Consider the following 135,984-nt stretch of genomic DNA (forward strand, 5'->3'; position numbering starts at 1 on the left):
ACAGCTTTTATGAAATGGATCTGCAGATGCATTTGAATGTCAGGTAAATGATTTCTTCTCTGATTTCTTTCTATTGCTTTATGCTATTGTAAACATTTATTAGTATTTACTCACATGTTAAGAGCACAGTTCGATATTAGCTTTAATTTAAACACTTGTTTGTTTTTCCTGGTGAAGTCTTACGATATGTTCACACTAGATCATGCATTATCTATGAAGACATTTGTTCAAATGTTTTTACAAGAAATGGAAAATGCATAACAATGTCAACAGTATCAACTGTTACCAAATGTTTTGTTTCTTCTGTCTTCAGTAGAAGAGAGGGTAATACTTTATAATAACCACACACTATCATTCATTTATTAAGCATTAGTATCTAGTGAATTCATCATCTGTTAAACATTAACTCTACATTAATAAGCATTAGGAAGCAGTTTATAACTGCAGCTATAAATGCTGTATTCTTGACTTATAACCACATTTATAATGTGCTTAATAATTGTATTTTCATACTTAGTTAATAATTTATTTTACATTTACTAAATTCAGTATTACATTATTTACAAACCATTTATTTAAGAGTTGGAGGTTTTTAAGATCATTTAGAATGAGTTAGGAAGTGATTAATAAAATATTCACATCAACATTTATAATTCTTATTATTCAGGCATGTACTAATAGTTAATATGTATGTTAATTAATGCTTTCATAACTCAACTTCATCCAGTTTTGTGAGCTCATCTAAAGTATTAATGCTTTATAAATCCCTTATAAATGACGATTAAAGGCTTGGTATCAAATGAACAATAATCTTTACAATCTTCTCTAGAAAGTAAAATGACTGTGGAGTTTAAACATTGCTGAATAACAGGAGTGTCTAACTACGACATCAAACTGGATAAAACAACAGCAATATAATCATTTAACAATATAATAACAATGGATCAAGGAATATACATTGTCAAAGGGAAGTTAAAAGACTTTTATAGCATCTGGAACCCCTTTCTACACTATTGCAACCAAGTGGACCTGACAGCAGAATAGACCTTAAATAAAACACCATGGTTAAACAGTGAATTTCATTTTGATATTGTATGTCAATATTTATACTCGTATAATATACGTGTTTATTTATTTATTTATTTTTTATTTATTTTTATTTATTATAATTTTTATTTATTTATTTATTTTTAAATGTTCTTACTGTTATGATCATTTTAAAGTTTTGTATGTTCTCCTTGAGTTGTTTAGTCGTAATTTGATGTTCAGATGTTTAAATGTCTTGTTTTAATGTTGAGAAAAACCCAATAAATAAAAAAAGGGGGGAAAAAAAACAATATAATAAGATGCCATGTTTAAACTCTACAGTAACTTTATTTTAGATATGATTATAAAGATTTATTTTTTATTTGATAAGGTTTCATTTGTGTAAATAGTCAATAGAAATGAATAAAGTCGTTTATTTTCTCTTGTTTTCCTGTTTAGAATTGAACTAAGCCTTTAATTGTCATTTATAAGGGATTTATACATTTACATTTAGTCATTTAGCAGACGCTTTTATCCAAAGCGACTTACAAATGAGGACAAGGAAGCAATTTACACAACTATAAGAGCAGCAGTGAACAAGTGCTATAGACAAGTTTCAGGTGTGTAAAAGTCTAAGAAGCAAAGCATTAGTAATGTGTTTTTCTTTTGAGAGAGAGTACAGTTAGTGGTATAGCCAGAGAGGCAGTTCCAGATTAGGAAGGAAAGTGGAGACTAAACAGTTGAGTTTTTAGTCGTTTCTTGAAGACAGCAAGTGACTCTGCTGTTCTGATGTAGTTAGGGAGTTCATTCCACCAACTGGGCAGATTGAATGTGAGAGTTCGGGAAAGGGATTTCTTCCCTCTTAGGGATGGAACAACGAGGCGACGTTCATTCACAGAACGCAAGTTTCTGGATTTATAAAGTATTGATAGTCCTCACTTTAGATTAGCTCACAAAACTGGATGAAGCTGAGTAATAAAGCATTTATTAACATACAAATGAACTATTAGTATACACCTGAATAATAAGAATTAAAAATGTTAATTTCAATAGTTTATTAATCATTTATTAATCATTATTATGGCCTACTCTTAAATACAAATGGTTTGTAAATAATGCAACACTGATTTTAGTAATGAAAAATAAATTATTAACTAAGTATGAAAATACAAGTATTAAGCCCATTATGAATCTGGTTATAAGTCAAGAATAGAGCATTTATAGCTGCAGTTATAAACTGCTTATTAACGTTTATTAATGTAGAGTTAATGCTAAACAGATGATGAATTCACTAGATGCTATTGTTTAATAAATGAATCATACTGTCACTTAAAATAATGTTAAATTTTACTTTCAGACTAATTTTGAAAGTAAAATTCTGATTTTCTGAAGAAAAAAACTCCAGTGACTGTAAAAAGATAATAGTCAAACACTATTTCCCTATCACTTTACACTTACAGGATATATGTACATTATTTGCAGTTTGATGAAACTCAAATAAAGCTGTCATCGGAATAATAAAGATAAGAATTAAATGAATATGCTCCTGCTGAGCACTATAGCATTATTTCAGATTTATTTTTGGTAAGCCGTAAGTTACAAGACGTTTTAATCAGCGAGTAACACTAAATAGCAGAGTGAATGAGAATTGTTTACATCATGAGCAGAAAATTACTTTGCAATCTTCAAATAATAATGAGCTTTACAAATGATCCTGTGTTGATTATGTAATTTATAGGTTCCAAACCTTTTACAGGACACAAATGGAGGTATTCAGAAGGATGTTCAGCATCCTGATGAAAGAGTTACAAAACAACACACTTGTCAAATTCCACAGAAGACTTGGACTGCACCACTGCATACAGGTGAGCACATTATTACATTATGCTGTGATAGATCTGTTTCTAACACTAATATATTTACTATCTTTATTTTTGTTTAATTACTAATGTTATATTATATATATTATATATTGTTATATTATAAATATGTGTTTTGTCCAGGAGAATGTGGATGTAGTCAGTGTTTTACACATGAGGGGAGAGTGGGGACAGTTGCCACACTTTTAGCATTTCTTCAGTTTCTCAGAGATCTTTTATTGTGGAAACCCCAAACTTTAATATAATAAACCCACATCTAGTGGACACCCACCCACATTGCTTTAGTATGTGTACATGAGAGTGTATGGGTGTTTCCCAGTGCTGGGTTGCTGCTGGAAGAGCATAAAACATGCTGGATAAGTTGGCGGTTCAATCCGCTGTGGCCCTGATTAATAAAGGGACTAAGCCGAAAATGAATGAATGAATGATAATATATGCAGAATTTAAACTTGATCAAAGTCAAACGCTGCGAGTGAAAATCGCTGGTTCGAGCCTCGGCTGGGTCAGTTGGCGTTTCAGTGTGGAGTTTGCATGTTCTACCTGTGTTCGTGTGGGTTTCCTCCGGGTGCTTCGGTTTCCCCCACAGTCCAAACACATGCAGTACAAGTGAATTGGGTAGGCTAAATTGTCTGTAGTGTATGAATGTGAATGAGTGTGTATGGATGTTTCCCAGAGATGGGTTGCAGTTGGAAGGGCATCCGCTGCGTAAAACATATACTGGAATAGTTGGCGGTTCATTCCGCTGTGGCGACCCCGGATTAATAAAGGCACTAAGCGGAAAAGAAAATGAATGAATGAGATATTATAATATTAGAGCTCACGTGTCTAATGTTGGTTATTGTATTAATATTGAATTTTGGCATCACTTTTCCAGGCACACAGAGAGAAAAAAAGTCTTTTATTTGCTGTAAATAAACTTTAGATTTATTAAAGGACTCCAAAATAATACAGGACTAAAAGTGATATAAATATTAAAGTGTGTCTTGTTTTAGTTCCATGGTCTCCAAACGTGTGCAGTGTGTGTGAGCGGGTCCTGTGAAGTCTCGTGTTGCTCCAGGTTCAGCTCTGCGCATGTGCGTGGGTCTGGTCGCGGGACTGCGGTTCTAAAAAAGCATGTGATTTCCCGCACACACGCCGCATATCCTGCGCAGAACTGACTCCACTCATCTGACAAATAAAAACAAGCATTTCCTTATATTATAGCCTGCTACTACTGACTTTCTAACAGATACATATTTGTTTCCCTGCTAAAAAAAAGTTCGAAAGGTTTCTGCTACAAATACCATTAAAAACCATAAAATTGTAGCTATCAAAACCATAAAATATTTCTATATTTGCGATAGAATCTTGGTTTTAGCATGCCACCAATATAAGGTAAAAAAAAAAGTACATACCACGAGAAAACATAAGTATTTTACGTTTTGTCAGTTTAGTGGCTAATTCGTACGAATACATACAAGTTCAGTCGTACGAAATTGTACGATTTTAAAAAGGAGGCGTGGCACCTAACCCCACCCCTAAACCCAACCGTCATTGGGGGATGAGCAAATCGTACGAAAATGTACGAATTAGACCGTACTAATTCATACGAATTAGCCACTAAATCAAAAAGTTACGAATTGCCGTGAGATTGTGTTGTAGATACCCATAACGATTGATTTAAAACCAAAACAAATTCTATTATTAGCAATAAGAACTTTTAAAAGCTATTAGAAATGTAAAGTTAGTTTCTAGTTGTCTGTTTTTTTTTTCAGCAGTTCAATAATTTAAGGATGTTACCTATTGAAGGGCAGTGCCGTGTGCGCAGATGTCGTACGGTGAACTCAAGAATTTCTGCTTTTTCCAGTTTCGATGACTGAATTCTCTAAAAGATATTAGACAAAAGTAGAAAAGTATTGGACAATTGTTAGCTTAAATGTAGTTCTCAGGCAGCGCTTGTACTCACGGGTGTTGCGTGGGCTTGTATCAGGAGCGTGCGCAGCTTTCCGATGCTGGCGTTTATGCGCGCGCGTCTCCGTCGCTCCATCAGCGGTTTAGAGATCTTCAAATTAGGAATTGAAAATTATTGTATACACATTTATTCCTTTTCCTTCAGCTTAGTCTCTAATTCAGAGGTCGCCAAAGTGGAATGAACCACCAACTATTCCAGCATGTTTACACAGGGAATGCCCATCCAGCCGCAACCCAGTACAGAAATATTGTGTAAACATAAACTGCAAAGAATATGCATTAATTAACAGGTTCTGTGTTCTGGGTTTTGCATGGTGCTTTGTGAAGTTTATTTATTATCTAGTTTCGAGAGGATCACGTGCTTATTATGATTGTTTGCAGCTGCTCCCGCATTATTCAATTAATGATTCACCAATCAGACGATTCCTAATCCACTATAAATACCCTCAGGCCCATATCACAGCCATCTTTGTTTTGAAGAATCCCCCCTTTCACCCCTACTCCTCATTCCTAGACCTTTGGCACGGTGGCCCAGTGGTTAACACTGTTGCCTCGCAGCAAGAACATCACTAATCTAGTCCTTACCAAGCCAGCTGACGTTTCTGTGTGGAGTTTACACGTTCTCCCCGTGGGTTTCTCTTGGGTTCCCCGGTTTCCTCCCACTGTCCATAAACATGCAACTTAAGTTAATTGACTGATCCAAATCGGCACCATAGACATGCTCCTAGTAAGTAGTTATCTCTTAAGAGCAATCACTCTCTGTTCATTAGCTACTACAGCAGGGGAGTTCTCCAGATCTACCTGAGCTCAAACTCCCCTCTCGCCTTGCAAACAGGAGGGACCCCCGGGCTCGAGGGTCTTATGAGCTCAGGGCTCTCTCCCGGGACAAGCTTTCTAATCAATCATCAGCGAAGTGTCAACTCTTGAACTGTTTATTTACAGTTGTGAACTGCATTATGGGAGTTTTATCTCCGCTCTGTCGACTTTTCCTGTTGAATAATCAACTTCACAGTTTAAAAGTGATTGTTATTGGCGTTTTTGTGCACTGTGAAAAGTGTCGGGTGCTGGATTCCACATTATTCCTTCATGTTATTTCTACACAAGTTGATTAGGATAACTTAATTGTTTTTACACATTTTAGTGGACGCTCCTAAAGACCGTCTAATGCCTCCAAAAGCCATCGTGTTCATTGCGTTTCGTCATCTTCTTCCGATATACGTGCTAGTCATAACATGAAAATTAGCCCAAAAACCCGGTCCTAGGGGCTCCGACAGGCTCAGGCTCAAATGCAGGGCTCTAGAGGAAAGATCCAAATCTTTCCAATTCAATTCAAAAGCATCAATAATTAAAATATAAATATATCATGAATCACCAGATATGGAAATAATATTATACACAAACAGTATAGAATATTTACACAAAACATTACACAAACCTTGGAAATGAACCCAGTTTTAATATAAAAAAATAAATAAATTTAATATTATTAGCCCCTTGACCAATATTAGTTTTAGATTGTCTCCAAAACAAACCATCGTTATACAATGACTTGCCTAATTACCCTAACTTTACCCTAATTACCCTAGTAAAGCCTTTAAATGTCACTTTAAGCTGTATAGAAGTGTCTTGAAGAATATCTAGTCTAATATTATTTACTGTCATCATGACAAAGAGAAAATAAATCAGTTATTAGAGATGAGTTATGATTAGAAATGTGTTAAAATTTTAGTTAAACAGCACATTAATTACTTTAATTACAAATTACAATGGAATTATACTTACACAGGATGGTGAATAATTGTGACTTCAACTGTATATAAGCTTTAAATGTAAATACAAATATTCATACACATATAACACATAAATATAATCATTCAAACACAAAAAGGCCTCACCTTAGACCTGCGCTGCGAGACGTCGGTCATTTCACCGTGATTTAACACTCTTCAGAATGTCCCCTGTTCAGCAGCAGTTTACTGTGCTAATGTTTACTATGTCCGGGTGTCTTATAAACCCTGTGCAGAAGAGCCGGTGTCCGCCCAGATCTGTGGGTGGTCAAGTGCGTGTTTTATTCATGAGGCTTTAATCTGCGGCTTCTGCTCCTGTCAATCATCTGTGACTGACAGCCCATCAGACTCAGCACCGAGTATACAAGAGGATTTACTGATATATGAAAGACAATATTCTATTCAGATTAGTGGAAACTCTTCACCAGTGGAAGATGTAGGAAGACAACAATACTATGAGCACCTCCACATCCCACACATCCCGGCTGGCTCTTTCCACTGCAGAGTCCAAAAAAGAAAGTCAGAGTCCAGTCAGTCCTCTGAATAAAGTTTGTTACGTTTGCTTTAATTAAAGAGATTTAAACATGATGATAACTATAAGGTAAATTTGAATAAAATAATATTAATATAATAATACTTTATTAAATATTAAAAACTATATTGCAGTATGGAATGTTTAAACTTAGTATTCTTAGGAAAATATGCTGAATTGTGGAAGCAAAGCCAATATAATTTTTATTTTGTATGGACAAATGTCTGTCTATTTACATACACTCACCGGCCACTTTATTAGGTACACCTCTCCAACTGCTCATTAACGCATATTTCTAATCAGCCAATCACATGGCAGCAGCTCAATGCATTTAGGCATGGTCAAGACGTTCTGCTGCAGTTCAAACAGTTCAGGCTGGTGGTGGTGGTGTAGTAGTGTGGGGGATATTTTCACCATGTCATAAAGCGTGAATCATCTCAGACTGGTTTCTTGAACATGACAATGAGTTCACTGTACTCAAATGGCCTCCACAGTCACCATATCTCAATCCAATAGAGCACCTTTGGGATGTGGTGGAATGGGAGATTGGCATCATGGATGTGCAGCCGACAAATCTGCAGCAACTGTGTGATGCTATCATGTCAATATGGAGCAAAATCTCTGAGGAATATTTCCAGTAGCTTGTTGAATCTCTGCCATGAAGGATTAAAGCAGTTCTGAAGGCATAACAGGGTCCAACCCGGTACTAGTAAGGTGTACCTAATAAAGTGGCCGGTGAGTGTATCTATCTGTAGAGTTGTCATGTGAAGATGTTTTACTGTTTTAAATTTAATTCCCCTTTATTTGTATAGCGCTTACACGATGTAGATTGTGTCAAAGCAGCTTCACATAAAAGGTCACAGTAAATAGGAACAGTGTAGTTCAGTTTGTAGTGTTTAAGTTCAGTTCAGTTTAGTTCAGTTCAGTGTGGTTTAATAATCACTACTGAGAGTCCAAACACTGAAGGGCAAATCCAACGATGCGCAGCTCTATAGATCCTGAACCATGCAAGCCAGTGGTGTGCGCATGTGTGCGTGTGTGCGTGCGTGCGAGAGTGTGTGTGAGAGTGTGCATGTGTGTGAGTGTGTTTCCCACAGTGGATCAGGATTAAGCTCTGGCTGATGAATGGAGTTTGTCTTTCTCTTGTCAAGAGTGAACGTGTGACTCTCTTCAGCTGGAGGACTCAAACTCTTCCTCTTTCACACACACACACCCCTGCTCCTCAGCTGCACATCTTCAGTGGGTTGTAGGTATATATTTCTACATTTTCCTTCATTCTGTGGAGGTTTATCTCGTATTGTTTGTGACCGCTGTGCTTTGTCTTTCTCTTATTATTTGAATCTCATGATCAGTGTATTAATGACTGAACACTTCTCCAGAAAGCTGATTAACAGGGGTTTGAGCATTGAGCTGTTCACAGTAGAATATTTGGAGCTTTCTGAGTTGGTTTGTAAATTCTGTGAATGAAAGTGAAGCTCATTTCATAATGTGAAACTTCTGTGTTATTCAATGTTATTGTACTTTAGTGAACAAGCTTTTTTTGTCAATTAGCAGAAGACGTTCAGCATTTATTACAGCTAATATTTGAAGGTCTAGGTAATGTTCAGCAATCGATTGTAATTATTTATGATTAAATATCTAAATATATATATATATATAGTTGTTTTGTAATTGACATTTGCTGTTTTGACTTGGTATTCTCAGTCTGCATCTTGTATTTGCCATTTTTTCCCCATCTTGTAATTCTCCATTGTCCTCCTGGAAGTTGAAGGTTTTATCTCAAAATTCAGACTTTTTCAACTGTATTGATTATTTTCTGTTTACATTGTGCACTTCTGACTTTTCTCTTGAGATTCTGCCTCTTCGTCTTGTAGGTTGGACTTTTCTCCTGAAATTTAGAGTTCACATCTTGTAATTCCCACTTTTATTCTGGCTTTATGTCTCTTAATTCCACTTCTCTCTCCAAAACTCGGACTGTTTTTCCTCTTTCCCTCTGGAATATGACAATAAAGTCATTTTACCTTCATTTCTGAGTTTATGTCTAAAAATTCAGACTTTTCCTTTCTGAGTTTCTGAGTTTAATCTCACGATCCCGTTTCCCTCCCAGTATTCTCAGTTTATTTTTAATTTTGACTTTTTGTCTGGAAAATGTTGACTAAATCTCACCGTTCAGCCTGTTGCTGTGAGATTTAGAGTGCACGTCTTGTAATTCACACTTAGTTTTTTTTGCAGTTCTGACTTTTTCCCTGAAGTTCTGACGTTTTCTTCTGGATTCTGAGTTTACATCCTGCTATTCTGCCTTTTTCTTCTTGGAATTTGCAGTAAAATTGGCTGTAAAAATTCTGAATTTAAGTCTTAAAAGACAAATTTTCTGCTATTCTGAGTTAATATTTTGCAGCTCTGACATTTCTCTGAAGTTCTTACTTTACGTCTTGTAATTCAGACATTTCCCGTCTTTTAATTCCCTCTTGTAATTCTGACTTTCCTCCAACTTTTTTATCCAGGATTCTGTAAAACATTCAGACTTTTTCTTTCTGAAGTTTGGAATCTTGCAATTCTGCCATTTTTTTTCTCTCACCAAAATTGCAAAATGTCTTGTGATTTGGACCTTTTTTCCCCTGAAATTTGGAGTTTACTTCTTGTAATGCCTATTTTTTTTCTTGCAATTTAGTTTTTTCTTCTTAAAAATGTAAAAATTTATACCTTTTCTTTTCATCCATGATCCTCCAAGTTTACATCTTACAGTTCCCTATTTCTCTCACACAGCTGACCTTTTCCCCTGAAATTCTTTTTCTTGCAATTCACACATTTTTTTCTCGTGCAATTTACATCTCACAATGTTCGAAACATTCTGCCTTATTTTCCATCACACAATTTTGCCTGTTTTCCACTAAATTCTGAGTTTACGTTTTGCAATTCAGATGTTTTTATCTAATAATTTGTTTTGCGTCTCACAATTCAGACTTTCCCCCTGAAATGTAGAGTTCACATCTTATAATTCACTTTTATTCTTGCAATTCTGACTGTACGTCTCTTTTTCCTCCAGGATTTAGAGTTTACGTCTACTTTTTTTCTGAAATTTGGAGATTATATTTCATAATTCTGACTTTCTTACCTTTGGAATTTGAAGTTTTCATCTAAAAATTCACACTTTCCCTTTGGAATTTACATCTCACAATATTCCCTTTTCCCCCTGAAATTTTCTGATCTAAAATAAACAAACATTTTGTAAGCATATTGTAATTCAGACTTTTCCTCTGAAGTTCAGAGTTCACATCTTTTAACTCCCACTTTTATTCTTGCAGTTCATACTTTGCTTTTATAACTCTGACTTATCGTTCCTGGAAAGTAAGGCTACGTCTTGCACATCTCACATGTTTTCATCAGAATTCTGGATTCACGTCTCATGATTTGAACGTTTCACCCCAGAACTGCTTTTCATGTTGTTGCTCACAGGTGATTCTGAGTTCACCTTTCACAATTGTTTTCCTCTGAATTCTGAATTTACAACAAAATTCACTTCTTTTTCCACACACATCATGAACAGTTATATATATATATATTTTTAAAAACTTTTTTCCTCTCTTTTTCCTCTAATTTCCTAAATCTTTTGAAATAAAACTTTGACTTTTAACTAAAACCATTTGTCTGATTCTCCATCAAGACTAAAGTTTTTCACCTCATTGTTCAATGTTTTTCATTTGAGTTTGTCTTGCCATTTCTACATTTTTCCTGCAAATCCTTAGATTTCCCTTTTGTCTATTTATATCCTTAAAGAAGAACAGACGTATTTCTCAATGTTATGCATAGGGAATGCATTTCAAAATCATCAGTAATCAGTCATTGCATTAAAAACACAAGCAGAAAAAAACAAAACACGACGCTTGAATTGATGTCATTTTAATGAAATGTTCTGAAACAGTAAAACAGCCTGAACAAATATCTGCAAAACGTGGTGATGAATTTACAGTAGAAATCAAGTCCAAGATAAATCTAAATACCGTCATAAATAGCATCAGCAGCGAGTGGAAACATCAACAGAAACAAACTCATGCAAAACACCAAAAACATGCGGAGAAACCAGATGGCGTAAATAGAGGGGAGAGAGAGAGAGAGAGAAGCGTGCAGAAATCGGCATTCAGTATAGAGAATAGATCAAACATGTCATCAGGCAGAAGCAGACGTGTTCATTCTTAAATATATCTTCACCAGCTCTTTCTATTTTACAGTATTTACAGGCTAATGATGCATAAAGGTCTGAATGAAGACGTTCTTCAGGACTGTAGAAGATTAAAAACAGCTCAAGGCACATTCAGAAAGATCCAGAAAATACAGACGTGTCCAATATTCCTCTGTAAAGCAGTCTAGTGCTTCTCAGGTCACCCAAGATTGCTTTATGCCACAGAATTCAACAACAAAAGTGCAGCTTATGCCACAGTTCTAAGCTTATTTTCAGTCTTATGCTTTGATTCGTTTACATCTGAACATGTAGAACATCACTGTGCTGTAAATAAACACAGCTGGAGTAAAACATGCATGAGTTTACATCTGGCAATTACAACTTCAGTTAAATTCAGAGTTCAGATCTTGCATTTACATGTTTTGAAATGATGGACAATAATCAGTGCGATATATTAATAATCAAAATGATATGGACAATCATCAACATTTGAAGTGGATCAAGTATTTTCCTCGAAGTTGTCCTAAACTATTGGAAAAACGTTCATCCTTCCCTTAGGACAATTTTGATTTAGAACTTTAAACTCTAATAAACTAAAATTGTGGAATTATGGGTCAACAAAATTGGAATTTCAAGATGCAAATTCATATATATATATATTATTTTATTTACATCTTTATTTTTTACATTTAATTATTATTGTTTTTAAATTACCTCTTTATTTTTTATTATAATATACTTTTCTAGATTATGTTTGAGTTTATTTTTTGCAATTGCAACTTTTAGAATTATAGAACAGAAAAAACTAAACTGCAAGATGTAAACTTAGAATTGAATTAATAAACGTTTTAGATGTAAGATGTAGATTTCAAATTCCGAAACAATGGATGAAATTTCAAGACCTCAACTCAGAATTCCAAGTGTGAGACATGTGAATGACAAGATGGAACTCAGAATTTAAGCAAAAAAGATACATATATATATATATATATATTTACTTTTTTAAATTCTGAATTTACATCTTACAATTCCCACTTTTCAAGATTGAATTCAGAGTTTACATCTTGCAATTAAATTTTTTTTAATTATTGCAAGACGTAAACTCAGAATAATAATAATTTGTTTACATCTTGTAATTTTAACATTTTGGAACTCTGGGGAAACAAGGCTGGAGTTTCAAGACGCAAACTCAATTAAAAAAAAGGTTTGGAATTGTGATTCAATTTTTTTTTACATTTAATTCTGAGCTTTTGTCTTGCAATTGTAACTTTTATTCCAAAAAGAGTCATAGAAACAGAAAAAAACTGAATTGCAAGTAAATTATAATTGCATGTAAACTCAGAATAAAATTGATAAAAATTGGAATCACAACATCTTGAATAAACTCAGAATTTAAAAAAAGGAATATTCATATATATATATATATATATATATACACATTCTGTTTTTAAATCCTGAGTTTAAGATGTTGCGATTCCAATTTTTTATCAATTTTATATATGTTGTAATGAATTTACATCTTAAAATTCCACCTTTTAAAAGATTGAATTCTATCTATGATAATATAACTCTTTGAATTTATATCTTGTGATTGCATTTTTTTTACATTTACATAATTGAAAACAAAAACTGAATTGCAAGATGTAAACTCAGAATTTAATTGATAAAAACACATTTTGAATTCTCCGTAAAAAGATGGAATTTCAAGACAAACTCAGAATCCCAAGAGTGAAACGTGGGAATGACAAGATGTAAACTCACAATGGAAAAAAGAGAATCTATCATCTTACATCTTGCAATTTCAACTTTTTTTAGAATTCAAAATGTACATCTTGTGATTACAATAAAAAAAATTTTATTCTGAATTTAGAAAAGTTGCACAAAAGTGGGAATTGCAAAAAAAAAAAGTAAACTGCAAATTTCAGGTAAAAAGTCAGAATTGTGAGAGAAAACAAGTGATCTAATTGCAAGACATAAACTCAGAATTCCAAGTTTTCATCTCACAATTCCAACATTTTTGGGGACTTTTTGAGTTTGTAGTCTTGCAAATTCATTATTTTTTAAATTGTAAATTTACATCTTGGAAAAGAAATATTGGAATTGCAAGACCTAAAATTCTGAATCCCAAAGAGGAAAATTGAAAATTGCAAACTCAAAATCTCAGGGAAAAAGTTACAATTATGAGATGTTCATTCAAAATTCCTAAAAAGTATAAATGTTTGAATTGCAAAACGTAAACTCAAAGTTGCAAAGAGAAAGAGTGGGAATTGCTGGATGTAAACTTCAAATTTCAGGGGAAGATTTTATCTCAAAATTCCAGTTTTTTTCTGAAAAAAATACAACTTTTCATTTGGAGAAAAGTGAAAATTGCAAACTCAAAATCTCAAGGAATTCCAAATTTCCCTGTAAAAATTGCAAGATCCAAACTCAGAATTTCAGGGGAAAAGACAGAATTGTGAGGGGGAAAGGTTCAAATTGCAAGACAAACTCAGAATCCCAAGTTTCCATCTTACAATTACAATTTTTCCTGTGAAAATTTCAACTTGCTTTTTATTCTGAGTTTCCATCTCACAATTGCATCTTTTTGGAATTAAAAATGTCCACATTTTTGTAAATATGGAAAAATTTTGAAATTGCAAAACGCAAACTCAGAATCCCAATGTTTTCATCTCACTATTCCACATTTTTTCAGAAAAAACTCAAACTTTTGATGGAGGAAAAGTGAGAATTGCAAACTCAAAATCTCAGGGAAAAAGTTTTTCCATCTCACAATTCCAATTTTAACAGTAAAAATTGCAAGGTCCAAACTCAGAATCATCTTTTTTGGAATTAAAAATGTTTACATTGTGATTCCAATTTTTTGTATTTATGGAAAAATGTTAAAATTAACAGATGCAAACTCAAGATTCCAATGTTTTCATCTCACAATTACAATTTTCCCAGTAAAAAATTTCACCTTAAAAAAATTCAGTTCACATTTTGCAATTCCAAGATGCAAACTCAGAATTCCAAAGAGGAAAAAGAGGGAATTGCAAGAAGTAAACTCAAATTTCAGGGTAAAAGGCAGAATTGTGAGGGGAAAAGGTTCAAACTGCAGCCATCAACTCAGAATTCCAATTTTTCCTGTAAAAATGATTGAGTTTACATCTCACAGTTGCATCTTTATTGGAGTTAAAAGTGTTCATCTTGTCATTCCAACTTTTTGTATTTATGAAAAAATTGCAAGATGCAAACTCAGAAGTCCAATATTCCATCTCGCAATTCCAATTTTCCCAGCAAAAATGGCAAGATCCAAACTCAGAATGGGGAAACGAGGGGGGAAAGAAAATGCTAACTCCACATTTTAGGGAAAAAGGTTGAAATTGCAAATCTCAGAATGATCAGTTTTCATCTCACAACATCTTTTAGAGTTTACATCTTGCTAATTTTTTGGGGGTAATTCTGAGATCACATCCAACTTCTTCCCCTGGATTGAGTTTTAACATCTACAGAGTTTACAAGTCAGATCCAGAGTTGTTGTGAAATCAAAATATCAGAATAATTAGGTTTGTTTTTTACTCTGTAGCAGCGATTCGTGTCCAACATGGCCACATTCATCACTAGGCACCGTTACATTTCAGTCCTGCCTTTCCATGGCAACTTAAGACTTTGAAAAAGTGTGTTTTCAGATCAGTGGAACATCGAGTGTTTATAAAATATACAGCATCTCCGAGAGATCAATAAATAAATTCATATGCAACACAATCGAGACTGTGTGTATGATCATATATAAGAGTATATTCTGTTTACATTTATAGAGAGATCCATTAATACATGAAAAAAACATTCAGTAAAGCTGAACGTCAACGTTAGTGTTGCAGCGACCACTGGAAAACAAGCAACCGTAACTGTAATGTGTGTGTGTGTGTGTTCAGGTGGTCAGTCCGCGGTGCTCCAGCTCTTTACTCTGCTTCAGCTCTTTAATCCTGCAAACACACATTATTACGAGGATCATAATTAACCGTACACACCAGATTTCTCAAACACATGCAACAGAATTTCAATAAATACTGAATTAAGTGCTTGAGGATTAGAATGTTGTTGTTTTTTAATGCATGATCAAATATTTGGTTTAATATGTAGAATCATTATTAAAGATGCACCAGATTTCCATGACTTTTGTAGTTAATGAATGAAAGATTTGTAAAAGTATGTTACTGTAAGGCCAATTTATATCCTGTAAATAAACGACTTAAAGCCCGTGCACACCGGGACGATTTTTGCTCACGTTTTCTGTCGACATTTAACGCCTCGTGACTAAATAAAGGGCGCCAATGTCATCGTCCACACCAACGAGGAAAACGCAAGGCACAGAAGCCTCATTTTTAAAGAGACGCCTCATGCTCGTGTTTTTAGGTGCGTTCGACTAGCTGCGCAGATCGATCGAAATCTGTCTTGAAGCAGTGCATGCTGGTTAGAAATGCTGTCCAGATTGATGCTGCGCAGACGCAATGCGACGGTCACATGTGGCATCAAAGTACCGCAACAGCACTCCAAGATCAGACGACTGACTCAAGCCGGTGCAGCATCTGAAGAGCGCCTGCAGGAGCTGCGATGACGACACTGATATTACACGATTGGCTGAGTTCACCGCATGACAACAACCACGTGTGTTTCGGGATTTTTATTGGACAAATTCCGATTCACAAATTTCAAAACAAACAATTCACTATTCTCTCTCTCTTGTACACATCATGCTTATTAAAAGACTAGATATTTTACTGCAGTAATTCTGTTTTAGTGAAATCATTTGTTTATAAAGGCTGGATTATTTGCACAGGTTTATTTTTGACCTTATACAGAATATTTACTGTATTCAGCTTCATGAATGATTTATGATGTATTTTAGTGAATAACCTAAATATTAACTCAAATAAGTCTTACAAATAAAAGATTTATCATCATTGATCCTGCCACCCTGAAGGTTTCTTAACAAATTAAGTAAAGAACTATTTTATTAAATAATTATAAAATGATTTATATCAGGATAATATATATATATATATATATATATATATATATATATATATATATATATATATATATCATTCTTGTCTAAAAGTGAAATTGATATATCCTGCTCTTTCTGGGAAACTTCTACTGAAAGTGGAGCTCACTTATTTTAGGAAGGTCCTTTTGTTCAATCTTTTTGGATTAAAGTGCTTTTTTGAAAATGCTTTCATTAATCAATAATCTTCATCATCATTAAAGTCTTAATCAAAACACTTTATTTTGGGTTTTACACTAATATCTATTGGAAAGTTTTATATCTATAAATGTAAATAAATATAAACCCCTTTTTAGCATATTCAAACGAGAAGTATTAGCCTGGAGTGATGTTTAAACTCCTAGAATTAGTGCTTATTGCTTTATATTTAATAGGCCTGTTCATTATGTTTACATTACCCTCTCGTTTCCCATTGTTTCCTTCATGCGTTTGTTAAATATTCAATTCATAACTCCCTTATTGTTTAAAAATGAATTAGTTTGTAGAGACTGTATTCGGTTTTATTTTTACTGTAAATCTTTTGTTGTTATAATTAAAAAATGGATGATGACGCCATGTGATCGATCATCATGACTGCAGCAAGAGTCCGCCCCCACCTGCGCTCGGCTAATCTCGTTGATCACCGGCTGCAGCCGTGCTTCATGTCGAACGCACCTTTTGTTTTGACGCGCTGCGTCCAAACCTTCTCCACCAATCAGATTGGCACTTTTGTTCACGGAGCACCACAGTAAACAGCACTTAGAGGCGCTCAAGCGCAAAGCTGTCAATGCGAGTGCACATTAAAGAAGATGCCCAGAGGCGATATGAACATGGAGCGGCGATATTCTTCATCGCTAGAGCTGAAGCTGCTGCTTGAACCATCCATGCTTGATCGAATCGCCAGTAACTTTAACAACAAGCGTGTCAACTTTCTGTCTTCTTCTTCTGTGTTACAAGCGGGTGTCAGAAGCTTAAAGTTGTGTAGCATCATATAATGTTAAGGAGTGATTTTGCATCTGCCTGACGCCAGTGAAAATCACTTGGGTTTGAATCCAGAAAAACGTCTCGATAAACGCAAATGAAAAGCGTCCCGGTGTTTACAAGCCTTTAGAGTTTGAAAGAACCAGGAAAATGTCTGCTTATTTTATACATTTTCATGAGTTTCCAGTCCTTCATGGACAAGAATTAAAGATTTGTTAAATAATAAATAGAATAATAATTCTATAATATAAAGAAATTCAGCCGCAGTTCTTTTAATATAGCCATAAAATCAGAGAATTGTATTTATTTATTTTAAATCAATAATCTTGTGTATATATATATATATATATATATATATATATATATATATATATATATATATATATATATATAAATTGTTTAATCATCATTATACACACAGACACACACACCTTTTAAGATTTTTATAATTTTCATGAATTTACCAGTCATTAATGATTTCAATTTTTATAATATAAGAATTAAGAAACATATTTACAGATTTTCATAATTGTCTAATAAAATAAAAGAATAGTATAGTTATATAATATTTTTATACATGTAGGGTTATATTCTAATATGTGTAATATATTTGCACAGGTAAAACAGAAAATAGCACCTGTTTTCAGAAGTAAACAAACACAGTTTACACTATTTAAAAATTAAGTTTGCACAACTTGCTAGATCTTAAATGAAATTATTTTTTATCTGCACTTTTTATTATTAACATTAAAATGTGTGTTTGCTCTAAAATGACCATTAATATTTTGGAAAATGTATTTGTTTTCTTGTCTTTTCCAGTCATTAATGACTTTCTAAATATTCAAGCATCATTTATTTTAAAATCAATAGTAAGTCAACTATTTGAATGACTAAAAACGTATATTATATAAATCAATAACTGTCTGTAGTGTTTTTGATTGTACTCATTTTCATGACACTTCTGCTATTTTTACTGGCTGTTTTTTTTATAGACAAAGTTATGATAAAAATAAATATCTTAAAAATAGTATAATGTATAATCACATAAAGACAAATAATATCATATACTGTCATCAAATACAACGGAAATCAGTTATTGGAAATGAGTTATTAAATCTATTATGTTTAAAAATGTGTTGAATAAATCTTCTCCTTGCTTTTCCGGATTAAAGCAAAGGTTTATATATCATATATCCTGATTGTCCAAGTCCTGCTTCCTCAAAAACAACACACAGCCAGGGTGTGAATTAAATCAGTGAATGTGGTGTAAGAGTGTGTGTGTGTGTGTGTGTGTGTGTGTGTGTGTGTGTGTGTGTGTGCTGTACCTGTGTCTGCAGCGCCGCAGGAAGCGCATGATCTTTCGTGCCGCCTGATCCTGCTTTTTGGTCAGGAAAGATCCTCTGGCAGACAGAAGAGAAGCAGATGTCACTCAGGGTTACCAGATCTGCAGTTTTCCCGCAGGACTGGCACAATTTACATTTCATGAGCAACATGTTTTTTTAATATGCACCAAAATGTAGAATCATTATATAAATGCACAAGATTTATTATCTATTACCTTAAAATATTATATAAATGCACAAGATTTATTATCTATTACCTTAAAATATTATATAAATGCACAAGATTTATTATCTATTACCTTTAAATATTATATAAATGCACAAGATTTATTATCTATTACCTTAAAATATTATATAAATGCACAAGATTTATTATCTATTACCTTAAAATATTATATAAATGCACAAGATTTATTATCTATTACCATAAAATATTATATAAATGCACAAGATTTATTATCTATTACCTTTAAATATTATATAAATGCACAAGATTTATTATCTATTACCTTAAAATATTATATAAATGCACAAGATTTATTATCTATTACCTTAAAATATTATATAAATGCACAAGATTTATTATCTATTACCTTAAAATATTATATAAATGCACAATATTTATTATCTATTACCTTAAAATATTATATAAATGCACAAGATTTATTATCTATTACCCTAAAAACATGTTAAGTAAAATGTATACAACGTATATAGAATATTTTAGAGTTTGATGTCACCAGTAAAATGTATGTTTGTTATAAAATGCATCAATTTTCATGGATAAGAATGAAATGTTTTTACAACATTGAGTACCGTCCCTCAGGGTTGCCAGGTCTGCAGTTTTCCCGCAGAATTGGCACAATATATATTACATGACCAACTATGCACCAATAAAAGAATCATTATATAGATGCACAGGATGTATTATCTATTACCTCTCAATCATAAAAATATTACAAAAATGTTATGCAAAATTTAAATAATAGAAATAAAATATTTTACAGTTTGATGTTACCAGTAAAATGTGTGTTTGTTATAAAAAATTTAGATCAGTTTCCATGATTTTCCAGTCTTTCATGGATAAGAATTAAGTGTTTTTTTAATACAGAGTACTGTCACTCAAGGTTGCCAGGTCTTGTGGTTCCCGCAGAATTGGCAAAATTAACATTACATGATGAAAATTATTTATTTAATATGCAACAATATGTAGAAGCATTATATAGATGCACAAGGTTTATTATAGCTTAATCATAAAAAATGTGAATATAAAAAGTGCTATTTATATAATGTTTGTTTGTGTATTTATTGCAACATAAGCATAATATGGCTACTTCATTGCAAGATCAATATAGATAAAACATTTTACATAATGATAACTTTAAAATAGTGATGATTAACAAAAAGACAAAACTTCACATTAAAAACAGATGCTTTTTGTTTGATAAACGATAAATAACTTAAAACCCTTTGCAAGGATCCACTTTTGAACACACCCATCAGTGAGCTGTCAGTATACAAACCTTGTCTAGTAGTTTATTTATATTTATTATCTTATATATGAATCAAAGATTTTAGAGTTTGATGTAAACTGTGAAATAATTGTTCAATATTGATTACCGTTTTCCCCACTGAATAATCACAATTTATATTACATGATCATAATATTTGATTTAATATGAAAAACATATGCAACCATATGCAGAATCATTATATATCATATATATATATATATATATATATATATATATATATATATATATATATATATATATATATATATATATATATATATATCATGTGGATGGATGGATGGATGGATGGATGGATGGATGGATGGATGGATGGATGGATGGATGGATGGATGGATGGATGGATGGATGGATGGATGGATGGATGGATGGATGGATGGATGGATGGATGGATGGATGGATGGATGGATGGATGGATGGATGGATGGATGGATGGATGGATGGATGGATGGATGGATGGATGGATGGATGGATGGATGGATGGATGGATGGATGGATGGATGGATGGATGGATGGATGGATGGATGGATGGATGGATGGATGGATGGATGGATGGATGGATGGATGGATGGATGGATGGATGGATGGATGGATGGATGGATGGATGATGGATGGATGGATGGATGGATAGATAGATAGATAGATAGATAGATAGATAGATAGATAGATAGATAGATAGATAGATAGATAGATAGATAGATAGATAGATAGATAGATAGATAGATAGATAGATAGATAGATGCACAAATTTTTTTTATGACCAGCCACTTTGGCTGGTAGTTTTCCAACATTACCAGCCACAATTTTGTTGTTGGGAAAATGTATTTTATATGCATAAATTTGACTTTGATTTGTCTTGATTTAGATTTTGTGTTATTTCCACATGCATTTCACTTTTTTGTGTGTTGTGACCTTGCTAAGTGTGCATCAGCAAATGGGTTATGCTTTCACTGTGTCGCACTGCAATTAGTTTCCATTTCACATCACATATCAGAGCTCAAAATTTACCAAAATGATCTCTGACAACATCAAACCTAAATAATAATTTCTTAGCCATATATTTAATATAATGTATGACACACTCTCCCAATTCAAAACTAGATTAAAGACCTATCTGTTCAGTAGAGCATACACTCAGTGCACCACTTAGCGGGCTTCCACACAGGTTCTGCATCTTGTTGATATACACTATGAACAGCAGCTACGCTAATTATCTTCTTTATTCTCCATTTCCACCTGGGGATACTCTTCCCGAGGCCCTCAGACTATGCAGAGTCACTGATTCGATACAAGACCAACGACGAGATGATCCCAAGGTTTCCATATCCTGGACCAGGCCGTATCCTGAGCAGCTACTGTGGTGGTCATGGAAGAGTGGAGAACATGAGACTGATTCCTGTGACGCTCCAGAGACAGACGAGTCTTCACTGAGGCCAGCTTCCAGCCTCCGCCACTGAGACTGCAGCTCTGCACAAGACGTTTGGCCAGCGGAGAAATTAAAATGGTCGTGCCCAACTGAGCCTGGTTTCTCTCAAGCTTTTTTTTCTTCACTTCCACCATTTAGTGAAGTTTTTTTTCCCTCTCCGCTGTCTCCACTGGCTTGCATGGTTCAGGATCTGTAGAGCTGCGCATCGTTGGATTTGCTCTTCAGTGTTTGGACTCTCAGTAGTGATTATTAAACCACACTGAACTGAGCTAAACTGAACTGAACTTAAACACTACAAACTGAACTACACTGTTCCTATTTACTGTGACCTTTTATGTGAAGCTGCTTTGACACAATCTACATTGTATAAGCGCTATACAAATAAAGGGGAATTGAATTGAATTGAATGTGTCAAAACAAGCAAAATATAGCTGTATACATGCACTTTTTAATTCAACAAAACATTTCTTTAAAAAAAATTGACATTTAAAAAAGGAACTATTGCCAAGTATCTAAAACAATGGCTAAAGGTCTCAGATCACCAGTTAACTAAATGGGGAGTTAATCTCCTATTAAAGTAATCTCATTGTAAAAAATATAAGCAAAAGAAAGCAGCTGAAAAACATATTGCGTGTGATAATGAAAGGATGGTCGCGTTAGCGTTAGGTCTGTTAATAATCTGTTCAAGGAATGGTGAAAGTGAAAACAGTAACCGCTGCTGCTCACAAAAAGACACAGCAGGACTGTGGGTGGACGAGCATCACCTTTTGTCCAGTCTATTTCAAAAAGAACCGATCACACCAGTTGCATTTCCAGGCATCGCTGCTTCGCGGAAGGAAATGGGAGCGCGCACGTTTTTGAAACAGTCGCATGCATCACCTGTGTGTGTGAGCGATCATCCTCTCATTCAGTATTTACCTGCTTTCTTCTACTAACGCGAACACTGTTATTTTGTCAGTCGTGCTGCTCCTCGATTCTAAGATCACATTTGCACACATATTGGGCCATCATTATTGTCGAACACTGCTTTTAATAAAAATGTAACAATTATTTCCAAGCAGCCAAAGTGACTAGTGGGAGGAGCAACTGTCTCACCCGCCATGGCTGAAATCTAGCCACATTTGCCGGGTTGGTGAGTGTTAATGTCAAGCTGGTCCTAGTGCCTCAGGGTTGCCAGGTCTGCAATTATCCCACAAAATAAAGTTACTTTTGACACTAGAACCGGCAGAGGGTAAAGAATCCTAGGGATGCTTGACCAAAATAAAAATCATGAAGAATTCAGACGATTGACTTTTCATTGGTCGTGATAATTGTGTTACAAAAACCTGGCAACCGCGCAGTCACTCACGAACTACTGTGTGTGTGTGTGTGCGTGTGTGCGTGTGTGTGCAGGGGCGCAACTACACATTTACTGAGGGGTATGCTGGTTTAAGTTTTGCCCCCTCTACATTCACAGTTCTGAACACAACTGAAATAGTATGAAGTAGTAAAAGTATTACACTAGGCATGTTAAGTCACACAGAATCTCATCTCAACCCAAATTTCTTCTCAATTTCATTTTCCTCACTAAATGATTAAAGCACCTTGACATGCCTTGCTTCTGTACTTTTTGTACATTTGTGAAAACAAAATGATAGATATGAGAGTCCTAAAGGGCAAAAGAACATAAAAATGCAATGACTTCTCACATGTGAGGTGTAAGGTCTGTCTTTGCATTAACAATTGGCTGAAACTGCTATTATACCTCTCACAAAGTGAAATAAATAAGACTTTAAAATGTTTAGTGTCAAAAATAAACAGAGACAAACTGCCTGAAATGATCTATTTTATCAAAACTTTATGGGCAACTTTTTTTGTAACTAAAATTAAAAGTTTTGAGCAAAAAAAAAAGTTACCAAAAGGCCTGATTTATCAATATGATACATAATTAATTTATAAAAATATGTATATGGTATAAAAACATTGATATAAAGATTAATAAACATTTCAGTTCCAAAATGTGAATATTATGACTCATTATTATTGATGAGTATTAATTATTAATCAAGTATATAAAATTCATTTAGGGGAATTTTTAATCCAAATATTATTTTCTATTTTATCTGAAATATATTGAGGTTTGAACTTACCTAAACATACATTTTGTCTGATCCCTCTTAATTTGGCAAATTAATTAATTAATTAATTAATAATAAACAAAGAAAAAATGTTCAGATTAATCTTATAACCTTTGACCTCAACTGTACTGTATGTATGATTTGATAGTTTATTTCAATAAAAATGTCAAATATCTAACGTTACATCTACATGAACACTTCACACTTGGCTGTGTGACTGCATATTATTGTGTTAAATGATTTTAAATTAACACGTGTGTGCTAACGTATGCAACTCATGATAGCATTTTTTATTTAATAAAATACAATATTTTACTCGTATAAAATGCAAAACAAACATTTTTAACAAAACATATTTATTTATTATTATTATTTGAAACTTTTAATAAGGATAATTTCAAAAATCATTTTGGCACAATGGCGCCCCCCCATGTGTGTCTCCCCTATGCACCGCATCTACTGCATACCCCTTTTTGCGCCCCTGTGTGTGTGTGTGTAGAGGATATCTGCTCTGGCAGATTATTTAGTAGGACACCTTTTTTTGCAGTGTGTGTGTGAGTATGTGGCATTTCGAGTGTGTGTATATGTTTCTCACTTGATCTTGGTGTTGAGGGCCCCGGGCCCCCGCGGCCCCTGCTTGACGCGCTCGTACTCCTTATAGCTGCGGTAGTACTGCTGAATGAGGACGGCTGCACGGCGCGACTGCTGGAACTTCTTCTGCTCGTAATAACTGCGAAACTTACTCTGGATCAGGATGGCCGCCTGCGTCATCTTCTTATATAAGGCGTACTGGAGGAACACAAACACACACATTACACACATGCGTATGGACTCTTTCATATCTGCGTGTTTCTCCGCAGCAGAAGTCATCATAGTTGGCAACAATTCATTATTCTACAATCCTATTTGCTGAAATAACGACAGGAAAACTCCAGGATGGTGTTATCAAGACTTTCAGAAAGAGGAAAACAATAGTGCGAGACTGATAACGGCAGAAGAGAGAATAAGAGATTTACTGTCCTGCACACATACACACTGCATTACACACACCTCACACAAGCGCTCATTTCTTTGTAGTAATTTGATGCAAAGATGATCTAACACATACAGAAATACATCTAAATGTTGATACACTTTAAAAAGAAATAAGATATTAAAAACTTTCAATGATTTAAGATGCTGATGAGCGTTAAACGCGTCATAACAATCTTGTGAAAGGCATAATTACCACTATAAACACATTAAACACATGCATATTAACACTGCAGGAGGACGACGCAAACACACACACACACTCAGACACTGCACAGCAGAACGGTGTGAAAGTACAACAGTTTGTTTAGTTTGTTACCTTCAATGCTATCCATGTTAGCTAGCGTGAAATTAAAGAAGAAACAGGAGATCAGAGACACAGCAGCGACGTTAGTGTGTTAGCAAAGACACACACACAGACGCAGAACACACACTCCGTAACGGTTTGCTTTTCATCAAGTGTTTCTTTCTTTCTTATTATTTTTAGGGGTTTTTCACCTTTAATTGGAAAGGACAGTGGAGGATACAGACAGGAGAGTATTGGGTGCAGAGAGAGGGGAAGAGTCGGCAAAGGACATCATCCGGGAATTGAACTCGGGTCGCCGTTAGCACCATGGTGCTATATGTGCACTTAACCATTAGGCTATTGGTGCCGACTTCATCAAGTATTTCTGTATATTTGTGTGAGTAACTATTTAATCACGTTCATCACATGGCTGTGTGGAATACTGGATTGTGATTGGTCGATTATGATATTCCAAAGTATGTTATTCCCAGATAACAACTGATTACTACGGAGTACTCATAATAATAGATTTGAACATTCATTCATTCATTTTCCTTCAGCTTAGTCCCTTTATTCATCAGGGGTCACCACAGCGGAATGAACCGCCAACCATTCCGGCATATGTTTTATGCAGCAGATGCCCTTCAAGCCACAACCCAGTACTGGGAAAAACCCATAAACACATTCACACACACACACACTCATACACTACGGCCAAATTAGTTCATCAATTCCCCTAGAGCGCATTTGTTTTGACAGTGGGGGAAACCGGAGCACCTGGAGGAAACCCACGCCAACACATGGAGAACATGCAAACTTCCACACAGAAACACCAATGAGCCGGGACTGGAACCAGCAACCTTCTTGCTGTGAGGCCACAGTGCTAACCACTGAGCCACTATCGTAAGTTATTTTAATGATAAGCTCCAGATTAGGCTTCAGTACTGACTAATCTAATGTATATGCACAAATATAATATTGTAAAGCTTCCTGTAGAAAATATTAATTTAAGTGAGAGATTAGTGAGGGGTGAACTCATACATGCTGAGCACTGTATACAGTGAAGGGAAAAACAAATTAATCCACAACTGAACTGCAATTTAAAGGCAACAAGTCAGTATTGAGTGTCTTATATCATATTAGCCCCCAATTTTTTTTTTTTTTCCGATTCTCTACTGAACTAACCACTGATGTCCAGTGACTCAGCTAATTAATCTAGTTGAAGTCTTTAAATTGCATTTTAAGCTGAATACTAGTATCTTGCATTCTGTAGCATGTGGGTTACAGTATTAGAAATCTAGGCAACATGCTGAACTAGACTGGCAAGTAAATATGTGTGTATGTATGTGTGTGTGTGTGTGTGTGTGTACCTGTTTGTATTTGCGGTAACAGCGCTGAATCACGGCTGCAGCCATATCCTGCTGCTCCTTTAGTCTCCGGCCCTGAACACAAGAAATGTGATGAAGTCAAAGACACACACATACAGTTGTGTATGTGTGAGGATTGTGTTTGTTTGTATGCATACAGTATGTGTGGGTATTTTGTGAATATTTCCTGTATATAAACATATGATTGGTGGTCTGTACTGTGTGAGTGAATGTGTGTGTGTATGTCTGGATTTTATGTGTGTTTGAGTATGTGTAGACGTATGTTTACGTGCGTGTACTGCATATCCATCGTTTGTGTGTGTGTGTGTGTTTACTGTGTGTATAACTGATGATTTGTACTGTGTGTGTGTGTGTGTGTGTGTGTGTGTGTGTGTGTGTGTATATATATATATATATATATATATATATATATATATATATATATATATATATATATATATATATATATATATATATATATATATATATATATATATATACACACACACACACTTTTTTTCTGCACCTTATATCTGCGGAACGCGTTCTGGATGACGCGCGCAGCCTCGTACAGCTCTCTCTGCTCGGAGTCCGTCAGCGTCAGCAGAGCGAAGTCTCTCTCCATCCTCCCATTGGCTGAGGCGTTCAGAAACTCCGCCCACGCAGCACTGCTTGGGGGGCGGAGCCTCTGCAGTGCCAAATCACTGAGGAGCGAGGGCGGAGTCGGACACAGACTCCTGTAAACACAAACACACACACAGTAAAACATTTCACATTAAAATGAATCAATTAAAAGAAACACAGATTACAGTTTATTCAAATGACTAAATTAAATTAAAATATTATTTATACAAATGTATCAGTCATTTAAAATAAACAAATTGCATATAGTTAATTCTGTATAATATATATATATATATATATATATATATATATATATATATATATATATATATATATATCAGTTTTCCACAGTTTATTTTTAAGACCCAAGCATGTCATTATCTTATAGAATCACTATTTTAAGCATAGAGTGTGTATTTCATAGACTCAGACTCTAAATATTGTGTTGATAAACATTTACATTTGACATTCAGTCAGATAGCAGATGCTTTTGTCCACAGTCCTACAAATGAGGCATTCAGAGATTCAACATGAAGAGGCAATACACAACAGGTGCTACTAATACAAAGTAGAATTATATTTTTAATATAACAATGTCCATCATATTTAATCCTATTTCCAGTAAACTTTTAAAACATTTAAATGATAACTCCTGCACACCAATGATGCATTTGTTTGAGCACAGTACAGTAAAACAGTCCAGTAAAAGGGTGAAATATATTTCATCAATCTAAAATAGCACATGTGAATTTATAGTAAAGTGTCATTTATTGCTGTGATCATCAGCATGCTTAAGGCATCAATATAAATGATTATTCATTATGTGATGACTGACACATTTTTGTTAACAGTTATGCTGCCTCATGGTTTATTTTTGTGGATTTGTTTTTTATATTTCAGGATTGATAGATGAACATCGATGAGCATCATAAATGCCTTTATTGTCACTCCTGATCAGTGTAATATAGGGCTATACAATAGATCGAAATTGTATTGTTATCATGATAACAGTATATGCAATTTTCATATCCCAGAGAGGTGCAATAAATTAAACAAAAAACTTTTGTTTTTAAGGGATGCACCAAAAAAAAATGAGAATTCAGGGCCAAAACCAAAAACTCATAGGAGGAGAATCCAGAGCTGAAAATACGGGATGCATGACGATTCCTAAATCTTTGCACCTCGACCTTGACCTTGATCTTTTAGATCAAAATAGATTTCTAGTTCAGAAAAAGATCCATTATTACCTGTTTATTTAAGTATAATCCTTAGATAAATACAATATATATATATATATATATATATATATATATATATATATATATATATATATATATATATATTTTTTTTTTTTTTTAATTTTATTTTTTTTTTATTTATTTATTTATTTTTTTAATTGCCAGACAAAAATTACAATTAAGCACATCCAAAATAAACGTTTTTGTTTTTTTACATAATTTAAGTGTGTGTAATGTATATATATATTTATCAAGTATATATATATAAATACACACATGCGTGCATATATCTGAGAACATGTTCATTCATATTTAAATATAAAATATATGCATGATAGTATAGGAATTTTAATATTTATCTAACAAAATTGTTTCTATTTATGTGTGTGTGTCACATAGATAAAAAATGTATATAATACACAAACATATATAAGTCAAAACAAACTTTTATTTTGGATGCGATTAATCTTTTCCCAGCACTAATAAGCTTAAAATAAATAGCTATTCTCAAGGTAAAGGTACTCAACAGCAATATTGCATATTTTCTCAGTATCGTGCAGCCCTAATGCTTTCCTGATGAGCAGAAGTAATAGTTTCTTCTCTTCCTCTCACCTGTCTACAGTGTCCAGGTACGTCGCGAGCCACGGCATGGTGTCGTGAATGGCAGGATTGTCCCGCCTCTCTCGCAGTGGTGACTCCGCCTCCCGGTTAAACTCCTCCTGCTTGATTCGCTCAGGCGTGGCCTCAATGATCTGCTCGGCGAGTGTCGCCATGTCAACCTACCATTCAGACATTATGACGACATAGTCTCAATAGATAACTTAAATTTACTTCACTGTATTGCAATTAAATCCGAGTCCACAGTAGTCAAACTCAGTTCCTGGAGGGCCGCAGCTCTGCACAGAATAGTTCCAACCCTAATTAAACACACCTGATCAAACTAACTGAGTCCTTCAGGCTTGCTTGAAACCTACAGGTGAAGGCTGATTTATACTTCAGCGTCAAGCGTATAGCCCTCGCCGTGGCCGTCGACGACGTTGACGCGCACCTCTGAAAAAATGTAACTACACGTCGTAATGATGCGTAGCGCAAGCTCTGTAATTGGTTGGCTTGGTAGCACTGACGAGTGTGGCGGAGGTGAGAGCCACGCGAGCCCGATGCAGCGCATTTTTACAAGTGTGGAGTCTCGTGAAGGAGCTCCAGATGGAGACTGTTGTTTCGTGTTTACCTCATGATTAGAATTATTGCACGTCCGCCGATTCCAGCCTCAAAATAAGCGTGTTTGAGCCACTTCTACATTATCGTAGCATTCAGAAAAAACAAAACACCAGCGAAGAACTCGACACAGAGAAACATAAACACCTCACTGCCAGCTAGCGTTTCGGAAGTGTTATTGCAGAGCAGCACACGCAGCGTGCTGAAGTATAAATGCACGGCTACACGCATTGCATGCGCCTTGGGTCACGCCGATCACTCAACGCAGAAGTATAAACCAGACTTAAGTGTGTTGGAGTTGGGTTGAAACTAAACTGTGCAGGGCTGCGGCTGCTGAGTTTGACACCCCTGTCCCAATCTAATCATCACAAACTATATATCATTGAAAATGTCTATGCTTTTATTTATAAATAGTGTACAACAAACTTTTTTTGTTGTAGGAGGAGTAGTAGATTTACATTTCATTAAATTTACATTCACCCTTCAACCTCTAAGAGCATTTGTGTTGACATATTTAAACCATAGTATTATAATCGAAATATAAAGTAATAACGACAAACTGTACATCACTTGAACGCTTAACATTTCTAGTGTCCATATCTGGTGACTGATCTTTGATAATGAGCTACAATTATTTATTAATTTGTGACTCGGATACTCATCGCAGTTGCAAAGCATTACTTGCAATCCACATGTAAAGTTTTGTTTAGAGGCTAAATGGGCTATATGTAAAGCTAGTGCTTCTGGTGAGAGCTCTATGTGACTATTTTCAATTTCATAAGGTGCCAATTTCATAAGGCGACAGCATGGCCAGCGCAGAAATTCCATTGAAAATACTGGGGTAAAATTAATTTCCATATTTTAAAGACATGGCGCGGAAAGAATCTCAACCAGGCAGTGAAGATCACTGTTTTTTTAAAGAAATTAAACGTGGCAGTTCTGTATGAGATGACGATTAACTGGAAGCCCTGGGGCTGGCTGACGGAAATTAAAAGTCTGTGTGCATATAGCCCATTCAAATTAAATAGCACCAAACTACTAACACTACTTTAGAACTTTACAAATGTTGTCAAAAGCGTGAAACAAATGAGTTAAAATTCCTCAAAACACACTCTGGATTAGGAGGGAACTTATATAGTCATCAATGGAAACCTTGGGTCACCTGGTGGTCATGTCTGGTACTGCAGCAAAACTAAATACTGCTGAAAGCTCAATTTTGGAGATATCAAGTTCAAATTTAGAATATAATTTGTTCAGATATTTAGCTTAGATTTTGTGTCAGTTTCAGGCTTAAAACAGGTTTTGAAAAAATATATTTTACAGCTGAATCAGAATTATTTGTCATTTGCCATTGCAAGTCTCTGTATAACATAGGTTTATTCTGGAGACAATCCAAAACAAATATTGCTTAAGGGGCTAATAATATTAAAATTAAAATGGGTTTTTACTATTAAAACTGCTTTTATTCTAGCCGAAATAAAACAAATAAGACTTTGTCCAGAAGAAAAAATATTAGAGGAAATACTGTGGAAAATTTCTGAATCTGTTCAACATTACTTGACAGATATCTGAAAATGAATAAATATTGCAAAGGGGGGCTAATAATTTTGCCCTCAACAGTATGTAATATAATAAAGTACACATTTATTTTAATATATTCAAAAACTTTAAAACATTTAACTTTTTGGACTTGCTTTACTTCAGCTAAAACTTCCTATCTGTTGTCTTTAAAATGAGCCGAAGCTTAAGTTAAATCTATGCACCAAAGCTTTGAATATTGCATCATTTAAATTGCGCATCTCAATTTTATGCCAATGTGTGATTGACGGTTAATGGTTAAAGCTTTAGCCAATCAGATTACATCAGCTCACCTGCAGGACCTCGTCAGACAGGTAATCCTCGTTCTCTGCGTTCTCGCTGTAGTTGAGCAGTTGGTCCGCGAGCTCCGAGTGCAGGGAAAGAGCGTCTGCGTGCGGGACGTGCGGATCCGTGGGACTTGCAGCATCACAGTCCATCAGAAAGAGCGAGTCTGTGGAGCCGACGGGGGGCGGGACCGAGAACGGGGAGGAGGGCGAGGAGGCGGAGTCCATCGGGTCGGGGACAGAACCACTGGAGTAGGCAGAGCTTGGGGAGGGAGAGGGCGGGTCACTGGGGGAGGGCACACTGCTGGAGGAACTCAACCCTGACAGAAAGAGAGAGAGAGAGAGTTATTGAATTGATAAATAGGGTTATTGAGAGTTGAATAATAATGTGATATTTTGAATAATAATGTGATATTTTGAATAATAATGTGATATATTGAATAATAATGTGATATATTGAATAATAATGTGATATATTGAATAATAATGTGATATATTGAATAATAATGTGATATATTGAATAATAATGTGATATATTGAATAATAATGTGATATATTGAATAATAATGTGATATATTGAATAATAATGTGATATATTGAATAATAATGTGATATTTTGAATAATAATGTGATATTTTGAATAATAATGTGATATTTTGAATAATAATGTGATATTTGAATAATAATGTGATATATTGAATAATAATGTGATATATTGAATAATAATGTGATATATTGAATAATGTGATATTTTGAATAATAATGTGATATATTGAATAATAATGTGATATTTTGAATAATAATGTGATATTTTGAATAATAATGTGATATATTGAATAATAATGTGATATTTTGAATAATAATGTGATATATTGAATAATAATGTGATATATTGAATAATAATGTGATATATTGAATAATAATGTGATATATTGAATAATAATGTGATATATTGAATAATAATGTGATATATTGAATAATAATGTGATATATTGAATAATGTGATATATTGAATAATAATGTGATATATTGAATAATAATGTGATATTTTGAATAATAATGTGATATTTTGAATAATAATGTGATATATTGAATAATAATGTGATATTTTGAATAATAATGTGATATTTTGAATAATAATGTGATTTATTGAATAATAATGTGATATTTTGAATAATAATGTGATATATTGAATAATAATGTGATATATTGAATAATAATGTGATATTTTGAATAATAATGTGATATTTTGAATAATAATGTGATATATTGAATAATAATGTGATATTTTGAATAATAATGTGATATTTTGAATAATAATGTGATATTTTGAATAATAATGTGATATATTGAATAATAATGTGATATTTTGAATAATAATGTGATATATTGAATAATAATGTGATATTTTGAATAATAATGTGATATATTGAATAATAATGTGATATTTTGAATAATAATGTGATATTTTGAATAATAATGTGATATATTGAATAATAATGTGATATTTTGAATAATAATGTGATATATTGAATAATAATGTGATATATTGAATAATAATGTGATATTTTGAATAATAATGTGATATTTTGAATAATAATGTGATATATTGAATAATAATGTGATATTTTGAATAATAATGTGATATTTTGAATAATAATGTGATATATTGAATAATAATGTGATATTTTGAATAATAATGTGATATTTTGAATAATAATGTGATTTATTGAATAATAATGTGATATTTTGAATAATAATGTGATATTTTGAATAATAATGTGATATTTTGAATAATAATGTGATATTTTGAATAATAATGTGATTTATTGAATAATAATGTGATATTTTGAATAATAATGTGATATTTTGAATAATAATGTGATATTTTGAATAATAATATGATATATTGAATAATAATGTGATATATTGAATAATAATGTGATATTTTGAATAATAATGTGATTTATTGAATAATAATGTGATATTTTGAATAATAATGTGATATTTTGAATAATAATGTGATATATTGTATAATAATGTGATATTTTGAATAATAATGTGATATATTGAATAATATAAGGGGACGCCCTTGTATGGTCAAAGGAAACTGTATGGTGGCCATGTCTGGTACTGCAGGCAAACAAAATCTGAATGTTTTTTTATATTTGTTTTGTTTTTGTTTGCTTTTTTGATGGTGATGATTTACTCTGTTTTTTATCTTAGTTTTGCTTTTTTAAGTAAAAGTTTAGTTTAACAACAAAAGTTTTTTGTTTTTGATGATTTGCTGTGTTTTTATCTTTTAAAGTATCTTTGTTAAGTGAAAGTTTTAGTTTTTGATGATGCTGATGATTGTTCTGGTTTTTATTTCTTTTTTTAAGTAAAAGTTTTATTGTTGTTTTTGATAATGATGCTGATTTGCTGTTACCGGTGTCTGGGCTGCTGGACAGTGGGGATGGTGGCCGGTATGGCGGTGAGGCTGTGTGCGGTGTGTGTTCCTGCGTCTGAGAGTGTGTGTGCAACTCCTCCAGACAGCGCGCCAGCCGTGTGTGTCCCCGTGAGTGAGCCACAGCCAGGGGGAGACGACCCAAAGAATCTGGGATGCCCAGAGCGGCGCTACTCCAGCGGTACAACAACACCGCAGCCGCCTGATGACCCAGAGCACAGGCCCACATCTGAAAACACACATACAAACATGACCATTACACTTATGCACAAAACTGGGGTTTTTGTGCATGCATTTTAACCCCTGTGTACTGTTCTATGGTATATACAGAACTTCTTAAGTTGAATGTAATAACTTTTACTACCTTTTTTAATACCTTCAAAAAAACTTTTTTTATACCAGCACGATTCAGAGCTGCAACTGTACTGGCGTAAATGAAATATATTTCCAAATGGAATAACATACTGCAGATAACATATACATTTAAGTAAAGCAAAGGGATTAATTAAGATGTCACAATGGGCCTTTGTCCATAGTTTTTAATCAATGTTATATATGTCATAATTGTCAATAGCTGCTCTTCTAAGAACAGTTCAGTACGGTTACGGTTGTTTCTCCACTGAGCCTGGAACGTTGGGCACAATTACAAACCGCTCTCTGCCCGGAATTCTGTGCCGATAGATTCTGTGTGTTGACATCGCGGCTCTGTTGCCAAGCTACCACCAGTGTTGCCAGATATAACAGACATTTTCGAGCCCAAAAGCTGTTCAAAACCCACCCAAACCAACAAAAAAAAAACGGCCAAAATATTAGGTTAATATTTTACTTATATTTAATTGATTTAAATAGAAATTAACCTAGTTACTTTAACTGTCATAATTGTTAACCATACAGCAACCAACACCAGCAGTCATAGAATCACAACATCACCGGATCACATTGAAACACTGCCCCCTCTCACCCACACACTCTACTGCCTATTAGAGTATGTTTTACTTTCGACATGGGGTCTAAATTCGGCCCATTTGGCATTTTAAATTCTTTCGAACATAATTAGGTGCTGCTTGGCAATCAGACAACGCTTTATGTTTGTTTTTGCTGTCAATTGCGGGAAAAAATGATCGATTAAAGTGTCAAAATGAACTGCTGTGAGTTTAACTGCAGGCGCTGTGTGATGCACGTGGATGCGAGGTTATATTAATCATCTTTTTGCAGACGTGGCAATAACCCTCACTGCCAACTACAGGCCTAAGCCAGTCTTTAAATCTTAAGTCCTCCAGCCAGAGGTCCGAAAACTTGCATTTCCCCATGTATTAATTTAATTATGAACGAAAGCGAGCTCGCCTATATTGTTGGCAGCAAGCCAGCCGGGTAATCAGTTTGTTTCAGCACGCGTGAGCGAACACCACCTCACATGATATGGCTCAGGTCTTACTCTTAACATAAATAAATCCACGCAAATTTTAGAATAGAGGCCTGCACAAATCGAAAGTTTAATACCTTATCAGATGACGTTAATTACTTTTTAATGTCCTTAATTTTGGCTAATTTCATTTAATACCTTTTACAACAGGACACCCTGTTCAGATTGACTGCCCTTTGGTTATGTTGGTGCTGTTTTTGACCCATTGACTTCCATTATAATCACATTTATTTATTGCAAAGCCATGGCAGCGTATAATCATGCATTCCTGACTGTTGCTGGTTTTCCCTGTTGAGAAGAGGTCAAACATGTCATTTTTACTGTTGAACATCCGTTGGCAGCATTACGCCCCATTCACACGGGGCATCGGCATCAACACTTCCTATTCACTCTGAATGGGTGACGTCAAGCGTTGCCGAACTGAATTGTGGATCCGTCGGCACTGCTTCAATGGCATTGCTAGTTGCAGAAGTTGGACTTCAGTTCTGCCTTTGACACCATCATCCCATCACTGCTTGAGTAAAAACTGACCCAGCTCTCTGTTCCTAGCTTTGTCTGTCAATGGATCACCAGCTTTCTGAGAGATAGACAACAGCTAGTCAGAATGGGCAAAATCACATCCGACAGCCGCACCAGGGATTTGTTCTCTCCCCACTGCTCTTCTCCCTGTACACCAACGACTGCACCGCAAAAGACCCCTCCATCAAGCTCCTAAAGTTTGCGGACGACAATACTGTTATCGGCCTCATCTAGAACGGTGATGAGTCTGCATATAGACAGGAGGTGGAGCGGCTGGCTTTAAGGTGCAGATACAACAACCTGGAGCTGAACACGCTCAAAACAGTGGAGATGATAGTGGACTTCAGGAGAAACCCCCCTGCACTCCCCCCACTCACCATCATGAACAGCACTGTGGCTGCAGTAGAGTCATTCAGGTTCCTGGGCACCACCATCTCTCAGGATCTGAAGTGGGACACTCATATAGACTCTATTGTGAAGAAAGCCCAGCAGAGACTGTACTTCCTTCATCAGCTGAGGAAGTTCAACCTGCCACAGGAGCTGCTCGTACAGTTCTACTCAGCTGTCGTCCAATCCATCCTCTGCACTTCAATCACCCTCTGGTTCGGCTCAGCTGCCAAAACCGACCTCCGTAGACTACAGCGAATAGTCTGGACTGCTGAACGAATCACTGGCACAACCCTTTCTACACTTCAAGAACTGTACTCTTCCAGAGTGAGTAAAAGGGCTCGCAAAATCACTCTGGACCCCTCACACCCAGCACACTACCTGTTCGAACTGTTACCGTCTGGTCGGCGCTTCAGAGCACCAAGCACAAAAACAGCCAGACACAGGAAAAGTTTCTTTCCTCAGGCTGTCTACCTTATGAACAGTTAAATATTCCCCTACTGTGCAATAAATATGTGCAATACTTTATCATACGCACTTGTACACAGCACCTTAAATCAATATACAATGCAATACTTTCTCGCATTTGTACACAGCACCACATAACCTGTACATTTATAACAAATCTGTACATACAACTCAACATCCAAAGCTTTTTGACTAACTGATCTCTGTTTAATGTTTATCGTCTTTTTTCATATTTATTTTGTGTTGTCACTTGTCACTTTATGTACACTGGAAGCTTCTGTAGCCAAAACAAATTCCTTCTGTGTGTGAAGCACACTTGGCAATACAACAGATTCTGATTCTGATTCTGAAATACCCCAGTTTAGACAGTAGCCGTTTCATTGGCTGATGCTGATATGCCGATCGCGTCAGCCCCAACTTTAGACACGCCGTCTATCAAGCATTGATGCTGAAGCCCTGTGTGAATTGAGTGTTAACCCTTTTTGGCCCATTTCCACTGAGTGGTACGGTACGGTACGGTACGGTACGGTGCGGTTCGGTACGCTTTTATGGCTGTTTCCCCTGTCGAAAGGCGTACCGAACCGAACCACTTTTTCGAAAACACGAGAAGGGTACCAAAAGGCGGAGCTAGATGCGCAGCTAAACGCTATTGGTTTACAGAGATACGTCATTCGCTTACGCAACAAGCCAGAATGAAAACAAAAAACCCGCCATGTTTAAAATACACAGCTGAGAGATTATAGCGGAATTACATATACATATAATATTGAGCCATGGACGACCCAGGCTCAAACAAACCTTGTCGTCATCTTGATCAACAGCCACATAGCCATGGAGTAGAGCAGAATCTACGCTGTGCCTCGTAGTTTTTTATGAGGCAGTCTGAAGCGAGAGCGGTTTCGCTTTATTCCTTGAGTTCGCCGCGCGTCTAACATTATATCTGAAATAACAAACTTCTTGAGCTGGTGATAATAACCTGCGCTTGATTATTGACCTGCTTTTGAAACCCGATCCTGTCAGACACTGACAAACACGAGAGTGAAGCGTGAAGAAACAAAGGAGAAGCCGGAAAAAAGGAGCACATTATTATTCACCAAACATGAACAAAATGCCATGATTAACTAACTTATTATCTTCACCTTTTGGACTAATATGAACTCAGAATGACGGAATTACTCTCTAACAGAGGCTGCATGTGCTGCTGAAGATTACAGACACAGATGAGAGGTTTACACTGACTGTAGGCTATCTTTTGTGTTGTTTTTGAACCTAAATAAGGACTAAATGTCTGCTATATGTAGTTCTTCTGTAGTTGGGAACATATCGGAGACTGTAAGGGGCTGTATGTGTTCATATATGTTCATTTATTTAGTTATTTAATATAATTACAGACGTTACAGTAGGCTATTTCGCACTGTCATTGATCTGCCGTTATAATCAACTCATGTTCATAGAAAAGTTAGTAATAAACATTTCTACACAAGTATTTATGTGTGTAAAGCATCTGTGTTGTGAGAAGAGCTTCTCATATAATATGTAAGTGACCCGTACAGCTTTACTGTAGACATTTATTCGAGCGAGAATGACGTCGACTGAAACTTTCTGTCATACACCACACCCACCAAAAGGGTACCCTTGTTAGTGGAAACGCAAGTCTGATAAAGGTGACCCGTACCAACCCGAACCGTACCCTACTGTACCAGTCAGTGAAAACGAGTCATTTGATAGACCTGTGCTGTGTTTCTGGTTTTAATATGAAATTCAGCGCAGTAAAACAGCAGATTATAGTGTGTGCAGAAACACACTTACTGTGTTTACTGTGTTCTGACAGCAGAAGGGATTATTTACATTTTCTCAGACATATCAGGATAAGTATGCAAAGGTCTAAGCAGAAGCTATGCTTTTTTTGCACTGCAACTGATGATCAACAGTAATATTTACACACTTTTCCTCATCCCATCAGGGAAAACCAGCAACAGCCAAGAATGCATGATTATACGCTGTCATGGCTTTACAATGTGATTATAATGGAAGTCAATAGAGCAAAAGCAGCACCAACATAACCAAAGGGGAGTCAATCTGAACAGTGTGTTGTTGAGTTTTTAAAAGATTTTAAAGTATTTTCCCCAAAAATGCATCAAAATAAGATTTGTCAGCAAAAATCATCCCATTTGCTGAAACACAGAGAAAGTCGTGGCCAAATTAAGCCTCAAAATCAGCCCAGAGTGGATGAAAACAACCCAATAGCACACAAGGGTTAAATGCAAATAAGCTGTTGCTTCTATGCAGAAGAGGACAAAGCCTTTGCATGCTATTGTCAGAAATGAAAGCAGTGGATTAAAGCCTTACATGTTGAAATAAGAGTCAGACACTAGCTGTGCTTCTATTCAAAGACAAGAATCAAACTTATGTGCAAAACTGGAATTTGTGTGCATGTTCTGTGTGCCTTTAAATGCAAATGAGCTGCTGCTGCTTTCCAGAAGAGGGCGGAGCTTTCGCATGCTATTCTGACACTCCAGAAATAAAAGCAAACCTTTAGTGGCCGATAATGTCAGATATTGATATTAAACACACATAAGAATAGGTGGCTGTGAAGATAAGACTGATCAGCAGAGTATTCTGAAGGAGGATGTGAGATTAAAGAGTGCAGTGATGATGCTGGAACATCACAGCGACAGATTTCCTGTATACACAGTTTCCTGTATATCCTGCGCTTCTGTAGTGAATGTGTGCAGCGTACCAGAGGAGTGCAGGAGAAATGATCCACATTCAGAGGATCCACTTCCTGCTCCAGATCCAGACTGTTCACACTGATACTCCTGACACACACACAAAACACAGAATGGGGTCTTTAAAATCTCAGGTCAGTCTCACATGCTGTCACTGTTCAGTTACATTGCAGTGTTTCACTGTTTAAACAGTTTATACAATACAAGTGTGTGTGTGAGCATGTGTGTGTGTGTGTGTACCTCCAGCGTACGAGCCTGTATATGTGTGTGTACTTCCAGCATATGAGTGTTTATGAGTGTGTGTACCTTCAGCGTATGAGTGTGTATATAAGTGTGTGTGTGTGTCTGTGTGTGTGAACCTCCAGCGTATGAGTGTGTGTGTGGTTACCTTCAGTGTACGAGTGTGTATATGAGTGTGTGTGTGTGTGTGAACCTCCAGCGTATGAGTGTGAATGTGAGTTTGTGTGTGTACCTCTAGTCTATGAGTGTGTATCTTCAGTGTATGAGTGCTTATGTGTGTACCTCCAGTGTATGAGTGTGTGTATAAGTTGTGTGTGTGTGAGTTTGTGAGTGTGTGTATAGCTCCAGCATATGAGTGTGTATATGAGTGTGTGTGTGCGCGTGTATACCTTCAGCATATGAGTGTGTATATAAGTTGCGTGTGTGTGTATGTTTGTCTGTTTGTGTGTGTACCTCCAGAGTATGAGAGTGTATATGAGTGTGTGTGTGTGTGTGTGTGCGCGCGCGTGTGTATACCTCCAGCATATGAGTGTGTTTATAAATTGCGTGTGTGTGTATGTTTGTCTGTGTGTGTGTATATTTGTCTGTGTGTGTGTGAACCTCCTGAGTATGAGTGTGTATATGAGTGTGTGTGCATGTGTATACCTCCAGCGTATGAGTGTGTGTATGAGTTGTGTGTATCCCTGAGCAGCGGCGAGGTGCAGTAGGGTCATTCCTCGATGTCTGGCGGAGTGTGTGAGTGTGTCCGTCTCTCCGTCTCGCTCCCACCGGCCACCCGCCATCATCCGCTCACACACCGCCACGATCCTGCGCTCGAACCACAGCCCCGACTGACACACACACACACAACATAATGAATATACACTCATTCATTTATTCATTCACCTACATTACTCATTTTCATCTAACCTTTTAGCAACTTACTAATGTAAACAACAAAAGCAATCAGGTCAACAGATGATCAATAATCTGTAGATGCTGTGTGAACATAACTGTACACCTGGCATGTTTTAACCAGAGGAAAAGTAGAAATATATTAGAATGTGTTAATGTTATAAAGACACAAGTTGGAAAAAAATCTTCAATTGTTTATACAATATATACACTCACCGGCCACTTTATTAGGTACACCTGTACAACTGCTCGTGAACGCAAAATTCCAATCAGCCAATCACATGACAGGGTCAAGACGATCAAGAAGAAAGGGGATTTAAGTGACTTTGAACGTGGCTTAGTTGTTGGTGCCAGATGGGCTGCTCTGAGTATTTCAGAAACTGCTGATCTACTGGGATTTTCACGCACAACCATCACTAAGGTTTACAGAGAATGGTCTGAACAAGAGGAAATATCCAGTGAGCGGCAGTTCTGTTGATGCCTTGTTGATGCCAGAGGTCAGAGGAGAATGGCCAGACTGGTTCCAGCTGATAGAAAGGCAACAGTAACTCAAATAAGCACTCGTTACAACCGAGGTCTGCAGAAGAGCATCTCTGAACACACAACACGTCCAACCTTGAGGCGGATGGGCTACAGCAGCAGAAGACCACACCGGGTGCCGCTCCTGTCAGCTAAGAACAGGAAACTGAGGCTACAATTCACACAGGCTCACCAAAACTGGACAATAGAAGATTGGAGAAACGTTGCCTGGTCTGATGAGTCTCCATTTCTGCTGACACATTCAGATGGTCGGGTCAGAATTTGGCACCAACAACATGAAAGCATGGATCCATCCTGCCTTGTATCAGCGGTTCAGGCTGGTGGTGGTGGTGTAATGGTGTGGGGGATAATTTATTGGCACACTTTGGGTCCATTAGTACCAATTAAACATCGTGTCAACGCCACAGCCTACCTGTGTATTGTTGCTGACCATGTCCATCCCTTTATGAGCACAGTGTCTCCATCTTCTGATGGCTACTTCCAGCAGGATAACGCACCATGTCATAAAGCGTGAATCATCTCAGACTGGTTTCTTGAACATGACAATGAGTTCACTGTACTCAAATGGCCTCCACAGTCACCAGAGCTCAATCCAATAGAGCACCTTTGGGATGTGGTGGAACAGGAGATTGGCATCATGGATGTGCAGCCAACAAATCTGCAGCAACTGTGTGATGCTATCATGTCAATATGGGGCAAAATCTCTGAGGAATATTTCCAGTACCTTGTTGAATCTCTGACACGTATGAATAAGGCAATTCAGAAGGCAAAAGGGCTCCAAAGCGGTACTAGTAAGGTGTACATAATAAAGTGGCCAGTGAGTATATATATATATATATATATATATACATACATATGCAGAAAATGGGGAAAATGTTTTTGTTTAAATCCCGTTTTCTGCATTCACATTAATTTAGGGACTTTGGTCAAAGAAAATCCAGGGGAGAAAATAGGCTCGAATCACTGTTGTAATATCAATTACAGATAGATCAGGCAAATCATATGAAAATGTTTATAATTATTTTTTTAACACACACACACACAAAAAAATAAAAAAATAAATATAAAAAAAATAAAATATATACATACATACATACATATGAGCAATCAAACTTGCCATGAAGTCAAATATTTTCCAGTACTTTAAAAATACTCAAAAATGTCTCTGTCAATGTTGTCAAACTATTAAATTTGATTTAACAAAGTCACACAATTTGAAATGTCACATCCATCACATCCATAACGGAAAAGTGTCCTCAAATCCAATACTAAGCTTTTCCTTCATAAATGCAAAAATATTAAATCAAATCAAATCAATCATGTTTGTTCTATAGTGAGTCAACTCTTCTCCTTTTGATTAGCATTATTTCTTTTGGGTTGTGCAGTTTAATTCACAGAATTTCTACATAGTATGATGTATACTGCAAACATCCATAGCGCATGTTTATTTTCCTAAATTAAAATACAAAACATGTTTACAGAGTGATATTTTTCTGACCCCATAACTCAGTAACTCAGTGGTTAGTTGTTTTGAAAAATATAAACAGATGCTTCAATATAATGTTAACATATACTTTCAATGTGAATTTATGTTTTGAGATTTTACTGCAAATGTCACATCCATAACGCTGGAATTGCTCATATATATATATATATATAGGTGATGTATTTTATACTGTAAAAATCATTAGCACACCACATTATATGACCCCACTCCTAAACCTAACCAATTTTGAATATGAAAAAACATGTTAAGTATGATGGTTAAGCATTTTGAATTACGAGGTCACAATAAATGTCCTCATAAACCAGCTCAATGGTGTAATATCAAAATCATACTCATGTCATTAAACACATCTGTGATTGTGCAAATTCCCTCATCCACCATCCAAACACACACTGACACACTATACATATATACACACATACAAACACACGCACACACACACACACACACACACACAGAAGTACATACATACTCTATCTCTCTGACACCCTCCCTCAGTTTTTTCCTCCTGTTTGTGTGTGTGTGTGTGTGTGTGTGTGTGTGTGTGTGTGTATCCCTCTCTGTCCTCGTGCTGTTTTGACGTAAGAGTGGAAAAGCTCAAACTGAATGCCGTGAATCTTCCAGATGATTCTGCAGAGCGAGACGAGTGTGTGTGTTTTACTGTGTTTTACCACCTGATGATCCAAAACAACTCCAAACATCAGCACTAAACCTGAGGACACCGCAGTATTTCACCAGGAGAACTAGATGTGGAAAACCTGAACAGTAACGTGAGAGTGTGTGTGTGTGTGTGTGTGTGCGTCAACATGGAAAAAGCGCTATTAATACATGCATACCGAAGTGATGTCATCGGCAAAGTTGACATTCCTCCGCTAACCCTGATAACACACACACATAAATCCAGTGCTCATCAACACACTCCACATCCTCCAGCATTTACAACACACAAAACACACACACATACAGAAACACACTCTTACACACACACATTGTCATGCAACAGAAACACATACTCAAACACACACTCTCATCATCCTCTAACAGAAACACACACTATTCACACTCTCATTCAAACACACACTCTCTTTGACACACACTCAGACACTCATAGAAATCCTCTCAGTTACTCACACACACACTCTCATGCACTAAAGAAAACACACACTCACAGAAACACACTGAATCAGTGACACACACGCTCATCCACTAACAGAAACACAATTTCACACACACACAACACAATCACAGACACACTCAGTCGCATCTTCTCAGAAACACTCAGAGAAACACTCAGAGAAACACTCTCTCACACACACACACTCATTTACTGACAGAAACACACACTCACACACAAACACAAATCACACTTACACACACTCACTCAGTCTCACACACACTTTCATTCACTAACAGAAACACACACACATAAACTAATCAAACTCGCACACACAGAGACACACTCCCACTCAAACACACTCTCTCCATGACACACACTCAGACACCCATAAAAACACTCTCGGTCACACACTTACTACACACACACACACTCATATACTCAGAGAAACACTTTCACGCGCACACACCAACACACACACACACACACACACACACACACACACACACACACTCGGATACTCAGAGAAACACTTTCACACGCGCACACACACACACACACTCGGATACTCAGAGAAACACTTTCATGCGCACGCACGCACGCATTCAAGCAGAGAATGTGTGTGTGTGTTGTACCTGGTTTTCTGGAGTCAGGCGTGGAGCGGAGCTTTGACTCCTGGACAGCTGCTGATGGTAGTGATTGACATGTTGATGCTGCTGATTATTATTGGACATTTCTGCCATTCTCCGCTCCATCTGCTCCAAACGCTCCAGGATGGACATCCGGAACTGGTTATCTGGACAGAGCAGAGATCGTCAACGTCAAATGATGTTCATGACCAGCCATTCGGAGTGAAACTGGAGCTCTGAGCAGATCCTAATCCTAACCATTACTGAATATATTCATATATACAGCAGGGGAAAGAAGTATTGAACACGTTTCTGTCTAAAGGTGCTGTTGTCTTGAAACTTTCACCAGATGTTGGTAACTACCAAATAAATCCTCATATATGCAAAGAAAACAATCTAATTAGTTTACAAATGAAGTTGTGTGTAATAAAATGAAATGATGCAGAGAAAAAGTGTTGAACACATGAAGAAAGAGAGGTGTAGTTGGTCAGTAAAAGCCCAGACAGCAGCTGAAATCTCTCAGTAGTTCTTCAGCAACCCTCTGCTCTTCCTCAGTGTAGCAGGAGGATGAAGATGAAACCAGGGTGGACATTTCAAGACAATGATCCAAAACACAGCCGAGGAGACTCTTTCAGGAAAGAAAATCAAGCTGTAGAATGGCCCAGCCAATGACCTGAACTCAATCCGATTGAAAATACAGAATAAAGCTCAGATTTGATATGCGAGACCCACAGAAGAGTCAAGATGACACTCTGTTTCTCTGTAGTATCTGGATGCAGCCTTTATGATGCAAGCTGAGATTGCATCACTCAGCGTTGCAATGAAAATGTTTTGTTTTGTTTTTATGTTTGTATTGTTTTAGTTTTTACCAAAATCCGCTTCAATTCCAGATCAACAGCTCCTTTACGAATATTATTCCCAGGAAAAAACATGACACGTTCATGATTCATGCCCATTAGTAGTGGGCCGTTATCTGCGTTAATGTGCTGTGTTAACGCGAGACTCTTATCGCACAGTAAAAAAAAATATTGCCGTTAATCTATTCTCAAAGTTGGGTTGGGAGCTGGGTCTATTCTACACAAGCTATGATGACTTTCACCTTGATATTTTAGCCCGGATGTATACCTGCCCGGTGAGCTGTCTGACAATTGGTTCAGAAGTGCCCTTCTGAATCAAATCAGCAGAATGCCTGACTTTAACTGCAGTTCGGCAGTTTCACTTTAACTCATGAACATTTCATTCATGGCCCCGTGACAAACTGGGGTTTTAGATGCAAATAAGGAGTAAGGACTGGTGAGAGTGTTATGGAATTTAACAACACATACTGAATGGAAAGAAAAAAACTTCCACATTTCTCAATGTGTGTGTGTGTGTGTGTGTGTGTGTGTGTGTGTGCGGTCCTTTACTGACAGCCGCGTGTGTGGATCTTGACAGAAAATATCAGTAATATCTGGATGCAGCCTTTATGATGCAAGCTGAGATTGCATCACTCAGCGATGCAATGAAAATATGGTGAAAAGTCCTACATGACGGAAATAGTTTGATTGCGGTGTTTACTTCAGTAATGCCACTAATATCTGCACTCCACATGTCTTAACTCCATTTCTGTTTAGTTCAGTTATGACTTTAGTCAGATTAAGGTCATCAATAATCGCTGTTTGGAGTTTATGTAGGCCTACAGTTCAAAACTCATGTTTAACTGTATAAACAGTAAACACAAGTACATCTTATTGAACATCATTTATTTTCATCACTGATTATCATAGTAGAACAGTTTCTCGAGCAGTTTGTGAGAAACAGGAGATAAGCCCCTGCTCTAATGCGCCACCTGGCTTGAGAAACCCGTTCTTAAAGACTTACTTTTAGTAATTATTTAGGTAGAACACATATCCGGAATGCCTTCGTCAGAATTCAAGTGAGTCATTTTAATCTAGATTAACTCCAAGACTACAGTGAGATTAATCTAGATAAAAAAAAATCTATGCCACCTATAATATACAGAAATTGACAAATATATAACGATCCTACACATTTTCTTATGCATACAAAATTAAAGCGATTATGTTCCTTCTATAATTATTGAATATAAATATGTACATATAGACACAAGTACAGATATTCCACTATCAGCCCTTTAATTTAATTAAAGCATGCAGACAGAAAAACGTCTGGGTGCAGAATACACGAACCTGCTTATTATTATTGTTATTATTATTATTATTATTATCACAAGATGGCGCCAAACAGGTTGGCGAGCAGTGACAGGTAAGCATTATATATATATATATATATGAATATACTCACTAATGGCCAAGATGATTGTTAGTACCCAGTTGAATCTGTGTTATTAGTTTAATAATTTTAATGTTTTCTGAAAATAATAAACCTTAAAATGCGGAATTGATCTGAACAATGGCATTAGTCAGTGCTTAATTTGTAAATTTCAAGGTCCCGGAACAGATCTGGGTAACAGATCAGGCATGTTACTGGAGGAGGGAGAGGTGTCGCGAACGAAAGTGAAGTGGGGACGGGAGTCGCAGAAAAAAATTGAAGAGCGCATCAGAGCGGGGCAGGGAGTGTTGCGGGCGAACGTGAAGAGGGTTGGGGAGTCGCGGAAGAAAGTGAAGAGTGGGCCGGGGCGGGGTTGCATGTGAGGAGGGGGATCGATAAAATGAGGTGCCGGATCAGATTTCAGAGGTGTCGGATCCGGACGGCTTGTTCCGGCACAAATGAAGCCTGGCATTAGTGGAGTAAATGTGCTTTACAGCCGGATTTAATTTGTTTTGTTTGTATATGTCATTTTAATGATAGTTTTAGTAATAATTTAATCTCTGTTAGAAGCTTTTGCCATTTCTAATTTTTGTTTTAGCAATTTCAGTACTTTAATAATCTATTTTATTTAATTTATATGACAAACTGGATTTTAAAGCTGCTTTACAGCAGAAGCTGAATATGTTTAATGTTTTTTGGTAGCATTTTTACTACTGTAGTAACAAAGGATTATTTATGCTAAATAATATTCATTCGGGGCGGCACGGTTGCTCACAGCATGAAGGTCGCTGGTTCGAGTCCCGGCTGAGCCAGTTGGCATTTCTGTGTGGAGTTTGCATGTTCTCCCCGTGTTGGCGTGGGTTTCAGTGCTTCGGTTTCTCACACAGTCCAAACACATGTGCTATAGGGCAATTAAATTGACTGTAGTATATGAGTGTGTGTGTGTGTGTGTGTGTGTGTGTGCGTTTATGGGTGTTTTCCAGTTCTGGAAAAGTTGTGGCTCCAGTTGCAGCTGGAAGGGAATCCGCTGCTTAACACATATGCTGGAATAGTTGGCGGTTCATTCCGGTGTGGCGATCCCTGATAAATAAAGGGACTAAACCGAAGGAAAACGAATGAATATTCATTCATTTTCCTTCGGCTTAGTCTCTAGTTCAGAGATCACCACAGCGGAATGAACTGACAACTATTCCAGCATATGTTTTACGCAGCGGATTCCCTTCCAGCTACAACCTAGTTTCATTATTTTTTATTATTATTTTTATAATATTACTATATATTAGTATTGATAGTATTGTATACAATATTTATAGTATGAAGTCGTATTTATTTTTGAATTTGATTTAAATTGTGAAATTGCTTTAGCTCTTACTAACTTAATTGATTGAAGTTGCCATGGCAACACTACGCTTTTTAAATACTTATTTTTTGCATTTAATTTTAGTTCAGCAATTACAGTCAAGTAATAGAAATAAACCTGACATAATTAGAATAAGGGCAACACTGTGGCTCAGTGGTTAGCACTGTGGCCTCACAGCAAGAAGGTCGCTGGTTCGAGCCCCAGCTGGGTCAGTTGGTGTTTCTGTGTGGAGTTTGCATGTTCTCCCCGTGTTGCCGTGGGTTTCCTCTGATGCTTTGGTTTCCCCCACAGTCCAAACACATGCGTTATAGGGGAATTGATGAACTAAATTGTCTGTAGTGTAGTGAGTGTGTGTGTGTATGAGTATGTATAGGTGTTTCCCAGTTCTGGGTTGCAGCTGGAAGGGCATCGGCTGTGTAAATGCTTCAATTGATAAGCAGAACGTTTATCAGTCAGAAACACAACAGACAACATCAGTATATCAATCTGCCTTTAACACACACTTTCACAAACACAAAGCAGAGGCGCGTGTGTGTGTGTTAGTGCTTGATTTACAGTGTGTCTGGATGTGTTGACAGCTCAACTTTTACACATGCGCACGCGCACACACACACACACACACAAACACACACACACAGCGTTTAAACACACAGTTCGTCCTACCGACACCATCTCTGTTTCTCTGCGCCATCACGGTTCAGACTCAGAAAACCCTGAACTCCATGTTTGTCCCTCTTCTCTCTCCGTCAGCGGTCAAACATGTCAGAAAACGCACTGAAAATTCTGAATACACACCATCATAAGAGGACGCGCACACGCTCAGACCACAGAGAGCTGGTGGAGAAAATAATATTCCACACACACGAGGAGAGAAGACGCGCGAGTATACACACGCACACACACGTCTGTCCTGGATCAGGGAAAGTCCCGAATGAGACGCAAGAGAGACGGAGATGAGCTTAAATTACTGAGAGAGAGAGAGAGAGAGAGAGAGTGTGTGTGTGAGTGTGTGTGTGACAGAGAGAAAGAGAGAGAGACTGTACTCTTGGATTTAAATAGGCTTTAACGGAGTGGCAGAAATAGAAACGGCTGATACACACACACACACACACACACACACACACACAGACACACACACACGCGCACGCACACACATACACACGTGCACGCGCACACACACACATACACACACAATAACTAGACTATAACAACTGAAATATGAAAACACACAAACAAACACACACAAACACACACACTCACACAATAACTAGACTATAACAACTGAAAAATGAAAACACACAAACACACACACACACACACACAATACTAGACTATAACAACTGAAATATGAAAACACACAAACAAACACACACAAACACACACACTCACACAATAACTAGGCTATAACAACTGAAAAATTAAAACACACACACACTCACACAATAACTAGACTATAACAACTGAAATATGAAAAAACACAAACACACACACACACACACACGCACACACACAAACACACACACTCACACAATAACTAGACTATAACAACTGAAATATGAAAAAACACAAACACACACACACACACACACGCACACACACAAACACACACACTCACACAATAACTAGACTATAACAACTGAAATATGAAAAAACATAAACACAAAAACACACACACACACACACACACAGACAAACACACACTCACACAAACACACAAGCAGAAGCAGTTTAGAGACACTGAAAAAAAATGGTCTGTGACTTACTTTATTTATATTTTTGTGGTGAGTTTCACAATTGTGCTGCACATTTTGAGGTATTATATTTTTACTAAATTATTTTCTTACTTTTGACCTCAAGAAACACTGACTCAGTTACGCAAATTATTATAATTCTTTCTTAATATTTAGATTTTCATTTTATTTCAATTAATTATTATTTTTCTTAGGGTATTTTTTAATAATTAATAATTAAATTGCACATTGTGAGTTATTATTAACTGTAGCTTAGATGTAAATTTTAGTTTTAGTAGTTTTATTAGTATAAATTGTTAGTTGCCAATCATTTCAATTTCTCCTTTAGTTTTTACTAATTATTAACGATACAAATATTAAAAGGCACCTATGGTGAAAAATCTACTTTTCAAGCTGTTTGGACAGCCATATGTGCATGTATGGTGTATAGAGCGTCATATTGGGGTGATATAAACACACCCAGTGCTTATTTTTTTCAATTTAACAACATTAAAACGGTGGACCAATTGGAGCGGTTTTCAGACCGAGCGCAACTTTACGTAGGAGAGCGGTCCCCCCGCCCACCAATATTGATTGACAGGCGCGTCATCATATCTTCAGTTTGTTGATTCACGTCCGCCATTTTCAGCGTGAGTCGAAGCGATATCACTAAAGGAACACGCTAGCTCTATTTTTAGATGCAAGGCTCATTGGGCTCAACACAAGATCAATATTCTCCACATTATCGCTCTAATCGGAATTATTGGTTGTATCTTTAGGTAGGTTTGCAAACATGTGTACTTCTCATTGAGTCTACCTTATACTTCAGCCGTTTGCATTTCTCGCGATCCCAGAAGCTCCCTGTGATCTTAACTAGGTCCAGCTGGAAAAGTGCAAGCGCGTTGCCTAATGTGCGCATCTCTCCATTGGAAATAAAATAACAAACCTGCCTGCAGGTCACACACCAGAAGCGCTGCTCTGTGTGGTGCGACGCTGACACAGCTCCACGCATTTTAGAATTCTAAACATAGGTTTTTATCAGGGTACACACAACGGTGCTTCAAGTCGGCAGCTGGGCAGACAGCGCCATTGTGTGTACCCTAATAGAAACCTATGTTTAGAATTCAAAAATGCGTGGCACGACGATTCGGGACACTTCATATTTCTGCTGCGCTACAGAGAGTGTCTGGTGTGCCATGTCGCGGCTTCGAGCGGCGCATCCGGTGCCTCAGTCAAAGTTAATTCAGTGTGTGTGGTTATTAGTTTCTGTGTACAAGCTCGGCACTTGAAACTAGCACACAGTTGGCTGTAAAACTGTACAAAGACACCAATGATTTTGTTCTCTCTGCTTGGTCTGTGTCAGAGTCGTATATGTACGACTGAATGCTGATCCTCTCACTCCTGCTGCTTCTCTCAGTCTGCCTGTCAGACTCTGTTGCAAACACAAAGCGGGTGAGCTCATGGCTCCGCCCCCTTGTAACGTTGGGCGGGAAGCCGAAACTAATCTACATGTGAAGCAACACACCCCTAAATCAGCGAGCTGTGGACACGCCCCCAACATGACACTTTTTAACACATTATAATAAAACAATCTGAACACGTGTGTTAAACTGAACCTAAACTGGCACACTCAGAAGAGCCATAATATTAATATTCAATCATAAAAAAGAGGTAAACTATGTGCCCTTTAACTTAAGTTCTTTATCGAGTGTTTATTTCATAAAACACTAATGTTTTTTTCCTGTTTGTGTTTCACATGTCTCATGCTGCATTCACACCAGACATGGCACGTGTGGATAAATATAATAAACTAATATTAAAAAACTATTCACGCATAAATGGATGCATGAATATTTTGTATTGAGTTTACTCGCTTCAATCGGGCGTCAAATTTGATTCATCCACGCATCAAATACACTCCTGTCTGCCCGGTGACTAGCTTCATGCTACATGGCTAACTTGGATTTTATTGAGAGTAGCTAAAAAACAGTGTCAATTTGTTCAGCGCCATGTCTGAGTCCACTAGATCCTTTCAGGGGTGCACCCAGCTCTGTGAGTTCATCAACTCCTCCAGAATCTGTGCCTGGGTGATGGAAGCTTTCAGCTGTGTTTTCGACTGAGCTGTGTATGGTGTCGGCAGGAGGATTGCCTTTTGGGACACCAAAAACAGGCACTGCGTCATAATAACACCCCAACAAAAGCAAGCACTCGATTGGTTAAAGTGGCCTGAATGTCCACTGAAGTTCAGATTCTAAAACTTGAGCAAACACGCAAAACCCTCGATGTCTATTCGCATCTTTGCATTGATTTAACATGTAAATCGTGTAATCCCCCCCCCTCCCCCCGCTAATCAATTTTTTGGTACAGTCTGGCCAGCTTTTTGGTACAGTCTCCATGCGCATCAAACCCAACGCGCAAGCATCTCCATCTTGATGCTTCTGTGGGTCTCGTCTATCAAATCTGAGCTTTATTCTGTATTTTCTATTGGATTGAGGTCAGGTGATTGGCTAGGCCATTCTACAGTTTGATTTTGAAGCATCTGAGATTCTTCTCGGCTGTGTTTTGGCTGATTGTCTTGCTGAAATGTCCACCCTGGGTTCATCTTCATCCTCCTGCTAATGTAGATGTTGGACTGAAGCAGCTGATATTGATTTACACTGAGGAAGAGCAGAGAGTTGCTGAAGAACTACTGAGAGATTTCAGCTGCTGTCTGGGCTTTCACTGCCCAACTACACCTCCCTTTCTTCATGTGTTCAACACTTCTTCTCTGCATCATTTCATTTTATTACACACAACTTCATTTTTAAACTAATTAGATTGTTTTCTTTGCATATATGAGGATTTATTTGGTGGTTACCAACATCTGGAGGAAATCTCAAGTCAACGGCACCTTTAGACATATGTTTTCTGAGAAAAATGGGGACAATATTAATTTTCCATGCTGTATATATGTGTGTGTATGTAAATACCTGTGTGTGTTTGTGTGCATATGTGTGTGTGTGATATTCACCGTCCAGTGACAGCCAGTCCAGCTGTGAGCTTGGTAAAGACGAGGCGTTGCGAGCGCGATACTCGAATAGGACAGATGAGGAGACGGGGATCGAGTCCTTCAGCACGTGAAGAGCCACCAGACCCGCTTCATGAGCTGCACACACACACACATAATTTAAAAATATGTTTTTTTTTATTATTAATGATATTGTGAGTGTCTGTGTGTGTGTGTGTGTGTGTGTGTACAAAAGTGAGTGTGTACATGAGAGTTATTGTGCTTGTGCAAGTATGTGTGTATGAGAGTTGGTGTGTGAAGGATGAGAGTGTTCACCTGGACAGTAGCATCGCAAGACGCCTGGCTGAATAAGAGATGCAGGAACTCTGCTCTGGTCGAACACACACGAGTATCTGCCGTCCGTCTCGGACCACGGACCTGTGATCAGCACCTTCACTCCTCCCTAAACCACACACACACACATACGAATCAGAATCAGTTTTATTGCCAAGTGTGCTTCACACACACACACAAGAAATTTGTTTTGGCTACAGAAGCTTCCAGTGTACATAAAGTGACAACACAAAATAAATATGAAAAAAAAAAGATGAACATTAAACGCCTCAGTTATTAATATTTCATTTATGTCTAATATCTAATACAAACCAGTACTGAGAACTCTGGAGTTTAGAATAGAATACCAATAATGTCAAATGTAAGACTTTTTAAGAGCATTAAGTATTAAATTTAAGAGCTATATCACAATATCAAAAACAGGCAAAACACAAAGAGAAAATGCTAAATCACAGAATTAGTGGTAAAATAAATGTATTTAAATTGAACAGTACTGAAGACAGGTTAGATGCATCACTGAACTACAGAAACAAACAAACAAACAAACATCTTAAAGCTGATTTATACTTTTGTCTGGCGCCGCATCGCGCACCTCACTAAACAGACGAGGCTTTTAAACTTGAAGCATTCGCCATTGAGATATTCTTTTAAATGACAGGAGGCGGTCAAAAGAAACAGACAGTAAAGTCAGGCAGATAAACAGAGAAGAAGAAAGTTTTCACAACTAGGTCATATCATTAACATCACTGAAGATTTTTAAACTAATTATTTATTATCATTTATTATAATGATTATAAAGATTTTTATAACCATTCAAGATTTTTTAAATCAAACTTTGGTGCATCACTTGCTTTTGTTCATATCTCGGACAGTTCTACCTATTAAAGTAAATATTAAAGTAAATATTAATGACAGCAGAACATGTGTTGCTCTACAATTATATTTTTATTATGGCAAGAAGAAAAGCAAAAAAAAAAGTACACTTACTAAAATACTGATGTTTTATTTTATTTTGCCCACTCCACAACTCACACATTACTGTCTGGCTAGTTTCTGTCCTCTACTTATGAGCTAAAAAGGCAATAATGCTCCAACATTCCTGACCATCATCACCAATAAAGCCTAGAAAAACAGGGCATCAGTATACTGTAAACCGATAGGTTCAAATATTCCTTTCCAGTTATCAAAGACATCATTTATTCCTTCATTTTAGTTTGTAAGAATTAAATTGTTCAGAGTAAAACCTATGACTGCTGGAAAAACCCATTCAGTAATATTAAAACCACATGGGTCTTCACTTTTTCATGGCCTCTTTTTGTTTTAACAAACTCATCCCTCAGGTTTTTCCAAACTTTTACATAAACGTTCCTCCTTTTTCCACGGTTGTTGTAATTTCTAGCCAAGAATTATTGATCATCTGGTTCTCCCTATGATCACGCATGGACGGATCATGAAGATGTGTGTACAGTCGTAGCTGTTCCAGACAAAATCTCTTCAAAGTGTTTCATATTCAACTCAAATCAAACGTAGCGCCGTGCAAACTCTTCACCCGAGTCTCAAAACATTTCGTGAGCTCCGCCAGCCAAAATCATGTCACACACACCGAAAGCAAACCTCCGCAAACACAGCGATGACGTCACATTCGCCACGCTCACGGAGTTCAATAACAGAAAGCTGATTGGCTGTTGCATGTTGGTCTCATTTGTAGTTGTAATCTACAAATTACCTCAGGACTAGTGAAATAAAGAACTACAACACCACGAAAACCAAGCAACAACAAAGAATTTAAATGAGCATTAGATTAGTAGTGTTACATGGACATCGGAAAAATAAGACCTGTGCAGAAATATTAAAGACCCAGAACAGCCAATTTAAGACTTTTTAAGGCCTAAAGTTTCGATTTTTAACTTTTAGACTTTTTAAGACCCCGCGGAAACCCTGAACAACACACACATCTGCCAATAAAGACATGTTTTTGCAGTGTGTTTCTCACCTCCGGGTAAGACCACTCGGGGGAAAAGTCTGTGATGTTGGTCAGGCGCTGTGTGTCCTCCGCAGCGCTGCCGGCTGCGAGCGAGTGTGTGTTGGTGAGGAGTGTGAAGGGTAAAAACGAGCTGGATGGTGATGGCTGCGGCGGAACCATGTAGCGAACAGGGTAAACAGGCGGAGCTGGGGTGGAGGCGTGGCCAACAGCTTCATCCGTAATCAGCTCAGAGATGAGGTCAGGGAAGGCGGAGTCAAATGTAAGCCCCGCCTCCTCTCCATCAATATGGGCACAGTGGGTGGTGTCCATGGGCGTGACTTCTGATTCAAAATGAGTGGGTGGAGACTGCTCCTCTTTCACCTGTATAGGAGTCACACCTGTGGGTGCGGCTGGCGGTGGAGTTAGAGTTTGTGGTTCGATGCACATAGAGTGCGATTCAAGAAGACAAGACTGCATTTGAAGCTGCCTAAGCTCCGCCTTTTCTCCTTCTTGATTGATTGGCAGCACTTCCAGGGCAGGAGTAGGAGGAGAAAGCGGATTGGTCTGTAAGTTGCAAGGCGGGGCTTGAGATTCAAATCCAGGAGGAGAAGTGCTGTGATTGGGCGGGGCTTGAGTGTCCATTTCAGTAGGAGGAGCTCTGCAATTTGTGGATAGGGAAGGATTCAATGAATCCAGGCCTAATGCTGACTCCAAACACAGCAGAGCCGGAGTCATCGGTGCTGGAGATAAAGACAGAGATAAAGAAGCCGGACTGGAGGAAGGACGAGCGGGATTACTCTTCCTCTCCACTTCAGAAGAGAAAGAAGACAGAGACGAAGGTGGAGAAGTGGGAGATAAAGCCAGAGATGGAGGCTGAGGAGATGTTGAAGGAGGAGGAGATGGGGAGGAGGAGGTGGAGTTAGAGTGTGGTGTTAGGGCAGGGCCTCCGTAGGTCTGCCCCTGTTTGGGGCTATTGAGAAAGGAGTCAGGGTCGAACGGCAGCAGAGATGGGGACGACGGGTGCAGGAGTGCTGTAGTTGTTTCTGGAACAATGCGTTCAGTCAGCTGCAGGCTGCCAATCACAGGGCTGGACAGCAGAGTGAGTGACAGCGTGGCCACGCCCTGATTAGCAGGGATGGGGCTCGGTGGGGAGGCGGAGCTCGGAGGGGAGGGCGTGTCCTGTTTGGGCGGGACAGGAGATAAAACAAGCCGACCGCCTGCACGAGTTAGCGACAATCGGGTTGAGCCTAACTCGCCGTTTGACTCCTCCCCACAGCCACGCCCCACTGCTGTCGTCATGACGATGACTGCATTTTGCGGAAGTGCCACAGTTGCCAATCCGCCCCTCTGGAATCCATTTCCGTTGCTTAGCGAGATCGTTGGTGCTCGCTGTGTTTGTGGCGGACTTGAAGATGATGAGGAGGAGGAGGCGGAGCATGGGGAAGCCACGCCCACTGTGTCCTCAACCCGCCCACCATCTTCCGGCGTTCCCGGTGGCTGCTTCCGTTCTGAAGGCAGGACAGCCACTAAAGCGTCTCCTGGCCCCGCCTCCCGACCGAGCTCCGCCCCCGAGCCCTCGCTGGCCAGATTCTGCAGCTCGGTGAGTGCGGGGTACGGCGCGGGCAGTTTCGGGGAGATGATGCGATGCTTTGTGCTGTTGCAGCGGTGAGGAATGTTGGATCCGGGAGATGCTGCGGGAAACACACACACACATACAACAGGTCACTGCTACAATCTACAATGATCGATCATTTGGGATAATGCTAGAATGTTTCTGAAATTTTTTTACACCAAGATTGCATTAAAATGTGTGTGTGCACGTGCTTCAGTGTGTGTGTGTGGGTGTGTGTGTGTGTTATTTGTTTGTGTGTGTGTGTGTATATGCATGTGCTTATTTGTGCGTGTGCTTGAGTTTTTTGCTTGTATGTTTGTGTATGCATGTGTGTGTGTTTGAGTTTTGTTTGTATCTGTGTGTTTGTGTCTGTGTGTGTGTTACCACAGAGGCAGGTGTGTGTTCGCGGTTGTGGTTTGGTCTGTTGTGTTTCTAGGATCTGTTGCACCATCTGCTCCACCGAGAGCTCCACAGCTCCGTTGCCTCCGCAAGACCATTTCAAACTGTGGACTAAACAAACACACACACACATATAAACACACACATAAAATACAAAGATACTGAAGTAAAAACACAAACATGCCTCTTAGATTAAGTGTGTAAATGTTCAATCACTCATTAACGAGGCATATGATTAATTGGTAAATGATCAGGCTTGTGATCATTTAGTCGTATTTTCCGATTGTGCACATGATTGCTCATTTCCACATAGATCAATTGTGTGTGTGCGACGAACAACAGTATAAGTCTAAAAAATAAATAAAAATACGAGATAACCTTGTGACATTAATTGCGTGTGTGAACTTTGTATACAGAAACAGTTTGGGGATAGTTTCGCTGGACCATGAGTCTGCATTTTAACCATTAAAATAGCTTCACACAAACGTTTACGTCCACTAAGAAGAATGGAGATACCGCTTGCAGACATGTCCGATTTGGACATTAAAAAGCAAATCCTCTGCAAAAAAAGGAGAGCCGACATGAACAACAGGAAGGACAGAGTAAGGAAGGCTTTGAGGGATGCTGGGAAAGTATATTTAAATCAAAGAGGAGAACAAAAACCAGATTAGATTTTCTTTTGCGTCAAAACCAGCTAAATCCGCTTGTGCTTTTTATGCAAAAACCTCTAAATCCACCTATCAGGACAAGACAGTGTAATTAGTTGAAAAATGACTAAAGATGCAATTAGAAATTATTTTATCAAACATAAAACACATACACAAACCACCTGAAATTAAAAATACATCTGCCAAGTAAGTGGCGGTTCATTCCGCTGGGGTCACCCCTGATAAACCAGGGACTAAGCAGAAGGAAAATGAATGAATGAAATCTGTCAAGTAAGTGCATTAATCAATAACATTAAAACTGACAATAATTAAATCTTAACAATCTGTTGTCATTTCTGATATTTGGGATTTAGATTTAATATAAGTAGAGCAGTGTAAACACTGGAAACATTGTAAACTAAGCTTGGTAGATTCAAATAATGTAGTGTAAACACATTGTGAAACATCCATTTCTGTGCATTGTCCATTAATATTAAAAGTAATTAAATTTATTGAAGTAATATAAATAATGTATAGTTTTTACAGTATATTTATTTATTAAAACAGCTTACATTAGCATTAAAACACAAGGTAGGTCTATTGTGCAAAAAAGGGGATGTGTCTCAGATAATTTTAGAAGCTGTCATTCATTCTCACCATACTCAAGGTCTTGGTCTGTTGTTTTTTCCTCATAGCATGCACGCGGGATAAAAGACGTGCATCTTAACTCTGTCTTTCGTGAAATGGAGTTGCCGTTTAATGTTTAGTAAATCAGACTCATTTAAAGTAGCGTTACTGGGCAAAAAAACGTTATGAATGAAAGCTACACTTCCCACTGTACTGTGTGTTTTCTTTTTCTTATAATGCACAGAGTTTTTAGGTAAGGGATGTTTTCATTTGCCATTCACTGACAATCAGACAGGCTCATGCAGTTCATCAAACTCCATCTTTTAGAATCAGAAGCGGAATAAAACGCCTCATAAATGCTGGTGCTTCAGTACGCCGTTACATTGAAATAATATGATTCGATTCGCGCCGTCTGATTGGTTCTTGAGATATAGCGGATTTGCTGTCAAAAGCAAGTGTCGTTTAGCGGCTTTTGCCAAAAAACTGTTATTTCTGAATGCGCTGACGCTGTGATTTAGATGATTAGAAGCACATCTATTAGTTAAACATTCACTACGTGCCTGAAGCATTCACTCAATGTCATGAACTCTTTTTTGGCGAAAGTGGCGTTTAGCGGCTTTTGCATCTGAAGTCTTCATTTAATTATTTATATCGTGAGATGGCGGAGCACGAGAACAGTTTGAAGTAGTATATACACAGGTGTGCTGCGCCAGCTTTTCTAAATAAACAACATTATTTAGCTATGATGTGTCTGCATGGTATGTATTTGTTGTTGTATTTATTTATTGTTAATAACTGATTGTTATTGCCTGTACTGTACGAAGGTCTATGGTATTGTACATTGTTCATACTGTATTTTCTGTTTCTAAATAATAATAATTATTATTATAAGCTTGAAAGAAATGCTTAATATTAACCTGAAGTTTCTGTTACTGTACTAAATCTAAGATAAAGGAATCAGATCTTTAGTGGTTGGAAGTGATCTGATGAATTGGAGTTATACTGTTCTTCCACACTAACTGGACATATTTAATTCTTCCACATCTGAGTAGGGATAGTTACCGAAACTCAGTACTTTATTGGTCTCTGTGCTACATTATAAAAGACAGAAGTATAGATAAGCTCTGATATTAACGGTGCTGCTATCGGTAGTGGAGAATTATTGCTGAATAAACATTACTTACAGTAGCATACTTTAACTGCCCGGCCTTTTCTAATTTGCAATATTTGATATTCGTCTGCACAGTCGGCAATCTCACATGAGAAATGTTTGTGTTTCTGCCCAATAGTACAACCAAGCACGTCAACATAAAAGCCTTCACAGTTCTCGGCTGTGCGCGCACACTCAGTGGAGGCTAAGCGCACACATAGCTCGCGATACAGACTCGCACACACACACACACACACAGCTCGTAAGCTTGCGGAGTGTAAGAGAAAACCAAACAGGTTGTATTTCCCAAATGAACAGCGACAATGCTCGTTGCAACAAACGCATCAAGTTGTTTTCTTGTACAAGCGGAAACGCAAGCAATCTGGCTACGTGAAAATATCTTTCAAAAGTGCATTACTGAAGACTAGCTAAAGTGCATTACCTGCCTAGCTAAACATAATCCACATCGTTATGCTAGCAGTCAATCACATAAGGTCGCTCTAAATTAGTGTAATATTAAGTTATATAAACACACATTAGGTTACATTGAAAACAGTATTTTTTTTCTGCAGTAGCCTAAATAAATCTTAAATATTAAAAATGCTTTTACATCAGCTGTATTTACAAATAAAGCATATGAATAGATTAATAATAAACTATTCTTATTAAGAAATGATAAAAAGCAGCTTTCTTTTACACTGTCAACTCCCAAAACAACATTAATTCACTTATGTGAATGCGTTAATGAAAAATCTTAAAGATTATCCGATTATTTAACTGCATTTTGCAACTCAAAGAGGCATGGAGCAAAACATACCGAGAAGGATCCAAGAGAATGGTTAAAAACTGAGAGTCATTTTCCTTCAAACCCTCGTACATCCTTTTACAGGAAAATGTTTATTTATTTGTTTTACAATTATTGGTTTTGTTTTATTTTATATTAAAAATGTAATAATAAATTTGTGTTGTTAATTCTGTTCAATTTGGGGTTTTTTTCATAAAAAACACTACAAAAAGTACCGTAAGAGAACCGTTAAAGTACCGAACCGATGAGTGGTATTGATAAAAGTAGTAATACCCTTAAAAGCTTAAAGATACCCATCCCTACATCTGAGAAATATAAATCATAATTACTTTAGATTTTAATACTGACACTGAAAAATCACCTTAGAACTGCTTAAAATATGGACTTTTATGTTTCTTCGTCTAAGGCCTCAACTGTTGACTGCTAATACAGCACATCTGTGATTGGTCGATTGCTTTTATAGCAGACCTGTGATTGGTTGTTTCCTTATATATCAGATGGTGTGATTGGTCACTCACACATGGGTTTGAGTTGTGACAGTAGCTCGTCTCGGCTCCAGCGCAGACTGTCCCGCCGGTCGGTCAGAGTGCAGGACACCGGACCACATGACTTCACACTGTCCTCCAGCGACGGCACGTTCAGGTAGTGCACAAGCACAATGTCTGGATTCTACACACACACGTGTGGGTCTGTTTTTGTCTTATGCATAATTCTCTAACCACATCTGTTTATCTGTAATCTGAATTTTTATTAAAAACTGAAACAAAATGTAAGATATTAAATTATATATAAATGTTAATTGAAATCACTCTAAAACAAAACAATAATAAAACACATGAAATTAATCATAAACCACTGAAATAAAATATAAATACGGTAATAAAACACTTTAAAACAAAATAAATGACTTAATAAAACATTTAAGATATCAAAATTGTGTAATAGAAATTATTTTAAAACAAAACAATTTAAAACAACACTTACAATCAATCAGAAACCACTGACATAAAATATAAATACTGAAATAAAACCCTTTAAAAACACTTACTAAAACATTTAAAATATTAAAATTTGTAACAGAGATTACTTTAAAACCAAACAATTTAAAAAAACATTTAACATGATTTAAAACCACATAAATAAAATCTAAACACTACAATAAAACACATCAAAACAAAAATAAAAACACTAAAACATTTAAAATATCAGATTCTGTAATAGAAATCATTTTAAAACCAAAAAAAGGTCATTAAACATTTCAAATTAATCATAAAAATGGTCACAAACTAACCTGCAGCAGCCAATAGCATCTCCTGTGGAATGTTGGGACGATGGAGGAATGAACATAACAACCGTAAAGACACTGCAGAAAGAGACAGAAATGGACAAAAAACGTTCATTCATCAAAAATTTAATACTTTCATTCAGAAGAGATGCATTAAACTGATCAAAGTAAAAAAACATTTATGAATTTAAAGATTTCTATTTTAAATAATCGCTGTTATTCTGCATCTTTCTGCTCATCTGCACACATGAACAAATGTTATAGTAACAAATAGTAGCAAATACTGTAGGTGTTTTTGGACAACACTATAATAAAGTACTTGTTTTAATCTTATAGTTGCTATGGTAACAACAACTACAGTAATTGATCTGTTGTGGTGAATCTATAGTTGCTATGGTAACACAACAACTACAGTAATTGACCTGCTGTGGTGATTCTTTAGTTGTTATGGTTACTACAGTAATTGATCTGTTGTGGTGATTCTATAGTTGCTATGGTAACAGCCACTACAGTAATTGATCTGTTGTGGTGATTCTATAGTTGCTATGGTAATACAGTAACTACTGTAATTGATCTGCTGTGGTGATTCTATAGTTGTTATGGTAACAGCCACTACAGTAATTGATCTGTTGTGGTGATTCTATAGTTGCTATGGTAACACAGTAATTACAGTAATTGATCTGTTGTGGTGATTCTATAGTTGCTATGGTAACACAGTAACTACAGTAATTGATCTGTTGTGGTGATTTTATAGTTGCTATGGTAATAGTAATTACAGTAATTGATTTGTTGTGGTGATTCTTTAGTTGCTATGGTAACTACAGTAATTGATCTGTTGTGGTGATTCCATAGTTGCTATAGTAATACAGTAACTACAGTAATTGATCTGTTGTGGTATAATATAATATAATATAATATAATATAATATAATATAATATAATATAATATGTGTTTATCTGAAAATAACGGTACAACCTTATGATGCTCATCAGCCAATCAGAATCAAGCATTCAGCAGCCCAGTATAATAAACTCTATTAATATTTGACAGATATTGTGCATATAGTTTCAGTGTGCTGCAGCCGTGTGTTTTTGCTCTCTCACCTCCATGCCCTGAACCTTCAGCTTCATGTGATCCTCTCTTGTCGTCTTTCCATCTTTTCTCTTCTTCCAGCAGTATCCATCTTTCCGGTATTTGACCTTCTTGCGATTGTACAGTATGATTGAACCGTTCTGCGGCCTGCACACAACACACAATCAAAAAGACAATGTTTATTACAAATTAGAGATAATAAAGGTGCAGTATGTAGGACCTAGTGGTTGAAATAGGTATTGCAGTTCAAATTCAAACATTGCAGAGGGTTTTGTTTTACCTGGCCTAGTTAAACTGAAAGTGGGCGGAGTTAGAGAGATCAAAACAAAGACAGACATTCCGAAATGGAACTAGGACGTTCGATTAATTAAAATCGTATCGAAATGCAATTGATTTGAACATGAACATGATTTAAATTCTAAATTGTAAATTTGAATGCCTCATTTCCACAGTACGGTACAGTACAGTACGATACGGGTCACCTTTATCAGGCTTGTGTCTCTACTGCCAAATGGTACCAAAGGAGTACGACAGACAATTGTAGTCAACGTCAATCTCGCTTGAAGTTCACATATTGTATGAGAAGCACTTCTTACTAGTTTAAAGAAATGCTGTATATATGTAAATACTTGTGTATAAAGGTTAATTACTAAACTTTCAATGAACAGAATTTGACTACATCTGCGGATCAATGATAATGCGAAACATTCTATTGTAACGTCTGTGATTCTATATAAATAAATAAAACACTCACTTCTCGCGTGTTTGGTTGTGAGACGTAGTTTGTGGACCAAGACAAAAATATCGGTGATTCTTCCTATAGTAAAGTCATGCAGTGTGAAACCCCCTGTTGCTACATTTATTTAATCAAAAGTACAGTACAATAGTTAAATATAATTGTACTATAAAATTACTGTTCAAATATAGTTTATAATTTAATTAAAAAATTTATTCCACTGATTTAAAGATGAACTTTTAATAAAAAATTCAATAATGTAATAAAAGCAATAATGACTGAAAACATACACACTGGTGTATGTTTCTGAAAAATCTGCAAACATACTGTGGTATTGTTATGCTTTAGAAGAGTCTAAAACGGACATACAGCACAATAGCATTAAAAACTAAAGAGGATTCTACTGACCTGGTCTTAAGGGAACAGGAGAGCCACTCGTCATGTCTGTCGAAAGAAATCAGGAAGGATGCAATTTCCTGAAACACACACAAAAACACCAGCATATGACAAGCAGTTAGTAACATGATCATTTAGCATTCATTCATCCTGAACCAGACACTTATTATTGTGTTTTCAGGCATTTTATAGCCAACTTTAGAATATTAGGAAAATATTAATAATAATAATAATAATAATGGCGGCACGGTGGTTCAGAGGTTAGCACTGTGGCCTCACAGCAAGAAGGTTGCTGGTTTGAGTCCCGGCTGGGGCAGTTGGCTTTCTGTGTGGAGTTTGCATGTTCTCCCCATGTTGGCGTGGGTTTCCTCTGGGTGCTCCAGTTTCCCCATGAACTGCCAACTTATCCAGCATATGTTTTCCAGCTGCAACCCAGCACTGGAGAACACCCATACACACTCATTCACACACACTCATTCACACACACACTACGGCTAATTTAGTTTATTCAATTCCCCTATAGCGCATGTGTTTGGACTGTGGGGAAAACATGAGCACTCAGAGGAAGCCACGCCAACTCAGTACAAAAATCTGCCAAAAAAATACAAAACTTTGGAAATTAAAGTGAAAATGAAAAATATACTAATTAAAGTCAATGCATAGTATAATAATATGATCATAATATTACAAAGTGAAATCATATCTATATTTCAGGTAGTTAAAAACTAACCAAAAGCACCACAACAAAAAAGACTACAGTTAAATCAAAATATAAAATGTAATTAAAAGCATTAATATTTATATATAAATATAAAACACAAAGAAAACTATTGGAACTATGATTAGAACCTACAAAAATTTTGAAAGAAATTTACATTTTAAACTTTTAATATCACAGCGAAAAGTATTTGTATAATGCTTTGTTTTAAAGGGCACCTATGATGTAAATCATCTTCTGAAAGCTGTTTGGACAGAGCTGTGTGTAGGTATAGTGTGTCCACAGTCATACTGGGGTGGTAGAAACCCAATCCTCTACAACACAAGTCTCTTTATTTTTATTTCCTTATGTTAAAATAGGATCCAAATCCCAGTGTTTCTGAGACCCACCGCAACGTGACATAGGAGTGTCGTTTCCCCCGCCCACCAAATTGATTGACAGGTGCCATGTTTCTAGGATAACATCTATACACAAGATCACAGAACATTTTCTGACAAATAAACTGAGATTAATATATCTGTTTATAAGTTTCAAATGCTTTTAAAACAGAGCATGTTTGTAATAAAAACAGTAAAATCGCTGTCTAAATTGTTACTGCTATAATCACCACGGCCACATGGTGTCAGTAAATGTGCATATATATGTGTGTGTGTGTGTGTGTGTGTGTGTGTGTGTGTGTGTGCGTGTGTGTGTGTGTACTGCAAACGGCATTTGTGTGTGACTCAACATTTCAGAAAGGCTCGAATAAACTCCACCACAAATATAATGAGCTGTATCATCCTGTCTGTCTATCACTGACGGCTGTTTATCTGAAGCAACGCAGGAGAAGCAGACAAGCACGTGGGAGCGGTGGGTGGAGAGAAGCAGCTCATTTAGATTTAAAGCCACAGGCTACAAAAACAGCTACAACTCTACTCAGACACCAGAATGGGCAGATCCTGGAGGCTCTAAAAAATAATCTGATGTATATTTTGAGCTGAACCTTTACACACACATTCTGGAGACAGCAAAGGCTGATCTAACATCTTGAAAGAGGGGTACAATAGGTGCCCTTTAAATATTAAATATGCAGTTTAATATCGACAACAGGATTGCAAAAAGCTGAAGTAGAAGTGAAAGTGTGAAAATACGATCAGATGTGAGTGTGTGTGAACCTCGTTTGTGTTCCAGCGCAGTCTCTCTTTGGGTAAAGCGGGGGTTGGAGGCAAACACTCCAGCAGCTTATTGGGCAAAAACACTTTCATCTGAACGCTGCTCTCTGCATCACACACAACATACAATACTGATTATAGCCTATTTACACACTCTGACAAAACAATCATAATGTGTGTGTGTGTGTGTGTGAGTTTCTATGTATGCATGATATATATTCATGTGTGTGTGTGTGTCTATATCTGTGTCTATGTATGAGTGTATAGGTATACATTTGGTTGTATATGTATGCATGTGTATGATGTCTGATAATGCATGTGTGTGCATGTGTAGTATACAAGTTTGTCTATGTATGTTTGTGTATGTATATGTTTATGCCTGTATGTATGTGTGTCTATGTATGCATATGTTTGTGTACACCTATATGTGTGTATGCCTACTGTATATATGTGTGTGTATGTATATCTGTGTGCATTCCTACTTTCTATGTATGCATATGTTTGTGTATACCTATATGTGTGTGTGTGTGTGTGTGTGTGTGTGTGTGTGTGTGTGTGTGTGTGTGTGTCTATGTACGCATATGTTTGTGTATATATTTGCATGTGTGTGTATGTATATATGTATGTGTGTCGATGTATGCATATGTTTGTGTATTCATATGTATGTTACTGTCTATTTGTATGCATATGTTTGTGTATGCCTATATGTGTGTGTGCTTGTATGCATGTGTCTCTATGTATCCATGTGTGTGCATCTGTGGTATAAAAATTTGTCTATGTATGTTTGTGTGTCTAATTATGCAAATGTTTGTGTATGCAAATGTGTGTGTGTATACCAATATATATATATATATATATATATATATATATATATATATATATATATATATATATATATATATATATATATATATATATATATATATATATATATGTGTGTTTAATGTATGCATCTTTGTGTATGCATATATTTGTGTGTGTGTCTATGTATGCAAGTTTGTGTATGCATATATGAGTGTGTATGTGTGTGTTTGCATATATGTGTTTGTGTGTAAATATGTATATGTTTATGATTGCATATATGTATGTGTACGTGTGTGTGTATAGATATATATATATATATATATATATATATATATATATATATATATATGCATTTGTTTGTGTATACATATGTGTGTGTATATATGCATATGTTTGTGTATGCATATATGTGGATATATTTGCGTGTGTATATGTGCATTTGTTTGTGTATGCATATAAGTGTGTGTTTGTGTGTGTATATATGCATATGTTTGTGAATGCATATATGTGTGTGTTTGTGTGTGTATGTGTGCATATGTTTGTGTATGCATATGTCTGTTTTTGTATGCATATATGTGTGTGTATATATGTAAATGTTTGTGTATACATACGTGTATGCATATGCTTGTGTATACATGTATATGTTTGTGTGTGTGTGTATATACATATGTGTGTATGTGATTCTTACCGGACTCTGTGGCGTCGTCCTTGTTGTTCATGGTGAAGTTCACACACTCCTCCAGCCTGCAGAGGGCCGTCACACGAGCCAAGGAGGACGAAACTCACACACTAACACACAAACACACACACAATCAGTGCTTTACTATAACATCTCTTCATCAAACTGAGGCATTCAGCAAACAAGAAACCACTGCTCCACTGAGATACTACTGCAGATTTATACAGTGTCTGTTTCAAATGTCTCTAATATTTCTCTGATATTGATATTGTTGGTGTATAAACACGAGATCTTTTTTATACACACACACACACACACATTGGGGTCATATAGAAAAGCTTCTTTCTCTCTGCATCTCTGCTCTTTGTTGCCTGGTAACCGCAGCAGTAGGTGATCACATGTATTCTCTCTCTCACACACTAACACACACACAGACACACACACACACACACTCACGCACAAACACACACACACCTTTTATATAATATGGATCGATGTCCTCGCTGTGAATTGAGTTGGTTTAGTGGTTCTGGTCCAGACAAACTGAAGCGGCTCAATCACTCTCACACACACACACACAGTTACACACACACTTACTCACACACACAAAACAATAAACACAAACACTCACAAGCACCTCACTCAAACCCACTTAAACACAAACAGCACATCCACACATACACACACACACACACACACACACTCACATAAACGCAAACACAAGTACTCACACAAGTACACACACTCAAGTCCACTTAAACACAAGCAAACGCAAACGGCACATGCACACATAAACACACAAACACATGCATACAAACACACTCACAAACACGCACACAAACATGCAAACACACACACACACACACCCACCCACATGCACAGACACACAAATGCATACACACACACAAACAATCACAAGTGCAAATGCATGCACACAAACACACTCACACAGACAAACACAAGCACACACATGTGCACAAACACACTCACACAGACAAACACAAGCACACACATGTGCACAAACACACACCCACACAGAAAAACTAGCACACACAAACAAACACACAAACAAGCACACACAAGCACACATACACAAACACCAGCATGCACACACACACAGACAAACAGAAGCGCACAAACAAACACAAGTACTCACACAAGCACACATACACAAACACCAGCATGCACACACACACAGACAAACAGAAGCGCACAAACAAACACAAGTACTCACACAAGCACACACACTCAAACACACACAAACACAAACAGCACATGCACACATAAACACACAAACACACACATGCATACAAACACATACACACACACACACACACACACACACACACACACACACACACACACACACACACACACAAGCAAACACATTCACACAAAAACAAGCACACAGAAACACACGCACAAACACACACACAAGCACACACAAACAAACACAAGGACACACTCACAAACACACACACACACACACACACACATGCACACACTCACACAGACAAATACAAGCACACACAAACAAGCACGCACGCATGCATGCACACACATTCACATACAAACACAAGCACACACACATAAACACTCACACATGCATGCACGCATACAAACACACACACAGACAAACACAAGCACACATACAAACACAAAGATGCAGACAAACACAATTACACAGACAAACACAAGCACACACTCGAAACTAGCGCACACAAACAAACACATCCGCACAGACACATGCACAAACACACAAACAAACACAAGCACACACACATAAACACACAAACACACAAACACAAGTGCACATACATGCACACAAACACACACACAAACACACACACAAACACACACACACACACAAACACACAAACACAGACAAAAATACTCACAAACACATGCACACAGACACATGCACAAACACAAACATTCACACATGCATGACGCATACACACACACACACACACAAATAAAAACACACATGGCACACACACATAAACACATGCACAAACACAAACATTCACACATGCATGATGCATGCATACATACACACACACACACACACACACACATACACACACACACACACACACACACACACACACACACACTCACATACACAAACACACCCACACAAACAAACACACACAAAAACAAGCGCACAAAAATACACTCACAAACACATGCACACAGACACATGCACAAACAAACATTTACACATGCATGATGCATACACACACACACACACACACACACACACACACACACACACACACACACATATGGCACACACACATAAACACATGCACAAACACAAACATTTACACGCACGACTCATGCACACACACACACACACACACACACACACAAACAAAAACACACATGGCGGACACACACACACACATACAAACAAACACATTCACACAGACAAACACACACCCACACACACATGCACACAAACAAACACACACAAACAAATGCACAAACATACACAAACAAGCACACATACACAAACACAAGCACACACAAACAAACACAAGAACACACACACACGCAATCACACACACACACACACACACACACACAATCACACACAATATTGAAATATTGAAATAAATGAATGAATATTCATGTCCTGATAATAACGCACCCTCAGCTAAACACTTTCCAGAAGACAGCTAACATTTCTAAACCAGCACATTTGGCAGATAAAACCAGTCAAACCAGACCACTTCAAGCTCAGGTGTAGCACAATCCCCCTCAGAAAGAAGAATAGCTCATATTTCTGTCCATATTATGAGTAAATATTGTGTAAAAACATCCCACATTGTGCATAAACTCAGAGAATGAAAACAGCACATGAATACTGCAGCAAATAAAACATCATACACTGAAGACAACCCACAACAAATAACAGCCCATCAACGACACTTTACACTTATTTTACCACAGTTACCAATACTATAAAGCCCAAACATGAGGTCATTCAGGAGTACAGGTACAGGTAAACTGACGAAAGCGGATTTATACCCATTAAATGAACACTGATGATCTACTTTAATAATTCAGATCACTGAAATGATCAACTTCATTCATTCATTTATTTTCCTTTAGCTTAGCCCTTTATTCATCAGGGGTCGCCACAGCGGAATGAACCGCCAACTATTCCAGAATGTGTTTTATACAGCGGATGCCCTTCCAGCTGCAACCCAGTTCATCAATTCCCCTATGGCTAGGGCCAGACGGAATAACACCTGGAGGAAACCCACGCTAACGCAGGGAGAACATGCAAACTCCACACAGAAATGCCAACTGACCCAGCTGGGACTCGAACCAGCGACCTTCTTGCTTTAAGGCCACAGTGCTAACCACTGAGCCACCGTGCCGTCCATAAACTGACAATCTACTTTAATATTTCAGTGGAACTAAAACGTGTGAACATGAAATAATTTACCCTAATCCCCCAGCAAAACAGCTGTCACAGTCTCACTGAGTACGTTTACATGGACACCAATAATCTGATTTTAATACAATTAAGACAATACTCTGATTAAGTAGAGCATGTAAACAGAGATTTTTTATTTAATAAATCAGATTAAGACCTGTGGAGTACTCTTATTTTAGTGGCATTATTGAAGTGCAGTACAGACATGTAGAGACACACATGACATATGACATATTTCATGACGTACAGACTAGACATGGGCCGGTATAAGATTCTGATGGTATGATAACCTTAGATATAAATATCACGGTATCACGGTAGGGGTGGGCGATATGACCTAAAATTAATATCATGGTATTTTTCATCTTTTGAACGGTGACGGTATAATATCACGGTATTACTTTAAATAGCAAAATAATATACATCTCAAGGAAGAACGGACAAAAGAAAGTCTCACTTCTATCGCTCTTTAAAAGTTTTGGTTTGGGTCATTGTAAATGCTCAGTCTCGTTATGAGCTGATCTTCATTTCTCTGTGTTGGTGGAATAAAGCAGGCGAGTCAGCCGCACCAATTTATGAGCAGACAGCAGGATTCTCATGATGACCACCGGCGCAATTCCGCTCTTTGTTATGAGCCGTAGTTTCAGTGTAAACTTAGTAAAGGCGAGTTTCTTTGGCGATGATGTCTACAGTATTAGACTTTATATTTAGCGGACATTTGCGCTGAACACGCGGTGAATGCAACGCATTGAGATTCAGGCACCTTCTCCGAAAACACTCGATTGATCTCAGCTGGTGGATCAACATTTACCTCATGTCATGATCGCTGTCATCTGCGCCATTATTATTATTATAACTTTAGGCAGGGCCGGCCCAAGCCTTCAGGGGCCCTAAGCAGGATTTTAGTTGGGGCCCCCTTGGTGCAAACAATGTGACAAATTATCATTGATCCTTGATTATTCGCACACTGTAAATTTAAAACATGCATTATCGATTTTATTTGCTGTAGTTGTGTTACTTAAATCATAAAATATGTTTAAAGACAATTCCAAATATTATACTGCAGAAACAACTGCCTATTGATCAACTGCCTATTGATCCCACTTTTTATATGACTACTTGCCAGAAAACTAAACAATTAGACACAAAACATTCATCTAAGCTGTAATTAATGTTGACAGAAACAAAAACAGTTGGAAGTAGCCAATAGCATACTTATTATTATTATTATTATTATTATTATTATTATTATTATTATTATTATTATTATTATTATTCAGTCACAAAACGCTGCCAAACAGTCAAAAATAGTGACAATAAAAATATATTTTTTTTAAATGGATAAATGTTAACATAAATGCATTTTGTAGTTCAAATAGCTTAAACTATTTACATCAAATTCTAATTAAATCAGGAAGCATTTTGTAGACGTATTCGCATATAGCATATTACTAAATATCTAGAAAAAAAATTCAGTTTTCATAAATAATTCTAAATTAAGTGAATTTTTTTTCTGTTAAGTGAACAAATTAATCTGCCAATGAGATAAGTAAAGTAATCTTATTTTTAAAACAAAAACAATATTCTTTAATTAACCCTAATTAGCAGATTATTGAGCTTTTTTTATGAAAAAAAAACATGCACATAATTTTGACTAAAAATCTGTCTAGAAAATGTTTATTGGTTACATTTTTTTTAGATATTTGGACTAGACACAAAAAGAAGAAAGAAAATCATTTTTGCAGTGTATTTACCATCCATAGTTCATGGTTGTGTAATAAGAAATTTGAAACAAATGTATAAATCAGAAGCTTATTTTTTATCACCAAGTTTATGAAGCGTTTTGCTGCTGTGCCGTGCACTGTTGCTTCAATCACGATATCAGTGATTCTGCGATAAATCAACAGAAAACCAATCACAAATATATCATGAAAAAAATGCATCAAAAATGAAAAAAAATTTATCAAAAAATGCAAAAAGGAAAAAATGCATCAAAAGGTTGATTCATTTCTTTTAATGTTTCTAAAATTGCAACAATGAAAAACAAGCTTTATATAAGCTTTATATAGGCTACTCTGAAGCTGTGAATATTTCACTGTAATTTTATTTATATTAATATTTTATTTAACAGAGCAGTATTTGTTTTGGCGCTGAAGCATCTAAGCAGACCTTGTTGTGAACTTTCTCCGTCTCACTCACGGCGAGTTTAGGCGAGGGATTATTAAGTAAAACTGGCCTCAGACGGTTTAGTTTAGTCTGCATCAAACCTGAAGGAAAATATCAGGCTTTGCTAAAAGGCTGATTATTTTAACACGGATTACTTTCAATATTGGTAGCCTATTGCAGATTTCAAAGAAAAATCTTAATATTAAAAAAGGAAACATAAACTGGGCACAACAGGTCAATGTCATAACGAATGCTCAAATAATGTAGCCTAGTTTACAGCAAGCATCATGTTTTTAGTTAGATTGTGCTGTCTGTCATATACAGTAGGCCTATAGGTCTGTTATTTTTACTAAAGAAGATATATTGTTTGAGTTTAGCACCAGAGCTATAGAAATGGTATTATGCTTTAAAAATAAACGGCGCAGTATCGGGATTGGATCTGTATCGGTCGATACTCAGAATTTTGGTATCGAGGTTGGACCGGGTCCAAAAAATGGTATAAAAAAAACACCCGAAATTACATGAAACTCCGGAGGAAACATGGATAGCGCGGTCACACAATGACGTTAATCGAATTATGTGCTTTAACATGTAAAACGGGGTCATAAATGGAACATTCAAAATGTAACTCATATAAACACATTGATCATATTATTGTCTTATTCAGATTAAGGCTAATAATTTGATTACTGATGTCCATGTAAACAGACACACTGTATGCATTTACAAAATTACGTTTTCTTATTTGAGGTGGTTTTATTTTGTTTTATTTGTATTGGTTTACAGGTGTGCCCGCTGTGGTTTTGAGTCCTCATTAACCGTTGTGTGCTGTTGGGTCGTTTTCTACTACTCTGAGCTGATTTTGAGTCTTAATTATGCCACAACTTTCTCTGTATTTCAGCAAATGTGATGATTTTTGCTGACAAATCTTATTATGATGCATATTTTGGGAAAATGCTTCGAACGTTTCAAAAACCCAACAACACACTCCCCGATTGACTCTCCTTTGGTTATGTTGGGGCTGTTTTTGCTCCATTACATTATAATCACATTTATTGATTGCAAAGCCATGACAGCATATAATCATCCAGACTGTTGCTGGTTTTCCCTAATGTGAAGAGGGACAATGTGTTATTTACAGTTGATCATCAGCTGCAGTCCAAAAAACCCTTTCTGACTATTATATGAAGTTATTTGGAGTATTGTGTGTGTGTGTGTGTGTGTGTGTGTGTGTGTGTGTGTGTGTGTGTGTGTGTGTGTGTGTGTGTGAGAGAGAGAGATTTTTACACATTCAACTTGATATGTCTGAGAAAATTAAAAATAAGCCTCTCAGCTACACAGTAAGTTTATTTCTGCACACACACTATAATCTGCTGTTTTACTCCATATAAAAGACAGAAACTCTTCAGCACAGGCCTATCTAAAGGGTTAATGCTGACAACTGATGATCAACAGTAAAAATTGCACATTTTACCTCATCCCAACAGGGAAAACCAGCAGCAATCAAGAATGCATGATTATATGCAGTCATGGCTTTGCAATCAAAAAAGGCATTATAATGGAAGTCAATGGGACAAAACCAGTATAACCAAAGGGGAGTCAATTGGAACAGTACACAAGGGTTAACACCTGATGATCTCTCCTGTTCTTTGTATTCATGGTCTTGTTTTGACTGAGATATTTGTTTTTGTTTGTTCAAGTAATCAAAGCCCATTAGTAAATCACCAGTTAGTGGGAATATAGAGAAACTATTTAAATCATACACTCCACACTTCTTTACAAAGCCATTCTGGCATTATAATTTGCAACAATCATGCAATAATAACAATATATTGTCAGCTTTTTTCAATGTAGGCTGTTTTACTTTTAAGATTCAACATTAGGGCTGCATGACACTGAAATACTGGTGAATAAAACGATGCTTTCCATATAACATTTCCCTTGAAAAATGCTATTTTTATTACTGTTTTTAAATCATTTATTTACTTAATGATATTCAAATAAATAGATAAAAGACAAACAGATAAACTGAAAATTAGATTTTCAGATGTGATTAATTCTAACTCAAACTGAGAAACTGTGACAAGGAGCAATCATTTAGTCTTTAAAACACTGAATGAGTGCAAACCTCCGCAGATATTCTGACTCTGATTGGCTGCTTTCAGTGTTTATTTTCAGCTCTGGGTTCAGCTTTGAGCCACTCCAGCCAATAGCAGAACAGCATCTATTGCGCCCATAGGCAGAGCTATCTGATTGGTCAAATTTAGTCACATAAAACAAAATAAACACATAAAATAAATTGAATTGATCACATGTCTGCGATATGTACATTGCAGCGATGTGTGTATTCCAGCATTATGGATGTGACATTTGCAGTAAAACTCAAAATATAAACTCACATAGAAGGTATATGTTAACATTATATTGAAACATCTGTTTATAATTTCCAGAAGAACTAACCACAGAGTTAAAGGATCAGAAAAACATCTATCTGTAAACATGTTTTGTATTTTAAATGAGGGAAATAAACATGCGCTATGGATGTGACCAAAAAAGTCAGCGAGTTTGCAGTATTCAACATACTTTGCAGAAATTCTGTGAATTAAGCTGCACAACCCAAAATAAATAATGCTAATCGAAAGGAGAAGAGTTGAATCACTATAGAACAAACATGATTCATTTGATTTTATTTAATATCTTTGCAATTATAAGGTAAAGGCTTATGGATGTGACTTCCTTTCTGTTATGGATGTGACGGATGTGAATTTGCCATTCATGTAACTTTGGTAAATCAAATAAAATTGCTTAAAAACATTGCCAGAGACATTTTTGAGTAAATCTAAAGTACTTTAAGACACTTGCTTACACAAAAAAAAAAACGTAGAAAACTTAAATGTATTCATGGCAAGGTTGACATTTGCATGGAATAGCTCATATTATTATCACTGTACCGAAACTTTTGCAATATATCATGAAGCCCTATTCAAGACATCGACACTTACACTAGTGTTCTTAGAAAAAAATCACATCTATTTTCCACCAATCACCACTCATGGATGCTGATCTAATCTCTAGAGCCAAACCTTCATTAAACTCAACATCAGGACTGAACAAACCATCAAAACACACCAGCACTGACAGTACACTGCATCATGCCAGACTTTCAATAATATACAAAAAAAGGATATATGCTAACATCTGTAAACAAACAACGATTGCAAAGAAAAGGTAATTAAAAAAATTCTTTTTTGTTTAATTGTCAGATAATCTCAAATTGAAACCAATTCTGATATAAAACCTCTATGTACATATATATTTCTATCTATATCTTTGTATACATACACACACACGCACACACGCACACACACACACACACACATATATATATATATATATATATATATATATATATATATATATATATATATATATATATATATATATATATATATATATATACACACACATCAATGTAGCATGTGTCAACGTTATTTACAGTACAGTGTACAGTAATGTATTAATGTCACACAAATACATCATGTATACTACATACTTTGTGGTTGTACTGTGGCATCAACTGACTGACATATTCTCCGTGATATTTACATTGTAATAGTAAGAGCAGTGAACATAAACATGGTAATACTATGGTAACGTTAGTTTATTGTAAAACCAGAACCGAACCGTTTCCTGCACACCAACAAACAATAACAGTCACACACACTACACACACACACAGGTCTCTCAACAAAACCGCACACACCGAAACCATCTGAACGAGTTTAATTATTTTATTCATAAACGTAAATATGACAAACCCAGAGGCCCCGGACTGACAGACACACACACACACTGATAAACGGGATACGAACTCAAACATGATACCCTACAGCGGGAGGAATAGAAACACACACGCGCACCGGGACAGAACTAAACCGTGAGAACGAGCTCCGAAAAACGGCTGCTCGCGCGCTGACAGAAACCGTTAAAGAAACGGCGACGGATTCCGCCACTTACCTTCCGCCTTCACGAGCGCCGCCATCTTCTTCACAGCAGTGACGTCACGCAAGGGAGGCGCGCGCCCGCAGCAGCCAAGCTCGTTCACAGAGAAAGAAACAGACAGAAATGGATATACAGACAGATAATGTACATTTAACAGGTGAATTTGGCATTAAGAGAAATACAGATGAAAAATAAGGAGGATTTTTGTTGTTATGACCTCACAGAAAAGACCGCACTAGATAGATATTGATCAAAATAATAATAACACGCCTTAGGACATTAATTCACGTCAACGAAACCACAGTATTTTCATGGTACCAAATTGTAAGTTCATAGTAAACCACACTGTATTTGCATCAGTCTGCACAGTTATTTTCAACACTGTTTTTGAGGCCCTACTGAAAAAAACAGCTTAAACCAGCCTAGGCTGGTTGACTGGTTTTAGCTGGTCAACCAGGCTTGTTTTAGAGGGGTTTTGGTGACTTCCAGGCTGGTTTCCAGCCATTTCCAGCCTGGTCTTATCTGCTCAGGCTGGGAGATGACCAGCTAAAACCAGCTTGACCAGCCTAGCCAGGCTTGGAGCCCAGCCAAAACCAGCTATGTCCAGCGTAAACCAGGCTGGTCAAGATGGTTTTTTAAACAATTAATCCGTTCAAGTTAATCCATTGTTTTGTTAATCTTCAATCAAAGTCTGAGCTCCCTCTCTGATGACATCAGTTTGACAATATTGTACATTAACATACTGAAATACACTCACTGGCCACATTATTAGGTACACCTTAAGGCTGATTTATACTTCTGCATTAAGCGCACACAAGGGCGGACTGGCCATAGGGAGCACCGGGACATTTCCCGGTGGCCTGATGGTCAATCTGGCCTGCCACCGTGACTGGCCTGCCGCTCTCCACTTACCGATCGTACCAATCAGCTGCACCTGGTCTTCTGCTGCTGTAGCCCATCCGCCTCAAGGTTGGACGTGTTGTGTGTTCAGAGATGCTCTTCTGCAGACCTCGGTTGTAACGAGTGCTTATTTGAGTTACTGTTGCCTTTCTATCAGCTGGAACCAGTCTGGCCATTCTCCTCTGACCTCTGGCATCAACAAGGCATTTGCGCCCACAGAACTTCCGCTCACTGGATATTTCCTCTTGTTCAGATCATTCTCTGTAAACCTAGAGATGGTTGTGCGTGAAGATCCCAGTAGATCAGCAGTTTCTGAAATACTCAGAGCAGCTTGTCTGGCACCAACAACCATGCCACGTTCAAAGTCATTTAAATCCCCTTCCCCATTCTGATGCTCACTCTGAACTGCAGCAGATCGTCTTGACCATGTCTACAGGCCTAAATGCATTGAGTTGCTGCCATGTGATTGGCTGATTAGAAAATTGTGTTAACAAGCAGTGTACCTAATAATGTGGCCAGTAATTGTTAAAAAGTCTCAGCCACTTCCGATCCACGCCAACTTCAAGTAAAACACAGTTCCGATAGAGAAAATATTTTTTTATTTGTATAAAATCATTATTACACAGCATCAATTTCCTGTCAGAGGGAAGAAGAGAGACGGCGTACAGAATCATATATGGCTAATGATGGCTGAATTCACACACGGCCGTTTCTCGGAGTTCATAGAAAACCTCATAAACGTTTACTTGGAAATCAGAGGAAACCGAACGATGAAACTAGAGCTAAATCAGAGCATCGGGTGTGACGGCAAAAAACAGACACACTTTTGTAACCAACAGTGTTGGGTAAAGTTACTCTTAAAAGCAATACATTACATTCTTAATATTAAGAAAATAAATAAATAAAAATAGCACAAAAACAACAACACAAACATTCACATTACTCTCCTTAAAAGTAACTAATTCACTTCAAGTTTATTTGTATGGTGCTTTTCACAATAAATATCAGCTTCACAAATCTGTTGTACATTACAGTACACTGTAATGTACACTACTGTACATTACAGTAAAAATCAGCAAAGGTAAGGAGTTGTGTATATGGTGGACAGTATATGAACACTTTTGACCTGCAGGTAAACAGTGTACACTACCTGACAAAAGACTTGTCATCAATCCCAGTTGTAAGAGCAACAAATAATAACTTGACTTCTAGTTGATCACTTATAAAAGTGGCAGAAGGTGGATTTTTCCCATGAATCATCTGTTGAGCTGCATCCCAATCATCACAATACTGCAGAAGACCTACTGGAACCTGCATGGAGCCAAGATTCTCATAGAAATCAGTCAAGTTTGGTGAAGGAGAAATCATGGTTTGGGGTTACATTCAGTATGGGGGCGTGCGAGAGATCTGCAACATCAACAGCCTGAGGTATCAAGACATTTGTGCTGCCAATTACATTACAAACCACAGGAGAGGGCAAATCCTCCAGCAGGATAGGGCTCCTCATACTTCAGCCTTCACATCGAAGTTCCAGGATTGGCCAGCCCAGTCACCAGATATGAACATTATTGACCATGTCTGGTGTAAGATGGAGGAGAGATTGAAGATGAACACAAAGACTCTTAATGAATTCTGTGAGTCCTGCAAGAAGGCTTTCTTTGCCATTCCAGATGACTTTATTAATCAGTGATTTGAGTCATTGCAGAGATGTATGGATGCAGTCCTCCAAGCTCATGATGGAGTCAGACACAATATTCATTCTGTTTCCACTGCAGCATGACCACATATTCTATACTGGACATTATTGAAGGTTCAGTGACCAGACTTTTGTCTAAGGAAAGTCAGAGCTTACTGTCCTAATCAAATCATTAATAATCAAGGCATGATCATATTTTATTGTGCTCAAATAAGCGTAATCTAGAGGCCTTTGCCTTTCATAAAAGCCACTTCTGATACCAAATGATGAACCAGAAGTCAAGTTATTATTTGTTTATCCTAAATCTAGGAAAGGCGACAAGACTTCAGTCAGGTGTATAGTGATCGAAGTAACACATTCAGAACTTCTTTTTTCAAGTGACTCAAGATTGTAATATATTACTTTACTAACTTTACCCAACACTGATAACCAACACAAAAAATGACACATATCGTAAAAGTTTCTGAAACATTCAACCTTCACAAGCTTGAGACAGTCCAACACAAATACACACACACACACACACACACACACACACACACACACACACACACACACACACACACACACACACACACACACACACTATTAAATTAAGCTGTAAACTAACAGATGAACAGAAGTGGAAGATCAGTGAGCCGCGTCTGCAGATGTCTGACAGCGGCGGCCATGTTTGTCTCTGTGTTTACATCCCCTGTCTGATGCTCTGGATGATCTGGAAGATGGCTGAAATCAGAAGACAATCATATTAATCCATTAAAGCTGCACAGATCGTAAGTGTGAACCATTACCAGCAAGTTTATGAAATATTCAGTTGAACAGAGCAGAAAAATTAAAGGAGAACTATTATGCCCATTTTTACAAGATATAAAATGAGTCTCTGATGTGTGTGTGTGTGCGTGCGTGCGTGCGTGCGTGCATGCGTGTGTGTGTGTGTGTGAGTTTGAGCTCAAAATAGCACACAGATAATGTTCTCTAACTCTCTATACTGACCCTTTCAGGCTTTGATCCTTATTGTGGCGTTTTGGTGACTGTCGCTTTAAATGCAAATGAGATTGTGCTCTTTTCAGAAAAGGGCGGAGCTACAAATACCATAGTGACAGATGTAAAACAGCAGTGTGTGTGTTGTGAGTGCTGGTCAGGTGTGCATGTGTGCTTCAGTGTGAGTGTGTTCTTCATGCTTCTGTCAGTCTATGTCGCTCCTGTCGCTGCTTCATCTAAAACTCCACATCTATAATCCTCTTAGTCTATGCTGACATTATCTTCAGCAGCTTAGACAGTCTAATGGCTAATGGACAGACGGCTGCTTCTCACTCAGGGCTGCTGTTTATGCTAATGAGGGAGAGATGGGCACTAGTGGGCGGGGCTTTCCCCCTCTGATGACACGTACAAAGGGAGAATGTGAATCAAAGTGTTTCTGCAGACTGTTTTTGTCAAGTCTGATTATAAAATATAGAATTAATTTAAGAATTAAATGCAGGTTATATCCACAGACTGCTATCTCAAAACTGTGTTCAAACCCCTTATAGAAGTGATTTTTACATAACAGGAGCTCTTTAAATCAGAGATCACCACACATCCCTGAGTGATTACAGAATTACAAAAAAATTGCTCCAAATTTTCAGGATTTTAGTGTTTAAATATGCAAATAATTAAAATATGCATTTATTTGCATAAAGTTTCAGAAGATACATCTAAATGCTGTATAAATTACGGTTCAACTTATTTTGATATTGTAGGAATATTACATTAAACCAGTCTTATTTATTGGATATCTTATTTATCACTTAATCGCTCAGAAAATATTGTAAACAGAGAGAATAAATGCATTGTTTTGTACAATTACCTAAATCTACACATCTGTAGGAGTAAAATGTTTGTTAAAAATCAGGTAAATGATCTATAAAAAATTCTGAATAAAAATATGATTAAAATCGTAAAGTATGACATGCGTAATTAGAATCTAGTTATTAATAAAACTTACATTTGCATGCATAATTAAAATATAGTTATGAATAACACTAAAATGTGCATATATTCACAGAATATAGATATGAATAAAACTGTATTTCATCCATAATCAGACTATAGTTATGAACAAAACTAATATCTGCATACATCATCAGACTATAGTTATGAATAACACAAAAATGTGCATATATTCACAGAATATAGATATAAACAAAACTAAACTTTGCATACATAAACATAATAAAGTTTTGAATAAAATCTGCAAGGATAACCAGAACATAGTTATGAATAAAATTTGCATTCATAATCAGAATAGTCATGAAAAAAATGCATAAGTAATTAAAATATACTTATGAATAAAACAAAGATTTGCATAATCAGAATATAGTTATTAATACAACTAAAAGCTGCATACATAATCAGAATATAGTTATGAATAAAACTAAAATTTGTGTACATAATCATAACAGTTATGAATAAAGCCAAGATTTGCATACGTATTCAGACTATAGTTATTAATAAAACCAAAATCTGCATAAATAACCAAAATGCAGTTATGAATAAAACTAAAGTTTGCATACTTAATATATGGTCATGAATAAAACAAAATTTTGTATACATAATCAAAATATAAACTAAACTTTCAATAGATGGATAGATAGATAGAACGACAGAACGATAGATAGATAGATAGATAGATAGATAGATAGATAGATAGATAGATAGATAGATAGATAGATAGATAGATAGATAGAACGACAGAACGACAGAACGATAGATAGATAGATAGATAGATAGATAGATAGATAGATAGATAGATAGATAGATAGATAGATAGATAGATAGATAGATAGATAGATAGATAGATAGATAGATAGATAGATAGATAGATAGATAGATAGATAGATAGATAGATAGATAGATAGATAGATAGATAGATAGATAGATAGATAGATAAATAGATAGACAGACAGACAGACAGACAGACAGACAGACAGACAGACAGACAGACAGACAGACAGACAGACAGACAGACAGACAGACAGATAGATAGATAGATAGATAGATAGATAGATAGATAGATAGATAGATAGATAGATAGATAGATAGATAGATAGATAGATAGATAGATAGATAGATAGATAGATAGATAGATAGATAGATAGGCAAGGCAAGGCAAGGCAAGTTTATTTATATAGCACATTTCATACACAGTGGCAATTCAAAGTGCTTTACATAAACAGGAATAAAAGAAACAATTATAAGAGAAATAAAAACAAACATAAAAATGGTAAGAATAAAAATAAAATAAATAAAAGCTGATAAAATGTGTTATAAAAGAATTAAAAGAAGAGAAAAACATAGTAGTCGGACGTAGCACAGTGCTCATTCAGTAAAGGCACAGCTAAACAGATGTGTTTTCAGTCTTGATTTGAATGTGCCTAATGTTGGAGCACATCTGATCATTTCTGGAAGCTGATTCCAGCAACGAGGGGCGTAGTAGCTGAAAGCCGATTCACCCTGCTTTGACTGAACTCTTGGGATTTCTAATCTATTTGATCCTAAAGATCTGAGTGATCTGTTAGGTTTGTATTCAGTGAGCATATCTAAAATGTATTGAGGTCCTAGGCCATTTAGTGATTTATAGACCAGTAATAATACTTTAAAATCTATTCTGAATGTGACTGGGAGCCAGTGTAAAGACCTGAGGACAGGTGTGATGTGCTCTGATTTCCTGGTTCTGGTCAGAATTCTGGCCGCAGCGTTCTGGATGAGCTGCAACTGTCTGACTGTCTTTTTGGGAAGGCCAGTGAGGAGGCCATTACAGTAATCCACCCTGCTGCTGATAAAAGCATGAACAAGTTTCTCTAAGTCTTCACTGGAAACAAAGCATCTAATTCTTGCAATGTTTTTGAGATGATAGTATGCTGATTTACTAACTGCTTTGATATGACTATTGAAACTCAGATCTGACTCCAGAGTCACACCAAGATTCTTGACCTTATTTTTTGTTGTTTGACCCTTAGAGCCAAGGTACGCATTCACCTTGAGAACCTCATCTCTGTTCCCAAATGCAATGACTTCAGTTTTCTCTTTGTTTAACTGAAGAAAGTTTTGGCACATCCAATTGTTAATTTCATCAATGCATTGGCAGAGGGTGTCAATGGGGCTGTAGTCATTAGGCAGTAAGGCTAGGTAGATCTGAGTGTCATCAGCATAGCTGTGGTAGGAGATTTGGTTCTTTCTCATTATTTGGCTCAGAGGGAGCATATAAAGGTTGAACAGGAGTGGTGCCAGAATCGAGCCTTGTGGGACTCCACATGTCATGGGTGTCCACCCTGACCTATGGTCACCTATACTGACATAGTAACCTCTTCCTTCAAGGTAAGATCTGAACCATTTGAGGACCGTCCCAGACAGCCCAACCCAGTTTTCCAGCCTATCCAGAAGTATGCTGTGATCGACAGTGTCAAATGCAGCACTGAGATCGAGCAGTACCAGCACTGTTAGTTTGCCTGAATCTGTATTTAGACGGATGTCATTGATTATCTTTATAAGGGCACTCTCTGTACTGTGATGTGGTCTGAAACCAGATTGAAAATTGTCCAAACACCCCTTGTAGTTTAGGAACTTGTTAACCTGGTTAAAAAACAACTTTTTCAATGATTTTGCCAATGAAAGGGAGATTTGAGATGGGCCTGTAATTGCTCAATATGGTGTTATCCAGGTTGCTCTTCTTCAAGAGGGGTTTAACAACTGCAGTTTTAAGTGAGTTAGGAAAAATCCCCGAGAGAAGTGAAGCATTTACCACTTTTAGAAGATCCATTTCTAAACAGGTAAACACCGTTTTAAAGAATGATGTGGGGAGCGTGTCGAGACTGCAGGTTGATGTTTTCATAATTTGCACGATCTCTTCTAAGATTTTGCCATTAATTGCCATGAAATCGGACATAATGTTCATTTCATGTTCAATGCTCATTTTCAACAGCTTTAATCTGTTTTTCAGTGCTCGAAATAGTGGTAGGAATAGATTTATGGGACTCACCGGCTATTTGCTGTGAGCGTCCACAATGACGCTGCAGTTCTGGTTGGATCGCAAGTAACTTCGTTTCAAGAACTGCAATCTTTTGTAGAAGTTTGTGGCAGTTTGTACAGCAGTGAGAATCTGAATTAATCCGATCCAGAGGCATTTTCACAGCCGTGTTTTCCCGTCTCAGGAATGTGAGCAGCTGATAGCTGGTAGCGGGAGGATTGTTTAGACGATAATTCCCCTCTTGTTAGTAAAGCTATATTCCAGAAAGTTTGTAGAATCGATGCTGATCTTCAAGCTGTGTCGTTTGAGCACTGTGCTGATAGGCTCAAGTTAAAATTAGGGTTTAAGATATAAAAGCAAGTGAGCAGAGAGCGGAGCAGTAGGCAAAGACGTCCGAACAGTAGCGAAGCAGGAAGCAGGAAAAAAAAAAAGATAGATAGATAGATAGATAGATAGATAGATAGATAGATAGAACGATAGATAGATAGATAGATAGATAGATAGATAGATAGATAGATAGATAGATAGATAGAACGATAGAACGATAGATAGATAGATAGATAGATAGATAGATAGATAGATAGATAGATAGATAGATAGATAGATAGATAGATAGATAGATAGATAGATAGATAGATAGAACGATAGATAGATAGATAGATAGATAGATAGATAGATAGATAGATAGATAGATAGATAGATAGATAGATAGATAGATAGATAGATAGATAGATAGATAGATAGATAGATAGATAGATAGATAGATAGAACGATAGAACGATAGAACGATAGATAGATAGATAGATAGATAGATAGATAGATAGATAGATAGATAGAACGATAGATAGATAGATAGATAGATAGATAGATAGATAGATAGATAGATAGATAGATAGATAGATAGATAGATAGATAGATAGATAGATAGAACGATAGAACGATAGATAGAACGATAGATAGATAGATAGATAGATAGATAGATAGATAGATAGATAGATAGATAGATAGATAGATAGATAGATAGATAGATAGATAGATAGATAGAACGATAGATAGATAGATAGATAGATAGATAGATAGATAGATAGATAGATAGATAGATAGATAGATAGATAGATAGATAGATAGATAGATAGATAGATAGATAGATAGATAGAACGATAGAACGATAGATAGATAGATAGAACGATAGATAGAACGATAGATAGATAGATAGATAGATAGATAGATAGATAGATAGATCGATAGAACGATAGAACGATAGAACGATAGATAGATAGATAGATAGATAGATAGATAGATAGATAGATAGATAGATAGATAGAACAATAGATAGATAAATAGATAGATAGATAGATAGATAGATAGATAGATAGATAGATAGATAGATAGATAGATAGATAGATAGATAGATAGATAGATAGATAGATAGATAGATAGATAGATAGAACGATAGAACGATAGAACGATAGATAGATAGATAGATAGATAGATAGATAGATAGATAGATAGATAGATAGATAGATAGATAGATAGAACGACAGAACGATAGATAGATAGATAGATAGATAGATAGATAGATAGATAGATAGATAGATAGATAGATAGATAGAACGATAGATAGATAGACAGAACGATAGATAGATAGATAGATAGATAGATAGATAGATAGATAGATAGATAGATAGATAGATAGATAGATAGATAGATAGATAGATAGATAGATAGATAGATAGATAGATAGATAGAACGATAGATAGATAGATAGATAGATAGATAGATAGATAGATAGATAGATAGATAGATAGATAGATAGATAGATAGATAGAACGATAGATAGATAGATAGATAGAACGATAGATGGATAGATGGATAGATGGATGGATGGATGGATGGATGGATGGATGGATGGATGGATGGATGGATGGATGGATGGATGGATGAATGGATGGATGGATGGATGGATGGATGGATGGATGGATGGACTATATATTTATTGTTGACTGCTCTGTATTATGATCTGAGAGCACTCCTCACAGGTTTAATCTTTAATGATAGTCTAACTCTCATTTCAGCTTTTCTGAGCCAGAGGATTTGCATTGGAGATCTGGAAGACAGCACCTTCTTGTGTGCAGATGCAAATATGCTAAACGATCGTACGCAGACCAGACTCTATGTAAATCAAGCTTACGAACACCACATTATTCAACAGGTGGAACTTAATAAAGCATATTTATGGATTATATTCACATTATACATTCTACATTCATTATATTATACATTCACAATCATGAGTAGACCTGTCACAATCAAGCGATATTATTGAGATCATTTTATGCCACTGATTATACAATTATAATATAACAGCAGATTAATGTAAATAGCCATAAACACTTTCAAAGGAGAAAGACTCTCCATTTTTAAGGTTATTTCGATTCTGTAAGTTAGATGTTAAAAATGTGCGAGAATGTTAAAGGGATGGTAAAATGTTAAAGGGATGGTAAAATGTAAGATAGATACACTATTAAACGTCTACTTATAAACCTCAACACCGGTGAGACCGAATGTAAATATTTAATGCAACACCAAAAATGATTGAGGTCATGTCCAAGTATTGTACGATTAGTCGATATATTGATTATTGTGACAGGCCTAATCATGAGGAAAAGCCTGTATATATTGACATACTAATGTATATATTTGTATAACACACACCTACAGTAAGGTTTTGATAAATATTATTATCAAAAATGTATTTATTATATATTTTTTTGATAATAATAATATTAATAAATATTATTTATTTGTATATTTTCACATTGCGATTAACATGATTATGGGTCATCAATAGGGCTACACCATATATAGCATTATTATTATCATCGTGATGACATTATATGCAATATATCCATATGGCAGATGTGTGTGATAAATGACATTATTCTATGCATTGGTTGTTAAATTTAAATTTGACCAATCAAATAGGACCGTTCTATCTTTAGCCCCGCCTCCCCAGTAGTTGCTGTCCTGCTATTGGCTGGAGCTGCCCAAAGCTGAAGCCAGAGCTGAAAATAAACACTAACAGCGGGAAACAGCCAATCAGAGTTAGAATACTGGCTGAGGTTTTCATAGTGCTTTAAAGGCTACATTTCTCCACCTTCACAGTTTTTTAGTCTGAACTCAAATGAATTTGACCTGAAAATTATATTCACCTGTTTATTTGAATATCATTACATACATAATTATTTCTGAACAGCTTTTCTAGAGAAATCTCATTATCGCAATGCTCAACCACACTATTGCATGTTTTTCCAGTATGGTGCAGCACTATTCATCAGGTGACAGATGTATTAACACTATGAATTAATCTCACCTGATCCACAGACCACAAACACGAAGAGTGCAAGGAGCCACGGGCCCACCGGAGACTTCTCTTCATTCACCACACGCTGATGACACACACACAAACACAGCGTTAGTGTATGAACAAGTAACTTATGCTGAACATGATGAATACAGTGATGATAAACACACTCTGTTCATGCCAAAGCATGTTTACTGAACTTAATCAGACTATAGACTATAGAGTCTGCATGCATAATCAGAATATAGATATGAATAAAACTAGAATCTGCATCCATAATCAGAAAATAGATATGACAAACTAGAATCTGCATCCATTATCAGAATATAGATATGAATAAAACTAGAATCTGCATGCATAATCAGAATATAGACATGACAAACTAGAATCTGCATCCATTATCAGAGTATAGATATGAATAAAACTAGAATCTGCATGCATAATCAGAATATAGACATGACAAACTAGAATCTGCATCCATTATCAGAATATAGATATGAATAAAACTAGAATCTGCATGCATAATCAGAATATAGACATGACAAACTAGAATCTGCATCCATTATCAGAATATAGATATGAATAAAACTAGAATCTGAATGCATAATCAGAATATAGATATGACAAATTAGAATCTGCATTCATAATCAGAATATAGATATGAAAAAAACTAGAATTTGCATCCATAATCAGAATATAGATATGACAAACTAGAATCTGCATCCATTATCAGAATATAGATATGAATAAAACTAGAATCTGCATCCATAATCAGAATATAGATATGAATAAAACTAGAATCTGCATGCATAATCAGAATATAGATATGAATAAAACTAGAATCTGCATGCATAATCAGAATATAGATATGAATAAAACTAGAATCTGCATGCATAATCAGAATATAGATATGAATAAAACTAGAATCTGCATCCATAATCAGAATATAGATATGAATAAAACTAGAATCTGCATCCATAATGAGAATATAGATATGAATAAAACTAGAATCTGCATCCATAATCAGAATACAGATATGACAAACTAGAATCTGCATCCATAATCAGAATATAGATATGACAAACTAGATTCTGCATCCATAATCAGAATATAGATATGAATAAAACTAGAATCTGCATCCATAATCAGAATATAGATATGACAAACTAGAATCTGCATCCATAATCAGAATATAGATATGAATAAAACTAGAATCTGCATCCATAATCAGAATATAGATATGAATAAAACTAGAATCTGCATGCATAATCAGAATATAGATATGAATAAAACTAGAATCTGCATGCATAATCAGAATATAGATATGAATAAAACTAGAATCTGCATGCATAATCAGAATATAGATATGAATAAAACTAGAATCTGCATCCATAATCAGAATATAGATATGAATAAAACTAGAATCTGCATCCATAATGAGAATATAGATATGAATAAAACTAGAATCTGCATCCATAATCAGAATACAGATATGACAAACTAGAATCTGCATCCATAATCAGAATATAGATATGACAAACTAGATTCTGCATCCATAATCAGAATATAGATATGAATAAAACTAGAATCTGCATCCATAATCAGAATATAGATATGACAAACTAGAATCTGCATCCATAATCAGAATATAGATATGAATAAAACTAGAATCTGCATCCATAATCAGAATATAGATATGAATAAAACTAGAATCTGCATCCATAATCAGAATATAGATATGACAAACTAGAATCTGCATGCATAATCAGAATATAGATATGAATAAAACCAAGCAAATATTGACAGAAGTACAAAAAACTTCAATACATGTCAGTCTACTATGGTGATTATGGTGATTTAATGATCAATTACATAACTAATTATCATGGTTAATATTTAACATCTGATAAACAAATAGACTTTTTATAAATGCTTAATGAGTTCTCATCTTTCTAAAACAAAACAAAGACAATCTAATATCTAGGCTATTTGTTCATTTACATTTGTCAATGCATCCAAACATTTGACAACACTGACTGGAATTCATATTAATATTATTATTTAGTTTACCAGGATTTCTATCAATTATTGAGGTGAAGCTGGTTTATATTTGCACATTTAGACTTTCGCATCCAATAAAATAGTAGAGCAGAATTGTAAAAGGCTAATGCAGATTAATTATCATCATATACTGCTATGAGCACAATGTAAATCAGCATTTTAAAACATGCTTCTCTCAGTGGAGGATTGTGATGTCATTGGTTATACGTCAACAAATTAGCTGTTTTAATCATATTATTATAGAATAATTACTTTAAATATATAGTGATTGATAAAAACATCTCATTTGCATGCATGATGCGAGTTAAATGTGTTGTCTCAACTGTAATTAGCCAAATTGCAGCGGTTTAATTTTTGAACAAAGTGACAACTTCTGTTTTTTAAGCTACTTTGGATATTGGGTCTGAAATCGCATGCAGGTTTGAGTTGAAAACAACATTAGCACTACTTACTGACTGTGATCAATGTTGTACGTTGATGGTCATTGGTTGCTAATATTTTAAATTTTTTACACAAACGGAACTGCATGTGTGTGAGTGTGTGTTTATGACTTAAATTAACATTAGCACTATTTATTGACTGAAAACTATACTGTACTTTGACAGTCATTGACTGCGAAAAAAACAGCTTTTTTTGGCACAAATGAAACTCCATAATTGTAAAACGTGGCACTTCAGAATATAAAACAGCAATAATACAAATGATCCTGTCATAGTTTTGGACTAAATGTACTTTTTTATTACTGAATGTGTAAGAGTGTGTGTGTGTTCATGACTTCATACCAACATTAGCACGGCTGGCAGGTGCGGGCCCTAAAACAACATTCTGATGGTGCCGTGGAAAGTGAGGGGGGGAGTTTGGTGTTGCAGACAAAAAAGTGAAGAGCAGATTACTATTAGTTACCCAATAGTAACTCTGGAGGCCCCAAAACGGCGTGGGTCCTTAGAATAGTCCTAAACTCCCCCCCCTAGTGGCATTCCTGACTATAAACAATGTTGTACTTTGATAATCACTGGCTGTCATTGTATTTAAAAACTCTTTTTTTTTTGGCCCAAATGGAACTCCATAATTGCAAAATGTGTCATTTCAAAGAATACTACAGTAATTATACAAATACTCCTGTGATTTGTTTTGGACCAAATGCACTTTTTATTGCTGAATGTGTGTGTGAGTGTGTGTTTATGACTTTAAGTCAACATCAGCACTATTTATTGACAGTAAACAATGTTGTACTTTGATAGTCATTGGCTGCTAATATGGTTTTCCTATTTAGAATTTGCCCAGAATTATTTTCTGAAATTATACCCAGAAGCTGAACGTCTGAATGCGTGAATTTAAAACCCAACTTCACCACAATATAAAATAAGCTACAGAACGAGCACTGAGAATAAAACTGACCTGAATACACAACGAGACGACAAACAAGTCTACAGTAGAAACAGCACACATTTAGACCAATGAAAGCTCATTTGTGCCACACAATCAAAAATCTCTCGCAATTGTGACTTTTATCTCTCAGAAACACCAGAAAAAAAAATTATCTTTAAAATAGTTTTTTTGGCACAAATGGAACTCCATAATTGCAAAATGTGGCATTTCAGAGAAATCTACAGTAATAATACACATACTCCAGTGGACCAAATGTACTTTTTATTGCTGAATGTGTGTGAGAGTGTGTGTTTATAACTTTATTTAACATCAGCACTATTTATTGACAGTAAACTATGTTGTACTTTGATAGTCATTGGCTGCTAATATGGTTTTCCTCATTAGAACTTGTTAAGAATTATTTTCTGAAATTATATTAAGATGCTGACACAATAAAACTGTATAAATATACAAAAATGTGACAACAAACAAGTCAACAGCATAAACAGCACACATTTAGACCAATGAAAGCTCATTTCTTCTCTCAGAAATGCCAGAAAAAAATTACCTTCTTTAAAATTGTTCTATTTTTGGCCCAAATGGAACTCCATAATTGCAAAATGTGTCATTTCAGAGAATACTACAGCAATAATACAAATACTCCTGTGGACCAAATGTACTTTTTATTGCTGAATGTGTGTGAGAGTGTGTGTTTATAACTTTATTTAACATCAGCACTATTTATTGACAGAAAACAATGTTGTACTTTGATAGTCAATGGCTACTAATATGGTTTTCTTTAAAATTGTTCTTTTTTTGGCACAAATGGAACTCCATAATTCAGAAGACAGTAATGTGATTTTTTTTTAACCAAAGGTATTTGTTATTGCTGAATGTGTATGAGAGTGTGTGTGTGTGTGTGTGTGTGTGTGTGTGTGTGTGTGTTCACGTGCGGTAATGTTGTCAGTGTGTACTGATGAGCAGTGTGCTACTGTGCATTGATGTTGTTAGTATGCAAATTGATATACAGGATGTGCGCAGTGTCAGTGTGTGCATGTGTGTGTGGATGTTTATTTGTACACTGTCCCATAGCGTGTGTGTTTGTTGTTAGTATGTATATTTATGTCTAGTGTGTGTGTTTACATGTATATTTTGATGTACAGTGTGTGTGTGTGTGTGTGTGTGGATGTGTATGTGTATATTGACGTACCGTGTGTGTTTGTGTGTTTGTATGTTTGTGTATACTGGTGAACAGTGTGTTTCTGTGCGTTGAAGTTGGTAGTATGCAAATTGATGTGCAGTGTGTGCGTGCATGACTGTTTATTTGTTTACTGACATAAAGTGTGTGTGTGTGTTGTTAGTATGTAAATGTATGCCCAGTGTGTGTGTGTGTGTGTGTGTGTGTGTGTGTGTGTGTGTGTGTGTGTGTGGCTATTTGTGTATACTGATGTATTCTCCATGTGTGTGCAAATTTGTGTGTACTGTGTTTATATGTGTGTGTTTATGTGCGTTGATGTTGTGTGTAAATTGATGTACAGAGTGATAAGTCAGTGTGTGTGTGTGTGTGTGTGGATATTTGTGTGTACTGATGTACTGTGTGTGTGTGTGTGTGTGTGTGTGTGTGTGTGTGTGTCGGTCAGGTACATTCTTTATATGTGTATCTATCTGGCATGTTCCGTGTTTGTGTGTGTGTGTGTTGATGTACAGTGTGTGCACACTGTGTGTATGTAAGGATGTTTATGTGTGTAATTATGTAAAGTGTGTGTGTGTGTGTCGGTCTGGTATATATTTTTTATATGTGTATCTTTCTGGTGTGTGTGTGTGTGTGTGTGTGTGTGTTTGTGTGTTCCGTGTTTGTATGTAAGGTATTGTTTGTGTGTGTGTGTGTGTGTGTGTGTTTGAGTTTATCTGTCAAGTGTATATATAGAGTGTGTGTGTGTGTGTATCTATCCGTCATGTTCTGTGTTTGTACGTCAGGTATTGATTGTGTGTGTGTGTGTGTGTGTGTGTGTGTGTGTGTGTGTATATATATCTGTCAGGTGTGTATATATAGTGTGTGTGTGTGTGTGTGTGTGTGTGTGTGTGTGTGTATCTCTCCGTCATGTTCCGTGTTTGTATGTCAGGTATTGTTTGTGTGTGTGTGTATATATAAATATCTGTCAAGTGTATATATAGTGTGTGTGTGTGTGTGTGTGTGTGTGTGTGTGTGTGTGTGTGTGTGTGTGTGTGAGAGAGTCGCGAGTGCGCGCGTACCGTGGTTTTCTGCACGTGTCCTCTCTGTGTTATCGTCTTGCTGTGTTTCTCGTTCGCCACCTTCATCCGCTGCACCGCCGACATGATGCTGCCGCTGCTGGACGCGTCACGGACCGGAGGATCGCGCTGCTGGGCCGGTAAACGGAGCGGCTTGTCCAGTGAGTCGGTTCCGATCCAGTCGCTCGAGCTGCGCAGATGCAGCGGAGTCACGTGACCAAGCGCAGGTCCCGCCTCCGTCTTACGTCACAGCATTAACTCGCTTTCGTCATGTTGATAAACTGATTTTGGTCATTTTAAAGCGTGACTGAGATGAATAAACTCCCCATTCAGTTATCTAATATTCATAGGCAGGCTCTTTTATGTTGGATTCTTCTATACAAATACATTTTCTCCCCATAAACAAATAATATGCAATAATAAAACTCAGATATAAGAACAAATCAATCTTCTATGATAAATGGGTTAAAAAGTTATTCTATTGGTCTCACAGTTATTAAACGATCAAGGAGATTTTATACTGAATTTTTAGAGGATTTATAGGATTGTAATTGATGCAATATCAGCAGGCCCGGTGAGGCTTTTGCAGGGTTACTGTGAACCAAATAAACAACAGTAAAAATGAGATTTAATTAGATGTGTTGATATCAAAGATAGAAAAAGTAATAATCCAGCACATGTTTAATGCAGCGGATGACCTTCCAGCAGCAACCCATCACTGGGAAACACCCACACACTCTCATTCACACTCATACACTATGGACAATTTAGCATGTATTTGGACTGTGGGGGAAACCAGAGCACCCGGAGGAAACCCACGCCAACACGGGGAGAACATGCAAACTCCACACAGGAACACCAACTGACACAGCCGAGGCTCAAGCCAGCAATCTTCTTGCCCTGAGGCGATCGTGCTACCCACTGCGCCACCATGACGCCCACCATTTTGATTATTATTTAATGTTAAGAGTTTTTGTGCCTCCTAGTCCAGTTGTTCTCCTCTGTGTGCAGATTGTTGATCTCATTTTATTGAAATAGGATTTTGCAATGTATGCACTTAAAGTTATGTCAGATATATTTGAAAGGGGCGTCACTGTGGCACAGAGGGTAGCACAGTCGCCTCACAGCAAGAAGGTTGCTGGTTTGAGTCCCAGCCGGCCCAGTTGGTGTTTCTGTGTGGAGTTTGCATGTTCTCCCCGTGTTGGTGTGGGTTTCCTCCGGGTGCTCCGGTTTCCCCCACAGTCCAAACACATGCGCTATATGGGAATTGATGAACTAAATTGGCCGTAGTGTGTGTGTATGGATGTTTCCCAGGGATGGGTTGCAGCTAGAAGCACATCCGCTGTTTAAAACATATGCTGGATAAGTTGGCGGTTCATTCCGCTGTGGCGATGTCAGATTAATAAAGGGACTAAGTGGAAAAGAAAATGAATGAATGAATATTTGAAAAGTAAAACTGAGTGTAAATGGTTTAATGTGGGGTGTGTGTTTAATTTAGCGGTCTTGATGCACTCGGATCATTAATTAAGCAAAATCCTGTAAGAATGTGATGATTTTAGTTGGATTATGAGTTAAACTGTCGTCAGGAGGAACTACATTGAAGATGTTTTTGATAAACAGCAGCAACAGGTTAAATTTAGATGTTAAATAACATTTATTGACACACAAACATGTTTAACCTGGAGTTACAGACGCTGAGAACCATGTTCACACTCATGATCAAATCTGGACAGAAGATCTGTCACGTCAGACACGACAAACCAGATGAAGAGACACTGACTGGACAATCAGCCAGAGGTCAAACACACACACACACACACACACACACACAATACACAAAACGCACACACACACAGAATGCACACACACACAATACATACATAGACAAACACACACACACATACCTTACAAAACACAATATACACAAATGTGCACACACACCACACACACACACACACACACACACAAGATTAATAAAACTGACAGGACAATCAGTCAGAGGTCAAACACACACACACAAAATACACAATATTCACACATACACACACAAAATACATACATACAAGACACACACACACACTTTACAAAACACAGTATGTGCACACACACACACACAACACACACACACACACACACACACACACACACACACAAGATTAATACACTGATTGGACAATCAGTCAAAGGTCAAACACACACACACACACACACACACACACACACAAAATACATACATACAAGACACACTCACACACATGAGATTAATAAAACTGACTGGACAATCAGCCAAAGGTCAAGCACAAATACTCACATGCACACACACACACACACACACACACAATACATACATACAAGACACACACACACACCTTACAAAACACAATATACACAAATGTGCGCACACACCACACACACAAGGTTAATAAAACTGACTGGACAATCAGTCAGAGGTCAAACACACACACACACACACATACACACACACACACACACACACACACACACACACACACACACATAAGATTAATAAATCTGACTGGACAATCAGTCAGAGGTCAAACACACACACACACACACACAATAATCACACACGCACGCAAAACAGACACACAAATAGATGCACAACACTCTCTCACACACACATACACACACAATTTATACAAAATACTCTCTCGCACACATACACAAACACAATAGATACACAATACTCACACACATACAATAGATACACAATACACACACACATAATAGATACACAACTCTCTCACACACACATGGGTGGACATGTGCACACACACAACATAATACTTACACACATACACAATAAATACACAATAATCACACACACACAAGCACTATCGCGTTCTCCACACTCACTCACGATACTCTCACACACACACACACACACACACTTCTGAGGAAAGCTCATGGTCTTATAAAGACAAACATGCTCAGTGCTGAGTTGTGCCGTTTCAGACAGTGTATTATGGTCTGTCAGGAGGATTGTGGGCTGTTTGCAGGAGCGCTGTGTGAATGTTCAGCAGGACAGAAGAACACACCAACACACACCATCATCACCATCACCTGCACACAAACAGAACATCAGTAAAACACACAGTCAAGTCTGATGATTGGCCCTCCTCTGAAATTATAATTATTCTTCAGTCAAGTTCACATTGGCGGCGCAGTGGGTAGCACAATCGCCTCACAGCAAGAAGGTCGCATGTTCGAGTCCCGGCTGGGTCAGTTGGCGTTTCGGTGAGGAGTTTGCATGCTCTCCCCATGTGTGCTTCGGTTTCCCCCACAGTCCAATCACATGCGCTATAGGGGAATTGATGAACTAACTTGGCCGTAGTGTGTGTGTGAATGAGTGTGTATGGGTGTTTCCCAGTACTGGGTTGCAGCTGGAAAGGCATGCGCTGCGTAAAACATATGCTGGATAAGTTGGTGGTTCATTCCGCTGTGGCGACCTCTGATTTATAAAGGCACTAAGCCGAAAAGAAAAGGAATAAATGAATTTTCACATGTTATTTAGCTTCATTTTCCTTTTCTTCTCATTGATTTTAGTTTGGCTGGAATAAAGATGATGTAAAAACTGCTGTGGTATATATTATCACTTGCTTAATTACCCTAACTTGCCTAATTAACCTAATAACTAATAGTTATTCAAACTGTTGTTTATAAATGTGTTGAAAAAACTGCAAAAGGGGAGGAGCTAATGAGAAAGGGGAGGGGCTAAGGACAAAGGGGTGCTGCTGTGAATGGTAGAAGCTACATATAAAAGGGCAGGGCTTCTGATGAAGAGGAGGAGCTGATGATGAAGGGGGTGGGGCTTGTTAAAAAAAGGAGGAGTAGTCGCCAGTGGTGTAGTGGTTAGTGCGTCGACACATGCACTCCGGTGCTCACGCCGACCCGAGTTCGATTTCCGCCTTGTGGTCCTATGCCGATCCTTCCCCTCTCTCTGTTTCCCATGCTTTCCTGTCAATACTCTCTACTGTCCTGTACAATAAAGGTGAAAACTCCCCATAGACTCCCATTCATACTTACTCGAATGCGTCAGACCGGAAAACGTAAGCTCGTGCGACAAGTTCGCTGTGTTGGAAAGTTCAAGCTTGGTGAACTCTGAACTGTGAAATCGCATCACACGATTGCGTGAGACCAATCGAGGATCAAAACATGACCTCTCTGGACAGAAATTTAAAACATGGACCAATCGCCCGCTTTCTTTAATGTCTAATCATCTTGTTTAACCCCGCCCCCTTTTCGCAGCGCCGTACTGCAGAATTTCGCAAGCTCAAACTCTAGTGTGACCGCAGCATTACTCACAAAGAAGAAGGGCTGAGAGAGAAGGGGTGGGGCTGCTGGTAAAGGGGAGGGGCTATTGGTGAAGGGGAGGAGCTACTGATGTAATAATGACTAATTTGTCATCTGTTAAACCTTCATTCATTCATTCATTCATTTTCTTTTTGGCTTAGCCCCTTTATTAATCAGGGGTCGCCACTGCAGAATGAACCGACAACTTATCCAGCATGTGTTTTATGCAGCGGATGCCCTTCCAGCTGCAACCCAGCACTGAGAAACACCCATACACACTCATTCACACACACACACCCATACACTACAACCATTTTAGTTCATCAATTCCCCTATAGCGCATGTGATTGGACTGTGGGGGAAACCGGAGCACCCGGAGGAAACCCACACCAACGCCGAGAGCACATGACTGTTAAACATTGACTGGGAATCTTTATTTTTTGGCCTTCACTTGCTTCCCTCTGTCTCATTCACTCAGATGTATGTCACTGATTACACAAGTGTCCACTACTAGTGGAGCATCTGAATGGGTTAAAATGGAGTGCCCTAAACCCTTGAGTGCATGGGAACAACACTGTTGTGACATCCCAATCACATTGCATTCTGGGAGTGGACATATGAAGCAGACTCGCCCCCTTGGTCAAAATTGAAGGGTCGAGAGTGTGTCAATGTAAATTTCCCTCGTTCACTTGAACTGAAACCCATTTTAAAAGGGTGGCAGGGATTCCCAGAGGGAACAAGGGAAGGTAAAGCTGTGCGTGGAGTGAAACACAGCCTCTGTGTTCCATCTAGGATGACCCAGGGATGTCCAAACTCGGTCCTGGAGGGCCGGTGTCCTGCATATTTTAGCTCCAACCCAAATCAAACACACTTGAATCAGCTAATCCAGCTCTTACTAGATGTACTAGAAAGTTCCAGGCAAGTGTGTTGAAGCAAGTTGGAGCTAAACTCAGCAGGACACCGGCCCTCCAGGACCGAGTTTGGACACCCCTGCACTAAACTCTTACACTACATGGCGTGTGTATAAGTGCATAGTGTCATTTAGGAAACAAGAAACATGAACGGTTGTGCACCTGAGTGAGTGTACAAGAGTGTGTCAGCAGCCCAGTCCACTGATGACCCCGATCCGGTCCACCTTCATCCCGAAACACCCACGGGCCACGCCCTTCCTGCTGCGCCCCTGCAGCTTCCTGCTCTGTCTCAGGATGTCCAGCAGCACACGGGGCGACTGCGGCTGGTGGCCATGATGGCTCTGTGAGGGCGGTGGGGCCTCAGCGGAGCCTTCTGTGACCTCTACAGGAACCGATAGAAGAGAGCTGATCTGCGCTCCGAAAAAATCCTGCAGAACCTGCACCCACACACAAACAGTGAAGAAATAAACACAAGCAAATCATAAGGATGCGGTTTCATCAGGCATCATCTTCAAACTCAACACATCTACTTCACGTATTCTGGCTGAATGCACTTTATTTGTTGATGCTAATTGTAACACGGGGAGTGACAGAGATAACTGAGGTGAGGATCCACGTGCAGGTTCATTGGGTAGTCAGGCAAGCAATGGTCAACACAGGTGCAAACAGGTGTATAAAGACAAATCCAGAATCGTAGTCACTAGAACAGGCGAGAGGTCGGAAGGCAGGCAGCAGACAGGAACAAAAAGGCAAACAAGGCTAAGGTCAAAAACAAGAACAAGGAAACGCATTGAATTATCACTTTACAGATAAACAAGACTCAGCAAAGGAAGCGAGTGTGTGCTGCTTAAGTAGTGTGTGTAATCAGTCTTTAACAATCCTCAGGTGGTGCAAGTGTAATCAGTCAAAATGAGGAAGCATGTGTGTGTGTGAACGGAGTGCATGTATGAACATGTAGTCCAGAAATGGCGGAATTGTAGTCCATAAGTGTTTGTGTGTGAGATCCAGCGATTTTGGGAGTTATGATCGCTGGTGATCGTGACACTAATATTGATTGTGCTGATAGATGAAAATATAGCTGGTCAAATATGTGTGCTTCATCAATATGTGTCTGAAATTACATCAATATACAGCAGTTTGACATATAAAGTAGTTTTCTAGCTCCCAATATTCAACCTTTATCCTAAAATGCAATCCCAAAGACACATTTAATCTCTTTAATACACTGAAACATGTTTTATCCAGCAGTTTTTCTTCCAGAATGATTTTCTTCAATCATTCTCAAAGGCATTTCTGAAAAGTCTTTATTAAAGCATTATAATAGCAACCAGCTGAGAAGAATCACAACATTGGAAACTTTGATTTGTAGTACATGAAACCTCATGACTTTAATAAGGAGACAAATATAAATCCCATGATGCAATGCATGCACTATATAAAATAAGATAAGACATTTCACATTTTATAATGCATTATATGATTGTTTATTTAAAGATAATGATCAGAAACAATACTTCAAAATAATTAAAATAAATTATCCATCTATTTTATCTATCTATTGAGCTATATTATGCGTACAAATATTTAAGTACTTTACAGGAAAGTCAAGGGCGTCATGGTGGCGCAGTGGGTAGCACAATCGCCTCACAGCAAGAAGGTCACTGATTCGAGCCCTGGCTGGGTCAGTTGGCAAATCTGTGTGAAGATTATATATTCTCGCCGTATTGGTGTGGGTTTGCTCCGGTTTTCCCCACAGTCTAAACACATGTGGTATAGGGGAATTGATTAACTAAACTGGCTGTAGTGTATGTGTGTGTGTGTGAGTGTGTGTATGGGTGATTCCCAGTGTTGGGTTGCAGCTGGAAGGGCATCCGCTGAGTAAAACATATGCTAGATAAGTTGGCGGTTCATTCCACTGTGGCAACCCCTGATTAATAAAGGGACTGAGCCAAAGAAAAATTAATGAAAGGACGGTCAAATACGTTATTTTTTTATTCCGAAATTATGCTCTTCTTTTTTGATGCTTCAGTAAAGCATATGCCATCAGTTATCAGCCTTAACACACTTAACACTAAAGTTTAAATAAATATTGTTTATTCATTTGCCATTTTATATTTAACTTGATATAAATATAAAAATTACATAAAAAAAAAAAAAATCACAGACATGTTGTACAAAAAAATGCAATACAAAAACACTACATGACTATATATTTGTACACATATCAGTTATTTTTAGAGACTGGTTTTAAAGTTTAATAATTCAATTTATTCTAAACAAAAACAGAAAATGCATGAATTTAAATATGCTTATTTACTTGTTGATTTAAATTTTTACATTTGTTTTGTTTATTTAACATAGTTAAATGCTTTTAATCTCAGTCAACTATACTCGTTCTTATGATGTCTTATCAATGTGAAACTAAAAACTGCATGAATAACTTTGCATCTTAGACACATCTGATTAAATCCAATTCATTTATAATAATTATTATTTTTTATTTATATTAAAAACCGTTAAGCCACACCAACAATAACTTTAGTGATAACAATATTTCTAAAAATCATTTTAATATACAACAGAGGTAATGATAAAAACACAAAAATAAAAAATATTTAAAGCTATTTTAACTATAAAAACACTGACAGCCAATTATAATCCATCCTGATTTAACACTTTATCAAGCAAAGAAACATACAGCTGAAGTCAGAATTATTCGCCCCCTTTGAATTTTTTTCTTTTTTAAATATTTCCCAAATGATGTTTAACAGAGAAAAGAAAATGTTCACAGTATGTCTGATAATACTTTTTCTTCTGGAGAAAGTCTTATTTGTTTTATTTCGGCTAGAATAAAAGCAGTGTTTAATTTTTTTTAAACACCATTTTAAGGTCAATATTATTAGCCCCTTTAAGCTATATATTGTTTCGATAGTCTACAGAACAAACCATCGTTATACAATAACTTGGCTAATTACCCTAACCTGCCTAGTTAACCTAATTAACCTAGTTAAGCCTTTAAATGTCACTTTAAGCTGTATAGAAGTGTCTTGAAGAATATCTAGTCTAATATTATTTACTGTCATCATGACAAAGAGAAAATAAATCAGTTATTAGAGATGAGTTATTAACACTATTATGATTAGAAATGTGTTGAAGAAATCTGCTCTCCGTTAAACACAAATTATGAAAAAATAAACAGGGGGGCTAATAATTCAGGTGGGCTAATAATTCTGACTCCACCTGTACTGTATATGTTCAGTTTTTGTGTTCAAGTCATTTCTTTGGGTCCACTTTAAAACTGTTCAGTTTTGTTGTCCTTTGGTGTGATTATTGAAATTAATTATTAAAAATGTCCAACAAATCATGGAAAAACAAATATTATTAATATAATATAATATAATATAATATAATATAATATAATATAATATAATATAATATAATATAATATAATATAATATAATATAATATAGCACAATATGAAGATAAGTGACCAACAATGAAGATAAATCAATCTCACGCTATTTGTAAATTATTAAGAGTTGTTTTTCTTCATTTTTGCGGTCACACCAGAAGACAATTTTATGGCGCAGTTCAGTAAAAAGTAAAAAAAAAAAGAAATTGAAAAAAAATTCTTGAATTCTATTAAAAAAAAAAGGTGTTTTGCAAAAAAAAAGAGCCTTTATTCTGCCTATTCATCAACTACCTATATACAGAATGTCTGTTTTCGAACAGGTTTCCCTATCACCCAGTCATTAGTCAAGCAGTCAGATAGCCCCGCCCCCCAGCCCTTATGATTGGTTGAGTCCTCACCTGAGCATCTGGTCGTCGTGGTGACGGCCGCCCCTTCACCTGTGCAACCATGCTGATGAAGAGGAAGATGAGAAGAGCAGGAAAAAGAGTGTTCAGAGATGATGAAGCAGCCATCTTTGTTCGTTAAAAAACTAGTATTTCTCAATTTCTCAAATACAAAAATAAATATCAGTCCAACGCTTCTGAAGACGTTATCGTGTCGTTAGCGCTTCGGTTCTGTCCTGTAAGGCTTCAGGACGGGTCTCTGTGTGAGCTGTGCTGCCGCGGCCTTTTAAGGAGCATCGCGGTGATGTCACACATAGTTACAGGTCGCCGTGAGCGACGCCCCGCCCCCTCAGACGTCACATGAGTGCGGATTCTCAGTGCTGCATCTCCAGAAAGCCTCTAAACGTGATCTCCTTCACTCACATTTCTGCGCTTTGTGCCACATTGAGTCGCCGGCCTGTTTATAGCTCGTCATTCTTCACAGTAACAGACTGATGTGACCTCTGACCTGCTCAGGGTCCGCCCCCTATAAAAGTTCCCCCTGGAAACGGGCGGTGCTCAGGAACTATTTCCTCCTGTGAGAGTGAGACACAATAGTTCCACGTCAGAGAAGAGTTTCCCTGGCAATGACCACGGGTCACGACTTCAGCCTCTGTACACCCACACACACACATACATACATACATACATATACACATACACATACATCCCATACATACAAACATAAAGACACACATCACACATACATACCGACACTCACATTACACATATATTGTCTTTTGGATTCACTGAAGAGTAAGACCATAATAGAGTGAAAGTCTATCATTTGCATGTGTGTTTTCTTAAGTATTTAACATGACAGTACTTCACGAGTTCACACTTGCAATAGTTTCAGAATAAAGCGTATTTGGCGTGCTGTCCGGGGAGAGTGCTCTGAGCTTGGGGAAGACACCCAAACTTGAGTTATTCCCCTTATCAGAGAGGAATAGGGATTCGAGCGAAGTATCTAGCCCGGCCCCAGAACGCTCCCCCCGGGATTGTAATGCTTAAGAGGCGAGGTGACGGGGTGGTGGAGGGATGCTAAAGTCGTAAGATGCTGCAGGTAAGACAGCTTTGGTATATATAGGGGTTTGGTCAAGAGCTGATTGGATAATAGAATAATTGTCAATGACGTATTTGATACTGAAACTTCTGCGCGTGCTCCTCCCCAAATTCGTTTATAAAACATCACATGGTAGTATATAAGAGAAAATAAAAAAAATCACTGTCAAAAAATATTCAAAGGCTTTTATTTTCATAAACAGCGCGGATGTGAATGCGTCTGAGTGTTCTGATTGGCTGGAGTAGATGTCTCACGTCAGCACGTTTTAATTGTGAACGCGCTCTTTTCGGCAATTGTCCTCCTGCGTTCACACAGAGCATCATTCCGGCAAATTACCGGTAATATTACAACTTCTCTTTCCGGAAAATTGCCTGAATGAATTTAGCAGTATTTTCAAAAAGGTCCTGTTCACACATATACTGTAGACCTTTCCGGAAAATTGCCCGTTATTTTCCAGAATAGTCTGTATGTGTGAAAGGGGCTTTAGTTTTAGGGCTGGACCAATAATTGAAAAGAAAAGGAAATCATCATTCAGAACCTACACTGTAAAAAAAATCCCTAATTTTACTGTTTATTTCCGGCAGCTGGGGTGCTGTAAAAAAACGTAAAATAACAGCTGTTAGTTGGCGCAATAGCCTAGTGGTTAGCGCGCCGACATATGGTGCAGTAGCACATCAAGGTATCACGAGTTCGAATCCCGGCTTGAGGACATTTCCCTAACCCCCCCCCCCCCCCCCTTTCCCTCTCTATCTCCAACTTCGCTTCCTGTCTCAATACTGTCCTATGCAAAAAAGGACAAAAATAAATCTTTAAAAAAAAAATTAAATAAATAACAGCTGTTAAATTACAGAAATTTGCTGTGAAAGAACAGAGGTTGAATTACAGAAATTTAAATTTAAGGAAACTTCTGTAATTTAATGTCTGTTATTTTTCGGTAAATGTCTGTAATTTAACAGCCGTTATTTAACTTTATTTGTTTTTTTCAGAACCCCAGCTGCCAGAAATAAACCGTAAAATTACAGATTTCTTTAGAGTTTATAATCAATCTAATTTTCCCAGGTCAATTTTTTCAATTACCTTCTCCATCGTGTGCGGAGTCACGAGACCTCTCTTTGTCAAGGCTAATTAATACTTATTATTTCAAATTTCTTTTATTAGGTTTTTGCATGGAATATCAACCATAACAGTCATGTTAAAACTATCCTTCCAAGATTCATGTTAACACTACCCCAATTGAACATTTCCCTCCCTCAACAGCCTCCAACTTCCCATTGAGAAAAAATAATAAAAATAATAAATAAAAATATATATAACAATAATAACAATAATAAAAAGGTAACTACATAAAAAAATGAAACATAAAATAAATAAAAAATGAAAATAAATAATAAGTATGTATTCATATATTATTGCTCAGCTTAAGAATCAAGAGAGTTTGCCAGTAGATAATCTAAAAAGGGGCGCCACAACTTGTCAAAGGTCTTTAAAGAACCAGAAGATTTTTTCTAGTCTAATAAGAAGTCTAATTTTTTCCAATTTAATATAAGTAAACACTTCTCTTCTCCATGCATCTAAAGATGGTGGAGAGACGTGTTTCCACTTTAAGAGGATGAGACGTCTTGCTATTAAAGTAGTAAAAGCTAAAGCCTTTTGGACCATTACTGAAAGGTTAGCACCGACTTCCAACCCAAAAATGGCCAGAAGTGGATTTGTATCCAGATCTATGTCGAATCTTTCAGAGTTTTAAATATTTTAGTCCGATAATCACTTTAGGGCACTTTAATAATCAATTTAGGGCATTCCCACATGTGGACGAGATCCGCTGGTGACTGTTTGCACCTGTTACATGCATCGCTGACAGAGGGGTATACTTTAGCAAGTCTAGCACTAGTATAGTAAACCCTATGTAGAGTCTTACATCATATAAGCCCATGTCTCGCACATATAGAAGAGGTATGTGTGAGCTCAAGAATATGCTCCCAGTGTTCATCAGAGAACTCAAACCTAAGTTCTCTTCCCAGGCACCTCTGGCTTGATGTGCAGAGCTTGGATTAGTACTGTAATTAAGGTTATAAATGGTAGAAATGCAATGATTTGAGTGTGGTTCCAGCTTTAACAAGTCATCTAGTGGAGATTCAGGAGGTCGATTTGGAATTAATACTTAATATATTATGATTTATTCTTATTATATTATTCTGATGTTATACTTCTTCCAAAGAGTGCAGCCTTCGCATTCATGCACACCTTTCAAAAATATTTAACTACACGTCACAATGACACGTAACACAAGCTTTGTGATTGGTCGTTTGGTATCGTGACGAGGGTGGTCGACACGGAGAGCTGCGTTTTAGGCAGTGTATGTTTTAATTTCAATTGTTTAGCATTGATGTTCAATAAGTAATCTTAGATAGTAGTGTGTGTTTCCTTCAATTATTTTAAAAATCAATTAAAGCACCGTACATTTAAACATCTCTGACTAATATATGAGCATATTTACTGGACCAAACTTAGTTTCGTAAATGTTAAAATGTTCAATTAATCGAGATTTTGAATTCAGGCCAAATCGCCCAGCCCTACTTAGTTTTCTTATTTACCAATGATCACCTCAAAATAAAATAAAATGCATTAATTAAAAACAAATAAATCCTCTGAAAAACAGAAAACAAATAAAAAACCTGAGCTAGGCTACAGAAAAATTAGTAAACAAAAGTTAAACAAAAATGAAATGGATGGATGAAAAAATACATAGATGGAGTCAATATTCCTCTTTCCAGCAGTTTACTGTGTAATAGAGCTGATGTCAACAGAACAGGGTAAGCCTCTGATGTAGTCTAAAACAGGATTCCAGGTCTTGTAAAAAGATTTGAGAGATCCTGCAAGTACACATCATAACTTGGTTAGATTTTACTTTAATTTAAGAATGGTTCAATAAAAACAAACTTATACTAAATAAAAAGAAGTCTTGAAGTACGGTGTTTTTAAAAAAATCTCAGCGGTTTCATTCGGTAGACATAAATATTAGATTTGATGATGGGTCACAGTTGTCCAATGCTGATGAATTTAAATATCTAGGCCTTTGGCTGTCCTTTAAACCCCATATTGATTTATAATTAATAAGTCATATCGGTGTTTAGGTTCTCTTTATCGTTCTATTAATTGTTTTCATTTAAAGTAAGAAAAAAATTGATCTCAATTAATTTTTCCTATTATTGATTATGCTGATATTATTTCTAACAATACTTCTGATATTAATTTAAAATCTTTAAATACTGTCTTCAATTCTCTGTGTTGATTTGTTTTAAGATGTCCTTATTCACCTTATTCAAAAAATGATTCAAAGATGATTCATTGGATTTACTCATTTTTTTATGTGAAGTGGTTGTAAACAATTTATTTGTGTTGAATTTAAACAAACAAATTAAGTTGAACATTGCTCAATTAAATTTATTTGTTTAAATTCAACACAAATAAATTGTTTGCAACAGTTTTGCATGCAACACTTTTTTCAGTGGGCGCAAGTGGGAATCATTTTGGCTCGAGACTTCTGGTCTCTTTCACTTCCATTCATTTTTAGACGTTAAAACAGCTGGTTCTGCTGCTTGGTGTTGCAAACTGATATTTTCTGATTATATTATTCTACTTTGTGTGTATTGTCATGCAAACACTTCTGCCGTTTATTATTCCTAGTCATTTCTCCCATAGGCAGCTGAATCGGAAGTTCTAAAACAATCGCAAAAACGAGCGCACTTCCGCATCGAAGAATAAGGTCAATAGAACCCATCATTGTATATTATATGAAACTCTTGGTTTGCTTCAACCTAAGTTCCGCAGACAACATCATTAGTATTTGTTTCTTTTCTTTATATCAACAGAACAGGGTAAGCCTCTGATGTAGTCTAAAACAGGATTCCAGGTCTTGTAAAACATTTGACAGATCCTGCAAGTACACAACATAACTTCTCAGGTTTGTGCATGTGTTTCTAAGGCCAGTGACTGGGATGGGGAGTCGACTCATATGCTCATTCTCGAGCACGATGAACACCGAAGGCGCCTGCTTTGAAAGCATGTTCACAAGTTTTTCGCTTCTGCTTTTGAATTTCACGACCTTCTAGGCTATTATAAACAGGGCTGCGGGATGAGGTTTGCTTTTACTTTTAAATTCCTATTAGGCAAAACTTTTTGCATTTTGGTTTTAAAAATGATCTGTCTGCGATGTCAAGTTTGCTGTGTTATAAATGAAATATAGTACAGTATACGTGTGTGAATTTGGAGTGGAGCGGATAGTATTTGCGTAACGACTTCTTACATTAGCACTGCGGGTAAAATTACGATGTTATGCTATTGGCTGCTGCTATATGCTCAAGTAAAATTTTTATTCAACCCATGCCAATTTCACAAATAAATAAATAAACAGTAATCATAATGACTAAAGTAGCCGAAATTTGACAATACATGTGGTCGTGGTTTTGTTTTGGCCCTGAATGCATGCACTTTTCACCTCTAATATTCAGTCTTGTTTATTCTGTAGATAACTACAAAAAAAAAAAAACCCAAATGAAATTAGTTTCAAAAAGAAATTAAATTAAAATAAAAATATAGCCAAAATTCAAATATAGCCAAGGCTGTAAGTGTTCAAAAACAGGTCTGACTCCTTTTCTTCCGGCTTATGATGTCCCATTAACACAACCTTATCGAATCAACGAACAAACTGTCCACATGTAACAGGTGCAATAAACACATTTGTGCCAGAATGTTTAGTGAATATTCATATTAACCCTCATTTGTGTAATAAACAAACGAGTTGAGAATCAAAAGACATGTGAAAGAGAAACCATTTATCAGTGCTGCACTGCTCTTAAAGTGACAGTGCGCAATATTCCTGCTGCCGCCTTTCTCATTAATCAACAAAAGGAGAAAATCCCTCACTGCTCTTGACTGAAGGACTTTTGTAGCTGAAGTCTTACAGTGAAGAGGCTTAAAGCTCAGTTTGTTTCATATTTTTAATCTATTGTATTTATTTCCCTTTCCTTATTTACAGGGAGGAAAATAACTATATATACAGTTAAAGTCAGAATTATTAGCCCTCCTGAATTATTAGCGACCCTTTCCCCCCCAATTTCTGTTTAATGGCGAGATTTATTATCAACCCATTTTTAATCATAATAGTTTTAATAACTCATCTCTAATAACTGAATTCTGTTATCTTTGCTGTGATGACTGTAAATCATATTTGACTAGATATTCTTCAAGACACTAGTATTCAGTTTAAAGTGACATTTAAAGGCTTAATTAGGCAAGTCATTGTATATCAGTAGTTTCTTCCGCAGACTATCAAAAATATAAACTGCTTAAGCCGAAATAAAACAAATAAGCCTTTCTCTGAGATATATCCAGCTGCAGACCCGCAGAACCACACACGTTTCAGGCACACACAATCTAGCACACGCGATTTAGGCAAATCATATATGGTAACTAACTAACTCCTTAGCATTATCACCACCTATTGAATTTCACAAATTTTGTTTCCCATTTCAGTCATTATTATTATATCGTAACGATCATTTTAACATCTCTGCAGTTTCTGAACTCAAATTATGTAAATAAAATAATTGGTTAAACACTTATGACTTTATTCACGTGTCCACATACACAAAGAAAACATAATAGACCGTCTAATTGTAGGATTAAGTGTAATAAACTAACTTAGGATCCTAATATCATACTTAGCTTTGTTGTAAAATATAAAAGCAAACAATATTGTGTCACATTAAAATTAATGGCTATAGTTAATCATTTAAACAATATATAATATAGAAATAAACTGATTATAAACTATTGTATTTAGCTAAACTGTAGCAACTGTTAGTTTATATATATTTTTCCCAATTAATTATTAACAGTTAATTTGTTTGTATTGCTAATTTAATTGCAACTATAATTACAACAAATTACCAGTACTTTATGGTTTAAAAACAATATATTGCATACTATAAATACAATAGTATTTAATGTGGGAAATCATTATAACAAAGTTATTAGAAAATTAAGTAAATAAATACTATTAAATCACTTGAGTTAAATAGTAATATATGCTATACATATATACATTTTTATTACATTTAAAGATGTATTATTGCCCATATTAACTTGCTATCATTTCCTTCATTATAAATGATTCCATTATGTAAATTAAACCAGTCCAATTTAGATCTTTCAGCAAACGAGTATCTGCTATATTGACTCTGTCAGATAATAAGGACTGATCTAGATCGCAATATTTGTGAAATAGTAAACACTATTGTTTATTGTGTGCAATATTTATTAACCATATATATCAAAATATATCGATGACGATGTCCGAGAACACGTTAATAACATTAACATCCGCCGTAACCATATATGGTTTGGCTAGATCGTGCGTGTTGGATTGCGTGTACCTGAATCGTGTGTGGTTCTGCAGGCCTGCAGCTGGATATTATTGGGCTTTCTCCAGAGGAAAAATTATAGGAAATATTGTGAAAAATTCCTCTGTTAAACATAAAACAAAAAATAATAATTTTGACCTCAACTGATAATCGTTTTGAATAATCGTGATTGAAATTATGACCAAAATAATCGAGCAGCCCTACATAAATCCGAAGATTTGTAACAAAATTCTGCTCAAAAATAGTAAAAAATGTCCGCAGGTTTTGTATAGCCCTGCTAATAACCTTAACTTTTCCTATATGCACATTTTGTAAAGCTGCTTGTAAACAATTATGAAAAGCACTACACAAATAAACATTACCTTAACTGAACGGAGTCTGGTGAAATTGTGGTACAGCAAAACAAAATATCACAATGTCTAATTTATAAAATGTCCTTCAGGCCTGTATTATTGGCTATAGTCAGAAATGTTTTACCTCAGTGTGTGTGTGTGTGTGTGCGTGTGTGTGTGTGTGTGTGTGTGTGTGGAGCGTCGAGTGATGGATGATCTGAGGCCTTCATCTGTTCACTACAGTCCGTCTGACGCAAAACACCTGCCAAACTTACAAACCACAGTCTGAGCTTTGACCCCTGACACTACATCACACTCACTAATTTGACACACACACTAATTTGACACACACACACACACACACACTAATTTGACACACACTTGTTTCTGGAAGCTGTGCTGAAAGTCTTTCGGCCTGATGAGCGTCGCCAGGCAACAAACGCACTGAGCGCCAAAACCGCGCGTTCCTTCTGCTCTGACGTCAGGAGCGTGTGCGCGCGCGCCGGAGTCCGCTTTTAAAGAAACAGTTGAACATTATTCCCTTTTAGCGTCACTGGCATTGTTTCACTGCAGATATTCGAGTTAGGAAGCAGCATCCGATCTTTCCGTCCACTTCTGATGTCCATTTGGATGAGAAGATTTATTTTAAAATAATTACTGCAGGGCGGGGCTTAATTACACACAGCGGTTTTGATTGGATGCTATAGAATGTGACTCAAGGGTATGCAAATGAGCGAGTTTAACAGGCGAAATTAGGCATCGGCAGGCCCACACTGAATCTACGCGCGCAGAATTCCACAGATTTTCCGCAGATGTCCTCCAATTTTTAGCCCATCGTTAATTGCTTACTTACATGTTTGTAATTGTTTATAAGTAAATGTGTGTAAATCTATATTTATTCAGTTTGTAAATTAATTACAGTAATATTGACTAATATGAAATGTTCCTATGATTTATGTTCAATGCAGTGTGTAAAGTAATACTTTCTGTCTTTGAGACTTGCTTTGTTTACGAATAATGTGCATCTAATTGGATTTGCATTTTATACTTTATAAGTTTAAAAGATATTATTTTTATTTCATATATTAAGGTTTTAGTTATGATACTCCCAAAACAATACCGCACAAATCCGCAGATTTTTACCAGAATTCTCCACAGAAATAGAAAAAACGTCCGCAGATTCCATCTGGCCCTAGGCATGGGCAATCGCCCAGGGCGGCATCTTACTGGAGGCGGAAAGGGGTGACAGTGCAAAAAAAATGTGCCTAAAAAGCTTTTGAGATACGATTTACTTTATGCATATATTTACTTGGAGTAATCACAGAACAAAGACGTTAGGGGTCTTCAACATTTGCCATCTTTTCCATGCACACGCTTTTTACTCTATGTGCAACAAACAACACGGGTGAAAGCAAACTGACGCATGCGCATAGAGAACCATTCCCGCGCTTATGGAATAAAATCACTGTCATAAATATTTTTTGCGTAAATAAAATTCACGCATCCGTAATTATAAAATCTTAAAGTAAAACGAAGCGTACTCGTAATTTTACAAAGGTACAATTTCAAGATCTGCGATTAGAACAGACACAGATACATTTTTTTCGTCTGTTTGTATACGACTGATAATTTTACGTTTGGTGTACTTTACACACACGAATTACAGTTTCACCACGGACACGAAGTCCTGATTACGAGTACGAATCAAACAGCGACACTCCACTGTCAAAATTACATCACCGCTTCCACAGGCATTAATAAGCAAGAGTCATCGATCACAACGGCGCCCCTGCTGGACACTCGAGCTCCACACACACCGTCTCAGATAAGATTTCTGTTATTCCCTCTTTGAGAAATGTCCATCATGAGCTGTAATAAAGGTTGAGACTTAATGAGGTCCTATTTCGCTGTGTTTCTTGGACATTTTACAGAATCAAAATTAAGAACGGGCCGAGGATAGAGAGCTAGCATAATGTCAGTTAACGTTACAGGCAGCGAGCGCAGAGTTTCTCAGTGAATCACTTAACTATAACATGACATCTGATGATTGGATCAGAAACACAGTGAAATTGGACCTCATTAAGTCTCAACCTTTATTACAGCTCATGACGGACATTTCTCAAAGAGGGAATAACAGAAATCTTACCTGAGACGGTGTGTGTGGAGCTCGAGTGTCCAGCAGACACGCTGTTGTGATCGATGACTCTCGCTTGTTTATTAATGGCTGTGACAGCGGTGACGTAATTTTGACAGTGGAGTGTCGCTGTTTGATTCGTACTCTTAATCAAGACTTCGTGTCTGTGGTGAAACTGTAATTCGTGTGTGTAAAGTACACCAAACGTAAAATTATCAGTCGTATACAGACAAAGAAATTGTCGTATCCGTGTCTGTTCTAGATCTTGAAATTGTACCCTCGTAAAATTACGAGTACGCTTCGTTTTCCTTTACGATTTTATAATTACGGATGCGTGAATTTTATTTACGCACAAAATATTTATGACAGTGATTTTATTCCATACGCGCTGCTCCTGGTATGAATCCCGGTTGCACATCGATAAAATACGCGCCACTCATGTGCTGTGAAACTGAAGTAACAGCCTTTTATGCAGAGATGTCGGCACGCAGCGAGTGTTGAAAATCAAAACTAAAGTTATATATATATATTAAATAGGTTGTTAAACTGTATACTAGTATATCTCACATATATGTATATCTCACATTTCAAAAAGTAACACTAACATTTGCCAGTCACATGTCATTATTTAATCAGTGCATGTACTGCAAGACCAACTACAACAGTCCAGCTTGCTTTGAACTGAAATCGCAAAGTTGACAAACTATTTCAAGCTCTTTCAAAGATTTAATGGCTTGAAACGGTTCAACAGACTAGTTCACCACGTTAAAATTAAATGTTTGCTAAATAATTGCACAATGCTGCATTTTCAGATGGCTACTGTTTTTCATGTGGATTGTGAATTTCATGATGTAAATTGTAAAACGTCAAATATGACGACAGACATTCAGAGCTTAATTTAATATCTCAATAGAAGCTTTGAATGTAAATATGACGTTTTATATGAGAACGTTCAGAATGAGCAGTATGGTAATTCCAATTGTTACAGAATTATAGTTCCCCTGTTAATATAGCCGACTCTCATCAGTGTTAACGCAGAATGAAGAATGCATTGAAGCCCATTCTAGCCAATCACAGACGTTCCTGTTGAGCTCCTGAGCACACGGCTTATGCGGATACGCTCTCTCATTGGCTGCAGCTAGCCACTACATCTGACCGCACGTGGGGTCGAGTTGGCCGACTGCACTGGAATATTCAGCATTAGTTATTTGATTTCAGTCTGCAAGGTGTCGACGACGCTTCAGCGAGCCTCTTTGAAGAGTTGTTCAGTAGTTCACACAAAGACTGGCAAGTGCTGTGCACCAGCAGATTTCTTCCTGATCACAGCCCGATCTGTCAGCGAGCACGTTAACTTCCAAATCGGGCTCAAATCAGGCTTAATCCTGTAGTGTGAACTAGGATTAAATAGACCCGTGAACATTGAGTTTACTTGCTTCATTCACGAGTCAAATTAGGAAGGCTAAAAACAGCGTAGATTCGTTTGGAGCAGTGTCTGAGTCCAGTAGATTCTTTCTGAGGTGCACCAGCTCTGTGAGCTCAAACTCCTCCGGTTACTTAACCTGGATGGAAGCTTTCAGTGATGCTGCTGACTGAGCAGAGCACAGTTTGATGAACTGTTGGTGTCAGCAGGAGGATTTTTCCCCGGGACACCAACAACAGGCGCTACGTCATAATCACGCCCCTACAAGAGAAAGCTCCTGACTGGTTGATGCGGCGCAAATGTCCGCTGAAGTTTTGGAACGTTAAAAAAAACGCGCAAAACTCACGCCACTTGCGTTATTCGCACCGCAGGAGGTCCAGTCGTTCCTTTGCATTGACTTAGCATGTAAATCACTCGCGTTTAACACCTCTTCCGCGTCTGGTGTGAACACAGCATAAGACTAAATCAAAATTTGGTTTGGTGAACTATCCCCATCCCTTTAAATAGAATCAACTTCAAAAATCAACTGTCGCCGCTGTCGCCACTGGCTTGCATGGTTCAGGATCTGTAGAGCTGCGCATCGTTGGATTTGCTCTTCAGTATTTGGACTCTCAGTAGTGATTATTAAACCACACTGAACTGAACTCAACTGAACTGAACTTAAACACTACAAACTGAACTACACTGTTCATATTTACCATGTGTCAAAGCAGCTTCTCAAAAGATCAATCTACATTGTAAAAGCGCTATATAAATAAAGGTGAATTGAAGCTTAATAAATAAATAAATAAAATAAGTTATAAATAGCTTCATTTTCTTGCTCATGTAAAGGATTTTAAACATCTAAGAATATTCATAAAACATTAAACCGGAGGAGTTTAAAATGCTTTTGACTAAATTACATAATTCAACAATGCACTTAATATAAAAGGTTTGTTTTATAATCTCTATGCATTGATAATTACAGCACAAACGCTTCATTTTCTTTCACTTTTTTAGTTTTATTTATTTTTTCCAAAAACGCACACGTGATCTGCTGCGACACTGAAGGAAGCTGGTTCTCTAGAGTTTGGGGTGACGGAAGTCTTTTCCTGCAAACTTGGCCTTGTCGCCGAGCTCCTCCTCGATCCTGCACACACACACACACGTGAGATTGAGCTGCACAGATCTACTGTACTGTGATTAAACTGTTGGTGTGTGGAGATTGGTTATATCCAGGGCAACAATGAATCTGGACTTTGCTATTTCTATGCAGAATTCACAAAAAAAAAAAATAAAAATGATGGTGGAAGAGCTGACAAAAAAAAATGATAATAATAATAATAGAAAATAAAAATAATAATAACAACAACAACAACAACAACAAATATTATTAACATTCATTTAGAACCACTTGTTTGATTAACTACAGCAGGTCTCAAATTGAATCCACTAAAATAAAGAAAATATAACTTAAATTATGTACAATACAATTTGAAATTTAAACATCTGCATATTCAATATTAAATAATAATATTGATATATATTAAATAATAAAAAGAGATTAAAAATAAAATAAAAAAGATTGAACGATGGACTCAAATCTATGGATTATTTTACATGCTCAGTTTCTGTTTGAGTCTAGTAATATTTTATTTACAATATACTGGTTATAAAATGGAGAATCTTAATGAAATGTCTTTAAAAGCGCATCGGTTCACATCAGAACATATGGTTTTAAGTGAGGGGTGTGTGCGAGTGTTTGACATCAGGACTGACCTCATGAGCTGGTTGTATTTGGCCAGTCGCTCTGACCTACAGGGGGCGCCGGTCTTAATCTGATCACAGGAGCAGAAGCAGCATTAGATGAGACTCACTAACAGAGCAGCAGAAGTAAAGCAGTGGATGTTTACCTGTCCTGTGCAGAGTCCCACCACCAGATCAGCGATGAACGTGTCCTCGGTCTCACCAGAGCGATGGCTGACCATCACACCCCAGCCGTTAGACTGCGCCAGCTTACAGCTACACAAACAAACAGTCATCATTAATCAAGAACATCACCAACATGGGCCCTGTGATGCAGCTTCACCAGGAGGCTCTTATCAAACTAATGAAGGACTAATCACAATTTCCAATATTTCATTTAAACTGTACACCTGAAAATAAACTCAAATACACAAAATTACCTTTTTATACATGACAAATAACCACATTTTATATAAATTATAAAATAAGAGAACAAAATCCAATTTCATCAAGCTAAAATATTTAAACTGCTCAAGATAACTTCTGAATAAATAAATAAAAATAAATTAATTTAATACATTTAAAATAAATAAAATTCACACAAAAATAAAAAAATTAGATTAATTTTAAAATATATATCTTTTTAAATTATTAAAATAAAATTTAACACTAAATTAAATATCAAATACATAAAAATGAATAAATTTAACATTTTTTTAAATTTATAAGTTAAATTAAAAAAAAAAAAAAAATTATAAAAAAGTAAAAAAAACTGAATTAAAGATATTAAAATAAATTTATAATTATTTTTATTAAAATAAAATGTTAACTAAATAAAATCAAATAAATAAAGATTAAGTATTCATTTAATAAAAAAATTAAAATAAATAACAAAACGTAAAAAAAAAAAAATAATAAAAAAAATAAATAAAAGGAAAAATAATATACACATTTTTAAAAATGTATATTAATTAAAATAAAAAATAAATAAATAAAATTAAAAAAAAAGAAATCAAATTATAATATTGAACTTGAATTTGGAAAAATAAATGTGGGCGAGGGTAATAAAAATAAATAAATTTTAAAAATGCACGCGCACATTTGTTTTCTCCATATAAAAGTTAATACACGTGTCTGTGTACTCACGCCTGTATGGACTCTGTGACGGAGCCGATCTGGTTGACCTTCAGCAGCAGGCAGTTGCAGGCCTTCTTCTCGCAGGCCTGCTGGATGCGTTTGGGGTTTGTGACGGTCAGATCATCTCCCACCACCTGAATGTCCACAGAACCAGTGAACTTGCTCCAGTTCTCCCAATCATCCTGGTCAAACGGATCCTCAATGGACTGGACTGGAGAAACACAGAGCGGGCAAACAGATCTGTGCGTGTAAGTGTGTGGCCGTATAAGCATGTACATGCGTGTATAAGAGCAAGTCTGTTTGGGTGTATTAGTGTGTGCACTTACAAGAGTGTGTGCATGCAAATCAATGAGTACGTTTGTAAGAGCAAGTCTGTTTGTGCATATTAGTGTGTGGATATAAGAGTGAATGGGTTGTGCATATGTGTGTGTCCATTTGAAAATGTGTGTATACATTAATATGTGCACGTCTGTGTGCACATGCATAAGTGTAAAAGCGAGTCTGTGTGATTGTATAAGGGTGTGTGTATGCAAGTGTGTGCATGTGTAAGAGTGTTTGTGCACGCATAAAAGTATGCGTTTACGAGTGAGCGAATGGGTGTATGTGAACACAATGGAGTGCACACGTACATGTGTTTATGAATCTAAAAGTAAGTGTGTACAAGTTATACACACTCTTAGGTGTACACAGAGTGCTTGCGCATGTCCATGTAAGAGTATGTATATAAGAGTGTGTGTGTGTGTGTGTGTGTGTGTGTGTGTGTGTGTGTGTGTGTGTGTGTGTGTGTGTGTGTGTGTGTGTGTGTAAGTGCAAGCTAAGGAGCATTTGTATAAGAGTTTGTGCGCGCGTGTGTGTGTGTGTGTGTGTGTGTGTGTGTGTATGAGTGTAAGAGTAATGTTGCGTGTGTGGGCTTATGTTTGTGTACACTTATAAGAATGTGCGAATACAAGTGTGTGTGTGTATATGTGTGCGTGTTTGAGTTTGTATAAGTGTACATCTAAGTGTATGTGTGTTTGCGAGTATACAAGTGAGCAAGCGTTTCATTTGTGTGTGCGTGTGTACCTGGGTAGTTCTTGATGAAGCTCTTGTACAGATCTCCCAGCTGTTCTCCAGTGATGTGACGCTTTGGATCATCTGGAGATTTAAAGTCCAGATCGTATTTCCCACTCTTAAAGAACTCTGATGCTGCCACGTCCATGCCGATGATGATCTTATCTGGATATCCAGCCTTCTCAATGGCAGACTTCAACAGCTCCAGAGCTGCACAACACACAAAGCGGACCATTAAAGATTAAAATGGTTAAAACAAAAGTTTAATGCATTTCCTATTATATTTCTTCTGGAAAATTTGTTTGACTGGGGACAATAATAAAAATAATAATAGAAAAAAAAAAAAAAAAAAAAGTAATGAGCTGTGGTCAATATTATTAGCCCCCTTAAATTATTTTAAAAACAAAACACTCGTCCAATGACCTGCCTAATTAACCTAACTTGTATAAAGACAATAGCTAATAAAAATATAAAAACAATAATAGTTAAACATCACTTGTGCAATTAATTCTTTCAGATATTTCACAAGACGATGAATAATTTAGACTTCAAACCTATATGAATTGTACACATTACATCCATGTGCTTTGTAGATCTAAAAGAGACACTGAAAAAACAGTTTCAGTTTTGACATTTAACAAACGCATTGAAACTAGCGCTGGATTCGTGTGCTACTTTTATTTTTTGACTTCAATTTGCCAGCGTGACTTTCAGGATTTCCATCTATTTATTTAAATTACTATTTTTTCAGGAAATAACTGCATGATCATCTTTTTTTTTTTATATAAAAAATATATTAAAAAATTAATATTTATAATATTATTTATTTAAAAAAATAATAATAATAAAAAAAAAAATAATAAAAAACACACGATCATCAGTGTGCTTCTCCACAGGGTCATCTGCATGTTTAAATTGTGCTTAGATTTTTCCACAGGATTCTGATAGGGCTGCAACTAACGATTATTTTAATAAAATCAGTTAATCGGTCCATTATTTCTCTCAATGAAATCTTTAAAAAAAAAATAAATAAATAAAAAAAAAAAAAAAAGGGAAAAAAAAAACAAAAAAAAAAAACCAGCATTAATTTCCAACCCTTTATTCAAACACAGAACTAAAATCTTTAGATAGTGCACAACGTTGTCTTTGAACATCCCTGAGCTGTAATAATAATAATAATAATAATAATAAAGTAGGTAGTGCTGTCGCCTCATAGAAAAAAGGTCGCTGGTTCGAGCCTCGGCTGGGTCAGTAGGTGTTTCTGTGTGGAGTTTGCATGTTCTCCCTGCGTTCGCGTGGGTTTCCTCCGGGTGCTCCTCTATCGTTACCTCTGCTTTTTTTTTTTTTGCTCTGTCCTGTAAATGATGCACAGAGCTCTGCTGGCATCAGTGCGTGAGAGAGGCAGAGTGCGTTCACTAGAATAGATTCTGAAATTTGTTGCCAGCGCTTTTAGTAATCGATTTAATCAATTCGTTGTTGCAGCGCTCTCATCTACTGTCAGCGTTTTGTTCATCAGCTGGGAAAAATCCTGCTGAAAGTGTTGATAAATCCACTGTACGTTTATAGTTGTGCTGTGAATTACACTATCCTTTAACCACTATATAATTTAAAGCCTGGCTCAAACAGAGCATGATAACTACAGTCTTAAATATACAGTTGGATTATTAGCCCCCCCTGTTTATCTTTTCCCCAATTTCTGTTTAACAGAGAGCAGATTTCTTCATCACATTTCTAATCATAACAGTTTTAATAACTCATCTCTAATAACTGATGACAGTAAATAATATTAGACTAGATATTCTTCAAGACACTTCTATACAGCTTAAAGTGACATTTAAAAGGCTTAACTAGGGTAATTAGGGTAATTAGGAAAGTCATTGTATAACAGTGGTTCGTTCTGCAGACTATCCAAAACTAATATAGCTTAAAGAGGCTAATAATATTGACCTCAATGTCTTAATTAAAAACTGCTTTTATTCTAGCCGAAATAAAACAAAGACTTTCACCAGAAGAAAAAATATTATAGGAAATACTGTGGAAAAATTCCTTCACTCCATTAAACATCATTTGGGGAATATTTAAAAAATGAAATTAACTGGAGCGTTAACACAAGCGTACCCTCATTGTTCTCCAGGATGTTGGGAGCAAAGCCACCCTCGTCTCCTACATTAGTGGCATCTTTGCCGTATTTGGCCTTGATGACGTTCTTCAGGTTGTGGTAAACCTCAGCGCCGATACGCATGGCCTCGTGGAAGTTCTGAGCACCCACAGGCAGGATCATGAACTCCTGCATGGCCAGCTTATTACCAGCGTGAGAACCGCCGTTGATCACATTAAAGGCCTGCAGGGGAGAGAGAGAGAGAGAGAGAGAGAGAGAGAGAGAGAGAGAGAGATGGAGGATAAACCAACAGAAGGACATACAGATGGATAGATGAACAAGACAAGAGAGCCACTAATGATCACATTTAAAAAGGACTTAAGAAACATGATAAAGGATGAACCGATGTATAAAGACAGAAAGAATGGAGAGAAAACTGACAGATGAGGGATGGAAAGGAAATAAAAAGGAGAGATTTAAAGGACAGATAGGTACGGAGAAAAAGGACAAAGATAGATGGAGAGAAGGACGAAAATACCATTTGAAAGACAGATTAACAGAGATAGACAGACACATGGACGGATGCAGAGAAGGATGAAGTGTAGGACAGAAAAACCATTGAAAAAAAAGGATAGAGGGATACATGGACAGACGAATGAACAGATGGGGAGAAGCACCAAAAGACCATTGGAAAGACCTTGATAGGAGTCAAATGGACAGACGGAGAAAAGTATGGATGGAAAGACAGTCAGTCAAATGGACAGAAGAGAGAAGGATGGATAGTGATGGAAAGGAGAAAAAAAAATTGACAGATTGAAAAAGATGAAGGACCAATGGACGTAGAGGACAAATCGAGTGATGAATGGAGAGAAGAACAGTCAAACTGACAGAGAGAAACATGGAAAGTTGGATAGAGAGAAGGATAGACAGCCTAATGAAAGGACAGAAAGACAGGAATCCAGACGACAGATGGAAAGATGTGTAGTGTCACATACAGGCACGGGCAGGATCACGTCTTTGTTTCCGGCCAGGTCAGCGATGTGTCTGTACAGAGGAACACCCTTCTCTGCGGCGCCGGCTTTACACACAGCCAGACTCACGCCCAGGATAGCGTTCGCACCAAACTGAGCTGAAAACACACACACCATCAAAATACTACATCTATACAGGCATATACATGTATATTAGAGGTGTCAAACTCCGGTCCTAGAGGGCCGCAGCTCTGCACACTTTAGTTCCAACTCTAATTCAACACACCAGATTGTATCAATTGAGTCCTTTAAGCTTGCTTGAAATCTACAGGCAAGTGTGTTAAAGGGTTGGAAACTGTAGGGCTGACACCCCTGATGTAGATTTACATATAACAGACCCCTTAGTTTTTCACAATTTTGTGATTTTTCTATTAAAATTGACTGCTTTTGTGGTGGTAATTCCCAGAATTTTGTAATAAATCTATCCATCCATCCATCTATCCATCCATCCATCCATCTATACACACGCACACCATATTAGGTAGCCTACTAGGTGTGCAATCTAAAACTATGACAAAAGTCATAAAAATAAAGCTTTAGTTTGGTCTCTTGTCAAGACAAGATCTAAAACTGATTTAAAACAGTAGGGATTAAGCCAAAGGAAGGTTGTATTACTGCTCAGATTTCACTCCCCAGAGCATGTGACAATGTCATACATAGGACATGCGTTAGAGCTTCCCCCTACCGTAATGCACCTGAAGGACAGATTGCCGTAAAACTCTTCAAGGGTATGGAAGCACTGTCTCTTGTTAAGTGCAGGGAAAGTTCATTTATTACGAAATCATTTATTGATTTAACACTCATCATAATACCAGCCACACATGTAAAGCAAAACCATCCTTCGATTCGGTCCGGTCTAGTGGCAGTCACCCTGATATAGACAAGATGTCTACATCTCATCTCGAAGTCATGTAAAATTCATTGCAAAGTGAAATAAATCTAATTTGATAATATAAAAAAAAAAATAAAAAATAAAAAAAAAAAAAAAAAAAAAAAGCAAAAATTCCAAACCATAGAGTTTAAGAATTTTGCAGGAACAAAAAACGTGCAACTTTTTATTGATATGCGAATTACAAAAAACTAGGGGGTCTGATATCAGTGCCCTCAGGGATTTGCTAATTGGCTCTAATCAAAATTAAAAAATAAATTAGTATTTTTCCACAGCAATCCCTTCAAAATCCTGGAGTTAGTTGAACAGTCTTTTTCCTAGCCTTTATTATTTCAAACTTCGCATTGCAGGAAATATCTACAGACATGGTCAAACCCAACCCATTAAGAGAGAATTCTTATGTAATATAGTGGGGGAAAACAACATTACAAAAATCTATCTCAATTTAGATGTAAAAATAAAAGGTTTCATATAATAAGTGCATCTCAGAAATGTAGCGTATAATTAAAGTTACAATAACAATACAGAAGTAAAGCATGTGTTGATATTTACACAAATAGTGGTGTATGAGTGTGACTTACATTTGTTCTCAGTGCCGTCGAGCTCCAGCATGAACTTGTCGATCTTCTCCTGCTCAACGACACTGAACTTCTGTTCAGAGACAAAGATGAGACGACGAGGTTAAAGCAGATAAACCATCTAGTGTATTAAAGCTACAGTTCACCCAAAAACAGAAACGGTCATCATCCTCCACTTGGTGCAAACCTGTTTGAGTCTGAAGACTAGTGAAGATATTCTGAAGAATGCTGGAACCACCATTGGCATCCATAATACACAAATACTATGGACTGCAATGGCTGCTTTTCCCCTCCCAACAGTTAGTGCATCTTGTCTCGCGTTCAACAAGTTGGTCCACTCTTGGGTGACAAGTCACTTTAAAACAAGTTTCAAACTCAATTCCTGGAGGGCCGCAACTACACAGATTTGCTCCAACCCTAATCAAACACAGCTGATCCAAATAATCAAGGTGTTCAAGACTACTAGAGACTATAAACATGCGAGTTGGAGGTGGTTGGAGCTAAATCATGCAGAGCTGCAGCCCTCCAGGAATCGAGTTTGAGACCACTGCTTTAAAAAGGTAGACGCTGTCTGTTCCTGATCAATTTCTTTCAGAAACAAGCAGCTTTTGTACATTTAAATTTCTAAATGAATCATGCAACAATCAAACTATGCCCCGTTATACAAATCATGCCTTATGTTTTTGTAATATATTTTAACAATTTGATAATAAAATTATGTTCTTTTCATATTTAATGCCATTCAGATGTTTTTTTTTGGATCTTAATGATCTGTTATTAATTTTGGACCAGACTGTGGCACTCAGTCTTATGCACCATTTAAAACAATACCCACACCACAACAAGTTAGGTCAAACTATATGGCTCAAGCAAGGAGTACATCTTATGCTCTCGTAATAAACTTCACAAAAGAAAATGTGAATTTTCAAATGTCAATGTGATGCAAGAAATATAGAGAGCAGAGATCCAGTTCATTGCGGCTTCTCTCGTACAGTGGTCTCGAACTGCAGTCCCACAGGCCATTTGCAGCTTGCCCTCCTTCTCCGCAACTGAAGTAAAAATAGCGAGATCCGGCCCACCAAAACATATTTTTTGAGCCACTACCATTGTTGTGCAGTCGCGTCTAGCCACTTGTGAACATTTAAAGTACTGCGCTCAGATTGGTTTCACTTTCATTTTCTCTCAGCGTCCTGCAGAGTGTAACACACATGCATTTTAATTCTGTGGCTGATTTAAACATTAAAATACGTCCGCAAGTGCTCTATTTTACTAAAGCTCTATTTTTGTAAATATTCAAGGGTTGTTTGATAACCAATTTTATTAAAAAAAAATTAAAAAGCCTGTATTTTGTTGTACAAATACTTCATCATGGCTTGCATGTTATGCTGGGTGTAAATATGATAATTTTGCTAATATTGGATTCAACTAGCCTCATTTAATAGACCTTCCCCATATACTTATTTAGACTTGCATAAAGCCCATGTACACTTGTAAAATGTTACTGCTAGTTGAATTAAACTTGTTAAAGTAAAAGTGAATATGTACATTCTCTCCATTTTTGTTGTGGTTTTACAAAAAACAAAAAAAAAAAAAAAAAATTAAGAACAATTGCCAGCAAAGTTACTCAAGTTACCCAATCTGCTTTGTGCTGTCCTTATGCTATTGCACAATACAATTGGTTGGGACAGAATAATTATTATGCCTACTATTTGTAGTATTTTCATGGCAATTTAAACTCCCCCTTCAATATCTATAACAAGAAACAAAAAGCTGGAGAGTTTTAACTGCATATACTGTGTGAAAGAATGACCAAGTGCATGTCTAATACTTGGCTATACACACAACCAGATACATTTCAACAGCTGATGTGTAACACCATAAACGTGCTGGTGACAGGTAATGCTTAAAAATATACACGTCATGTCTGTTGTCCTAAGATGCAGCAATTACGTCAGGTTTCCACTTCATTGAGCTTGAATGTTAAAACGGCCCTCCTATCAATTGTCAGTAACTGAAATGACCCCCCGCCAGTTTAAGACCCCTGCTCTAGTACTTGACATGCAGTCACTATGATCTCCATCTCACCTTCTCAATGAGTTTAGGAGCGATGTCCTTGTTCACATGGTCCACAGCCTTCTGGGTACCTTAAAACACACACAGATTATAAGAGTCCCTGTTCATGCACAATATACACACACACTATAAGAAATGGTTAACCCATTAAACTTGTTTACATATTTAGATTTACATAAAATTATGATAGAAATATTATAAAGTAAAATGTAGATTTATTTATAAGCAATTAGAGAGTCTGTTTTGTAACTTTGTCAACCTATTACCTTGACCTAATTTACATGACATGTTTTAGACATCAGTATGGCTAAAATGGTTAATCCATTGAATTGGTTTGCCTGTGCCACTTTTACACTGTTTAAAAGTTATAATTATTATTAGAGGTCTGTTTTTGCAACTCATTTATTGAATCTTACTACTTTGACTATGTATTGATATTACTATAACCAAAAAGACAACTTGAACTTGTGTGTGTGTGTCCTCATGTACCTTTTCCCAGGTAGCGTGTTTTGTCTCCATCACGGAGCTCCAGAGCCTCATGAACTCCAGTGGAAGCACCGCTAGGAACAGCAGCTCGGAAACGGCCTAAACACAGCAAGAAAAATACTCAAATAAAAACTTTGATTTATCGAAGTGCAGGGTGTCAAGCAGCAGCTTTTTCCATTATCATAATCAAGAGATTATTAGATGGACAGGATTCAACCAGGTGTGCGAGTGTACCTTTAGTAGTGTAAAGGTCGACCTCAACGGTGGGGTTTCCTCTGGAGTCGAGGATCTCACGAGCGTGAATCTTACTAATGGACATCCTGTTAGAAACAGCATTCACAAACACAATTAAACATCAGCAGCCTTCATCTGTGTTCTGAAACCATCAGCTGTTTGAGGTCACTCTGATCAGAAATGGGAAGTTTATTTTATATTGAAATGATATAAAAGCTATTTCACTTAAGAGATCATGAATATATGGATTAGGTCTAATCGTGTGATGTGAATGATATGAAGCTGAACCCCATAGAAGTAATTAGGGGGGTGCCCCTGTGTCAACAAGCTTTTAGTTTTGCCTTCATTCATTTCTTATTTCAGTAGTGACAGCACGAGTCTTCAACACATGATTTACAACACATTTTTAAACCGTTTCAAGAGTTCACACTTAGCTGATAATCAATAAAGCGTATTTGGCATGCTGTTCCGAGAGAGAGGCCTGAGCTCGTAATATCCTCGAGCCCGGGGCTCCCTCCTGTTAGAAGGGCCAGAGGGGAGTTCGAGCTCAGGTAGGTCTCGAGAACTCCCCTGCTTGTCGCCGCGTGAGAAGTGTAAACTAGAGTTGTTTTTGGGGATAATTTGGTTTAGTCGATTGGCTATGGTTTGTTTTTGGATGGTGGGAGGAAACTGGGGAACCCGGGGGAAACCCACGCGAACACGGGGAGAACATGTAAACTCCACACAGAAACACCAACCAGCCCGATAGGAGGTTGGACCAGCGGTGTTCTTGCTGTGAGGCAACAGTGCTAGCCACTGGGCCACCGTGTCGCCCTATTGGAAAAAGTAGTAGGGGAAGCTTCAAGACTAGGAACTAGGAAACTAGGAAAGTTGGAATAATTAGTTAAGTTATTGTATATCTGGTTTGTTGTGTAGACAATCTAAAAAAAACACAGTAATAAATATTCCTTAAGGAGGCTAATAATACTGACCTTAAATTTTTATTTTTTTTTAAATTTTTTATTCAAGAAATAAACTAATTTATTATTTATTATGACTCAAAATAATTATTTTTGCTTCATTAGAAAATACTGTGAAAATCTTGGTTTGTTAAAGATCTCTTGGGAAATATTATATTGAATTAAATGGGAGGGCAAACAAAAATTGACTTTTAAGTTAAGTTTACAGGTGCAAAAATATGCCTTGATGTACACGAATGTTAGAAATGTGTTATCCTACTACAACACAAAGTTACTTGTCAAATAAATTAACATGGAAGATTATGAGTGCTAGTTATTTAATTATGTTTATGAAGACTGCAGAGTGATGCATGAGGAAAAAAAAATCACTTCGAATAATTTTAGTTTGTGATGTACGTTAAAGCGTGCCCCCTAAAATACAAGTGGCCCCTGTCTGGCCCCCCAGTTACTCTGGTCTAGAACCACAACTCAAATACGCAAGAAAGAAGACAGAAAGAGGAAAATAAAGGCAAAAAATAAAAATAAATAAATAAAAATGACTGAAAATGGGGAGGGGACTGAGAAAAAAAAGGCACAAACAGACAGTGACCAGGTTTGAACATATCTGGGGGGAGTTTAGAAAGATAGGATAGATTACTGATCAAAACAATAAAAAATAAATTATTAAAAAGGTCACAGTAAATCTGCAGAGACACCTCAATACTGTATATACAGACTTCAGCTGTCTGATCCAGATACAGTATGAGGTTTCGATGCTATTAATAGAGGGGCTACAGCAGAACACACTGAAGACCTTGGAAGAATGTGTGTGTGTGTGTGTGTGTGTGTGTGTGTGTGTGTGTGTGTGTGTGTGTGTGTGTGTGTGTGTGTGTGTGTGTGTGTGTGTGTGTGTGTGTGTGTGTGTGTGTGTGTGTGTGTGTGTGTGTGTGTGTGTGTGTGTGCGCGTGTGCGTGCGTGTGTGCGTGTGTGTGTGTGTGTGTGTGTAAAATCCCTGTCATACCTCTATATGACCTTTATAAAGCCTGCTGAACTCTGACCTTTGTATTCAACATTGACCTTTGCATGACACTAAGAGTTCACACATGAACATTTATAGAAAACCTTGAACAGGACACCGATTCAGCTCTGCGCTGTTCATTAATAATCTGCATCAGATGCTCCAATTCAATTAGATGCTAAATATTTGTACAACTTTTGACATTAACAGTGGCAGATGAGCAATGCAAACACCACATGTGCTTTTTCTCTGAGAGAAACTTAAAGCAGACCATCTTTAAGGGTCACTAAACTTCACTCATCTCAAAGTTTAGACAATGCTCAAGCAAAGTTCCTATTCGAAATGTCAATGTTTTCCCCAAGACACTAATATCTTTAAACTTGATCTAACAGTGACATTTCAACTTTAATATTTCGACGAGCACTTTCCCACTTTATCGGCTAGATAAAACAAATCAATCAGCAATCAATGCACAGCACATCTTATCACGCACATGAACGTGGGGCGCGTGACCCTGAAACAAATACAGCTCTATACATGCGCGTTCACATGACGCAACAATCGGTTATTAAATAACCACATTATGACGAAATAACCACGGACTTTAGCCTGAATTAGGTCTAAACTAACTTCTTTAATGTTTTTTTTTTCAGTTGTATATTAAAATCACTGACAATCGTGCACACGTTGCATTTAAAAGACAAAATACATATTTCGATACACAAATATTAAGTATAAATCTAAATTTGCGACTAAATACGAAACTTTGCGACGCAAAGCAGCTACTAATGTTTCACAATCTGTGACGGTTCCACCGGAAGTGTGAAGGTCATTCGGTTTACCTCAGAAACGTTGACGATGTAAGACTTTAATCTGATTGAGTTCGACAGAGTCTTCAAATGTATTCTCCAGAGAACGCCTCACCGACTGCAAACTTGCTCATAATGAAACTACATAGAGCTCAAGTTTGTCAGATCTCAAATCAGAATTCGCATTCAGTTTCAGCAGGCTAAAGCGCGGTGTCGGTTAGTGCAACTGATCTCAGATCAGCGATTTCATTCAGGAAGCAAGTCGAATTCAATTCACTTCAAAAGTTGTCGTGGCCGCGTCCGGTTAACACCACGAAAGAAAACACGGGGTAAACTTTAACGTAAAATACACAGATCCAGTAAATGAGTGCGTTTACAGCGTTATTACCTGAGGGCGAGTCGGCTTGGTGTCAGTCTCGGCGTTTGACCCTGTGCGAGTGAGTGCGCGTTCTTGCCGCGGGAGCGCAATTTATAGACGGTCTCTAAACGGCGGCCCTTATATGGGAGAAACCTTAGGGAGCGTCGGAAAACTGCCAACATTTAGGCAGACACGCCTTATTTTATGTTTTATTTTATTCTGGTAATGAGAACTTGAATTGTAAAGGACAACATATTTTATATTGGTTTATGTTATTGGAAAAATAGCATATACATAAGAAAAACTGCTCAATGTGAACCAATCTTTCCCATTTTATAAATGACCACAAATTATATGTAAATCTTTTAGAAAAATCACAAAACAAAGCAAAAAAACATTTATATTTGTGTATTTTTCATATTTTCTCTGTGTATTTTAATATGTAATACCTCTTGCTCTTCATTCATTCATTTTCATTCAGCTTAGTCTCTATTTCAGAGGTCACCACAGCTGAATGAACCACCAACTGTTCCAGCATATGTTTTGCACAGTAAATGGCCTACTGGCTGCAAGCCAGTACTGGGAAACACTCACTCATTCACACACACACTTATACACTACGGCCAATTCAATTCATCCAGTTCCCCTATAGCGCATGTGTTTGGACTGTGGGGGAAACCAGAGCATCTGGAAGAAACCCACACCAACACGGGGAGAACATGCAAACTCCACACAGAAATGCCCACTGACCCAGCCGGCCAGCTACCATCTTGCTTCTTGTGGTATTGAATTAATAAAGTGTAAAAAAAAAGACTGCAGACTGCACAGCGCTGAAGCTTTATAGCACAATAATCTGCATTAAATATGTGTATATAATGTCAGAAGCACATCAGCCCTTAAGTACAGATGGAGAGGGCAGTAACACAGCGCATGTGCATATATCCAGCACTAAATGGAGCTGCTAATGCAGTTGTGGCTCAGTGTTTGACAGCTTTCAGATTGAGAATCCTCTACCCTGTCTGTGTTTGGATTGGAACACTAACATACTGCTTACTGCATACTTGAGAGCGTATACTATATGAGGCTATTATTTAAATAAATGTTTAAACAATAATAAACAATATATTATGATACAACATTTCAATGTTATTGAGCAATGTCTAAATTGCACAGTAATTTTATTTTAAATACGGTTGATATTTAATACAGTTTCATTTGTGTATCTTTAAATGAATAGAAATGAATAAAGTCGTTTATTTTTCTTTGTTTCGTGTTTAGAATAGAACTGAGCCTTTTATTGTCATTTATAAGAGATTTATAAAGTATTGATAGTCCTCACTTTAGATTAGGACTCAAAACTGGATGAAGTTGAGTTATTAAAGCATTAATTAACATGCATATTAACTATTAGTATACACCTGAATAATAAGATATGTTAATTTCAATAGTTTATTAATCATTTACTAACTCATTCTAACTATTCTTCATTCACTGGTTTGTAAATAATGCAATACATAATTCATTAATGAAAAATGAATCATTAACAAACTATGAAAACACAATCAGGCACATTTTACATGTACTTTTAGGTCAATAATAGAGCACTTGTAGCTGCAGTTATAAACTGCTTACTAACATTTATTAATGCAGAGTTAATGCTCAACAAATTGTCAAGTCACTCTTTGCTCATGCTTAACAAATGATTCATAGTGTGTAGTTATTAGAACGCAGGGGCGTAGCAGGGGGATCTGTCCCTCTCACTTTTAAAGACAGACCATTTAGAAACAGGTGATTAATAATTATACGAACGATGGTGCCAATGGCGTAGTGGAAAAGTGCACCGACACATGCACTCCGGTGTTCGCGGCGACCTGGGTTCGATTCCCGCCTCGAGGTCCTATGCCGATCCTTCCCCTCTCTCTGCTCCCCACACTTTCCTGTCTATTCTCTCTACTGTCCTGTCCAAATAAAGATGAAAAGCCCTAAATAATAATTGTTAAAAAAAAAAAAAATTATATGAACGTATGATCTCATACAGCCCTCCCCCCCCCATTTTTTAAATGTCCGCTACGCCCCTGTTAGAACGTGTTTCCCCAAAATCCAACATCTGATAGACAGTGGTAACGTCCACACAGCGTCAAGCTGTAGACGTTGATATTTGGTTGATTTTAGGTTGGACATTGGACACTGACGTCGGCCTGACGTTGGGTTCTGCTGTCAACCAGATTTTCATTTCCAAACAGAGTGCAACATCAACGTGACGTTGGGGTACAACTTCAATCTGACGTCACGTTGAGGTCTTGTGCCTGCTGCTGGGTGTTTAAGGCCATTTTGGTCATCATACAGTAAACATCCGTCATCTTCTCATCAGTGGTATGCCTCTAAACCAGGGATGGGCAAACTCGATCCTGGAGGGCCGGTGTCCCTGCATAGTTTTGCACCAACCCTAATCAAACACACCTGCTTGTAGCTTTCTAGTGATCTTGAAGACACTAATTAGGGTGTTCAGGTGTGTTTGATTAGTGTTGGAGCAAAACTCTGCAGGGACACCGGCCCTCCAGGATCGAGTTTGCCCATGCCTGCTCTCTGGGTCAATGCGTGTAAAGATTTTGGACATCTTCTGGAATACTTTCAAATAGTTTGCTGTAATTATAGATCGCCCATGTCTTGAGGTAGTTCAGTAGGATGAGATTTACCTTCTGTTTGATTTGATTGGACAGAAATCACAGGACTGAATTTTTAAATCCTCATGGACAGGAAAAAATAAAGTAGTGACTGCAGGTTAAATGAAAGTAGTGGAGTAAAAGTACCGATACTGCACTGTAAATGTACTCAAGGGGAAGTAGAAGTACACATTTATAAAACTACTCAGTAAATTACAATTCCTGAGGAAAAACTACTTAATTACAGTCATTTGAGGATTTGTAATTTGCTACTTTACACCACTAAAATTTATATATCAATATCCTACATATGTCAATATTTTAAATCGTATATATATCAATAATGCAAATTTAATATCAATCTTTTGAAATTTATGTTTACATACAATAAATACTTGCTGAATGCATTTTATATGTATTTTAACAAAATGTATTTATTCTAAATCTTGAGAATGATGTTTGTAGTCGTATACACACACACACAGAGATAACACATGAGAATATATTTAATCGGGCATCAGTGGAGACGGACTTTCATGTGTTTTCCTCTGAGCTGCGGTCAGAAACTCTCAGACTGTCCCTGCCGACGTGAATGAAAGGTCAGGGTTGAATTAAAGGGGGAAATGTGAGAGTGAGTTTGGGTTCGGATCTAAAGGGCATCTATGATGGTCTCATGTATGTGCGTACGCCTGCCTCTCTTTTGCCTGTTTTTGCCTCTCTACCCTTTAACACCAGGCTAAAATTAGTTTCACTATCAAGGGAGCCGACAGACACTTGTGTTGTTCAGGAGCCGCAAGTCATCAGCAGACGTGGCTCGACCTATAGAGTCACACTCATTCACTACAGAGTTCACTAGTGCTTACTTTAACAGCAGCTCTGCGTTCAGGAGGATTTCTGAATAAGTTTTGGTATGTGGAAAAAATACCGTGGTAATTTAAATACTGCAGTATTTGTGCGCCATGCTTTAGTAAAGTACTTCAATTAATCTGTTGTGCTGATTATAGTTGCTTTGGTAACACAACAACCTGTATTGTAATATAAATATAGTAATAAAAATGACCCAATATTCTAGGTTTCTACAATTATAGGGTACATATAGTTTAGTAAAAATGTAAATATACTTTAGTATTTATTACAGTATATCAGTTCACTATAGTTAATCGGGTACTACAGTATGCATTAACAAATGCATTAACAAAGGGTTAATGAATAATGAAAATTTTAAAATATATATACTATTAATTTATAGTAAACACTATACTATATACTATAAATTAATGGTACACTCACTGTCCACTTTATTAGGTACACCCCCTTTGGACCCCCTTTTGCCTTCAGAACTGCCTTAAACCTTTGTGGCGTAGATTCAACAAGATACTGGAAATATTCCTCAGAGATTTTGCTCCATATTAACATGATAGCATCATGCAGTTGCTGCAGATTCGTTGGCTGCACATCTATGATGCCAATCTCCGGTTCCACCACATCCCAAATGTGCTCTATTGGATTGAGCTCTGTTGACTGTGGAGGCCTTTTGAGTACAGTGATTCAGGCTTTATGACATGGTGCGTTATCCTGCTGGAAGTAGCCATCAGAAGATTGAGACACTGTGGTCATAAAGATATGGACATGGTCAGCAACAATACTCAGGTAGGCTATGGCGTTGACACTATGCTCAAATGATATTGATGGGCCCAAAGTGTGCCAAGAAAATCTCCCCCACACCATTACACCACCACCACCAGCCTGAACCGCTGATACAAGGCAGGATGGATCCATGCTTTCATGTTGTTGAGGCCAAATTCTGAGCCGAGCATCCGAATGTGGCAGCAGAAATGGAGACTCATCAGACCAGGCAACGTTTCTCCAATCTTCTATTGTCCAGTTTTGGTGAGCCTGTGTGAATTGTAGCCTCAGTTTCCTGTTCTTAGCTGACAGGAACGGCACCCGGTGTGGTCTTCTGCTGCTGTAGCCCATCTGCTTCAAGGTTGGACGTGTTGTGTGTTCAGAGATGCTCTTCTGCAGACCTCGGTTGTAACGAGTGCTTATTTGAGTTACTGTTGCCTTTCTATCAGCTGGAACCAGTCTGGCCATTCTCCTCTGACCTCTGGCATCAACAAGGCATTTGCGTCCACAGAACTGCCCCTCACTGGATATTCCTCTTTGTCTGACCATTCTCTGTAAACCCTAGAGATGGTTGTGCGTGAAAATCCCAGTAGATCAGCAGTTTCTGAAATACTCAGACCAGCCTGTCTGGCACCAACAACCATGCCACGTTCAAAGTCACTTAAATCCCCTTTCTTCCCTATTCTGATGCTCAGTTTAAACTGCAGCAGATCGTCTTGACCATGCGTAAATGCATTGAGTTGCTGCCATGTGATTGGCTGATTAAAATTTTGCCCTAATGAGTAGTTGGACAAGTGTACCTAATAAAGTGGCCAGTGAGTGTGACAGATAGATAGATAGATGGATGGATGGATGGATGGATGGATGGATGGATAGATGGATAGATAGATAGATAGATAGATAGATAGATAGATAGATAGATAGATAGATAGATAGATAGATAGATAGATAGATAGATAGATAGATAGATAGATAGATAGATAGTTTGGTGCAGCTTTGTGATTGGTCAAACTTTCGGCAACGCATCATGGGTATTGTAGTTTTCAGCAGGACATTTTAAAGACCAAGTTGAAATAAGTCTAACAGGAAAATATATTTCAACATAAGCATATACGACTATTATACGACTATATATACGACTATTATCAAGCCATAGTAAATATCTATGTTAGCAAGCTAGTAGTTGAAATCTGTCTGCCTTGAAATGTTGATAAGTTATATTTAAAATATTTCTTGGCATAATATTTGATTTAATGTAATGTAGGCTACAGCTATACAGCTGCTTATGAATCGGATTCTCGCAGAAAATATCCACTTTGAAAGTTTGCACAAATAAAGGCAGTGGAGGCTCGTAAATGTTTAACTCTCAGCTATGAATCAGGATGTTTAAATGCAGATATTCAACTCGCGGATGCAAAACAGTCACAGCAAGAGGTTGTGGAGATTATTTGAATAAAATAATCAAATCTCTCGGCGAACAAGAGCTACTAAAACCGAAAATCAAACTGATGAGCTGCTGTCATTACTGTCACGACCACACGGGGGCGCCTGTGTGTGTGTGTGTGTGTGTGTGTGTGTGACATCGCCGCATGTCTGTCACATGCAAAACTTCCTGTTTCCATTGTTTCTTCACACACTCACTGAAGTGTGTTTATGCGTCTCGTGTTCCTTATTATAAAACAGAGCATCTATATATATATATTTTACCTAAAAGCGTCATATGGCCATTATGGAAATTGAATGTTCGAGACTCTTCACTACTTCTGCTAATTCTGTTTTAATCAATACGTCTTAGCCTATTCACATGCGAAAATACTACAGTAATTACTTGTTATTAAAGTAAATACTACAGAGTTGAGTTGAACCAAACTACAGAAAAAAAATTGTGTACTGTGGTAATTCTACATTTGATATGGTAACACATAGTATAATATACAAATACATATCTTATACAATATAGTAAAATCTAAAGTATACTACATGAATTATTAGTCTGTCGGTTCACCATAGTACTAGAGTATGCAGCATTATACAAAGTGTTATAAATACTATATTTACTGTACTTTACAATAGTATGGTTCAAAAACACTGTAGTATTTACTAGAACTTACTGTAATACTGTTTTCACGTGGGGTCTTTCATCTTTCAAGTCAAACATTTCCTGTGAAGACACACTTGAGAAGTAAATAGAGCTGTGTCATCACTTTCACAGGTTATTTTCTGACACAATTTTTCAGCAGAAGGTCCTAGAGGACAGAGAGACCGCCTGTGATTGATCAGTTTACACGTCTCCTAATGAATATTAAAATCAGTGCTTGAATTGGGCTCTTATATGTGTGTGTTGTAGAAAATCCATTTGAAATCAAAATTTACGTTACTTTTACAAGCGCACATTATTATTATTTAGATAAACAATTAATCCACTGAAAAAAGGATTTGGTTTTCAGTATTTCCTGCTGCATTTGGATTGGCTCATTCTCTGATGATGTCAGTTTGACGCTTCAGCCACTATTTTCTTAACCACACCCCTCTTAATTCTTAACCACGCCCCTCTTACGGTTAGATTGCTATGAAGAAGTGATGCACAAAAAAGAAAGCCACGCCCCCCTACTCAATATTCCATTTCAGTTGGAAGGAAATCAACACGTTGCATTCGAAATTACACTTCCCCTACTATATAGTATAAGAAAAACAGTATGTGAGTCGAGTAGTACATCCGAATTCATAGTATTTGAGAACCCGAATGACCTACTATTTCCGGCAATATTCTGAAGTACACAAGCATTTCACGCTATGCTATCCCATACTGCAGTGAGAATTTATGAATGGGAGTGATGCAATTCAACTAACGTGGGTCATGTGATAATGACAATTGGCGGATGTAGTACATCTGAATTCCACTCATTCACACTATATAGTATACGTTTTTAACAATCATGTAGTAAAATCAGATGTAGTACTTGCGTAAGTAGTAAGCGATTTCAGACGCAGATATAATTGAATAACCAACTTCAGGTTCATGCGGACTTTAAAGTTGGGGGCGGGGTTTATTTTTCAGCTCCACCTCTCATTTCCCACTTATAAACAAAAACGATTGGAGGGGCGTGGCTTAGCATATTAAAAACATTAATTTAAATAAAGTTTAAATTAATAAAAAAATTATGTTAAATATTTGAAAAGTGGGAACTAGCTGAAATATTATTAAGTTGATGCACTAAAATTATTAACTGATAAAAAAAATATCAAAACAAACTGAACTAATATCTCAACATGATATAAAATAAAATATTAAAATAATATTAAAACTATTTATTTTTTCAAGACTACATAAAGTAACAGTTATCTTTAAAACTACCACACAGTCAGTGCCTATAGCCTAGTGGTTAAGTGCGCTGACATATAAAAATCACGGCGACCCGAGTTCGATTCCCAGCTTGAGGTCCTTTGCTGACCCTTCCCCTCCTACCAATAATTTCCTGTCTGTAATCTCCACTTTCCCATCCTGATTAA

At 36.9% G+C, this 135,984-nt stretch overlaps 4 protein-coding genes across 5 annotated transcripts; all 4 read right to left on the reverse strand.

The window, feature by feature from the left end:
• Positions 1–12,802: 12,802 nt before the first annotated feature.
• Positions 12,803–76,785, reverse strand: camta2 (calmodulin binding transcription activator 2). Of its 2 annotated transcripts, XM_056448671.1 has the most exons (23): positions 76,700–76,785; positions 67,075–67,175; positions 65,586–65,689; positions 63,726–63,793; positions 62,593–62,728; positions 61,496–61,567; positions 60,723–60,873; positions 56,961–57,086; positions 54,995–56,655; positions 52,984–53,110; positions 52,672–52,806; positions 44,307–44,467; positions 40,262–40,446; positions 39,388–39,466; positions 33,833–34,079; positions 31,414–31,724; positions 28,940–29,106; positions 26,992–27,202; positions 26,469–26,540; positions 25,132–25,152; positions 24,376–24,569; positions 18,688–18,762; positions 12,803–15,320 (listed from the first exon to the last, which is right to left on the reverse strand). In XM_056448671.1, the coding sequence occupies exons 2-23, from the start codon at positions 67,103–67,105 to the stop codon at positions 15,266–15,268; spliced, it is 4,389 nt and encodes a 1,462-aa protein (XP_056304646.1). In that variant the 5' UTR covers positions 67,106–67,175; positions 76,700–76,785; the 3' UTR covers positions 12,803–15,265. The 2 variants fall into 2 exon arrangements, with proteins under 2 accessions (XP_056304646.1, XP_056304647.1); XM_056448672.1 differs by lacking the exon at positions 25,132–25,152 and having other exon boundaries at positions 12,804–15,320.
• A 1,381-nt stretch (positions 76,786–78,166) lies between these two features.
• Positions 78,167–93,536, reverse strand: zgc:85858 (uncharacterized protein LOC405879 homolog). The gene is made up of 3 exons (XM_056449887.1): positions 93,332–93,536; positions 87,659–87,734; positions 78,167–80,006 (listed from the first exon to the last, which is right to left on the reverse strand). Exons 1-3 carry the CDS (start codon positions 93,413–93,415, stop codon positions 79,966–79,968), a joined length of 201 nt encoding a protein of 66 aa, XP_056305862.1. The 5' UTR covers positions 93,416–93,536; the 3' UTR covers positions 78,167–79,965.
• Positions 93,537–94,976: 1,440 nt separating this feature from the next.
• Positions 94,977–103,032, reverse strand: nppcl2 (natriuretic peptide C-like 2). The gene is made up of 3 exons (XM_056449328.1): positions 102,364–103,032; positions 98,716–98,990; positions 94,977–96,412 (listed from the first exon to the last, which is right to left on the reverse strand). Exons 1-2 carry the CDS (start codon positions 102,475–102,477, stop codon positions 98,739–98,741), a joined length of 366 nt encoding a protein of 121 aa, XP_056305303.1. The 5' UTR covers positions 102,478–103,032; the 3' UTR covers positions 94,977–96,412; positions 98,716–98,738.
• Positions 103,033–114,741: 11,709 nt separating this feature from the next.
• eno3 (enolase 3, (beta, muscle)) lies at positions 114,742–128,312 on the reverse strand. Its single transcript, XM_056448892.1, has 12 exons — positions 128,216–128,312; positions 125,063–125,148; positions 124,832–124,927; positions 124,355–124,413; positions 122,273–122,342; positions 120,767–120,900; positions 119,792–120,014; positions 117,686–117,883; positions 116,633–116,834; positions 115,654–115,762; positions 115,520–115,578; positions 114,742–114,890 (listed from the first exon to the last, which is right to left on the reverse strand). The coding sequence occupies exons 2-12, from the start codon at positions 125,145–125,147 to the stop codon at positions 114,824–114,826; spliced, it is 1,302 nt and encodes a 433-aa protein (XP_056304867.1). The 5' UTR covers position 125,148; positions 128,216–128,312; the 3' UTR covers positions 114,742–114,823.
• Positions 128,313–135,984: the final 7,672 nt, after the last annotated feature.

This window comes from Danio aesculapii, chromosome 23 (genome assembly GCF_903798145.1).
Source record: "Danio aesculapii chromosome 23, fDanAes4.1, whole genome shotgun sequence".
NCBI classification, from domain to species: domain Eukaryota; kingdom Metazoa; phylum Chordata; class Actinopteri; order Cypriniformes; family Danionidae; genus Danio; species Danio aesculapii.

Coding starts and splice junctions, on each gene's coding strand:
- zgc:85858 (XM_056449887.1), bottom strand. CDS start 93,415: ATGTCGGCGGTGCAGCGGATGAAGGTGGCGAACGAGAAACACAGCAAG. Junction 87,735..93,331: donor GACACGTGCAGAAAACCACG/GTACGCGCGCAC, acceptor GTGTGTCATCAG/CGTGTGGTGAATGAAGAGAA. Junction 80,007..87,658: donor GTTTGTGGTCTGTGGATCAG/GTGAGATTAATT, acceptor TTCTGATTTCAG/CCATCTTCCAGATCATCCAG.
- nppcl2 (XM_056449328.1), bottom strand. CDS start 102,477: ATGGCTGCTTCATCATCTCTGAACACTCTTTTTCCTGCTCTTCTCATC. Junction 98,991..102,363: donor CACGACGACCAGATGCTCAG/GTGAGGACTCAA, acceptor GTGTGGGTGCAG/GTTCTGCAGGATTTTTTCGG.
- camta2 (XM_056448671.1), bottom strand. CDS start 67,105: ATGAACAACAAGGACGACGCCACAGAGTCCG. Junction 57,087..60,722: donor GTCACAACTCAAACCCATGT/GTGAGTGACCAA, acceptor GTGTTTGTTTAG/TCCACAGTTTGAAATGGTCT. Junction 52,807..52,983: donor CTTGCGATGCTACTGTCCAG/GTGAACACTCTC, acceptor GTGTGTGTGCAG/CTCATGAAGCGGGTCTGGTG.
- eno3 (XM_056448892.1), bottom strand. CDS start 125,147: ATGTCCATTAGTAAGATTCACGCTCGTGAGATCCTCGACTCCAGAGGA. Junction 120,015..120,766: donor ACGTGATCCTGCCCGTGCCT/GTATGTGACACT, acceptor TCTCCCCTGCAG/GCCTTTAATGTGATCAACGG. Junction 115,763..116,632: donor GTCACAGAGTCCATACAGGC/GTGAGTACACAG, acceptor TTGTTTGTGTAG/CTGTAAGCTGGCGCAGTCTA.